Here is a 136106-nt window from a genome sequence, read left to right on the forward strand (position 1 = left end):
TCACACAGTCGTGTCCGACTCTTTGCAATTCCATGGACTGTAGCCCACCAGGCTCCTCCGTCCATAGACTTCTCCCAGGCAAGAGTACTGGAGTGGGTTGCCATTTCCTTCTCCAGGGGATCTTCCTGACCCAAGTATCAAACCCGGGTCTCCTGCATTGCAGGCGGATTCTTTACCATCTGAGTTACTAGGGGAGCCCCACATGTGCTCTTTACTGAAAATTAGGTCAACGGTGAAGTTTAACTAGCATGAGAAACCACTCACTTCTCCATATTACTCAACATCTTGCAATAACTTTAAAACTTTAAGGGGGTGCTGTCTCTTATTAGGGATAGCTGATCTAGACTCCTCTTTATCATCTCTTGCCATTCAAGAGCAAAGCTAATCCTTAGGGATCACCTGTTTGTGCAGTTAAATGTTAGTCCTTCTACATTTGTTTTTGTTTCCTATGAGCTAAGTGCTGGAATACAAAAATTAATTAGCAAAAGAAGTAGACAAGTAAACAAAGACAATGATACCCTGAGATAAGAGCTCACTTCCTTCAAATGGAGTCAGCAGATATTTTTATCTTGAGAATAAGACAAGGTGGAAACCACAAGGATCCCTCTCCTAACCATATTTAGTTTTCTTTGAAATAACTACTGCCACATCCCATGATGACAACATGTGTGCTTGCTCAGTCGCTTCAGGCATTTCCGACTCTTTGCGACCCCATGGACTATAGCCCGACAGGCTCCTCTGTCCATGGAATTCTCCAGGCAAGAACAGTGAAGTAGTTAACCATTTCCAACATAATAGGAGGCAAATTATGATGATGGACTACAGTTAAGATGATATTTAAACTGGGCCTCAAAGAATAAGCAGGAATTTTTTATTTGATTCTTAAAAGTGGAAAAGGATGGGAGGCATTTCAGAAAAATGGAACATGAGAATGAGAAAGAACATGAAATATTCTGGGAAAAGAAACTACTGCTGCTGCTGCTGCTAAGTCACTTCAGTCATGTCCGACTCTGTGCGACCCCATAGACTGCAGGACAGCAAACGTGTAGAATGTCAGTCATACACACATATGGAAAAGATACGATAATCGAAGGGGGTCAAGTCTTAAAAAGTAAGTTGGAGCTAGGGATTATAAAAATCCTTAAATGAAAATTTGGTCTTCATACTGTTGTCAATAGAAGTCATATTAGGCTCTAAAGTAAGACAAGACGTCAACCCAGTCCTTCCGGCTTTCACTGTCCCCATTTTACTCAACTATGACTGTCAAGGACACAAGCAGTTTCCATGTGGCAGATAAGAGTTTTTAAAAGTATTTAAAAAAAAAAAAAAAGATGGTGGACATATGGAAGGTTAATTAGAGAGGATTAAGACTTGTGGCAGCAGTACCAGTTGGAAGATTTTTGCCACAATGAAAGCAAGAAATGCTGAAGGTCTGAAAGAAGGAATTGGCAATGGTTTACTGATTGTAGAATTATTTATAACATGTAAAACAGAGAGAAATCAGTGACTTGTAAAGGAATAAAGAAAAGAAGGAAGGAGAAAAGAAGGACCGGGAGGAAGGAAAGGAGGAGAGGGAGGGAGGGAGGGAGGGAGGCAGAGACAAGGAGAGAGAAAAGGAGCCAAGGAAGGAGAGAGGCAGACTAGTACAGGTAACCAGAAACTAAGGGTTTGGTTTTCAGAAAAGCATCACAGAAAATAACATAAGGGGAGTAGCTTTAGTTTTTATATTAACACAGAAGAAGTTCTCTGAGCAGACATTTGGGATTTGCCTTATGACACCAACACTCACACAACAGAGAGAATTCAGGCTGATAATTAAGGCTAGCAATCAGGGTTTTTCAGCTCTTGTGAATTTAACAGCACTTAATTTGCAAACGCTTGTGCCAGAAAGACTGCATCTTCACAAAAATCAAAAACATGAAAACATGACTAATAAACAAGCACCAATATTTGATTAAATATCTGAAGAATAATGAAAACCTCAAGAAACATTCCAATCATTCAGTCTATCCTCAGAAAACAGTCAGGAAAAGGCAGACTAGAATGCTTTCCAGGATGCTTTAAAGGTTACTTGGAAGAATGGTGGTTGTGCCAAATCTCACCTTCTCTCCCAAATTCTCAAAAAAACAAGTATCCTTCTTCCCTGGTCTGGGCTGACCTCTCCATCTGGGTTCCTGAATCCATGTCTTCCCATCTGGTGGCTAGCGGTGAAGGTATTTCCTCTTTCTCCCGTATTTCAACATTTCATTCCCTCCTATGCTCCTTTCAGAAGGCTAAACCAGCTCAAATTCCTGTTTGAAAACACTCCATGGCTTTTAATTCCCCACCAATAATCCTCCGTCCCCTCTCAGCAAGCTTTGCCAAATAATAGTTTTTCTTCTCTTATTGATCCTTCAGCGAACTGTAGTTAAGACTGCGCCCTTCCTACCCTCCATGACTCTGCTCTGGCATAGGTCATCTTTAACATCCTAACACACTGACCTCTTTTTATTGGAAGTCTTGACCTCTGTGCATCACTTGACATCTTCCTATCACTTAACATCCTCCTGCATGGAATAACTCTTCCTTTGGTCAGCTGGAAATAGCTCTCTTGAGTTGCATGCTACTAATCTTACTATCCCTCTTGGTTTATATGACAGATCTGTTTCCTCTCCAGTCTACTAATGGTAGTAATTGCCAGAGATGACTTCTCTGTGGTTTTCAAATATTAACTTCCTTCCTAGTGATCTTATCAATTTCTGGAGCTACAACAGCTTGATACATACACGCTCAGTTCAATTCAGTTCAGTCGTTCAGTTGTGTCCGACTCTTTTCGACCCCATGAATCACAGCACACCAGGCCTCCCTGTCCATCACCAGTTCCCGGAGTTCAATCAGACTCACGTCCATTGAGTCAGTGATGCCATCCAGCCATCTCATCCTCTGTCATCCTCTTCTCCTCCTGTCCCCAATCCCTCCTAGCATCAGAATCTTTTCCAATGAGTCAACTCTTCGCATGAGGTGGCCAAAGTACTGGGGTTTCAGCTTCAGCATCATTTCCTCCAAAGAAATCCCAGGGCTGATCTCCTTCAGAATGGACCCCTGCCTTTATATCAGACCTCTCTCTTGTGGTCCAAAAATACCTATTTTACTGCCTAGATTACTCACAGACATCTCAAAATCATCTCTAATCTATAGTCTATGTTAGGTCCTCTTCTGGGCTTTTCTCCAGGTTAGTGAATGGCTGATGCTTTATCTGGTCATTCACACCAGGAAACCAGGAATCAGTTTAGATGCCCCCTTGTCCTTTATTCCAGCCCACAGCCAAGTCCAGTTGACTCTATATTTTTAAAATCATTTTTCCAATCTGTCTCCTTCTTTCCATCCTTCTGGATACTGCCTTCTTCAGTCCCATAGGAACAGTATTCTAAGGTTTTCTCTGTTTCCAATCTAACATCTTGTTTATTCATCTACCATGTTATGGTCAGAAAGTTTTTTCTCAAAGTGCAGTTCCTCTAAGCCCTACTTCTTTATACTTCTGTGTCTGCTCACCTACATGCCTTGGCCTGGAGTGTCTCAGTCCTTTACCCACAGAGCATTTACTCATTTTTCAGGCATGTTTTGAAGATAACCTTTTCCAGGGGGATTTCTAACAACCCCATAAAAATTGATGACTCACCCTTATGCCCCCATCATATTCTATGCAGATATCTGCCTTGCCACTCCAAACACTTCATTGAACCGTAAAATGATTCTACAGGATTCTAAGTTTCCTTAAGTTTACCTTAAGTTCTTTGATGTCAGGACCAGAACTTATTCATCTTTCTGCTCCCAGCACAAACACACTGACAGCAACAGGATAAGCTTGCTGAATGAGTGAATAGCCCTTACATTGTCAGGAGAATAAAACTCTCTCCAAAGACAGCCCTGCTTGTCTAAAAATGGCAATAATACAGCACATTAAAAATTCACTACATCAACACCCATCCCTACTCAAAATTCAGTTCTGCCTTTAAACTATAATCCTAACTATAACCATAATGAAATATTAAATTTTCATGGAATAATATTTTCCAAGGCAGATGGAAAGCGTGGGTTTCTGATGATTGCCTGGAGATTTGCTGAACAATTCAGGAAGGCCCTTCTATTAACTTCAGCCCTCTGCTGCTGCCCCATGTAAGAATAGTATGCTGACCTCTGAGTGCTCCCTCTGACCTCTGAGTGCTCCCTCCAGCCTCTGAGTGCTCCCTCCAGCTACAGTTACACACCCGTGGACCCTGAGTCACCAAAGCACTGCTGGTGCATAAGAGTGCAGACAGCAAAGAGCAGGGGCAACATGATTTCACATGGGCACTTTCTGCTTTTCAAGGCGTCCCTGGTCTGGAATCAAGTTCACGCTAGGATTCTGCAGAAATGTTACCCAACACTCATGACCTTGCCTCACTCAGCTTTTTCTTCCTCCCTCAGTCTAGTCTGAGGATCTCACTCATTTTTGCCCTGACTTTTAATTCATTTCAGAGTAATTCCAGGAGGACATGCACCACATCCTATAAACAAAGGGAGAGAGCAGCTAAGTAAGGAAGAATTCACTGAAATTTGCCAAGAATAACCAAACCAGAGCCAGAAATGGGGGTCTCCCATTGCAGACATCAGAGACCAAGATTAACAAGGAGCTACTTGCAGTGTGGATCATTTTTCGAAGAATAGAAATATCAAATCACAGTGCTGTGCACTAGGAACTAACATAGTGTAGGCCAATTACACTTCAACAAACAAGCAAACAAACTCATAGAAAAAGAGATCAGGATCATGGGTATCAGAAACAGGGGATATGGGAATTAGATGAAGTTTCTCAAAAGTAAATAGCAATTTAGTTATTGGGTGAATAAGTACTAGGGATATAAAGTACAAATGATTAATATAATTAACACTGCTGTATGTTATACATATAAGTTAAGAGAGTAAAACCTGAGTTCTCATCATAAGGAAAAATTCTTTTGCTTTCCTTTCATATCTACATGAGATGATGGATATTCACCAAACATACTGTGATAATCATTTCATGATGCATGTAAGTCAAATCATTATCTTTGTACACCTCAAACTCACACGGTGCTGTATGTCAGTCATATCTCATTAAAACTGGAAGAAAAAAAAGGAGCCACTTGCAGATGCAGTTCACTGAACAGCGTTATTTCTCAATTCCTTGAGAAATAAAATATTATATGATCCGAGGAGAAATTCGTTTCAAAAGTAGAAAAAGGGAGAATAGATCTATCAGAACCAGGCAGAATATTCCAGGAACTGGTCAAACCCCCAAGAACAGATAAGTGTGGAGTTATCACAAAAGCCCTATTGTCAGACTCCCAAGCCTTTGCTTATGGAGCGAGCACCTGGAAACTGCAAGGGTGTTGGTGAAAATCAAAGCCAAGGTATCAAACAGTTTGCTCAGCGTCTGGCACATACTAGGTGGTTACTGTTCATACTCCTATTGTTATCTCACCTCTGACCCCACTAGGTCATCAGCCACTTTTTCCCTCAGGGATTTGTCTTAACTGATTCAACAGTTCACCACCTGAAGAAATGTTTCATATGTTTCAAACCCTAAAACTTTATCACGTTCACTTTCCTTACAAATTTTTTAAAGACATTAGTACATTACTGTCACTACTCTTTCCTTGTAATTCCACCGTGAATTTTGCTCTGTGCAGAGAATTTTCTGATATACTCAGTCATTCTTCAGTATATTTAAATAATGCCATTGTGATTTTAAAATATGGTCCTCATTCTTTGGTGACTTCATTTTGTTTTGTTTTAATGATAAGCTCCTGGACTGTTTCTGGATACACTTTCCTGGCATCAATGGGCCTCTCTTCCTCCCCTTTGACATTTAACCCTTAAAATTCCAACACTGATCCTCCTCACACTCTGAAGATGTGAGCTATAACATCTTGTCAGAAGCTTAGTAGGGTTTTAAAATACTTTTAAGTGGCTAAATATGCCAGTATAGTAATATGCTTTATTTCCTATACATATACACTAAAAATCACACATAAAACGTGTCTTATTAGCATGTTTGATAAAATGAAGAGATGAATTTACAAGATGAATAATCTTACTAAAAGTAAATTGTCCTATCATAAGAACAACATTAAGAACCAAACCAACATTAAGAACCAAAACAGCCTTTAAATTTTTGTTATACTAACATAAAAACACATATACACATTTTGAAAAGATTAGAAGACATCAAGACAAACTTTGTTCAGCTTTCTTATGTTTGTATTTTTAATTTTGCATAATTGATTCTACAAAGAAATAAAAAGATCAGTAATGTTAGAATACACTGTGTCATATACGTTGTCACTTGATAATACACAATTATAAATTCAGCAACACGGAATCCTTCAGATGAGTAACTGTATTAATACTTTACCAAACTGATAGTCCTTTTTTTTAAAAAAATTGATTATGCTATTTGGCAATTTTGAAGACTGAAATCTGAACTCCTGAAAGAGTATTCATTTTTTGTTGTTTGTTTTGTCTGTCTCAACTTTTGCTGTCGTTCTATGTGACATGTGCATGAGTGAGGGTAGAGTTTCTAGCAGCCTGGACCACAGCTACAGGAAGTAACACATTACCCAAGTAACCAGGATGCAGGTCAAGTGCCTAAAGAATAATTCTTTTATTGCTAAAACATACTGTTGATAGTAAACAGTTATACTCCTTCTTAAAAAGAAAAGAGCTAGGAAGAATTTGGAGTCCATAAATGGACACTTTTTTCAGGTTGTTCCAAACTTATAACTTTGGGTCACAAACTTCCTAGCATTGTGTCAATGAAGTCATGATTTCAAATGTTGAAAAAACTGACCAAAATGATTTATCTATTGAACATGGGGAAAAGAGAACAAGAATGATACAGACTTAAAAGATTATACTTATTCCACAGATTAAAAAATACCTTTGCAATTGCTAGTGACATTTGTTTCCAGAGAGCAACCCAATTTATGATTTCGGCGCGCTTGGTTGGACTGCCTTTTATTACTGTTTCTCAACAGTCCGCAGTTACCCTTCATGGTATGAAACGGATTTTCAGTGTTCTTAATGGGCTTCTTCTGCAGCCTTCACTTGCATTCCCTTCCTTTAACTTTTATAGACAATAGAGTTCTTACCACACAGCTCTCATATCTTTCAAAAACCATTAAGAACTCTACTTTTTAAGAAATAATTTTTCTACTACTGTTAAAACCATGAAACTTGAACCTATAAGACCCAATTTTGCCACTTAACCAGCTTTGTAAATATGAACAAATCTTGGTCCAGTCTGAATCTCAGTTTCTTCATCCATGAAATGGGAATTGTAAAGACATCTCCTTTACTTATCCAACTTCTACCAAGTTGTTTGATTTTGGAGCATTATTTAACCTTGCTGTGTTTCCATTTCCTCTTTAAAAAAAAAAACTAAAGGTAGTATTATAATATTACCTATCTCGTAAAGCTGTTTAAGGATTAAATGAGATACTACATGCCAAATATATGAAATAGATACATGGTTATTGTTTTTTAAAATGTCAGTTCTTGCCATTATTGAAAAGATAAAATGAATTAGTGCATGTAGCATGACAGAGTTGAAAGAGAAAGGGATTCAGAGTTCAATATCATGCCTTCCTATCTCTTGGCTGTGACATCTGACATAAGTGACCCCACCTCTCTGAGCTTTAGTTACCTTAATTGCAAAATTCAAAATTATAAATATTAACAATAGCAGGCATAAAGAGCAGCATGAGTATTTAAGAAAAGATGGTTATTATGAGTAATTATGAAAAACTAACTTGCAAAAACAAATTGTTACTCAAATAGTACTTATAAGAGAGTAGTATTCAGAGGTATGTGAAGAGCCTATCTCAAGCCTTAGCAGGAAGAGTAATAAGAAAGCATATCTTAAAGAAACAGGAAAAAAAAAACACAATTAAATGGAACAAAACTCTTATCATCACAAAATAATGACTATGCCAGCAAAATTTACAAAATGAAGAGAATGTTCATTGGTCTCATAAGCACAACCTTCTGCTTGGTAGGTTTGCCAAATAGCAACTGGTAAGTTATGCATATATTTCTTTCTAAGAAAATCAGACTTAGTGAATGAGTGACTCTCACCGTAATCCTAACAAACATATTTACTATCCAAAGCTAAAAAGGGAAATATGTAGGTAGTATAATGCAATTGAAAAAAAGTCAGGGTGGTACCTTCTTTTGGCCTGGTCTGACACGCTAGGCTAGAGTGAAGGTTATGTAGTGATATATCTAGTCCTATTTGCTATACTAAAAGTGATAGAAGTAGGATCTCACTTTAGAAATGACATAGCTCTCTGTCCGTGATGACATTTACCATGACACAGGAAGATCGCTCATAATCATTTCCACTGTTGCTATTATTATTCAAACACCCAGTGTTCATTGCCACAAGATAGCTTCCTAAAGTTATTTTTACATTTTAGAAACAGGAAGTAGGGAAAATACAAAAAATACACATCTTCAGTGAAAAGAAGCATAGAGGATGCATTTGCTCTGTAACATGTGATATACATGTTGTTTAACGTATTATATGTACGATAGGAAAAACGAGGCAAAGTGTTGTAATTATTAGACAAATATATTCAATAAACATGGCTAGAACGTCAATGACCACAGCTATCGTGCCCCGATATGCTCTAACAATTAAAGACCATGTTATAGCTATCTGCTGGGCTAACTTTGTTCCTGATTCTAAATGCAATCTTCATTCCTATATATCAGGACAATAAAATTCTCTAGTATTAAGTCAAACTGAACATGGGGTGGGTGTTCCTCTTGGCTCCCCACTCAGGCTTCCACAACATTCTTCCTTTCTCCTCCATTTCATTTTCTTCTAACTTTGATTCTCATTTGGTGGCTCAGACGGTAAAGAGTTTGACTGCAATAAAGAAGACCTATGTTCAGTCCCTTAGTGTGTGGATCATAATAAACTGTGGAAAATTTTGAAAGACATGAGAATACCAGACCACCTGACCTGCCTCTTGAGAAATCTGTATGCAGATCAGGAAGCAACAGTTACAACTGGACATGGAACAACAGACTGGTTCCCAATAGGAAAAGGAGTATGTCAAGGCTGTATATTGTCACCCTGCCTATTTAACTTATATGCAGAGTACATCATGAGAAACGCTGGACTGGAAGAAGCACAAGCTGGAATCAAGATTGCCGGGAGAAATATCAATAACCTCAGATATGCAGATGGTACCCCTCTTATGGCAGAAAGTGAAGAGGAGCTAAAAAGCTTCTTGATGAAAGTGAAAGAGGAGAGTGAAAAGGCTGGCTTAAAGCTCAACATTCAGAAAACGAAGATGATGGCATCTGGTCCCATCACTTCATGGGAAATAGATGGGGAAACACTGGAAACAGTGTCAGACTTTAATTTTGGGGGCTCCAAAATCACTGCAGATGGTGACTGCAGCCATGATATTAAAAGACGCCTACTCCTTGGAAGGAAAGTTATGACCAACCTAGATAGCATATTCAAAAGCAGAGACATTACTTTGCCAACAAAGGTCCATCTTGTCAAGGCTATGGATTTTCCAGTGGTCATGTATGAATGTGAGAGTTGGACTGTGAAGAAAGCTGAGCGCCAAAGAATTGATGCTTTTGAACTGTGATGTTGGAGAAGACTCTTGAGAGTCCCTTGGACTGCAAGGAGATCCAACCAGTCCATTCTAAAGGAGATCAGTCCTGGGTGTTCTTTGGAAGGAATGATGCTAAAGCTGAAACTCCAGTACTTTGGCCACCTCATGTGAAGAGGACTCATTGGAAAGGACTCTGATGCTGGAAGGGATTGGGGGCAGCAGGAGAAGGGGATGACAGAGGATGAGATGGCTGGATGGCATCACTGACTCAATGGACGTGAGTTTGAGTGAACTCCAGGAGATGGTGATGGACAGGGAGGCCTGACGTGCTGCAATTCATGGGGTCGCAAAGAGTCGGACATGACTGAGTGACTGAACTGAACTGAATATGAATATTTAAGGCAGTAGACTTTGAGTAAAGCAGATAACCCTCCATAATGTGGGTAGGTCTCAACCAATCAGTTGAAGGTCTTAAGAGCACTGATATGGTTTCTCCAGGAAGAAGGAATTTTGCCTCTGGAGTACCTTTGGAACTCAAGGGACTTTCCCAACTCTTCCTGGGTCTCCAGCCTGCCAGCCTGCCCTGCAGATCTCAGACTTTCTAATATGTCAGGCCCATAGTCACATAAGCATTAGCCAATTGCTTAAAATATGATCTCTCTCTGCCACCCTCTCTCTCTCTTCCTATTGGTAAATTCTCATAAATATTATCTCTTGCCATGGAGAGCTTGTGCCCAGCTTGGGGTACCTGATTAGATCACATTTAATTTTGTTTAAGACCAACCACTTCAGATATCCGTTTCCATGTATCCCAATAATGCATTTCTTTCAACAGACAGCCTCTTTCCCACTCCCGAGTCACAAGATAAGTTAGAAACTCACACCACCACTCTACTGAATCTAATCCTTTCAAGGTCACTGAAGTCCTCCATGTTGTAAATCTAACGTTCAAGACTCAGCCCTCATTTTAATTGACTTAGCTAGCAGCTTTTGTCACAGTTAATTGTTCTCTCCAACTTGAAACACTTCCTCTTGGTTTCCAGGATACGGGCATTCTCCTGGTTTTCTTGAGAAGGCTCCTCTCTCTCAATTTTCTTTTGCTGATTCCTCATCTTCTCTAAAATGAGAAGGATCTAAGGCCAAGGACCCCTCTCTTCTTTATCTATTCTCACTCCCTTGGTGATGTTGCTCAGTCTCCTGACCCACAAGTTTACAACTCCATCCCTTTTACTCCGGCCTCGTGTATCCACATGGCTCACTCTCTTACCTCTTTTCATTTCCATACCTTCTCTGTAGAGCTTTCATGATATAAAACCTCCCCTCCCCACCCTTCCCTGACTCTGACAGTCCTTATCCCACCCTTCTTTCCTACTGTATTATATTCATTCCATCTATCATGATCTCACATACCACATTTACTTATCTGTTTTGTTGTGTGTCCTCCTCCACTAAAATCTACATTGCATAAGAACAGGGATGAGGTCCTCTTTGTCCATTGTTTTATGTCCAGAACTTAAAGTATTTGACACGTTGCAAGTGCTCAGTATGTTTGTTGACCCGTCTTGTTTAGTTTTGTTTCCCAAAAGTAAGGAACTGAGATTTCTTGTTCAGTCTTCCTACAAATTAGGGTTTTCAAAATCTGTTGATAGACTTCTTTGATTCTAGTGCTCCTGCCACCTCCGCTACTTAGTGGCCTGCCATCTGGAGTGCATCAATTATGTATACCTTTTATGCATGACTGGGCTCTTCTGATCATTTTGTTAATGGTACTCATTTCTGTCCCGAGGTCAGAGAGTTACTGGCTTGTTCAAGGAACATCAAGGAGGCTGGTGGAGCAGGCTGGAGCTGACTGAGCCAGGAAGACAGTGGAAGGAGATGATGTCAATGTGGTAACCAAGGGGGTAGATGCAAGTAGCAAGTTGCATAACGCGAAAGGGCTTTAGCTTTTTCTTAGGAAGTCCTTGGACATTCTGGATGTAGATGTAACATGTCCAACATGTTTTTAAAATTTCACTCTGACTGCTGGCTGAAAATAAGTCACTGTTCAAATTCATTTAATTTTTCTGTACCTCATTTGCAAAACCAGTAAGTTAGATCATTTTAGGTTGCATCAACTTTTAAGAAATCATAAACATATGAGTAAAAAAGGATTTTGTTAAATCCCTAGTTGAATTAAACAGTTTGTGCTTGACAACAAACAATAAATCAATTGTTTAACTTGACACTGTTTTTTTAATAAATACTTGGCAACAATTAATTCATGATGATCTAGGCTGCTCATCAAAGTGCCCTTCACATCCTTAAACTCTGCTATTTGCCAGGGCCTTACAGATATTTTCACATGTCCCCACTGAAACTTGGCTTGAAGAGCTTCTGAAAGGAAAAATGGCAGAGATTCAGCAGATGCAAAATTTACTGTGACTCAAATTTCGATGAAATTAATCAAGTCTTGGCATGAGAAATTGAAAGTACAATGTTTTGAGATGTATTGTTTTCTTAATAACAGTTTCAAAAAAAACCCAAATGCTATCAGCCTAACCAGACCAAGCTATCAAATTTTGAGATACTGAAGATTTTTCTGAATTTGACTCTTAGTGTGAGAACAGGCTATGTCACGGTTCTCCAGAGAAACAGAGCCAGTAGGATGATAGACAGATTGTGGTTATTGTTCAGTTGCTCAGTCATGTCCGACTCTTTGCAACCCAATGGACTGCAGCACACCAGGCCTCCTTGTCCTTCGCTGTCTCCCAGAGTTTGCTCAAATTCATGTCCATCAGGTTGATGATGCCGTCCAACCATCTCATCCTCTGTCAACCCCTTCTCCTGCCTTCCATCCTTCCTAGCATCAGAGTCTTTTCTAATGAGTTGGTTCTTCGCATCAGGTAGCCAAATTACTGGAGCTTCAGCTTCAGCATCAGTTCTTCCAGTGAATATTCAAGGCTGATTTCCTTTAGGATTGACTGGTTTGATCTCCTTGCTATCCAAGGGATTTTAAAGAGTCTTCTCCAGCACCACAGTTTGAAAGCATCAATTTTGATAGATAGATAGATACATAAATATTTTAAAGAATTGTCTCAGGTGATTGTGGGGGCCTGATACATTCAAAATTTGTAGAATTGGCCTGTGGGCTGGAAATTCAGGCAAGACTTGATGTTACAGTTAAAATTCCACAGGGTAGCAGGATTAAAGCTTGGGCAGAATTTCTATGTTGCAGTCTTTTTTTTTTTAATATAAATTTATTTATTTTAATTAGAGGTTAATTACTTTACAATATTGTATTGGTTTTGCCATACATCAACATGTATCTGCCACAGGTATACACGTGTTCCCCATCCTGAACCCCCCTCCCTCTTCCCTCCCTGTACCATCCCTCTGGGTCATCTCAGTGCACCAGCCCCAAGCATCCAGTATCATGCATTGAATCTGGGCTGGTATGTTGCAGTCTTAAGGAGAATTCCTTCTTCAGGAAATCTCAGTTTCTGCTCCTAAGACCTTTAACTGATGGGACACTGCCCATTCATATTATGGAAGATAATCTGCTTTATGCAAAGTCTATTGATTTAAATATTAATTACATACCAAACATTTCTTCACAGAAGAATCTGGTCTGGCTTTCAACTAAGCAGACAGCAAATCTGGCCCCATAACCTAGTCAAGTTGACATATCACGTAAACCATTGTACCATGTTAACCTCCAGTTCAATGATCCTTCACATGGTGGGTAAATGCTGACCTGAATAATATTAATTTTCAACAACATGGATTATCCCACTCTTCTGAAAATTTGCAATATGTTCCAATTACATTGTTCTTTACTTTTCTCTTTTTGCTAGAAACAAAACAAGAGCCACAATTCAAAGTTCTATTATTAGATGCATGCATGAGAATAATCAGTATTATTAATACGGAAGGAAAGGACAAATTATCCTCTAATTCTCCATTCTTACAATACAGATGTAAGTTCTACTGAGAATTGCTGGGGCTTTGCCAGTAGTCCAGTGATTAAGTCTCCACCTTCCAATGCAGGGGATGAGGGTTCAATCCCTGGTTGGGGGCTAAGGTCCTACATGACATGGGGTATGGCCAAAAATTAAAATAAATAAATAAATTTAAAACAGCCAATTTATTTATAAAAGAAAAAGAAAACTGCTCAAGTTAAATCTCTAAATTAGATTCAGTTACTAAATGTGAAAAGTTGCCCGATAAAACAGAAAAGTGTTCTACATGACATTGGGTCTGCAGTGTTCAGTTCAGTTCAGTTCATTCACTCAGTCGTGTCTGACTCTTTGCAACCCCATGAATCGCAGCATGCCAGGCCTCCCTGTCCATCACCAACTCCCGGAGTTCACTCAGACTCACGTCCATCAAGTCAGTGATGCCATCCAGCCATCTCATCCTCGGTCGTCCCCTTCTCCTCCTGCCCCCAATCCCTCCCAGCATCAGAGTTCTTTCCAATGAGTCAACTCTTTGCATGAGGTGGCCAAAGTACTGGAGTTTCAGCTTTAGCATCATTCCTTCCAAAGAAATCCCAGGGCTGATCTCCTTCAGAATGGACTGGTTGGATCTCCTTGCAGTCCAAGGGACTCTCAAGAGTCTTCTCCAACACCACAGTTCAAAAGCATCAATTCTTTGGCACTCAGCTTTCTTCACAGTCCAACTCTCACATCCATACATGACCGCTGGAAAAACCATAGCCTTGACTAGACGGACCTTAGTCAGCAAAGTAATATCTCTGCTTTTCAGTATGCTATCAAGTGTGGTCATAACTTTTCTTCCAAGGAGTAAGCGTCTTTTAATTTCATGGCTGCAGTCACCATCTGCAGTGATTTTGGAGCCCCAAAAAATAGAGTCTGACACTGTTTCCAGTGTTTCCCCATCTATTTCCCGTGGAGTGATGGGACCGGATGCCATGATCTTCGTTTTCTGAATGTTGAGCTTTAAGCTGACTTTTTCACTCTCCTCTTTCACTTTCATCAAGAGGCTTTTTAGTTCCTCTTCACTTTCTGCCATAAGGGTGGTGTCATCTGCATATCTGAGGTTATTGATATTTCTCCCGGAAATCTTGATTCCAGCTTGTGTTTCTTCCAGTCCAGCATTTCTCATGATGTACTCTGCATATAAGTTAAATAAGCAGGGTGACAATATACAGCCTTGACATACTCCTTTTCCTATTTGGAACCAGTCTGTTGTTCCATGTCCAGTTCTAACTGTTGCTTCCTGGCCTGCATACAGATTTCTCAAGAGGCAGGTCAGGTGGTCTGGTATTCCCATCTCGTTCAGGATTTTCCACAGTTTATTATTGTGATCCACACAGTCAAAGGCTTTGGCATTGTCAGTAAAGCAGAAATAGATGTTTTTCTGGAACTCTCTTGTTTTTTCCATGATCCAGCGGATGTTGGCAATTTGATCTCTGGTTCCTCTGCCTTTTCTAAAACCAACTTGAACATCAGGAAGTTCACGGTTCACATATTGCTGAAGCCTAGCTTAGAGAATGACTAAGTATATTTTCATGGGACTTGAAGCTCTCTTTCCCTCACAGCTGGAACCACTAGATTCTCACAAACTAGTGGGGTTTTTTAGAAAAATTCTTCCTTAAAAGGAATGTGGGGAGTCAGACCCTAGCATCCTGTTACACACCATTTGCCTCTTTAGCCTCTATTAGTTCTCACCCTGTGCCCTCTACTAAGAACCGCTCTTGCTCTAAAGCTACAAATAGACATCTTGAGCATTCTGTTAATTCAATGCTGATTATATATTTTTAGCCTAATTGGCATCCCAGTTAGGTATCTTTCTGGGATTGATTGAAGCCCTGTTCTTGCTCTTGTGAAGCTTCTTTTCTTTCCTTTTTTTTTTTTTTTGGTTAATTGGAATAGAACTGCTTTGGAATGTGGTGTTGTTGTTAGTTTCTATTGTACAATGAAGTGAATCAGCTACCTGTATATATATATATATATCTGGGGCTTCCAGGTGACTCAGTGGTAAAGATATCAATGCAGGAAATGCAGGAGACACGGGTTTGACCCCTGAGTCAGGAAGATCCCCTGGAGGAGGAAATGGCAACCCACTCCAGTATTCTTGCAGGGAAAATCCATGGAAAGAGGATCCTGGCAGCCTACAATCCTTGGGATTGCAAAGAGCTGGACGTGACCGGGCACACACGCACGCATACATGTATCCCATTCCTCCTGGGCCTCCCTCCTACCCACCTTCATCCCACCCCTCTAGGTCATCACAGAGCACTGAGCTGAGCTCCCTGCACTATCCAGCCCATTAGCTACCTATTTTACACATGGAAGTTTGAGCTTCTTTTCTTTCCAGGGATGGGATGCCTGCCTCTGGATTGAAGATGACTAACTAAGGCTCGAGTTACCTGCTCAGGATTCACCACCTCCTCGGATTTTCCAGTCCCAACTGCTGGCCTCCCAGTACCAGCTATGTGTTCTCCATCTGTCGAAATATTCCTGCTGCCTCAGCCCTTCCAGCTGATGCTACTTTTCCAAGATACGACATTGTCTCTGTTGCTATACCCTTCATATTCCACGTCTTTCCCACCAGATTGCTCTTGCTTTCTGGAAGCCAATTCCTCTTTCCTCCCCCATCTCCACCCAAGTTTCTCAGTCTAGCTCTGGGTCCTCATTACTCCCAGGTTGCCTGTCTTCTAGCAGAATCAGAATTCACAGTGTAGTATCACCCTTGCATAAATGAGCCTGGGTTTCTCACCTGTAAAATTAGGAGATTGGACTAGAGATGACCCTTTCAGCTCTGACAGTCTTATGATCCTATAAATGCCTCTTCTATTTAATGGTCCTTGACAGCACCTCAGAGAAAATAAAATCACACCATGTCCTGAGTGGATTATTTCTATTCCTACATATCCTAACCTAGTTCTTTCTTTTCCTCATGATCAGGTTCTCATCATTCCTTTGAGGTAATGCTTCTATTACTTAGGGAGTCTTCTTCCTTAAATACTCTAGTTATTATCACAGCTAAGGAATGTGTTGACGATCTTCCATCTGCTTTTCTTAAGAACAAATGTTGAATTTAAATGGAAAGCATTGTTAATCTACTGCTTCCTGTCCCTCAAGAGGCTTGTGTAAGCTTTCTGGCCTCTGATACTGGGCCTTTGCTGGTGAGATGTATGAACTTGTCCACTTCCTATTCTTTCTTGGTAAGAGAATGCATTTACACAATGCATTTGTTAGAAACCTTGTTACCTGAGGCTTAAATATAAATAGGGGATTTACAGCACTTAATTAATTGACATGAGATACAAACATACTCATGAAAGCATAACACATTTTAAATGATATACTGAGCAAAAGTTAACATAGTTTTCAGTTATATATCGAACAAGCAAATTCTCTCATCATTTATCTTTACTTTTAGAAATGAAGTTCATAACAATTAAATTTTTCACTCACTCAGCTACTCTTTTTTTTTCCCCTAATCAAACGACTTCAGCAAAAACACTTTCAGGAAACATGATATCCATATCATATGCATAAATTGAATCTTAAAAATGATTAACGCAGTTGTTTCCCTTTCCTAAACAACTGAATTAAATTAAAAGCATGATCAAGCTACTTGGCTCTACAGAAGTCAGTCATTAATATTGTTGTGAAAAAATTCAGTAGGAAACAGCTGATTCAGTGGACATGGAAATACGGCCCCTGCGGACTTGAACTTGTCTGTCCCAAACCACATTTGATGTTATTCCAATAGCTCTGAGCAAAATAGTGACAGAGTAATTGGCATTAAACAAGATAGAGGATATGTGTGCCTTGGCTATTATGTTAGCAACTAAGTACATTGAAATACTATCAGCCAAAAATACAATTTCCAAAAAGAACATCACTGATATAATAAATGTTTGCGACCTTTCAGTCTTCTAAAGGTTTAGTATGGTTCTAGGAGGAAAAATCAGTCAGGCTAGAACTGCTGTATCTTCTACCTTAGGCAGGGGTTGCTTCGAGGTAAGAGGTTACCTTAGAGGCGGGCATCTGGAAATCCTCCTTGGCCCCAACTCTCTCCACCATCCACTGACATTTCACCCTCAAACATCCACCAAGGATGTTTAACATTTTCTCTCCCATCCTCCTGGGAGAGAAACCATGTCTGGCTTCAAAACAGATTTACTTCAAAGGTTCTTTCTTGGGAATCATTTCTGATGCCTACCTCCTTTTTTATTGTCAGTCTCCTACTTATATTTTGCTTCTCAAATCAAATTTTTTTCCATTGTGAGGCCCTGTCTGATTTTCCCTGCGGTTCTGGTGTATCTCATGTACATGTACCCCTGCCATAGCAGTCACCATGTTCATTCACTGAGCAGTTCCAACATCTGAAAAAAATTACTGACACATAGTAGGTGCTCAATAAATATTTGCTGAATGAATGAGTGATACTTATATTTATTGACGTATCTGTTTCTTCACTAGATTACAAGTTCCCTTGTATCTGTAATAACTGCCAGAGTAAGATCTCTACCTTTAAGTGACTGAATTAGGTTATATGAGCTATATTTTACAGTCTTTACATATCTCAAGTATTCAAAAATATAAAGTGAATTCTTACTACAATTTCAACAATATTCTTGTTAATTTTGATGGAATTGATTTTATTTTCCCAAACAATCAACTTAAATAAGTATATATAAATGGAGGGAAGGCCATATTGATTATAACAAATGATAAACAATATTTCAGAATTTGGAAGTTGGAAAGTACTCTTTGTACTTACATTTTAATATGGGAGTGACTGATGACCCAGAAATTCAAAATACATTAAACAAATCCTGAATTCATACTGGCTACCTGGGTTTCCTTCTCTGCCCTCTGATCCTGACTTCACACTGGACATTGGTTTCATCACCTCTTAGACTGATGTTAAGGAACAGTTTAACTTCATAGACAATGGAATTGGAATTTCTCTATACACCCGAAGCAAGGCATAAATTCACAGTCCTCTGAAGGAGAATGCTTGAAAAAGTCTTCTTTTTTTCTAAGGGTTTCTGTTGGTTTAGAGAACAAAGGTCCTGTTTATTTTAATAATCAATAAAATAAATAGTGCCCAACTTATAGATCATATAAGGCCAGCTGAGGCCGTAAAAGTCCATTTAACCTATAGCATAATGGAAATATTAAACACTGGAAATAAAATTATAGGAAACTGGCTTTAACACCAGAATACGGTTTTTGACCTCCTCATTAAGGTTTTTAAATTAATAATAAATTTTAATCAATTAATTACTTTCATTATTTTTTTTGGCCGCGCTGGGTGTTCATTGCTGCAGGCAGGGGCAGGCTTTCTCTAGTTGTGGGGAGTGGGGGCTGCTCTCTAATGGTGGTGGGCAGGCTTCTCATTGCAGTGGCTTCTCTTATTGCAGAACATGGGCTCTAGGGAGCGCTGGCTTCAGAAGTTGTGACACGTGGGCTCAGTTGCCCTGCAGCATGTCCCCTTAACCACTGGACCACCAGGCAAGTCCCTCTCACTTCATGAGATTTTTTAAAACCTCATAAAGTAGTATCTTAAGTCTCAGCACACAAGGTGAAATGGGCCTCATCTTCCAAATGAGGTTTATCGGCTTTTCCTAAAAGACCAAGACTTGATGTTTCACTCCATTTTTGCCTGAGCTCCAAAGCAGGCAGACCACCTAGGCAGCAATGACAGGACAAGCATGGGTCCTTTCTCCTCGATGTTACACTGCCCAACAGCTTTGCCTCTCCTTACCCGCCAGGGATCTGTTTCATTTCTGAACTCCCTATTCATTCACTCTACAAATGTTTCCTGAGCATCTACTGGGAGACAGGCCCTCTTTGAGGTGCTGAAGATGCAGTGAACAAAACTTATAAAAGACCCCATCTCACTGCAGCTTTCTCTTCTTTCCTTTGTCCGTCACCCTCGGTGAAGATGGGAGAATCTGAAGATTCTGGTTCTACTCTTCAGATTAGCAAATGCACCAGTCCAGGGGTCACCGATGGGATTAGTGAATTCTCCCATCTTCACAGACTGACCCAGGTCTCCATTCTGAGTGAATGAGGGGTACGCATTAAGTGGTTTGCCAGAAGAGGTCTGAAACCTGTACCAGGAGTCTCCTGAGGGTCTCGGTCAACTGTCCTGATGAGGATGAACAACACAGAGAACAGACTTGTTGGACGACGGCATCCTCCCACATACCTTGGTCCCTGGGGTCCTGAAGGTTAGCACTGCTGGGAGTCTGATCCAGAGCAAGCACCGTCAGCACAGCTGCTCTGGGACTGCGTTCTTTTTCACATTCACAGGTCAGCTGAAGCGGCTGCCATGTAACTAGGTCTCTACCTGCCAACTGCCAGTAATTGCCCTTAAATCATACATTGAAAGAGCTAAAGTATTTTATACAATTTTGTATATATGAGTATTTGTAAATTGGAGTTTCCATCTCAGGAGTATCTACACTTAAGCAGAGCTAGCCACAGCATGGAGAAAGGTTGTGGTGACTAGAGTTAAGTGCCTGGTGACTAGAACCAACTGGCATAATATTCTGAAGCGTTTAACTTTTTTTTTTTGTTTCAGTTACTTAATTCATTTTATTGAGTATGAGAATAAAACTTTTATATTGAAATGCTTTTTGACACCGTTTCTTTCACATCCCCTGGTGTGCAAATGAGGCAGTAGACCACAGAAATCGAAAGGATTAGGCTGTTCTTTTCCATCACAGCTGGTACATATTCAAAATGCAAACACGTCTGGGTATTTCCAAGGAGAATATTCTTTTCATGATGAAGCTGGAGTAATCCATTCTTTAGTAGAAATGACCTCTGTTTTCATGGCCCGATAACTGAGCAGTTTCATGTGATTTGATGTATTCTTTGGGATCAGAAAAATCTGTCATAGATCGTCTCTGAAGATTAGGGCAGTAAGCAACCTAAGGTTCTCTGATCTTCAAAGGAAACTATAAATAATGACTACAAGGTCACAAAAAAAAAATTTCTTAGTACAAGCAGCAAAAAGCCAGGCTTACGTTTCATCTAACTGATGCTTGCTTCATGTTTTCCAAAAACTCAAGGAAATTAAACTTTAAAGGCTTATGTCTAATTTAAACCAAACTCAGAGTAGTATCAGCTACTTCTAGGAAATAAAAGGAAGACAGAAAACTACTATGTATACTGCATTCTAAACGGTAAGAGATTAAAGAATAAAAATTGTTTTACTTATGTCATTTGGGATTCCCTGGTAGCTTATGTCATTTATGTGTTTAATAACAGTGGCGCCATTTATTGAGCACCTACTAAGTTCCTGGCATTGTCTTAAGTACTTTACATAAAATGTAGTAGAATGATTAAAGTACGTGTTTGAAGTCAGACTGCCTGAGTCTGAACAATGAACAGTTATTATCTGTGTGTTCTTGAGAAAACTACTGAACCTTTCTCTGCCTGTTTGTTCAGCTGACAAGTGGAGATAATAATAGTAGGGACATTATAGGATTGTTTGAGGACTGAATGTGTAGCATGCTGTAAGTACTCAATGTGTGTGTGTGCCAAGTTGCTTCAGCCATGTCTGACTTTGTGTGACCCTATGGACTGTAGCCTGCCAGGCTCCTCTATTCATGGGATTCTCCAGGCAAGAATCCTGGAGTGGGTTGCCATGCCCTGCTCCAGGGAAAGTAATTAATACATGTTAGCAATTATTCTTACCTTATTTTAGCCATGCAAATAATCTAATGAGGCCCCCATATGTCCCCATTTTTGGTGGTAATACGAAGTACAAAAGGTTAGGTTACCTGACCACAGTTAATCGCCTAGGTCAAACTCACCTCTGTTAAAACTCTAAAGGCCTATACTTTTAAATACTACAATATATTAATTCTATATTGCCAAATACATTGGGAACCTCAAATCCGTTTTCCACTTGGGCAGAGTACAAACAGTTAAGTTATATATGCCTGAAATTAGCAATATAAAATTCCTTGGGTTGTCATCACTATTGCTAAATTCACTTCTGATGGACTCATATAAAGAAGATTCCATCCTATCAGCACTTCTGGTTCATGTTCTCAGTCAATAATGGGAAGAACTTAAAAAATACAGTTATGTACATTTGAAACCTCAGAGTTAAACAGCAAAAACACTCAGAGTATCTGTCTATAAATACCAATGTCTGCAGTCAATCTTCCTTTCCCTCCTTTTTTCTTGGTAGGGGGGGCAACTCTTTCATATGGCTACAAGAGATAGATATTAGCCCTGTAAATTCATGCATGCTCTGCAATCAGGTTTTACAATTAAGAAGTTGAGCTTATGAAGGTAAAACTAAATCTGTGTGGACTGGAGATATTCAATTTAGAGCCAGGATGATGTCTTTGACTACTTGGTACAATGCTGGGTCTGCTGTCAGAGCATAGAACACAATAAATAATAAACACAATAAATGTTCTAGGGAACTGGTATAGAAGTTGCCTAGATTGATGGATCTCATTTGCTACCCTCTATTATTCAATTCCAATGGAAATTACAATTTGCTTGTAAAGATCTCTCATTTAACTTCAATCTTTAAAATTCTTTTCTTTCCCTTTAGTTATTTGTATGTGTTTATCAAGTTTGTTTTTCTTTTATAAACATAATATTCCTTTGAGGGGGAGTTAGGAGATTCAGCATTGCCTGGCAGTATGCCAAGCAGAAAAACTACTACCATCAATTTTCTTTCCAATAAAAGATGATGTGCACAGTGGTAGACTTAATTTCCCAGTCTAACCTCACTGGGTGTTGATGAGGTTCTTAAAGGCTACTAAATGAAGCAAGGTCTACACCAAGAAGGAAACAGTTTTTTATTAGTGACAAGAGTAAAAATTAAACCATCATCTATGGTGATAGCTAGAAAAGGAGGAAAGAGAAGTGCAAAATCAAAACAAAAGGATTATTTACAGGCACATCTCCACAAAGTGGAAAAGCACGGCTCTTTGCAGAATAGTCAAGGGGAAAAATACATAGTCCATGTACTTCTCCACTCCCAAATGCATGTCCTCAAGGAGCTTGAGAACCATTTGGAAAAGGATTAAGAAGCAACTCAAGTAGCTGCTTCATTCAATTTTTCTTAAACATTTTTAAAAATGATTGACACAGACCTTCAGGAAACTGCTGAAAATAACAAATCTTCTGCCTATAAAAATATACGAGCACAAAATTTCATACAATTTCAGGATCCTTGAAACACATCTAAGGACTCAGGGACCGAGACTAAGAACCACTGAGAGTCTCAGGAGCATACTTTATGCTTTATAGGGTGTAGCTTAGAATGCTGGCCAAGTTAAATCAGCACTCCAACGGCAACAAAACTGTTACCAGTACTGACCAATTTATACAGTTTTTATAGATTTCTAAGTGCTTTCTCATATATGGGTTAATTTGATGTACTGGTGTGGTCCAAAAGTTTGTTTGGGTTTTTCCATATTAGCTTAGTAGTAGAAACATCTAGTTTCTCAGCTCAACAGACATGGTGAGAAAAAGGTAATACTGAATACTAGGCCTGGGCCCAGGCTTCCCAAGTGGCTCAGTGGTAAAGAATCCATCAGCCAAGCAGGAGACCAGGTTCAATCCCTGGGTTAGGAAGATCCCGTGGAGGAGGCAATGGCAACCCACTCCAGTATTCTTGCCTGGGGAATACCAGAAGCCTGGCGGACTACAGTCCATGGCGTCGCAAAAACTCAGACAAGAGAGCCTGAGCCTGAGAAGTGGGCCAGCTGAGAAACACAGGTCTGATGATCAATTAGGATTAGATTTGGTAGAAATAAAATGTTCCCTCTTGAAACATAAATACGCTTAGTTGATGAACATTTAAGTGCTCAGCTGCTAATACCCTTAGAATGAATATTTATTGTTTTTTTCCAATGAGAACCAAAATAATTAGATTTTTGAATGTAGTAAGTTAGACACCTAGATCAACAGTTTTCAAAATTTTATCTGAGGACCCTGGGGAAGTACACAAGGTCCTCTCTTCGCCAATCACATATCTGTGTGAATCTGGATTTTCCTCATATACTTTAAACAAAGAAACATCTTGCAACAGACTGGGTTCAGAAGCAGATATGAAAATGAGATTTATAAAGATGGAAACAATGACATACTTTTTACTAAAGATTTTGTTCTGGAAAAGAGTTAACCTGTAACAAACTGTTTAAGTGAATTTATACATATTTTAGGAGAAGGCGAACGGCACCCCATTCCAGTACTCTAGCCTGCAAAATCCCATGGGCGGAGGAGCCTGGTAGGCTGCAGTCCATGGGGTCGCGAAGTCAGGCACAACTGAGCGACTTCACTTTGACTTTTCACTTTCATGCATTGGAGAAGGAAATGGCAACCCACTCCAGTGTTCTTGTCAGGAGAATCCCAGGGACGGGGGAGCCTGGTGGGCTGCCGTCTCTGAGGTTACACAGAGTTGGACATGACTGATGTGATTTAGCAGCAGCAGCATACATATTTTAAAATGGTTTTAATTTTGAAATGGTAAATATATTTAATTTATATGCAGAGGACATCATGAGAAACACTGGGCTGGATGAAGCACAAGCTGGAATTAAGATTGCCAGGAGAAATACCAATAACCTCCGATATGCAGATGACACCACCCTTATGGCACAAAGTAAAGAACTAAAGAGCCTCTTGATGAAAGTGAAAGAGGAGAGTGAAAAAGTTGGCTTAAAACTCAACATTCAGAAAACTAAGATCATGGCATCTGGTCCTATCACTTCACAGCAAGTAGATGGGGAAACAGTGGAAACAGTGGCAGACTTTATTTTTTTGGGCTCCAAAATCACTGCAGATGGTGATTGCAGCCATGAAATTAAAAGATGCTTACTCCTTGGAAGGAAAGTTATGACCAACATAGACAGCATATTCAAAAGCAGAGACATTACTTTGCCAACAAAGGTTTGTCTAGTCAAAGCTTTGGTTTTTCCAGTAGCCATGTATGAATGTGAAAGTTGGACTTATATAAAGCTGAGCACCAAAGAATTGATGTTTTTGAACTGTGGTGTTGGAGAAGACTCTTGAGAGTCCCATGGACTGCAAGGAGATCCAACCAGTCCAATTCTAAAGGAGATCAGTCCTGAATATTCATAGGAAGGACTGATATTGAAACTCCAACACTTGGCCACCTGATGCGAAGAGCTGACTCATTTGAAAAGACCCTGATGCTGGGAAAGATTGAAGGCAGAAGAAGGGGATGACAGAGGATGAGATGGCATCACCAACTCAATGGACATGAGTTTGAGTAAGCTCCGGGAGTTGGCGATGGACAGGGAGGCCTGGCATGCTGCAGTCCATGGGGTCACCAAAGAGTCAGACACAACTGAGAGACTGAACTGAACTGAAGTATCAGTAGATGTGATGCACCTAAACAAAAGCTCTTTGGAGTTTTCAGCAAATTTTAAGTGTTTTTAAAGGGGACCTGGGGCTTCCCTGGTGGATCAGATGGTAAAGAATCCATCTGCAATGCAGGAGACACAGGTTCAATCCCAGGATCAGGATGATCCCCTGGAGAAAGAAATGGCAACCCACTCCAGTATTCCTGTCTGGAGAATTCTATAGGCAGGTAGCCTGACTGAATAGTCCATGGACACACACACACACGGGTCCCTGAGACCAAAAGGTTTGAGAAATTGGTACCTGTCAGAAGACAGGTCTGGGGGGTGGGGGTGGGAGGCTGAGAAAGTACAAAGGTGAGAGGGGGCCAAGGGAAGAGTTAAGGAGGAGAGCATTGTGAGTCTTGTCTGGGAGATAGGATTCCTTGACTGGGAGGAAAAGGGCAGAGAGGCAGTACCCTGCAGTCTCTTCATTTTGTTTGTGACCTGTTCTAAACACAGCAGTCTGCATCACAATTGCTGGAAAGAGATCTCAAGAATCAAGCCAGTGGAGTCTCCACTCCTAAAACTAGGAAAGACAATTGCTGGTTGTTAAATGAACACTGAAGCTGCTCCATTTTTCTCCAGCAAGAGTGCAAAACATTTTTTGAGATAGAGATTGTGTTTGCTTTGCCAAATACAAGATTTGTTATTACTGGGTCTTGCATAAATTTTCTCACCGTTTGGAATACCATTTCCAGGAAAAAAAAAATCTAAAAGGGGTCAAAACGGTAGGGGACAGAAAGAGTAAATATCCCTTCAGAGAAATTCTTCTTAAATCTTAATATTTACCTGCTATTCACTAAGCATTGTGCTAGAGTACGTTGCAGCAGAGAGGAAGCAGCCTTGAATCTGGGATGAGAAATACTGTTTCAAAGCATTCGTTTGTTACACTCTTTTGGATAATTTAACCTGAGTCGCGTTTTCTTATCTATGAAATATGTATAATAAAACTTATCTCACAAGGTTGTTAGGGATTAAAAAGATAATCAGTGTCAACTGGACAGCACAGAGCATGGTAGGTCTTCCTTCAACAGCCCGGGGAGTGCGTGTAAAGGCCAGTGATAATCTACTAAGGGAGATAAGACGTGTAGACAAACACTTGAAAAATACCAGGCGGGAGGTCTGACGTGCCAGAGTCACAACAAATGTATTTGGAAAGTGCTACGGTGATGCAGTCACACTTGTTGGGATGGGGGAAGATGCTCAAGGAAATGACGGATTGCTTAGTGAATCCCTCTCCCACTTCCCGGCCCCCAAGGTCGACTCAGGCTGAGCATCCCAGGCCAGCTCCAACTCCCCCGCGGGATGGTCACACCGCTTCCAAGCCAGTTTGGAAGTGTTCGGCACTCCAGCCTTGCCTAGCTCATTCCCGGGCACCTTGAGCGTGGGCGTCCGGCCCCAGGTCCCCGGCAGCATCCACAGCGACCCGCAGCACTAACCTGCATCCACCTACTCCGGGCTTCGCGCCGGTATTAAGTGGAAGTAGGGAGGGGTAGGGAAGAGCAACTCGCAAGTTCCCAGCTTCTGGGACACCCACTCTCCTCGCTCAGGCGGCCACCCTCCGCCTCCCAGCTCGCCCTCACACCACCCCACGGGAAGCTGCCCCGAGGCCTCAAGCGGCGGCGGAGCTCCGAAGCCAACCCCCACCGCAACTCCTTCCCCCCAGCCGGGAAAACCTGGCGGCCGGCGTTCTCGCGCTCACTCATCGATTGGCGCTGCCTTGCTCCTCCGGCTCCCGTCGCGGGGAACGCGGCCCCGGAGACGGAGAAAGTCCGGCGGGGGGGGGGGGGCGGGGAGCAAGGCAGGCGGGCCAGGGGATCGCCGATCGCACGGATGGGCGCGGGTGCCGGCTCGCGCTGTCTGGCGGGTGGCGGCGGGCGCCGGGCAGCCTGTGCGGCGTGAGGCGAGGCCGGAGTCCCGCGTCTGCCGCCCGCTCGCCTCGCCTCGCCTCGCTCCGGTGCCGGCTACCCCTGCCCCCGGGAGGGCTGTCCCGCGGAGGCGGAGGGCTCTCGCGCGGACCCCGGGAGGGTGGGGCGGGGGGAGCCGGCGAGCTGCTGAGGAGGGGGCCGGAGGGAGGGAGCGCGCGCGGGCGGCGGCGGCGGCCCGGCCCCTCCCCCTCCCGCCGCCGCGGAGAGCGCAGGGAGCCGCCGGGGGCTCGGCGGCGGCGGCGGCTTCTGGCCCCGGCTCCTCCTCCTCCTCCTCCTCCTCCTCGCTCCCTCCATCTGCCGTGGTTATGGCCCGTCGCTGGAACACAAAAGAGTCTCCGCGGTGGAGGTCTGCGCTGGTCTTGCTTTTCCTCGCCGGGGTGTACGGTATGTGTCCGCGTTCCCGCGCCCCCCCGCAACCCCGCTGACAAAAAAAAAAAAACAAAGCTGGGGCGACCCGGAGCCCCGAGGCCTCCAGGACAGGGGCTCTCCGAGGAGCCGGCTAGAGACCCCGGCTGCCAGCGGGACAAAAGACCCGGCGAGGGGTGGGTGCAGCGGCAGAGGTGTCCCCCCCGACACGGAGATGCTGTGGGTCGGCTCGTCCGCCTCCAGACCCTCGGGGGTGTTGGAGAGCGGCTTGCGCGTCCCCGGAGCTGGGGGGAGCCCCCCAACCCCTCGAGAAGCTCGAGGGTGGCGAGCAGACTTCCCAATCCGGGCTGGAGGGCCCCGGAGGCCGGCTCCTTGGGAACTCGTCGCCCCTTGCACACTCCACACACGACAAAGATGTACGGTGTGGGGGAGAGAGAAAGGGAGGTCGCCCCCCGCCGCCGGCCGGGACGGTCCAGCCCCCCTCGACCCTCCCGGGCCGAGGAAGTTCTGTCCGCAGCGGAATTCCCACCGCACCGACTCCCCGCCTTCCCCAACTCGCTGGTGAAGCAGACCGCTATTTTCTTCCTATCCCTGCACCTCGGGGGCCGAGGCTCTGCTGATCCCCCGGCATGCAAGATCCTACCCCTTACTCTGGAGCAACGCGCGGGAGAAGGCCAGAAAATCGTTTCCAGCCCTCCCTCAGTCTCTCCCTCTTGGGGCGTACTTGTCTGTGCTGACTCCCGGTTCGTTTGTTGTCTCACCCATCATTGTCCGCTAATGTTGTCACTGTGGCTTTATTCCAGTCGGTGGGTTGTTATTACGTATATATGCCTTTGAGGTTAAGAGAAGGCTGAGGCTATGAACGAGGACCAAGCTTTATGTATTACACAGGGGTCAGAACAAGAGCTACATGGAATTCACTGGAAAGAAGTCATTGCTTGATAGACTTTGAGTTCCACTTCTGACTTGACTGTTCTTAGTTCCTTCAGTTAAAAAAAACACTGAATCGTTGTTTCAGAGAACACCGTTAACCTTTACTTTTGGGAGTTGTGGTTTGATTTCTTCAGAGGGAAATAATTGGAAGTTGCCATTCTTAGGTAAATTTTACTTCTAAAAATTGCCGCAAACGCTTAATTCCACCCATGTAATTTACAAGGGAGCATTATCTCTTTTGAAAGCACTTATCTATAGGATTGAATGTGACCGTAACTTTTAAACACCTGAGAAATTACAGGAAATGAAGAATTTAGTGAACTGAAATGGACCTTTACTGACAACCAAGAAATTGTAGTTTTCCTGTACGGTTCACAATGCATTACTGCTCCCTGAGCTGATTAATATATTATTATTTTTATTTGGGGGGAGTTGGTCCACATTTGATGTGGTCATTGCCAATGGTGTGCTTATTTGTGACCAGAAAACCCAGTGCAAAACTTTTGATTGTTAGTTGCATCAAGTGGCTGTGATCCCTACTTGCCTGGTAACTTGTGGGCTTGGGTCTACACCAGAGATCAATAAGCTATTATGTGTTTCTTCTAGCCTGAAGGTGGGTGTAGTTCTGCACTAGCTTTGGTGTAATGGTCTAGGAGAGAGAAGAAAGAGAGAGGCATCTTTAGTGTGATTAAGAGTGTCCAGCTTTGTCCTCTACTGTAATCAGAATTGAGTCAGTGTTGTCTGATCAGAATGGATAAACAAACAGGTTCTCTTAGCTCTGCTTTCATTAAAAGCTATGCCATTAGTGTTTGAACTAAAAGTCTTTTGGCCTCTGGGGATAAGAGGCTGTGAACCCCATAATTTTGTCTTGGTGCACAAGAATGACTTTCTAGTAGGTGCTTATCAGATATTAATGTTTGGGGAATTTGTGTTTAGTGAGAAATTGTTAGTAGGCAAAGACTGAAACTCCTTTTTCCAACAATGTGGCATCAGATTATAAAACTAGCGAGTGATTATGTGAAGGGTGGATATACCAAGCTAGACAGCAAGTTTCAAAGTATAAAGAAAAAGGAGGTAGTGAGCCAGGCGGAACATTAAACTGTGAGCAGAAATTAAAGGAGCCCTTCACTCCTTCATTGCAGTTGGGGAAAATCTCTTTATTGCTGCACTTTTTGTCCTCTTCGGTCTCTTCAGTCCTCTGTGGATTTGTATTAGAAGAAAAAAGCTGGAAGAGTAGTGTGGGAGGGGGTGTGTGTTCATATAGTAGTGAGGTTTTGTGTGTCCAATAGTTGTGACAAGTAGTGGATGCATCCTGAGAAGTACCTGTTCTGAGCCTATGGAACAAATACACCCTGTAGTTTATGGAGCTGTCCCTTATCTACATCAAAACATGTGTTTTCCAAAAAGTGGCTTCAAAAATAATGAGAAACCTCTGTTAATGCAACTGAATATTTGGAGTAACGCTTAACTTAGACCCAGTGTGTGTGTGGGAGGGGTGGAATACAGGTGGATTGGCTATTGGGGCAGTTCCAATACTAGCCCTTCACAGAGTGACTCTTGTCTATTAAAATGTAGTCGTAAATGGCTCCAGGTTGTGCCATGAATCTTTGAAACATTTCAAATGCCTTAAAAAATTATCTGTATTTTGGTGTTTAGTCTCTTCACATGACCAACTTCATGGACCCTGTAACTATTAAATGTGACTGTTTTAGTGGAATAGTGTGACTGTTTTCCTTCCAAGTTACTTTTCTGAATGCCCGCGCCTCATTTGAAACTCTTGATTATGATATGGAATACAGTTAATGTTTTATAGGAGTAGTTGTTCAAAGACCGATAATTATCTTCACGAGCTGCTGTATCTTAACTGCACTGAATGTTCCTGGCAGGGGAAGGTAAAGGTTGACCTCTGCCGTTGGAAGTTTGTAGGAATAAGAACAGTTAGTGAGGGCAGCTGTGAGCTTTGCTGGGTACTGTGTTGTTCAGTCGCTCAGTCGTGTCAGACTCTTTGCAACCCCATGGACTGCAGCATGCCAGGCTTCCCTGTCCTTTACTATCTCCCAGATTTGCTCAAACTCATGTGCATTGAATTGGTGATGCCATCCAACCGTCTAATCCTCTGTCTCCCTCTTCTGCTTTCTATCTTTCCCAGCTTCAGAGTCTTTTCCAGTGAGTCGGCTTTTTACTGTGTTAGGCTGGCTGTAAGGGGGGAAGGTATTTTCTCCATATATCACATGGGGACATCTGACTGTTAGAATGCATGGAGGTTTCCCTGTCTGTCTCCTGGTCAATACAAGCTAACCATAATTTGGTAACTGGCGGTTCCATAACTTTTCCTTTTCCATTTCTGTTTGTTTCCCAGATCAATGTTTTCTAATCTTTATTTCCCCCTACTCAAACCTAAAATAAAAATAAAACCATAAAATACCTAAAATATTGCATTTTTTTTATTACTCCCAGAACAAAACAAAGTTCATGAAATAATACTTGTTGGTACCACCTGAGATTCTTGCTGATGTTTTCTAGTCTATTCTACCTCCCTTCTGTCCTGCTTCCTTCCTTCATTTACTGGCTTGGACCCACTTATCGAATACAATTCTTAATTTGTAAAATTCTGCCCTATGTGAAGCCTTAAAATGTAACTTAAAGTGTTTGTTGTATTTGTATATCATTTTACGGTAGCCTTGAAGAGTTGTAGGTGGTTGTCTTCAGTTACTTGCTCCTAGAACTTTTGAGAGCAGTGAGAACTCTTCCTGACCTATACTGACTGACTTGTGACAAAATGTTACCTTTAAATTGATTTTGAGCTCATTGTACTGATAAGTTCTTTCTGTACACACTGCTGTTCTGGATGTTGTGGGAACATAACATATCTTGCAGTTTATGTCTAATGGGTGAATCTTTCCTAGTGAATTTTATGAAACTTTCTGCAGCATTTTATAAATTTCCAGTTTAAGGATAGATGAGAAGTTCCAATTTTAGAAAGATTGTAGAAATAACTAGAACATAAGAAAAAAAATGTAAACTGGATTTCAGTTACTTCTAAGAAAGTCAAGCTTGATTACATAAAATGTTGAATAAAACTAAATTAATTGCTTAATACTGTTTTTGTTTCTCTGATCTGAGGCATTTTTGTATTTGAGGTTTCTTTGTTGTTTATTCTTTTGTCATATCAATGAAATTATAGTTAAAAGAATGAAAGGTAAAAAGGAAATGAAAGGTAAAGATACATTTAATATAGATGAGATTTATGTAGATTTAAATAGAAAATGTTTTATTTTAGAATAAGTTCTAATCCTGTTCGAGCTGCAAGTATTTATAGGTAATGAAGGTTGTTCTAAGCTTAGGAGTTGAGGTTGAATTAATGATTTCCAATTTCTCAGATTACTTTTCCTTCCAGTTTCTTAATTTCTCTTCATTTTCTCCTTACCCCACCCTGTCCTTTGTGACAGGGGTGAGTAAGATGTATCCTACTTATCCCTCATTTTCTAAGGTGCAAGACTGGATCCTACAAATACCAGTTACCAGTCTGTCTGTTCGAATGCATGTCGTTAGTCTTTTCAAGTAGGTGCTACAGTAGATGTATATGTAGATAGATAGGTCTGTCTGTCTGTCTCTTTAGTGTCAATACAGAATTAGCTTAGGGAATTCTTCATCTCCAAAGTATAGAAGGAAGGGAAGGAAACTAACGTCTACTAAATTAAGTTCAGATACTGTGCTTGGTCTTCATTCAGTGCCCGTTAGTCTTCATTAGGTCTCATTTAGATATCCTACAAGGTATTATTTCTTTTTTTTTTTTAAGTAGAATCTCAGAGAAGTTGTGCCTTGTCTAAGCTCATACCACTAGGAAACAATAGAACTGAGACTAAAGCTTAATCCTGTCTCTCTCTTCACTCACTCATTCATTTAGCAAATATTTCTGGAGTACTTACTTGCAATATGTAACACATGACAACCTGGTGAACATGGTTTCTGCCCTCGTAGAGCTTATAGTCTGGTGAATAACTTGTGTGCTCTTTAACAAAAACAAACAAGGGTCAGAGACAGTGAATAACACACAGAGTAGTTAGAGGAAGGCATCATTGTAGAGAATAGGAGACCTGAAGGATAGCTAACCATGTTATGATTGGGATAGGAGAGCTTTGCACAGGGAAACAACCCATAAAGGTCCAGACCTGGAAAAGAGCTGATGTGGAAGAGCTGGTGTGTTGCAGGTAAAGAAATAAAACCAGTAGCTGGAACACAATGGTCGTAAGGGTGATGAGGTGAGTCTAGACTCTCAGGCGGGAGCTCAGGGTGTTGGAAACCAACATAGAGAGTTTGGGCTTGTTTTAAGTGTAACTTATTGACACAGTTTAAGTGACATAATGTGATTTGTGTTTTGAAGCAGTCACCTTTGCCGCTGTGTGAATTGTTGAGAAGTAGGAGAAGGCAATGGCAACCCACTCCAGTACTCTTGGCTGGAAAATCCCATGGACGAGGAACCTGGTAGGCTGCTGTCCATGAGGTCACTAAGAGTCGGACATGACTGAGCGACTTCACTTTCACTTTTCACTTTCATGCATTGGAGAAGGAAATGGCAACCCACTCCAGTGTTCTTGCCTGGAGAATCCCAGGGACGGGGGAACCTGATGGGCTGCTGTCTATGGGGTCGCACAGAGTTGGACACGACTGAAGCGAATTAGCAGCAGCAGCAGGCAAGGGCAGAGGTAGGATGATAGGTTTTGGCTGAGAGACACAGGAGCTTGGACTGAGGTGGTAGCGGTGGATAGAAGGAAGAGTATGGATTGCCTTTTGATAGGGAAGAAAGGGGTACTTTCTCTCTTGCCGAAAGAGGGAAGGGATCCATAGGTTTGGAGGTAGGGTGATGGAGAATTAACAGAACATGAGATCATCCGGTGAGAGTGAAGAAAAGAGCTGAGAGGTTGAGGGTCATTTCTGTTTCCATGATTCAGTAAATCAGTGTCAGTGTAGACCCTAGGAAGTTAAGTTTCTGTTTTTTAATCTAGAAAAGAGAAGGCTAAAAACATCCAGTGCAAGAAGGTATATTGTGAAAAGTTGTGCAACACTGACCCTGGGAGTGGGCTTAGATTAAAGTTAAAAGGGGAGAGGCTCAAGAAGTCTTTTATGGAGAACTCAGTTCTAAGGAGTGTCATTTTTGTTGATGAAGTAAGTACAGAACAAAACTTCCTACAGTGTTTTAAAAGTGTTTCAGGCAGAAAATAAAGGGTAGAACAAATGTTAGATTTCAAGGTCTTTTTGCCCAAGTTAAACACTTTCTACTAAGTGATCAATTAAAGATTGTTGTTTATCTTAGGAGAGTCAAGAATACATTGGTGGATCAGATAAGTTCGGAGTTTTTGGGAAAATAAAATTACCTTTTACCTTCCCTGCCCTAGACTGAATAGTTTATTTGCAGAAGATATAACTTTAGAAGGTCCCACAACTTCAAAATAAATGAAACCTACTGAATAGTTTTTTAGTTCTTGAATATTCAATAACTGAGACCAAGTAGTTTTCTTCTTCTTGAATATTTGATAACTCATTTCCCTGCTAGTGTTACTTTGGTGAAGACATGAAATTGTTGTGCATTCATGCTTTTACCACTGCATAAAAGTAACTTGATACTTACCTTGAAAACACTTCCATTTCAGTTTTTAGAGCTGGGACATGGTGCTAATCTTTTCATGTTAAGTGGAGCACAGTAGGATGTGTCATAGTTGGAATGTACCATTCAAATGTAATTATCTGACTTAATTTCATTGATGGTTAAGCTATCTTTTAAGTTTTAGTAAGTTGGAGAAGACATGAATCTTTTTGTCTGGCATATTCTGAAATAGAATTCAGATTCTTGGATTTATTATTGCCTGTTCCAATGACACCAAAACCTTTTACAGAGAGTTAGAATACAGAAGTCCTTTGCAAAAAGATGCCTCATTTAAATCCTCAAAATAACTCTGAAGTGGGTATTATTAGAAGAAACTGAAGCTTTGAGAACAGTGATTTTGCCTAAGGTTCACATCTCTTTACTGCTGTTCTCTTCACATAGAGACCCGTTATTGTTTAATCTCCGTTATTGTTACAGTCCCAGCTAGTCTTGAGTCTTATCCTGATTCACTCATATCACACAGAGCAGCCACTATATTGAGGATATGATTACATAACTTTCTTGCTTAAAACCTACTAGTAGTTCCCTTTTCTTAAAATAGAAGCATCACTAGGCCCTTCAGGATCTAGCAGATTCTCCCTTTCGTGTCTCCTGTCACTTCCTCCACCACGCCCCTCCCCACCACCGTGTTCCTGCTGTGCTACACTGAGCACACGCTGAACACGGGTCTCTGTCTCCTGGCCTTTGCACACACTGCTCTTTGCCTGGTTTTATCTGCCTTCCTCCGCCACTTTCTTCTCCACGTGGACTACTGCTATCCTTCGGCTTGCTTTTTGATGTTATCTCCTTTGGGAGATCTCTCCTGGTTGCTCCAGACTAGGTGCCCGTTACCTAAGCTTCTCAGATTGTTCTTAATATATGCAAATTTGATATTTTCCTGTTTTACTTCTCCCCCTGGAGCAGCGCTGCCTAACAGATGTATCATGTGAGCTTCAAGTGTAAGTCATACACATGGTTTTAAACTTTCTAGCATCAACAGTAGAAAAAAAAGGTGAGATTAGTGTTAATAATGTATTTAATAGATCTAAAATATTTTGATGTGTAATTGATATAAAATTATTAATGAGATATTCTGCATTATGTTTTTCATACTAAGTCTTTACAATCTAGTGTAAATTTTATTCTTATAGTTCATGTCAATTAGATTAACCATATTCAAATGCTTAATAGCCACTTTGAAAACAGTATCCGTTATAAACAAGCCCTGTGATCCAGCAGTTCCGCTCCTGATACAAACTCAATAGATTCAAGGATGTCACGTGCATCAGAAGACATGTTCGAGGATATTCATAGCATCCTTACTTGCTTTAATTCCAGACTAGAAACAGCCCATATGTCCGTCAGCAGTAGAATGGATGAATAAGTTATGGTGTGCAGTATATTCACATAAGGGAAAACTGTACACCAGCAGTTTAAACTTCTGGGACTTGGGGCTCCACAATTATTTTATTTTTTTACATGGGGTGGGCAGGGGTGATGTCCCTGCTGCCACTGCTCTTCGCTCCCACTCCCACCTGTTAAGTAAAGTCGCTCAGTCGTGTCTGACTCTTTGTGACCCCACGGACTGTAGCTTACCGGGCTCCTCCATCCATGGGATTTTCCAGGCAAGAGTACTGCAGTGAGTGGGGTGCTATTTCCTTCTCCAGAGGATCTTCCCAACCCAGGGATCAAACCCAGATCTCCCACATTGTAGGCAGACGCTTTCCTGTCTGCGCCACCAGGGATGTCCTCCACTCTCACCTGAGGGCTCCACAATTACTGAGGGACTCAAAGAATGTTTTTTATATGACAGAAATAGATGTTTTTAAATAATATGATAAACTTGAAAAAGAAACCCCATTACGTGTGACCTTAAGTGGCATACGATTTAAAAATACATAAAATGACAACTAAAATTTCCCCCAAAAAAGTTAAATAAGAATGATGTTGCTATACATTTTTGCAAATCACTATAATGTCTGGCTTAATAGAAGACAGCTGATTTCTCATGTCTGCCTCTGCAGTCAGTCTGTTGTGACATGTTTTGCTTGAGGTATAGGAAGAATAGCTGGCTTCACATAGATAACTGTGTGAGAAGAATTTTAGTAGCTTTTTCAGATAAATGTGAATATTTGATGCTGCACCAAGACTTGAGAAGTAGTAGCTTTTTAAAGTTGAGTTGCAACGTGGAATCTGAAATCAAATTAGTGAACTCTCTGTATTCTGTTAAACTCTGAAAGGGTCTTGAAAATTTCCAAGAGTCCACTGACTGCACTTTGAGAACAGCTTGCTCTCATTACAAGAACAAATAGAAAAAAACAAAAGTTTTAAAAAGAAGGAAAAGAATCAAACCACTGCTGCAGGTAGGGTCGGTTAATTTCACATGTTGATTAAAAGAAGTTAAACACATGATTATGGCTCCTGTATGATTGCAATGTTAGAAGTTAGACTAATGTAGGAGAGTAGTTGCCTCTTGGAGTGGGGCAGAGGTGGGTAGTGATTGAGATGGGTACCAAGGAAGCTTCTGGGGGCTGCCTAAATTTATTTCTTGACCTAAGTGGTGGTTTACACAGATGCAAGTTTTTTAGGTCATAACTCATGGAGCTATAAACTTGCAATTAGTACATTTTTGTAGGTATATTTCCAATAAAAGTAATTAAGTAATATCTTAAAAAAATAGAGTAATGCTATATAATAATATCCATAGATGATTTTCTGGTAAGGTAGATTATCTTTAGTGTTTGCATTTAGTTTTTGTTCTTTTTTGTTTGATTTCCCCCCCATTGTGTGTTTGATATTTAAAAACAATTTTGGAACTCTGAAAAATTTCATATGTATTCAAAAGTAGAACACTAGTATAATTAACCTGATATACCCAACATCCAGCTTCAGCAAATGATCATTATATGGCCAGTCTTGTTTTATGCTCTCCTCCACCTACTCCCTAAACCCAAATGATTTTGAAGCAGATCCCAAATATCTAGTCTTAATAATATTTCAGTATGTATCTCTAAGATATGAATGTGAAGTCTCAATAATATTTCAGTATGCATCTCTAAGATGTGGAGGCTTCCAAAAACAAAATTCGGTAAAAATCTTAGGCCCAATACCACTAACTAATTAAAAAGTTCACAATTCCTGTCAGTACATATCTAGCCATATGGTCTTTCCAGGTGGTGCTAGTGGTAAAGAACCTGCCTGACAGTTCAGGAGACATAAGAGACTTGGTTCGATCCCTGGGTTGGGAAGATCCCCTGGAGGAGGTGATAGCAACCCACTCCAGTATGCTTGCCTGGAGAATCCTCATGGACAGAGGAGCCTGGCAGGATATAGTCCATAGCATCACAAAGAGTCGGGCACGACTGAAGCAGTTGAGCATGCACACACACATCTAGCCATATATATTTATTGCTCTAGTTGTAATAAACATAAAGTTTCAAGTGTGATGTTTGCTATAGGTTTTTGATCAACTCTCAATCAAATTGAAGCTACTACATGAGTTCCTGTATGAAATAAGTTTCTGGGAATAGACATTTAATTTTGACACTGAAGAGTTATTACTTCTGAAATGATCATAAGTTATTTATGAGGGCCAGAAATTATACCTAACATAATACAGGACAGTACTTGTTGAATAAATGAATTTGTTTATCCATGAATGGAGTAAATTACATTCATGTGAACTACTGAGGTTCAGGTAGTTCAGCGTTGAACTCCTTTTGCATTTATGAGATAGACCAGGACAAGTTGGTAATGATAGATTATCTTTTAATCTGCTGGAATACGTTTACTAATTTTTGAAGGCTTTGTGTTTGTATCTATGATGTCAGTTTATAGTTACTGCAAACTTTCTAACTCCCTCCACCGCTTTTCTTTCTCTTGTAAGCTGACTTTCTCCTCTGGTCATTATTTCATTTTTTCACATCTGTTAATCTATTCTTCTAGATCCACTTATAACAGATTACACCTTTTAAAACTGATTTCAGCTGTCAGGAACAGTGTAGTGTTTCAGTTGCAGTTAGGGAGGAAGAGGAAGAGTTTAGGACCTGTATAGCTACAGTTACAATAAGAAAGCATTGTTCTGACAAGAGAAATGTTTTCATTCCTAGTGCAGATAGACTTTTGTTTCACTAAGCAAGGTAATAGAGATGAACCTGTGAGAGGTCAGCCTCTTCTTAGGAATGAGCCTTATGACCAAAGAAGCAAGTAAGATACTTTGGTGGAGATGGACTGGTTCCACAAGAAGAAGTCCACCCGAAGGTGGGGTCTGTGGAATAAAATGGAGATGCTGAATGAAGACTGAGCTCAAATCCAGGGATAGGACCACTGTGTTCTGCCAGAGGGGCACTTCTAGTCTGTGGGGGATGATTATACTTTAAGACCAGACTTATTTGCTCAGAAGGTAACAGCCATAGAATTAACCAAAATGTGGCCCCAGAACTGTGTAAGCCATGACCTTGTGGTGTCCCGCACACGATTACTTGTATGTAAGAGTATCCACGCTGGCACCGAGGGTGGAGGATGGAATGAGAGCCTCCTGGTTGTGCTGCTCTAGTGTAATCACTGCACAGACTTTGGGCTCTAATGCCAGTGAGTAAGGCTAAAGCGCAGGTCTTCAAAAACTCCCTGAAATCATCTTCAGGCATAGCATACATGTTTCACAATATTCAGTGCTCAGTAGCTTACTTTCCTTAAGTCCAAACATCCAGTTTTCTCTCTGGCACTGGTACAGAAATTTTTTGAGCACCAGATGAAATGGTTGTATTTAGAGGCCATGTGAAAAATGTGAGTGAGTGTAGGTAAAATTGCATAAATTCAGTCTGAAGAGGATTCAGCTCCACATTACTTTTCCCACTGCGTTACAACAAAAAACTGAGTGCTTAATGTGATTGAAGTATGTGGATGTGTTACAGAGAATTCAAATTAAGATACATAATTTATTTCCCACTTTTTATTTATTTTGTTTATTTTTTAAAAAAATTATTCTTTTGTTTCCCTGACCTAAGTAGGGGTCTAGCTACAACAGAATTTAAAATAATAGAAGTTATGGTTTTTTTATAAGTTCTTTTTAGAACTGTACTCTGCAATTATAAGGGCATGGTACTTCTGGAGAATATATTTTTTCAATTCCTACCTCTTTGAGTCAATTTTGTTAAAAATACTAGGTCATATTTTCCTGCTGCTGCTACTGCTGCTAAGTCGCTTCAGTCATGTCCGACTCTGTGCGACCCCATAGACGGCAGCCCATCAGGCTCCCCCGTCCCTGGGATTCTCCAGGCAAGCACACTGGAGTGGGTTGCCATTTCCTTCTCCAATGCATGAAAGTAAAGAGTGAAAATGAAGTCGCTCAGTCGTGTCCAACTCTTAGCGACCCCATGGACTGCAGCCTATGAGGCTCCTCCGTCCATGGGATTTTCCAGGCAAGAGTACTGGAGTGGGGTGCCACTGCCTAGAATATTATCATTTCAACTCTATTTCCATATTTGCTTTAAAGTTATAAGTAATGTGCTCTCAAAAATATTTTCTGTGTGTGTCCTGGCTTTCTTTTTTGTCCCTTAGTTTTTTTATCTTGGTCTTTTTATTCTGGAATTTAAAGATTCTTCAATTTAGTCTTCTCAGGTTTAACTTTCTACAGTATAGTTGTTTATAATATAGAAATGTCTAATTCCTCAGCTTAGTCTTAAAAGTTATAATTGTCTGTCATACATATGTAAAATAGTTGCCTTTACAAATCATCTTTCCTGTTTATAATATGATGATTTCTTTTCAGTTAGCTGTGAAACTGGTTTTTGCCTTTTCCCCTCTCCCACAGACAGTAGAGACTTTCTACTGTCTACCTTTCCCCTTCTCCTACTTGCACCCCTGCTCCTGAGAAGATGGTAAGAACTGTATGTAGGTCCTTTTCTTAGAAACTAATCCACATATGCACAGTCGTAGAAAACGGTGTATGTGATGCTGTGTGATTCCAGAACTCCTTAAAGCTTGTTCATGACCCCCAATAGCGTTGTCCTTGAACCAGCTGCATTGGTACCATCTAAGAAGCTTGTTATAAATGCAGAATCTCAGGCCCTGCCCTAGATGCTGAATTAGACTCCATTTTAACAAGATCCCCAGGTGATTTCTTTCATATTCAGGTTTGAGAAGCACTGTTGCAGGAGATTAGAGACTTCTGTAGTGTTGTGATGTGATCTATATTGATGGTTTTATTCTTTATATCTGTCAGCTTGGAAATACACACATGCACACACACACATATGTATCTAGATTCCACTTACAAGAGATATCATATGGTATTTGTCTTTGTCTGACCTCTTTCACTTAACATAATGCCGCCCATGTTTCATTAAAGGCAAGATTTCATTTTTTCTTGATGAATAATATTCTGTCATATATATCACAATTTCTTTATCCATTTATTTATTGATAGATACTTAGATGTTTCCATAGCTTGAATATTGTGGATGCTACAGTGAATGTAGTAGTTCATATATATTTTAGAGTTAGTGTTTTCACTTTTTTCAGATAAATGCCCAGAAATGGAATTGAATAGATCATGTGATAGTTCTAATTTTAACTTTTTGAGGAACCTCCATACTGTTTTCCATGGTGTGCACTAAATTACATTTCTGCCAATGCCACACTAGAGATTCCTTTCTCCACTTTCTCACCTACATGTGTTATTTCTAGTCTTTTTGATAATAATAATGTTGATGGGTATGAGGTATATCTCAGTGTGGTTTTTTATTTGCATTTCTCTGATGATTAATGAGGTTAAGTATCTTGTCATGTACCTGTTGGCCATCTGTATAAAATATCTACTCAAATTCTCTGCCCATTTTGTAATCTGAGTATTTGGAGTTTTTGTTGTTGTTGTTGAGTTATTTGAGCTTTTTATATATTTTGGATATTGGCACCTTATCAAATATGTGATTTGCAAATATTTTCTCCCATTCAGTAGGTTCCTTTTTCATTTTATTAATGGTTTCCTTTGCTCTGCAGAAGCTTTTCATTTGATATAGTCCTACTTCTTTATTTTTGCTTTTGTTACTTTTCCTTTTGGTGCCAGATTTTTAAAAAATTGTCACCAAGATGTATCAAGGAGCTTAGTGCCTGTATTTTCTTCTAGGAGTTTTATGGTTTCAGGTCTTAATGTTCAGATTTTTAATTCATTTTGAATTAATTTTTGCATATAGTGTAAGGATAGAGGTCCATTTTCATTTTTTTTGCATGTGGCTGTTCAGTTTTCCCAACACCTTGATTGAAGAGACAGTCCTTTTCCCATTGTATATTCTTGGCTCTTTTGTTGTAAATTAATTGATTGTACATGGATGGGTTTATCTCTGGGCTCTATTTCATCCCATTGATCCATGTGTCTGTTTTAATTACTATAGCTTTGTAATATAGTTTGAAATCAGGGAATGTGATGCCTCCAGCTTTGTTCTTCTATCTGAAAATTACTTTAGAGTTTTCTTTTTCTTTTTTCTTTTAGATATTGTGTCTGGCGTGTCATCAGAAGTACTTTAAAAAGAATTGTACCTTGATTAACTAAATCGTACATAGCTAATTAAAGTAGGAATATGTTGAAAAAGTCACAAAACAATACAATATTTGAATAGCAAGCTCTGCTATATGAACTAGTAGGAGACAAGGAGGGAAAGATTTATAAACTCGCTCTATGTTTATAACAATAGCAAACATATAGCAGTTACTGCATACCAGGCAATATTCTAATCACTGTGTTTGTATATGTATGCACATACACTCAGTCACTTCTCATAACAACCCTGACAAGCTTAGATGCTATTATTATTTGCATTTCACATATAAGGAACCAGAGACACAGAGAAGTATTTCAGCAAGATCACATAATTAATAAGTAGAAGAGCTTGGATTTGAACCCAGATAGTATGGCTCAAGGGTTGGTGCTCTTAACCTTTACAGTGTGCAGCTGCTTTGTAGTTCTACTCTGAGACTTCCCTAAACTCAATGCAGTTTATATACAAACTGAGTAATTCCTGATATATTTGCTTTTTTAAATTTATTACTAGAACTCGTCTGTTTGTGATGCTTATAGATGAGCCACAGATGCCAGATCATTAATGTTTTCTGAATTAATTTAGGTTTGCTATTAATTGAGATCTCTAAATGGCAAGATGTTGGATTATTGGATTTTATGCCGCATACCCTCAAGGTTTGTTGTGAGCATATTAAATAACTTATGCAAATACTTCTATATACAATATTAATTTTATTTCTTCCTCAGTAGATGGACAAGAGATAATTTATAGAAATGGTAATTGGATGGCTATTAAAATTAGAAACAAAAATTAATTTCACAGAGAAATACAAATAAATACCACATGCTAATTTAGTAAATATGTAAAAGTCAGAGTGTTCTGTTAAGTGTTCAAAATGTTCAATACATAAGTGTTCAAGTATTCAAGACATAAAAATCAAAATGTGGTTAGGGTGCAAGGAAATGAGCATTCATACTTGACTAGCAGAAATGGTATCTCTGGCTGATGAGTTTATTAGTATTACTTGACATATATCATGGGCTTTTCCATATCACTTTTCTTCATAAACTATTTCTCTAATGTTGAATGTTAGATTGTTTATAGTTTTTTTCACATTTATAAATACTGTAATTGACATGCTTTAAATTTATCTAAATTTTAAAATTATTTTCTTAATGGTTAAGCCATAAAAGTAGAATTATTGGGTCAAAGGTTGTAGTATTTTCAAAGTTCTCATTAAAATAGTACCTGATTGTTACTGAGTTTTCATCATATGCAAACCATGGCTGAACCATGGCTGAGCACTGAAGAATTGATGCTTTTGAACTGTGGTGTTGGAGAGGACTCTTGAGAGACCCTTGGACTGCAAGGAGATCCAACCAGTCTGTCCTAAAGGAATCAGTCCTGAATATTCTTTGGAAGAACTGATGTTGAAGCTGAAACTCCAATACCTTGGCCACCTGTTGCGAAGAGCTAACTCATTGAAAAGACCCTGATGCTGGGAAAGATTGAAGGCAGGAGGAGAAGGGGACGACAGAGGATGAGATGGTTGGATGGCATCACCGACTCAACAGGCATGAGTTTGAGTAAACTCCGGGAGTTGATGATGGACAGGAAGGCCTGGCGTGCTGCAGGCTATGGGGTCACAGAGTAAGACACGACTGAGCGTCTGAACTGACTGACTGACTGAAGCATGGCTTTTAATGCCGTAGATGTAAATTTATTTAATCTTTATACTAATACTATAAGATGGACCCTATTTTAACTCCGTTTTATAGAAAACTCAGCCATAGAGGAATTAAATAATTTCTTAAAATCACACAATTAGAGGTAGGGTTTGTTTCCCAGAAAGAGTATACTACTTTAAGCTTCTGCCCTTGAATTCAAGATTATATTTTTTTATTATCAGTGAAACGTTGTAATAACAGCACAGTAGCATTGATCACAACTAGAACTCTATCATGGTAAATACCATTCCTAACTGAAAGGATCCAGGGATTATGGAAGAGTGGCTGATTTCATTCTGGGGCAGAAAATGCCAAGAGATGAGCCTGGGACATTCTGTATATCAAAAAAGCAAGAAAACGCTCAAAGACTAGTTAGTGGTTCATGCCAAAAGGACACAGGGACCAATGTAAAGAGACTCCCATTGACCAAAGATGAGAGAACTTAAGTACCAAAAAGAGTAATAAAGACAGCTGATCAAATATAGAAAACTCGTTGGTTCATAACAACAGACTCGTCATAAGACACACACCAGTACAAGTTACCAGATACCAGAGGTAAAAAATAGGGCATTAACTCCATACTCTGAAAATAAGCCATTATAAGCAAAGAATTAAGGTTTCGTCCTCCCTTTTTCTCTGTATGAACTGTGTTTCAGGGTAAGCGAATAACATTCGTTGAGGGAAAGTTCTTTATAAAAATTTAGCTAATGAATGTATAAAGAATGGCAGGATTAGAAAATCATTTTCCACTCTAATGAAATAATATATTCAGGCTGTGATCATCAGTAAATGAAACTATTAGACAAACGTCATGTGGGAACCTTACAGTGGAAGCATCAGGCTGCCCTACCTGGACCTGTCGATTAATCTCAGACTGATGAGAAGTCTGCAGGCAGGCAGTATGCTGCAGGGGTATGTATAAAGCAAACAGCACCCTCTGAAGGAGAATTCCAGCCAAAAATGTTGAACCTGCGTGAAATCAGGCTTCTGCAGCAGGGGTTAGCAAATTATGGCCGTTGAGCCGAATCCAGCCCACTGTGTGTTTTTTGTTTTTGTTTTTTTCATAATGTCTTATTGAAATACAGCCTCTCTGATGCATGTAAGTCTCGTCTTTGGCTCTTTCATGCTGTAGTGATAGAGCTGAGTAGTTGTGACCGAGACTGTATGGCCACAGAGCCTAAAAATGTTTGTTATCTCACCTTCCTTACAGAAAAATTTGTCTGGCCCTTGAGATAGATGAACAAAGTTAAGTGACACCAAAAGGAAGTGACACCACAGAATATGAGCCTGTAGCAGGACAACTGATCCGGTTTCTGTAACAAGTCAGTGGCATGGAAAGTAAGGGAGTATCACTGTGGGCTAAGAGACTGAAACACACTCACAAATGAAATGTGGAGATGTTTGGATCCTGCTCGAAATAAGCCAGCAGTAAGAATACATTTATGAGACAGCCAGGGAAACCTGATAATGCCCTGGCTGTGTTCAGCGATACCAAGAATAATTATTAATTTTGTTAAAATAAGTGCATGGTAGTTGGTAAGAGACTGTTTATATTTTTAGAAATGCATATTGATGTATATAGAAGTGAAATGATATATGGAATATATTTTAACATACTTCCCAAAAAGAAGAAAGGAAGTACCAAAAGCAGACTCACACTCAAGACTCTTTGATACCAAGACTCATACACTTTTTACCATATCATCATGCTGTAATATACTTTCTATAATAGATTTTAGTATATGGTCTTCTGGGTTGCTTTTAACAACTACTGACCTGTCTTTTTCTAAATTCCCTCATCTCTTGGAATCCTTGGCAATATAAGTGCAACTTGATTTTCTCCTATTCCATTATATCTGTAGACATCAGTAACCGAGGAACAAGAATAGATATATTTACATTGCATAATTGTTTAAAGATATGTGAAAAGAATAATCTTCCAATTCATATAGGATACTTCTATGGGAAAATGCCTAGTTGACAGGATAAACTGCAAGTTACTATTTTAAGATTCTGTGAAAGAATAGGAAAGTTATGAGATGAGCTCTGGTAGATGTGGGTGAGAAGCTAGCCACTTGCTCAGAGGGAAAAAGAGAATTCTTTAAATATATCTATTAGATTGATGGTCTCTAAGCTGTTAAGAACTCAGGAGTCATTGAAGATCAAAAATGGTAAAATCATCATGCTTTTGACTTGATGTCCTCTCTTGCTGACCTGCAAGTTGCTAATGCTAATAGAGTCCCTTACAATCTAAAGACAGAAGATGCTCAAGAGCTTTGAGTAGTCATTTGCTAATATTTTCCATTTTGAAGTACAGTTATAAGAAATAGCTTTCTAAAGCCTGTTGTCCAAGTAGACAGTTACATCCAAAATCTCTTTTTCCCTTCCTCTCTTTCTAACTTCATTCACTAATGGAAAAAAAATGCCTGTCTTCTGCTCTATTTCTTCATCCTTTTCCTTCTTTACTCTTACTCTGAGCAAACTACAACATGAAAACCAAATGGCTATTTGTACAAGGGGTGTTCCATGCTTAATTTCAAAATCTGGAATTTTGATTCTTTAAATGAACAGCTATTGAAATTTCACTCTGTCAGAAACTAAGAGATAGGTTTGGGGAAATAGGAAGGCAGGGAGAAAGAGAATGAAAAAGAAAAAGAAGAAAGAAAGGAGGGATAAGACTTTCTTCGCCTTGGGACACTCAACATTTTGGGTGTAAGATGTGCTCATAGTTCAACATCAAGATGATGTCCTGTGAAAACATCAAGAAGGACTCCTAGCTCACCTGAGATGGATGGAGTTCTGTTTGCAGAATGGAGTTGAAGGAGTCCATAATAGCTTTGGAAAAGGCGTGTCTGATATGAATCTTCAGTGAAACTGTTGATGTGTGCTGGTAGCAGTGTGCTGGACTGCTGGACTGTTGCAGACAGAGACTGTATCATGTTCAAAAACATCAGTTTCCAAAACTATATATTTAAGCTGTGTCGAAACCAGAATTTATATGTATGGAGTAAAAGCAGACCAAGAGTATTAAAAGTTAAGGGTGAAGAGATACAGAAAAGCCAGATGATAGTGGGCCTCAGAGGCTGCTTAATACATACAAGGAGTTGAACCAGTTACAGATTTATAAGCTGAAGATGCATGTTAGATATGCCTTTTCCAAAGATCTCTAGTAGCACTATGAAGAATGGATCAGAGGCTGCAAGACCAGAAGTACAAAGCTTGCAAGCTAATTCTTTTATTCATACATTCAGCAAATATTTATCAAATGTCTGCTGTGAGCTAGGCATCATTCTGCACTTCTGTCCTTGTGGAGCTTAGATTTAATGCAGTGAAACTAGAAAGACACAAAGTGAAGAAATCATTGACACAAAGGAAGGACTCATGAGAGCTGACTGTATAGTGCAAAGGGAAAGACAGATTGGGTGAAGAAGAAATTTGGACTTACTTCCAGGTTTCTCTCTGGACAAGTGGGAGATGTTGTCATTCACCCAGGTAAGGAATACCAGAGAAGAAGATTGAAGGCAGATAAAAAAGAGTTCCATCTCAGACATAGTGAGTTTGAGATAGCTAGGTAATATTAAGGTAGTACTGAATTCCTGTTTAGTGGGAAGTTAAAAGACAACTTTTAGGATGGAAATAATAATAGTGGCTCCTTCATAGGGTGGTTATGAAGATTAAATGTGCTGAAGCGTGGAAATTGCTTAGACCATCATCTGGCACATATTCCAAACTCATTAGTTGCTGCTGTTTTTATTTTAAGAGTAAGGGCTTTTAGCTAGACAAATCTGCCTAAATCCTGGCAGTGCCACTAACCAGTTGTGTGGCTTTGAGCAAGTCTTTTAACCTCTTTTGAATCTAAATTTCTCTGCATGTAACATGGCATAGTATCTATTTTACATCGATGCTGTAAAGATCAGTAATAGTATATGAAAAGCAACAACCACAGTGACTGGCAGTAAGTGTCCAGTGAATGTTGGGGGAGGTTGGTGTCAAGAATTTGCACCTCAAGAAAATGATTCTTCTTATGGGTAAAATTTTGAGAGATAGCAATGTGGAGCACTCAGACCTTTAAACGTATATGCTGAAGCATTTTCTAGAAAAGGAGAGGATACTGTGTCAAAAGATCTCTGAGAGATTGGGGAGATAGTTTACTAAGAGTATTTATTGGTCAAGGAAGTTGTTTTGACGGCTCAGAGAGAATAAAGGACTAATGTACTTTTTGAGCGAATTAGAAATAGAGCTCAGTGAAGCTTTTTTATAAAGTTATACTTCGGTAATAAATATCCAGTTGAAATGAAACCATGACTATATCGTGACATAATTCCTTGTGATTACATGATTTTCTCCAATATCAGGAAACTGGGTCCAGTGCTGATGTTTTTGAGGATTGTGTTTAATAGGTAGATCTTTCATAATCTTTGCCACCTGAGTTTCAGACATGCACTGAGGGTAAAAACTTAGCAGGTTCAGGAGCAAATGATGGGTATGGAAGCTCCATTAGTGTAGACTGTTTCAAAGAGTTTTTGACTGAGAAAGTAAAGACCAGGATAGGAAAAAAGAAACAAGAAGATGTACTGGCAAAAAAGTTTTTCTTTTATGGATAAGAAAGACCTGAATAAAGAAAGAGGAAACAAATGAACCAGCAAGCAAGATCTTAAGGGGAAGGAAAGAAATGGGGCTAATGAGATTGCAGGATCCACTATCTGCTTTTAGGCTAACTGTTCGTTTGGGTTCTTTGGATCCCAGGATAGAGCCTCTGATAAACTTGAGAACAATCTTCCCTCCCAGTGAAATGTTCTCTGGCTTTAGACATTGCTAGAAGGAGAAACAAATCACCTGCCATCTCATCCTTCATAGATAATTGTTCTTTAGTCGCCAAATCATGTCTGACTCTGCAACCCTATGGGTTGTAGCCCACTAAGCTGTGTCTGCGAGATTTCCCAGATAGGAATACTGGAGTGGGTTGCCATTTCCTCCTCCAGGAGATCTTCCTGACCCAGGTGTTGAACCCACGTCTTCTGCATTGGCAGGCGGATTCTTTACCACTGAGCCACCAGGGAGGTCCCTCATAAATAATAAAGATAAGAAAAAGAACAGTGTGGTCATTTGATTTGAAAAAAACAGCTGGTGAATGTCAAGAAAAACCTAAGTCTACAAATAGTATCCCCAATGATTTTAACAATTTAGTGATTTCTTTTAAATGTTGTTAAAAGTATACTTTAAAAATTTAGATGGTTACTGGTTTTAAAATTCTGCTTCCTGTATAATTTTCCTTTAAAAGGCTCTTTTCCTGCAGTCAAATACAAATACATTAAGAATCATTTATCTTTGTTATTATTGCAGAAGCAACGCTGTTTCTATTTGTGTGCTTTAGTCTGTGCATAAATGCCATAGTGCTGTTAGTGACATCAGCAAGAATAAGAAAAGTTGCAGCTACATATCCATCTTCTCATTATTGAATCTCATATATAAGAACATTTTTCAAAGTGACCTGTTGCTATGGAAGAGAACAATGAATATGTTTCAGTGTGTGTATTAAGTGGTAGTTCTTGTACTGTTTTGTCAATAATATTAAGAAAAAAGATATCATCTGTAATTGTTTTTAATTATTTTTATGAAGAAAAACTTGAAACCATAGCTGTAGAATTTTATGTTGTATTAATTTTTTTCAGAAGGTAACGTTTTAGTTAATAGTATCAATACACATGAGTTAAAATACAAAAGTAATATATGCTTTAATAAGTCAGACATTATAGAAATGTATCAAGAATGAAAGCCAATCATCTCTGTCCCCCCTTCTTCCTACTTTGGGGCTGTGGTTAAGGGAGTAGAGTAATCATTGTTAGTAGGTTTTCTTTGTATCTTAACATATATTTTTCTGGCATATAACTTGGACTCACAAAATGCACCAGAGGTCACAATTTCAAGTGTTGACAAAGACCAGGAAAGTAACACAAGTTAACTTAGATGGTGTAGGATCAATGCCAAATGGCAATATAAAGTAATGGGGCTGTTGGATATCTAAAAAAAAAACCAAATGCATACTTCTACTGAAGGAAACAAGCTCAGTAGATTTGTATGCATGAATACTTGTAGATAGTTACAAATTTTTTTCAAGGGAAGTCAAGAAATTCAGTATCTTTTAATTAAAACTCTATTTTAAACACTGGAATTAGGTAGTCCTGGCTTTGAGTCTGTCTCTACCATCTACTAGTTTAAAGAAACTTGCACAGTTTACCTGATCTGAGTCAGTTTCCTCATCCGTAATATGGGGATAACAGTATCCTTAAAGTTTTAGGAGGAAGGTTAAATAGTATCTTGGGTTCAGTGCAATGCCTAATACTTACAAATGATGACCTTATAAATGCCTGTGACCATACATTGTCTGGGTGTAGAGTGTAGAAAAGGGATTCACCAGAGAGCCTATTGGGGTAATGGAGATGTGTGTCTTGATTGTGGTAGTGATTGCAGTACCATATATGCTTGTTAGAACTCATCGAACTGTATACTTTGGAATTAGTGAATCTTTTGCTTGTAAATTAAGCTCAACAAAGTTGCTTTTAAAAATATAACTGCCTTTCCCTTCTGTCTGTACTTCAACTTCATCAACTATTAAAATAGAGTTGACATCAAAAATCCAACATTTTTATCACCTGGCTTCTACTGTCCCTTCCCAACCCCATTCATAGGCCATCCCCACATTGCAAAAGATTTTTCCTGTGGGAAAGTCAGGAAGAAAGAAAGAAAAAAATACCTTTATTTGTTGCACTTTACTCCTGTACTAAGGTGACCATGTACTGGATTTATCTGTCTGGGTACTGTGCCTGATACATCATTTGAGTAAAACAAACCACTAGGCACTTTGCAGAAGCATTATAATATAATCAACAAACTACATAGTTCAGTAATAAACTATGAAGTTTAGTAAACCAAGAAGAAAAATTAGAAGCAAAAGCAATATACTTGTTGTTTCCTTAAATGAGAGTGAAATACATAAGTAGCAGCACACAGTGTGTATGTGAATGTGTAGATATCCTTTAAAAACTCATCCCAAGTCATTCTTTGAGGCCAGTAATACCCTGATGCCAGAAAAAGGAAACTACAGACCAACTTTCCTTACTTATGTAGATGCAAAAATCCTCTTAACAAAGTGCTGGTGAACCAAATCCAGCAATATATAAGTAGGATTGTAAACTGTTACCAAATGAATTCTTCCCAGGAATGTGAGGTTCAACATAGGACGATCCATGTGATATACCATGTTGATAGAATAAAGGACAAAAATCACAGTCATCTCAGTAGACACAAGCAATTGACAGTAACCAATACTATTTTATAATAAAAATACTTTAAAAATTAGGAATAAAAAGGAACTTCCTCAGCCTGAAAAACAGTGTTTATGAAAAACCCACAGTTAACAAATACTTAACAGTAAAAGACTGAAATATTCTAAGACCAGGAGCAAGACAAAGATGTCCATTTGCTGTCAGTACTTCTATTCATCATTGTATTGGAGGTTCTAGGCAGGAGAAATAGGCAAGGGAAAAAGGCATCTTAATTAGAAGGGGAGAAGTAAAGCTATCTCTGTCTATAGATATGACATACTTGTGTGTAAAAATCCTAAGGAGTTCATAAATGCCCATAAGAGCTAATAAATTCAGCAAGATTGAAGAATATAAGAAAAATGGTTCTTATACACTAGCAATGAACAACTGAAAATCAAGTTAAGAAAATTTGATTAGCAATAGCATGAACAAGAATAAAATACTTCAGAATAAATGTAACAAAATGTAAAACTAATACTCAGAAACTACTAAATATTGTGGGGAAAATTAAAGAATATCTAGTAAATGGAAAAGGTCACTTTTCATTCCAGTCCCAAGGAAGGGGAAGGCCAAAGAATGTTCAAACTACTGCATAATTGGACTCATTTCACATGCTAGCAAAGTAATGCTTAAAATTCTCTAAGCTAGGCTTCAGCGGTACGTGAACCAGGAACAGCCAGATGTTCAAGCTGGATTTAGAAAAGGCAGAGGAGCCAGAGATCAAATTGCCAACATCCTTTGGATCACAGAAAAAGCAGGAGAATTCCAGAAGAATATCTACTTCTGCTTCACTGACAATGTAAAGCCTTTGACTATGTGGATCACAGCAAACTGGAAAATTCTTAAAGAGATGGGAATACCACACCACCTTACCTGCCTCCTGAGAAATCTGTATGCAGATCAAGAAGCAACAGTTAGAAGTGGACATGGAGCATTTTGACTGGTTCAAAATGGGGAAAACAGTATGTCAAGGCTGTATATTGTCACCCTGCTTATTTAACTTATATTCAGAGTTCATCATGCAAAATGCTGGGCTGGATAAAGCACAAGCTGGAACCAAGATTACCGGGAAAAATATCAATAACCTCAGATATGCAGATGACACCACCCTTATGGCAGAAAGCAAAGAGGAACTAAAGAGCCTTTCAATAAAGGTGAAAGAGGAGAGTGAAAAAGCTCGCTTCCAATTCAGCATTCAAAAGACGAAGATTATGGCATCTGGTCCCATCACTTCATGGCAAATAGACGGGGAAATAATGGGAACACTGACAGACTTTATTTTCTTGGGCTCCAAAATCATGTGGACAGTGACTGTAGCTGTGAAATTAAAAGACGTTTGCTCCTTGGATGAAATGACAAACCTAGACAGCATATTAAAAAGCAGAAACATAACTTTGCTGACCAAGGTCCGTATAGTCAAAGGTATGGTTTTTCCAGTAGTCGTGTATGGATGTGAGAGTTGAACCATAAAGAAGGCTGAATGTCCAAGAATTGATGCTTTTGAACTATGGTATTGAAGAAGACTCTTGAGAGCCCCTTGGACTGCAAGGAGATCCAACCACTCCATCCTAAAGGAAAGCAATCCTGAATCTTCACTGGAAGGACTGGTGCTGAAGCTGAAGCTCCAAAACCACCTGATGTGAAGAGCCAACTCATTGGAAATGACCCTTTTGCTGGGAAAGATTGAAGACAGGAGATGGGGATGACAGAGGATGAGATGGTTGCCTGGCATCCGTGACTCAATCACTTGAGTTTGAGCAAACTCCAGGGGATGGTGAAGGACTGGGAAGCCTGACGTGCTGCAGTCCATGGGGTCACAAAGAATTGGACGTGACTGAGTGATTGAACAACAAGAAGTACATGGAAAGATGTCCATCATATTTATGTATCTGAAGAATTAATATTGTTAGGAATTAGTATTCTCTATACTCCCCAAGTTGATCTACAGATTCAACACAGTCTATACTAAAATTTCAACTGTCTTTGCAGAATTGACAAGCTGATTTTAAAATTCATTTAGAGGAAATTATCTGTTGGTCCAGTGGTCGGGACTCTGCACTTTCATTGCTGAGGGCTTGGTTCAATCCTTGGTTGGGGAACTAAGATTCTACAAACTGTATGTCATGGCCAAATAAATTAATTAAATTATTGATAAATTGATTTAGATAGTCAGTTGATTCAGAATAGCCAAAATAATCTCATAAAAGAACAAAATTGGAATACTCATACTTCCCAATTTCAGAAGCTACAGTATCGAGCTACAGTATCAAGCTACAGTAATGAAGTGTGTGGTACTGCTGCTGCTGCTACTGCTAAGTCACTTCAGTCATGTCCAACTCTGTGCCACCCCATAGATGGCAGCCCACCAGGCTCCCCTGTGCCTGGGATTCTCCAGGCAAGAACATTTCCTTCTCCAATGCATGAAAGTGAAAAGTGAAAGTGAAGTCGCTCAGTCGTGTCCGACTCTTAGCGACCCCATGGATTGCAGCCCACCAGGCTCCTCTGTCCATGGGATTCTCTAGGCAAGAGTACTGGAGTGGGGTGCCGTTGCCTTCTCCGGTGGTACTAGCATAAGGATAGATATTTTAGATATTTTAGATCAATGGTACAGAATTGAAAATCCAGCAGTAAATAATTATATTTATAGCCAACTGACGTTCAACACAAGTGCCAGGATAATTCACTGGGGAAAACTTTAATATTTTCATCCAGTTGTGAGACAGCTGGTTATCCACATGCAAAAGAACGAATCTGACCCTTTTTTCACACTGTACACAACAGTTAACTCAAAATGTACCAGAGACCAAATATAAGTGCTAAAACTGTGACACGCTTAGAAATAAACAGGAGTAAATCTTTGTGATCTTGAATTACAAAATGGATTCTTGAATAGGACTCCAGAACACTAGCAACAACAACAAAAACAGACTAATTGAATTGTCTCAGAATCAGAAAATACCTCTACTTCAAACACTTATTTCAACATCAAAGAACATCTTTACATCAGGAAAGTGGAAAATTAAACTACAGAATGGGAGAAAATATTTGTGAATCACATATCTGATAAGGGATTAATATGCACAATATGTAAAAACTCTCACAACTCAACAAAAACAAAAGGACAATTCAGCTGATTAAGAAATGAGCAAAGGATTTGAATAGATGTGTCTCCAAAGAATATATTTACATCCCCAATAAACACATGAAAAGAACCTCAACATCATTACTCATTAGGGAAATGTAAGTGAAACCACAGTGAGATATCACTTCACACCCACCAGAATAATTGTAATAAAAAGACAATAAAAAAATATTGTTGAAGATATGGGGGAATTGGGACCGTTACATATGGGTGTTGGGAATGTAAAATTGCACAGCCATTTGGAAAAAAGTTTGGCATTTGCTCAGAAAGATAAGCATAGAATTTTCAAAAAGACCCAGCAATTCCACTCTATGAATATACTCAAGAGAATTGAAAACATGTCTGCACACAAGCTTGTATATATATCCATAGCAGTATTCACAAAAAGTGGAAACAACCCAGATGTCTACCAGCTGATGAATGGATTAGCCCAATGTGATTTATCCATATGATGGAATACTATTGGGCCATAAAAAAGAATGAACTGCTGATTTGTGGCACAACATGGATTACCCATGAAAACATTATGCATGATGAAAGAAACCAGACACATAAGATCACATATTGTATGGTTCCATTTATATGAAATGTTTGTAATAGGAAAACCCCATAGAGACAAAAACTAGATTCGTTAATGTAGGGGCTGGAAGAAAACAAAAAGAGGAATAACTGTTAATAAGTACACATTTTCTTTGGGGTTGATGGAAATATTCAGGTATGAGACAGAAGTGATGGTTGCACAACTTTTTGAATATAATTTTTAAAACCACGATGGTACACTTTAAACGATGAATTAGATGTTGTGTGAACTATATGTTAGTAAATCTCATTGGAAATATAGGTGTATAATTCTCGTTTTTCCTGGATTTCTGAATTCATTCAAACCTTCATATTTACTCTTGTGAAACACAGAAGTCACAGGTAGGAACCTTTGAACCCATATAGTCTTTAACTGAGTCCCTTTCTAGTTTGTTTTGTGAGTTCTTACATCAGTGCTTCAAGATGTTTTACAATAAAGATTATTTCCATCTGCGTGAACATGGTCACTGAGGTTACTCAGCAGTGGGATTCATAACTGTCTTGCATGTTCTTTCAGGGATATGATTCATCCTCTGAATACAGGTAACTTGTGTTTGTTTAGTATTTGTTCTTTGACTAATAGTTCATTGTCATCATGCCCTTATTTGAAGATATTTCCAGCACAAAATCTTACTAACATAGGGAGCCTAAACATAAAAATAATGAATTCCCAAATGTCTTTTAATGTGCTTTGAAAATTAGAATGTTTATTTCCATAAAAAATAATGTTGTAAATGATCATCATTATTATTTTAAGTAGCAGGTAGGTTCAGGCCAGTTCATAAACGTCTATTAAATCCATAATGAATGCCTACAATTAAAAAGCTATAGAAATAATAGTTTTAGAATACCAGTAATTAAATAAAGCAGGAAAATAAGCTCTGTCTCCAAGGGATTTCTTAACCTCTTTTTGCACAAAATGTCTCATTATAAATATTCGTTAGACACTATGGAGCCTGTTTTCAAAAGAATGTTCTGAGTTTTCTGTACACTTTTAAGGCATTCACAAACATCTTTGTTTAGCCATGACCTGGGAAAAGTGTGTTTATTAGTCTGCTTGGACTGCCTTATCAAAATACCAGAGACTGGGTAGCTTAAACAACGCAAATTTATTTTCTTACAGTTCTGGATGCTAGAAGTCCAAGGTCAAGGTGCTGTCAGGGTTGGTTTCTGATGAGGTTCCTGTTCCTGGCTTGCAGTGTCCATCTCACTGTATCCTCACATGGTCTGTTCTCTTTGCACAAATAAAGAGATATCTGATATCTTTTCTTAAAGAAACAGTCTTATCAGATTAGGTCCCCACCCTTGTGACTTCCTTTAACCTTAATTATCCCCTTGAAGGCCATATCTCCAAGTATAGTCACATTGGGCCTTTGGGGTTCAACAGATTAATTTTGATGGCACATTTCAGTCCGTAACAGTGTACTTTCTCTATACCTTATTTGACCAGGTAGAAATGACTGTATTAAAATCACTAAAAAAAAAAAGAAAAAAAATGAGATTGGGAGACTTCCCTGGTGGTCCAGTGGTTATGAATCCACCTGGCAGTGCAGGGGACATGGATTTAACCCCTGGTCCGGGAAGCTCTCGCATGCCATGGGGCAGCTAAGCCCATGCACCACCACTGCTGAGCCTGCGCGCAGAGCCCGCACACCCTGGAGCCCATGCTCTGCAGTAAGGGAAGCCACTGCAGTGAGAAGCCCACACACCAGAAGAGCAGCCCCCCACTCACTAGAGAAAGCCCACATGCAGCGATGAAGATGAGGGCAGCCATAAATAAATAATAAATTTTAAAAAATTTAGATTGGGCAGAATCAGAGCTTAAGACCTAAATATTCTAAAGTAATTTAGACCCCAAAAAAGTGCCTCCACAACATGAAAATCTGGAAAGAAAGTCTGGGGAGATTATTAAGATCTCAAAAATTTCTGGTTATTGAAATCACAAACTCCCCAAAAGGAATGAATGGCAGAAAAAAACTGAGGAAATTAAGTGATTCCTCAATGACTTGACTAATTAAGAACATGTTCCCAAGATAAAAAGGATATTTAATAACCAAAAATAAAAGCATTACTATTAGTAATATAGAGAAAACACAAGATTGAGTTCAGCAAAAATACCAAGGACAACAAAGCAGCCTTTTCAACATTTCTTTGTAGAATAAAGAATAACAGAATATAAGTCTGTTACTTTGACAGATGGTGTAATACTGGTGATGTTTACATCCCCTCTGTCAAATATACTACTCTTCACACTGAAAGGGTAAGAGTAATTGTATCTGAGAGTCTTCTTGGAGGACACAGGTACAAAGATTATAGGAGTTCATCCAGAGACTCTAAATGACTTAACGAGTTCTGACTTAGGTGGTAAAATACTCCAGGGAATGAGAAGGAAAGAAAGATTCGATGATTGGAAAACAGAACTGCAGTTTTGATTTTCCAAAATGGGGTAAGAAGGATGAGAGTTCTGCAGACCAGCAGTTACTGATATTGGCTCTAGGGAAGATCATAGAAAATAAAAGAATACCCGGGAAAAGAAATCTACAAGCCATATGAATTTGGTTAGAACAGTGTTACCAGAACCTTATTTTCTTTACAGATTGGTAGTAGAAATGTCAGAGGCAAGGGTTCCTCACTTCTAGAAGGGCATAACAAATTCTCTTATACCCTTTGCACAATTTAGAAAAATTTCATCTGGGTACTAGAACAACAACTAATACAATAATCATCCTAACTAGAAACAACTACTTCTTTTAAATTCTTATAGTTGGCTTTTTGCATCCTTTAGTGAATAACACACACAAAAAAAGGAATTTGAATGAAAAGGAGTGAAGATCGTTTAAGAGACTTATGGACAGCATCAAGCAGACTGATACATGCATTATTAAACTGTGAAAAGAGAAAGATAATCTGAAAAGCAGCAAGACAAAACTTGTTACATGCAAGCAAATCCTCATAAGACTGTTAGCAGAAACTTTGCAGGCCAAAAGGGAGTAGCATGCTATATTCAGAGTGCTGAAAGAAAAAAAAAACCCAACTGCCAACCATGAATAGTTTACCTGGCAAAGTTGTTCTTCAGAATTAAAGGAGGGGTAAAGAGTTTTCCAGAGAAACAAAAGCTGAAGGACTTCACCACTATACCACCTCACAAGAAATGTTAAAAGGAACTTCTCCAAGTTGAAATGAAAGGATGATAATAGAAAAGATAATAAAAGTATAAATCTCACTGGTAAAGGTAAATATATAGTTAAATTCAGAATACTCAAATGTATTGGTAGTAAATCACTTATAACTCTAGTATGAAGGTTTAAAAGCAAAAGTATTAAAATAACTGTGACTAAAATAATTTATCATGAATACTCAGGGTGAATAGATACAAATTGTGACATCAAAAATATAAAACGGGGCGAGTAAAAATGTAGAGCTTTGGTGTGCATTCAAAGTTAACAGCTTAAAATAGACTGTTATATTTAAGCCTCATAAGAACAACAAAGCAAAAACCTATGGTAGGTACACAAAAGAGAGAAAGCTTATCAGACCACCACAGATCATCATCAGATCACAAAGAAGAAAGTAAGAGATGAAAAAAAGGAACAAAGGAATTACTGAAAAAACTAGAAAACAGTTAACAAAATGCTATTAGTAAGTCCACTTTGGACTTCTTTCTTTTTTTGTTGGTTAGAACTGCCTGTTGTCTCATGTCTGAACTTTTGTTATTTTTTTTTCCAACTTTTTCGGACATTGGACAGCAGGCAGTATAAAACTGTGATGTCTGAGAAATAAAGATCTCTGGGAAACAAATTCTAAAAAGTTCTTTTATTGCATTAGCTTTCTACCTGGAGAAAGCTAGTCTGTTATCCATTGCTTCATCAGGACCAGCAGCAGGAGTTCTGTGTTTGAGGTTTTAAAAATCTTTCTTTGTTGCTATTAAAAATTGTATCTTCTCTATCTTCTGACTGGCTGTTGCTTGTTTCTATAAAGATATTTTATTTTTGTATGCTTATTTTATATCTTGCTACTTTACTAATTTATCGCATTTTTTATAATTTTGCTCTTGACTGTCTTGGGTTTTTCAGGTACATATGCAATCATATCAGATACAGATAGATGTTGTTTTACCTCTTTTCCAGTCGTTATGCCTATAATTGTCTTTTTTGTGTAATTGCACTGGATTGATATCATGGCTAATATGATGGGTGCTCCTATCTTCCATTCCCATTTTTAGTAGAAAAGCCTCCAAAGCTTCCTACCTGAGTAAGAAAGTTGCTAATTTTATTTTGGTTTTATATTGTTTACTTTTGTTTCATATATTTTAAATTATTTTCTCAGTAGATAATCAACTCTGGTGGCAAAGACTATGCCTTTTACTTATATATCATCAACCTACTGTTGATTTGTTATTTGATCAGATTTGGACTAAGTATCTCCTATTGTGTGTTGGGCTCTGTGCTAGTCACTGGGTTACAAAACAGAACAAACCCAGCTATGTCCCAGCACCCACCCACCTTCCCCCACCTTGATTAAGGTCACACATCAGACATTACACAGATAATACAAGTGTGATAAGTTTTCAGAAAGTGGCAGCACTGTAGGAGCCTGTTAACAGAATAACCTAACCTACTACGAGGGAAACCCACTCCATTGTTCTTGCCTGGAGAATCCCAGGGACAAGGGAGCCTGGTGGGCTGCTGTCTCTGGGGTCGCACAGAGTCGGACATGACTGACTTGACTTGGCAGTTGACAGTATGAGGGAATTAGGAGATACCTTCCTAAAAAATTAGTATGTTAAAGTCCAAAGGCAAAAGACACAACTGACTCTTTTCTAAGGGAAATCTAATATTTCTGGAAAGAAGAGATAGAGTGGAAAAGTGAATCATAAGAGAGGAAACTTTTGGAGTAGTTGGGAAGGCTCGTACTTTGGAGAGTTTGCTAAGCCCGATTTACAATTTTGAAAGTTTTGTTTAAAGTAGAATAGAAGCGATGTTTGCTTTGGAGGTATATATATATATATATATGTATGTACATATTTTGATGTTTGATACTTCTTCTCACTGCACAGTGAAAACAGGATTGTAGGATGCTGGTCATATAAGTGACTTGTAACTGCTGCTCATTAACTTTTAAACCAGTGATCTTCCCCCATGCAAATTGGAGTAGCTGTGGCAGGTGGGTTTTAACTCTGAAAGTTAAGAAGTTAAGTACTGTTTCTTTTGCAAGTAGGTATATTCATGTCTGCATTCTTTTTTTTTTTTTTTAAGTAAGGAGCACAAACTTTTTAATGACTGAATTTGAATTTTTAATCCATCCAATTACTTGCTTTTTGAAAAAAAATTACTAAATTGCTATAAGCTGGTTTTCTTGCCTTAAAGTGAACTGCTTTTTTAAGGATAAGTTGAGGGAAGCCTTGTGAGGCACATAAGGTGTGTCTGGCATGTATCTGTCACATCTTAGCAGTATTTATTAGCTAAAAGAATAAAGATAGGAAGAAAGATACAAAGCAACAAGGATGGAGAGACCATAAATTAAGACATTCTCTAAATGATGATACTCTGTTTATGCAGGTGAGTAAATCTTAGGAGAAATTGTTTAATTAAGGTTCATGAATAAAATAAATGGTAAAGCTAAGGTTTGATTCCACAGAGTCTGGTTCCAGAGCTCAAATTCATCACTCTGTGGTCTCTTTTCCTAAAACAGTACATATCTCTTTTAGAAGATTCTCTCTTATATTGAAGAAATTACAGAACCATATTTTAGCTTGGTGAGAAGAATTATAAGTGGAACCAATTGTCTTTGGAATTTGGTCAATACGAATGAAAAAAAATTAAGTCTTAAAAGTTATTTCCTTATTTAAGTGATAATAAAACTTTTTCTTTTTTTCTAGAAGTTCTAGCTAATTAGCTGGTCCACTAACTAATTAGTCAGTTGCTAGGTGGCCCAGTAATAAAGAATCCACCTGCCAAGGCAGGAGGTGCAAGAGACACCAGTTTGATCGGTGGGTCAGGAAGAGCCCCTGGAGGAGGAAATGGCAACCCATCCAGTGTTCTTGCTTGGAAAATTCCATGGACAGAGGAGCCTGGCGGGCTGCAATCCACGGGGTCGCACAGAGTTGGACATGACAGAGCCTGTGCCCACATACACGTACAATGTATGGCTGTGAAGTAATGTTTTACCAGACTGTGTATTATTCCAGTGTATAGCCACTTTAAAGGGGTGACTTATGTGTGAATATCTTGCATGGTCGCACTGTAGTTGCAATGAGGAGGTGGTGTGTGTACAGCCTCAGATGTATGGGGTTTTCTTCTCTTAGGTGTTGGGGGCTGGGCATTAGGGGAAATATAATGAGCTTTGTATATTAACAAAGCAATTTGGGGCAGTGCTCTCAGCTTATAACGTGTGTTTTGTAAGTGGCATTTTGTAACAATGGCAAGTATACCTCAATTAAGCAGCCTACTTATTTCATGTGATGCTTAGAGTAGGAAATATCTAGTATAATGTAATCCTCAAAAAAGGGATAGTTACTTGATGTTACCAGAATTATCATTTTTTTTCAGCTTTTAAATAGGACTGTTTTTAAATTAGAGTAAATTTATGGGGAGTTGGTAGTATGTTTTATGACTTAAAGTATTGTTATGTTGGTTTTGAAAATCAATAATACTTCTGAAATTATAATATTTCATACAATATTTATAAGATTTGTTTATTTAGAATGATGGGAAATGAACTATATGTATTCTCTCCTATTTTTTGGATAATATGAGTAAGTTTTTTAAAAGAAATCTGTGCCTGTTGTATTAAATTCGGTCAATGCTGAAGTACACAAAGCAGGTCTTCCTGTTTAATTTCAGTTTGTGTATACCCTTAGACACACACACATATATATGTATGTGTGTATATATATACACACACACATGCATTCATATATCTTACGCTTATACAAACATATGCATTAACTATATATACATCATTTAAAAATTAAAATTAGATCATATTCTAATGTTATTCTGAAGCATATTTAACTTAGTAGGTGTATCTTTTCACATGAGTACATATAGAATTAGGCTTCCCTTGTAGCTCAGTTGGTAAAGAATCTGCCTGCAATGCAGGAGACCCAGGTTTGATTCCTGGTTTGGAAGATCGCCTGGAGTAGAAAATGGCAACCCACTCCAATATTCTTGCCTGGAGAATCCCATGGACAGAGGAGCCTGGCAGGCTACTGTCCATGGAGTCACAAGAGTTGGCCATGACTTAGTGACTAAACCACCACCACGTATAGAATTAATTTGGTTTATTGAATATTTTATTGTAAGGCTGTTTTTAATTTGTTCATTTACATGCTGATGGGGATATAGATTAAATTCTGTTTTTTTCTACTAAAAGAATTCTCCTAAACCCTGTAAGATAGGTATTATCTGCTCTGTTTTAAAGATGAAATTAAGACACAAAGAGGTTATGTAACTTGCCCTAAATTGCACAGCAAGTAAATATTGGAGCTGGTGTTAGAATCCCGGCAATGTAGTCCAGAGCCCACAGTCTTGAATACTACATTGTTGCTGTTTTCCTTCTGCTTGTCTTTATTCTGTTTACTGAATTAGAATAAAAATTTAATGTATAAAATATATCTAATATTAAAACTCTCTGAGGATAATTTAATATGCTCCCTTAAGGGTATTTGAATCTTAGGGTCATAGATTACACAGCTTTAATTTGGAGTTGTAGCTACTTTAGAAGTAAAAGGTTTAAACCCTACCTCTCAAATGTCAGTGAGTGTTCAAATCACTGGGAGCAGGGGAATGATGTTGTTAAAATGTTAATTCTCATTCAGTAATCTGGGGTAGGGCCTGAGACTCTGCCTTTCTAATAATAAGTTCCCTGTAATGCCAGTACTGCTGATCTTCTTGTAAATAGCAAAGGTTTAGGCAGTTTATACTGACCTTTAACAAATCTTGTTAGTTGTTTATTGAATCTATTTCTTATTTGCTGTTTTGTTTATGCTACCAATTTTCATAAGTTGTACACATTAAAGAAATAATGTAAGAGCTTTCTAGTAGTTTTATTTCTGTGTCTGTATCATTTAATATTGCTGGGAAAAATGTGGCTTCTGTGGTACTAATGTTCAGTACTTATATAAATAACATCCGATTTATTTGTGTACTGAATACAACTTACACACCTATGCCACCATTTCCACTGGATCATTTTTAATGGAGGGAAATATAACATCTCTTTTCATTTTGAAGGCTGTAGTTGTAGTTGAACTAAGAAGGTTGTTTTATCACTATTATTCTTCAGTAATAATTAAAATATATTTTACATAGCTATAAAAATGAATTTCTGTTCAGTGCTGTGTGTCTGGCACTTTTGTTGTTCATTTGCTAAATCATGTCTCACTCTTTGCAACCCCATAGAGTGTAGCACACCAGGCTCCTCTGTCCTCACTATCTCCTGGAGTTTGCTCAAGCTCACATCTGTTGAGTTGGTGATGCCATCTAACCATCTAATTATCTGCTCCCTCTTCTCTTTTTGCCTTCAGTCTTTCCCAGCATCAGGGTCTTTTCCCATGAGTCAGCTCTTTGCATCAAATGGCCAAAGTATTGGGCCTTTAGCATCAGTCCTTCCAGTGAATATTCAGGGTTGATTTCCTTTAGAATTGACTGGTTTGGTCTCCTTGCAGTTGGACTCTCAAGAGTCTTCTCCAGCACCACAATTCAAAGGCATCAGTTCTTCAGCACTCAGCCTTCTTTATGGTCCAATTCTTACATCCATACATGACTACTGGAAAAACCATAGCTTTGACTTTTTGGACCTTTGTTAGCAAAATGATGTCTGTGCTTTTTAATAAGCTGTCTAGGAGGTTTGTCATAGCTTTCCTTCCAAGGAGCAAACATCTTTTAATTTCATGACTGTAGTCACCATCTGCAGTGAGGGAGCCCAAGAAAAAAAATGTCACTGCTTCCACTTTTTCCCCTTCTATTTGCCATGAAATGATGGAATCGAATGCCATGATCTTAGTTTTTTGAGTGTTGAGTTTTAAGCCAGCTTTTTCACTCTCTTTCACCTTCATTAAGAGACTATTTCGTCTGTACTTTCTGTCACTAGAGTAGTGTCATCTGCATATCTGAGATTGTTGCTATTTCTCCCGACAGTCTTGATTCTAGCTTGTGATTCGTCTAGCCCAGCAATTCATATGATGTACTCTGCATATAAATTAAATAGACAGGGTGACAATATACAGCCTCAGTGTACTCCTTTCCCAATTTGGAACCAGTCCGTTGTCCCATGTCTGGTTCTAACTTTCTTCTTGACCTGCATACAGATTTCTCAGGAGGCAGGTGAGGTGGTCTGTTACTCCCAACTATTTAAGAATTCTCCACAGTTTGTTGTGATCCACACAGTTAAAGGCTTTAGTGTAGTCAATGAAGAAGAAGTGATGTTTTTCTGGAAATTCCATTGCTTTCTCCAAGACCCAACAAATGTTGGCAGTTTGATCTCTGGTTCTTCTGCCTCTTTGAAACCCAGCTTGTACATCTGAAAGTTCTCAGTTCATGTACTGCTGAGGCCTAGCTTGAAGGATTTTTAGTATTACCTTACTAGCATGTGAAATGAGTGCAGTGGTAGAGTAGTGTGAACATTCTTTGGCGTTGCCCTTCTTTGGGCTTGGAATGAAAACTGACCTTTTCCAGTCCTATGTATCAAGTGCTTAATTGCCATGATTTCATTTCATTGTCTTGGCCCTCCCATGGCCTCCCTTCCTTCATTAGCTCTTTGAGCACCTGCTCTATTCTGGGAACTGTGCATACAGTGGTGAGGCAGGTGAACACAGGTTCTGCCATCCTTAGTGCCTTCAGTTCAGTCTCTCAGTCATGTCCAACTCTTTACCCCATGAACCACAGCACGCCAGGCCTCCCTGTCCATCACCAACTCCCAGAGTCCACGCAAACCCATGTCCATTGAGTCAGTGATGCCATCCAACCATCTTATCCTCTCTTGTCCCCTTCTCCTCCTGGTCCCAATCCCTCCCAGCATCAGAGTCTTTTCAAATGAGTCAGCTCTTCTCATTAGGTGGCCAAAGTATTGGAGTTTCAGCTTCAAAATCAGTCCTTCCAATGAACACCCAGGGTTGATCTCCTTTAGGATGGACTGATTGGATCTTCTTGCAGTCCAAGGGACTCTCAAGAGTCTTCTCCAACACCACAGTTCAAAAGCATCACTCAGCTTTCTTTATAGTCCAACTCTCACATCCATACATGACCACTGGAAAAACCATAGCCTTGACTAGATGGACCTTTGTTGGCAAAGTAATGTCTCTGTGTTTGAATATGCTGTCTAGGTTGGTCATAACTTTCCTTCCAAGGAGTAAGCGTCTTTTAATTTCATGGCTGCAGTCACCATCTGCAGTAATTTTGGAGCCCAGAAAAAGTCAGCCACTATTTCCACTGTTTCCCCATCTATTTCCCATGAAGTGATGGGACCAGATGCCATAATCTTAGTTTTCTGAATGTTGAGCTTTAAGCCAGTTTTTTCACTCTCCTCTTTCACTTTCATCAAGAGGCTTTTTAGTTCTTCTTCACTTTCTGCCATAAGGGTGGTGTCATCTGCATATCTGAGGTTGTTGATATTTCTCCCGGCAATCTTGATTCCAGCTTGTGCTGCCTCCAGCCCGGCATTTCTCATGATGTACTCTAAGTTAAATAAGCAGGGTGACAATATACAGCCTTGACATACTCCTTTTCCTATTTGGAACCAGTCTGTTGTTCCATGTCCAGTTCTAACTGTTGCTTCCTGACCTGCATACAGATTTCTCAAGAGGCAGGTCAGGTGGTCTGGTATTCCCATCTCTCTCAGAATTTTCCACAGTTTGTGGTGATCCACACAGTCAAAAGCTTTGGCATAGTCAATAAAGCAGAAATAGATGTTTTTCTGGAACTCTCTTGCTTTTCCCATGATCCAGCGGATGCTGGCAATTTGATCTCTGGTTCCTCTGCCTTTTCTAAAACCAGCTTGAACATCTGGAAGTTCATGGTTCACGTATTGCTGAAACCTGGCTTGGAGAATTTTGAGCGTTGCTTTACTAGCGTGTGAGATGAGTGCAATTGTGCAGTAGTTTGAGCATTCTTTGACATTGCCTTTCTTTGGGATTGGAATGAAAACTGACCTTTTCCAGTCTTGTGGCCACTGCTGAGTTTTCCAAATTTGCTGGCCTATTGAGTTCAGCACTTTCACAGCATCATCTTCCAGGATTTGAAATAGCTTAACTGGAATTCCATCACCTCCACTAGCTTTGTTCATAGTGATGCTTCCTAAGGCCCACTTGACTTCACATTCCAGGATGTCTGGCCCTAGGTGAGTGATCACACCATCGGGATTATCTGGGTCATGAAGATCCCCCTTAGTGCCTTGGGGGATGCTAAACAGTAATCAAGGAACCATAGAAATGTGGTGGTTTAAAAGATAAACTATTAATTATAATATTTATTATTATCTTCACTTTTTGAACCCTCAAAGAGAATTCTGCTTTTGCCATTGAAGTTTCTCCCACTTAGCTTCCTCTGAACCTGCCCTGCACTAGGGAGAATGCTTTATCAGCTGGAAATTGACCTAATGCATAGACAGAGACAAAACTTTGGAAGTAAACATGAGCAACTTGTAGAAGAAAAGTAGAGGTAGAGGGAAATCATTCATCATACAGCTAAATGAAATTTTTAAGAATAATACCTGAGGGACTCTGTTTACTCATTTAAAGGAGTAAATAGTTTCTACTTTAAAAGGAGTCTTTTTGCACACTATTTTTCTAGCTGACACTTGGTAACTAATTTCAGTTACTTGAATGCTTCCATGTGCCCACTTTGTGGTAGGAGGTATAGAAAATCAGGATAATATTATGTCTCTACTCTAAAGATGATTGATGGAAAGTCTCTCAGTCTTGTCCAGCTCTTTGTGACCCTATAGATTATACAGTCCATGGAATTCTCCAGTCTGGAATACTGGAGTGGGTAGCCTTTCCCTTGTCCAGGGGATCTTCCCAACCCAGGGATAGAACCCAGGTCTCCTGCATTGCAGGAAGATTCTTTACCATTTGAGCCACAGGGGAAGCCCCTAAAGACAGTTAGAGTTGTTGATAAGAAAATGTTGACAGATTTAGAAGACAGTGCATGCAAGACCTTCTTTTTTAAGTACCAACATGTGTGACTGTAGCAATGAGCACATTGTGGACTGATTAAGCATGCTTTTAGAGAAATGCTGTTCTAAAAAGTTTATGATTGTCCCTTTTCTAGTAATAGTACTAAGTTGTCTTTTGACTGTTCACTTGATAGAAAATTCTTTCTGGTATTAATCACATCTATATACTTCGCTTTTATATTACACTACCTTGTTGTGATTTCCAAAACATTTTGTTGTTCTTACTATGATTTGGGGCTTTATAGTATTGTTTTGAAGATTATGATGAGACTTTAATTTAGTTTCTGAATATTATAAGTAGCTCTAAGTACCTGTTTTTCTGTTGGAGGGAGAATCTGAAAATTTTTTTTAATTTTTATCTTGGAAATTAGTTTATTCATTATGTTTAATTTTAGGAAATGGTGCTCTTGCAGAACATTCTGAAAATGTGCATATTTCAGGAGTGTCAACTGGTAAGTCATTTTTTGTAATGTTTAAATTTCATGCATGACTTATATGGTAAATATTGAAAGTCACCTGGTATCTTATGAAGTGATATTTGGCTATAAAAATTATTACTGCTTTTTGCAGCATGTAATAAGGAAAGAACTGGAACATGGAGAAATTCTCACAAGATAAAATTGATACTTGCATGCCTGTGGGTTGATTATACTTTTCCAGACCGGACTGCATAATTATTTTTCTGTACAAACATTGAACCAAGAGAAAAGTTAGCTCAAGTTGAATTTGTGTTTTCTTTCCATACAAAGTTATATGAAATGAAATTTATTAAAATATAATTTTGAATGCTGTTCATAAATGTAATTTTGAATGCTGTTCATAGCATTGGAGCCTTAGAAATTAGCATTTTTTCCTGACGTTTAGATGAAATGCTGCTATACATGAAACTGTAGTACTTGAATGCACAATTTATATGTTACTAAAAAGCACCCCAACAACATTTTTGCGTCTATGAGATTCAGAAACTTGCTAAGGTAAATGCATTTTTCCATCCATTTAAATGCTTTTATTAATTAATAATTACTTAAGGGCCCATAACTATTAAAATGTTCATTCTTAAATAAATAAATAATAAGGGCAAAGAACTATATTCAGTATCTTCTAATAAACTAATAGAAAATAATCTATCACCTAAAATTAACACAGCATTGTAAATCAACTATAATTCAATTAATTTTTTTTTTCATTCTTAGGTGATTTCTACAACTTTGATACCATTTTTACCTTATCAAGTACAGTTACTTGGAGAGCAGAATCTTTGATTTTCACATAAACTGAAACAGAGTTTCTCGCTATTATTCCCTATATTCTTAATGAGTTTTGTGTAGTTAAAAATATTGCACTTGGTGTGTTTGTCGGTTTACTGCTTGATTTCTTCATGTTTTCTTACAATTTTGTGGTTATTTTTTTCTCATTAAGCAAAACTGAAGGTTTCCTCTTTTGTTTTATATCTGACTTTATATTTAGAAAGTTAATAGACTTAACAAGTAGTCTAGGAGTTAGCCTGTGCCAGGCCAAACAGATCGACTGGTGTGGTTTCCTGAAAGTGAAAAATAGGTGCCTTTGCAGCCTATGTTAATTCTTCTACGGTGTGTTTCCCCATTTTCATATGCGTTCAAATATTATACAGTTGTGTATATCAAGTTAAAAAAGGTTCATTTAGGGTTGACCTTAATTTTCTCCCTTTTTCTACTTTGGATATCTACTGAGAATTGCGATGACTTTTCCAAGTTGTCACTATGAAGTAAGAAATTGTTTACAAATGTTTAATTTACACAGCCAAATGATTATTATCTTATTCAGTGATTTTCAGATTTTTCGGTCTCAGGACTCCTTGTAAACTTTTAACAATATCAGGGACTGTATGTATTAGTCTACTCAGGCAGCTACCATAACAAAATACCTAGGCTGAGTGGCTTAAATAATAGATACTTAGTTTCTCACAGTCTAGAGGCTAGCAGTCCAAGGTCAGGGGGCTGGAGGGATTGTTTTCTGATGAGACCTTTCTTCCTGACTTGCCGATGGTGCCTTCTCACTGTGTGTGCTCTCGGAGAAAGTGAGGTACTCTGGTGTCTCTTTCTCTTCTTTGTAAGGACCTCAGACCTATAGGATTAGGGTCCTATCCTTATGAGTTACAGCCTGGCTTCCAAACACAGTCACATTTGAGGGTTAGGACTTTAGCAGATGAGTTTGGAAAGGATGCAATTCATCCCATAACAAGGACTTCAAAGAGCTTATGTTTATATAGACTATAACTACTGATATTTACTGTATTAGAAATTAAAACTGAGAAATTGTTTAAAAAGTTCTTCATTTACTTGCATATGAAAGTAGTAAATCCATGGCATCTTTACATCAATAACATAATTTTATTAAAAATGCATTTTCTAAAACAAGAACATCAGTAAGAAGAATGGTATTGCTTCACAGTTTTACAAACTTTTTAAAAATTGGCTTATAAAGGTGTACCTGGATTCTGACATCTGTGCACTCAGCCTTTTGTAACATGTTTCTTTGACAATATGAAGACAATCCAGCAGTACACCAATGTGTAATCTGAAGAGAGGAGTAGTTCCATAACTTTTTTCAGATAATTGTGAGGATTCTTGTTTGATATAATGCCAGAACTCAACAAGTGGTGGTTTCTTAAAGGTTAGTTGCAAATGGGATCTGAAACTGCATCAGTGACGTTTTGTTCCCTGTTTTACAAAAATCCAGTGACCATTCTTTCCCTTTAAAGGGTTTTTTTTTCACCATGCATGATTTTGTAATATGAATTAGATATTTGAAAATATTGGTTGGCTGAGTTATATGGATTTATAACATAGGTTTATTTTCTCATAGTTCTGAAAGCTAAAAATCCAAAATTAAGGTATTAGCAGAGGTGGTTTCTTCTGAGGCCCCTTTCTTTGGTTTTAGATGGCTGTCTTCTATCTGTGTCTTCTCACAGTCCTCACTCTGTGTATCTGTGTCATGATCTCTCCTTATTGGGACACCCATCACATTAGATACGGCCCACCCATGTGACTTCATTTTAATTTAGTTGCCTCTTTAAAGGTCTTGTCTCGAAATTCAGCCACATTTTGAGGTACTGGCAGTTCAGACTTTAGCATAGGAGTCTTAGGGGTGACATAGTTCAGTCTGTAACAAAATGAGTGTTTTAATTAAATGTATTTGTATATCAATAAATTAATTTCAGAGCCCAGTGAAAACTTATTAATGGCTTATTGTTTTTCCTGAAAGTTTGTCTTATAAAAGTCTTTCTTTTGTGGAAAGAGGAGATTAAGATGAAGTGTATCCCAATCATATCATTAAAAATATAAATGGATGCTCTCTCAAAACGTGAATTTGGATGTACAGGTTCATTGCAGTTTTTCTTTAGTCAGTATGGAGCTATAGAAGGTGTAATGCTTGGTATAGGATAAGCCTTCTGAATTCCTTGTATCCCTGGTTGAAATGAGAGCCCTTTCAGTGCTCTTATCGATGGGAAATTCGCTTTTGGAAGAATCTCTAAATGTAGGACTTGCTCTTTCTTGGGACCAGCAAGCAGCAAAAGGGATGAGGTGGCTCAGTGTTCTGTGGAGCTGCCTGCTTCTGCTCTTCACCTGCTCTTGTCACCTCTGCTGCTTTATTCGACAGTGCTTAGCGCCTTAGCTCGTTCGTTGTTTACTTTCTGGAAGTTTTAATGACATTTTTGAAGAATTTTAACTTACGTGCTGTAGTATTTTCAGGTAATTTATCACCCAGATCAGGACACTTTTAAAGCAAAAGGATACACTGTTTTCAATATACTGATACCACAAGCAAACCAGAACTATCCTAGACAATTTGGAATGTACAGTCACCCTAACTGTAATGAATTAAATTCATTCAGCTTGTATTAAACACCTGATATGTACCTCGTGCTGAGAAGGATGGGAGTAAGCAGTAAGTAAAAAAATTCCTTCCCAGCTGAGCAGGCTCATCTGCTGCTCAAGCCAAGGCCTCCTCTGCCCACTCTTGCAGCTTCCAGGGTCCTGAGCACCACCACCACCAAAGCCTCCTTTGACCACACGTGGGGCCCATGTGGCCTGTCCATGCCAAAGCCTCCTCCAGAATCTACCCTGGGCACCCCAGCATGAGAGCAGAAGCTGCCAATGCTGGTGGGGCTGAATGCTAAAACATGGGGTTAGGAAAGTGAATCTAGGGAGAGGACTGCTGTTGGCTATGCAGAAACAACATGAAGCGATGGGAAAAGCTGAACAGATGAATCACAAGTAGGGGCTTCCCAGGTGATGTTAGTGGTAAAGAATCCGCCTGCCAATGCAAGAGACATAAGAGACCCATATTCGATCCCTGGATCAGGAAGATCCCCTGGAGGAGAAAAATGGCAACCTGGTCCTGTATTCTTGCCTGAAAAATCCCATGGACAGAAGAGCCTTGTGGGCTACAGTCCATGGGGTCACAAAGACTCTGCACAACAGAGCACACACACAGGCATAGGCAGTCACAAGTAATGGAATTGAAACTGTGATTAAAATCTTTCAGGAAACAAAAGTTCAGAACCAGATGGCTTTATAGGTGAATTCTGTCAAACATTTAGAGACGAGCTAACACCTATCCTTCTCAAACAATTCCAAAAAATTGCAGAGGGATAAATACTCCCAACCTCATTGTACGAGGCCACCATCACCCTGATACCAAAACCAGACAAAGATATCACACAAGAAAGAAAATTACAGGGCAATATCACTGATAAACATAGATGCAAAAATCCTTAACAAAAAAAATACTAGCAAACCAAACCTAACAACGTGTTAAAAGGATCATAACAATGATCAAGTGGGATTTATCCCAGGAGTGCAAGGATTATTCAGTGCATGCCAACGAATCAACGTGATACACCATATTAACAAATTGAATTAAAAACATATGTTCTCAATAGATGCAGAAAAAGCTTTTGACAGAATTCATCATCCATTTATGACAAAAAAAAAAAAAAAACTCTCCAGAAAGTGAGCATATAGGGAACCTACTTCAGTATAATAAAGGGCATATATGACCATGGACAGAGGAGCCTGTTAGGCTGCAGTCCATGGGGTCGCTAAGAGTCGGACACGACTCAGCGACTTCACTTTCGCTTTTCACTTTCATGCATTGGAGAAGGAAATGGCAACCGGCTCCAGTGTTCTTGCCTGGAGAATCCCAGGGACGGGGAGCCTGGTGGGCTGCTGTCTATGGGGTCACACAGAGTTGGACACGACTGAAGTGACTTAGCAGCAGCAGCATGACGAAACCACAGCAGACGCTCTCAGTGGTTAAAACCTGAAAGCATTTCCTCTAAGATCAGAAACAAAACAAGTATATCCAGTCTCACTACTTCTATCCAACATAGTTGTGGAATTTGTAGCAACAGCAATCAGAAAAGAAAAATAAAAGGAATCCAGGTTGGAAAAGAACAAGTAAAACTCTCACTTTTTGCAGATGACCTGATACTATACATAAAAAGTCCTAAAGATGCCAATAGAAGACTACTAGAGCTCATCAATGAATTTGGTTAAGTTGCAGGATACAAAATTAATACTCAGAAATCTCTTACATTGTTATACACTAACAATGAAAGATCAGAAAGAGAAATTAAGGAAACTATACCATTTACCATGCAACAAAAAAAAGAATAAAATGCCTAGCAGTAAACCTACCTAAGGAGGCCAAAGAGCTATCTTCAAAGAGTTGGACATGACTGAACAATTTTGACTTTCAAAAGACTAAGTTACTCATGAAAGAAATCCAAGATGACATAAGCAGATGGAGAAAAATACCATGTTCTTGGATTGGAAGAATTGGATTGTGAAATTGACTATACTACCCAAAGCAATCCACAGATTCAGTGTAATGCGTGTCAAATCACCAAGGACGTTTTTCACAGAATTAGGACAAAAAATTTTACAATTTGTATAGAAACATGAAAGACCTCAGATAGCCAATGCAGTCCTTTTTTTAAAAAAAGATTTATTTTATATTTTGGCTGTGGTGGGTCCTTGTTGCTGCACTCGGACTTTCTCTAGTTGCTTCCAGCGGGAACTATTTGTGGCAGTGCTTGGGCGTCTCACTGTGGTGGCTTTGCTTGTTGTGGAGCACAGGCTCTAGGCACACAGGCTTCAGAAGTTGCAGTACACAGGTTCAGTAGTTGTGGCAGATGGGCTTAGTTGCACAGCAGCATGTGGGATCTTCCTGGATCAGGGACCAAACTGGTGGTATTCCTTTCATTGCAAGGTGGATTCTTAACCACTGGACCATCAGGGAAGCCCGGCCGAAGCAGTCTTGAGAAAGTAAAACAGAGCTGGAGCAATCAGGCTCCCTGATGTTATACTATACTACAAAGCTACAGTAATCAAGGCAGCATGATACCAGCACAAAAACAGAAATATAGATCAGTGGAACAAGATAGAAAGCTCAGAAATAACCCACGCATCTATGGTCACCTAATCTGTGACAAAGGAGGCAAGAATATGCAATGGAGAAAAGACAGTCTCTTCAATAAGTGGTGCTGGGAAACTGGACAGGTACATGTAAAAGAAAGAAATTAGAACATTATCTAACACCATACACAAAAATAAGTTCAAAATGGATAAAAGATCTATATGTAAGGCTAGATAACTAAAAAATTCTTAGAAGAAAACATAGGCAGAACATGCTCTAAGATAAATCACAGCAAGATCTTTTTTGACCCACCTCCTAGAGTAATAAAAACAAAGAGAAACAATTCAGATTTAATGAAACTTAGAAGCTTTTGCACAGCAAGAGAAACCGTTAAAAAAAATGAAAAGACAACCCTCAGAATGGGAGAAAATATTTGCAGATGAAGCAACAAAGGATTAATCTAACAGCTCATGCAGCTTGATTTCAAAAAAACAACCCAATCAAAAATGAGAAGACCTAAATAGATACTTCTTCAAAGAAGACATACAGATAGCCAACACACACATGAAAAGGTTCAGCATCACCAATTATTAGAGAAATGTAAATCAAAACTACAGTGAGGTATCACCTCACACCATTTAGAATGACCACCATCAAAAAATTCACAAACAGTAAATGCTGGAGATGGTGTAGAGTAAAGGGAACCCTCTTACACTGTTGGTGGGAATGTAAATTGATACAGCCACTATGGAGAGCAGTATGGAGGGTCCTTAAACTAAAAAGTAGAAGTACCATGTGACCCAGCAATCCCACTCCTAGGCATATCCTGGAGAGAACCATAATTCCAAAAGATACATGCACCTTAGTGTTCACTGCAGCACTGTTTACAACAGCCAGGACTTGGAAACCGCCTAAATGTCCATCCACAGAAGAATGTATAGAGATGTGGCACATACAGACTACTGAACATTCAGCTCAGTTCAGTCCAGTTGCCCAGTCGTATCCGACTCTTTGCAACCTCGTGAATCGCAGCACGCCAGGTCTCCCTGTCCATCACCAACTCCCGGAGTTCACTCAAACTCATGTCCATCGAGTCGGTGATGCCATCCGGCCATCTCATCCTCTGTCGTCCCCTTCTCCTCCTGCCCCCAATCCCTCCCAGCATCAGGGTCTTTTCCAGTGAGTCAACTCTTCGCATGAGGTGGTCAAAGTATTGGAGTTTCAGCTTGAGCATCATTCCTTCCAAAGAAATCCCAGGGCTGATCTCCTTCAGAATGGACTGGTTGGATCTCCTTGCAGTCCAAGGGACTCTCAAGAGTCTTCTCCAACACCACAGTTCAATATTACTCAGCCATAAAAGGAATGAAATGATGCAGTTTGCAGAGATATGGAGAGACCTAGAGACTGTCATACAGAGTGAAGTAAATCAGAACAGTAACAACAATTATCATATAACACTATTTATATGTGGAATATAGAAAAACAGTACAGGTGAACTTAGGACTTGTAGAGCAGAAATAGGGATGCAGAAGTAGAGGATGGATATGTGGATACATATGGACAGGAAAGGAGGAGTCGGGTGAATTAGGAAAACGGGACTGACATATACACTAATGTGTATAAATCAGATGGTTAATGAGAACCCACTGTATAGCACATGGAACTCCATTCAATGCTCTGTGGTAAATAGGAAGGAAATCCAAAAAAGAGGGGAGATACATATATATATCAGTTATTACATCAGCTATATATGTATGTATAGCTGATTCACTTTGCTATACAGCAAAAACTAACACAACATTGTACAACAACTATGCTCTAATAAAAGTTAATTTTAAAAATATTCCTGTCTCAAGAACTTAACCATAGAATTGAGAATAGTGAATCCGGTGGTAAATAATGACCACATTACGGTTGATCATGAATTTATAAAAAGCCTAGTTACAATGTCTGGTGTGAGGTAAATGATTTAATATTTTTCTTTACTTAGTTGTAAGTAGTACCAGGTACTTAGTTTTGTTTAGTCATATGAATTTTTATGGGAATTAGTAATTTATGGTTAATAATATACCTTGGGTTCTTAGGCCTCAGATAATTTATTTCTATTTCTAGCATTCTGGTCATTTTCATCTTCCTTTTCCTCAAATCTTTGCTAAGAGATATGTTTTTATCCTTTTGCTGGTTCTTATGCTGTAGGAATTGTCACGAGAAAATGGGAGTTAGCAAAAAGTATATATCTAGTGGTTGTATAATGGAAAAGAATGATTGGATAAAGTTATTTTTTGTATGCTTGCTTTCTTTAGAATTTTTTTACATGATTTCATACATAAATCATTGAAATTATATCATAGAAATTGTAAGTAATTTAATTGTATATAAGAAAGTAGGAAGGCTGTTTTAATATTCTTTTTTTAAAATGCCTAAGCTAAATGCCTCCTGTTCTCTTTTGAATGTCTAAGTTTGTAAAATGGCTAAGTTATTGTTCATCTCCTACATAGAATGAAACATTTTTTAGATCAGATTGATTTATACACATTAAACAAATATATTTGACTTTTAATGTGTATCTACTTTGAATTTTACTATATAATCTATATGTATTTGAATCAGAATAATTCTAGGTGCACTCGCCTATAATGGAAAAGAATCTAAAAAAGAATATATATATGTGTATATATATACACACATACATATATACATATATAACTGAATCATTTTGCTGGACACCTGAAACTTAACATCATAAATCAAACTGTACTTCAATTTTTTTAAAAAAAAAAATTTTTAGATGTAATTTGATTATATCCTCATTGTTCTTAATTACTTCCAAATCATTTTTTTGTTTTCACAAATTCTGTTTATACATTATATAAGTTACATTAAATATTTATAAAAATTGGAAGAAGAGCAAAAAGATTACAAAAATCACCCACTAACCTTGTATTCTTAGTAACTAATAACACTATAGTTTATTTCATTTGTACTCTGTGTATACCTTTAAAAATAATTGTATTTGCATTTGGGTTATAAGTAATTGTGTCTCCTGCCTTTTCTATTTAACATTGTATAGAATACATTTATTTTTCATAGTTGTTATTTTAATACCTATATAGTAAAGTTTCCATCCTGTGGCTATATTGTAATGTTCTTAAACATATCATTGGGGTTTTCCCCAGTGGGTTCTCCCTAGGCTGGATTATGTTGCAAGGAACAATTTAATAAATATTTAGCCCTTTTTAAAATTTCTGAGATTATTTCTTTGGCGTAGATTTCTAGAATTGGAATTACTGTATCAAAGGTCATAAAGAATTTAATGACTCTGAAAACCTTTTGACAGATTGCTTTCAGAAAGGATTATGCTAAAGTACAGAGCTACCGCCTAGAAACGAGAGCACTTAGACTGCATATAATCATGCTTTTCCTGTTTAACTTGTTTCTTACCTTGTTTCTATTAGGTTTCTATTAAAGTCCCAACCTTTTATTTTCGCCAGACTGTTCAGAAATGTAACTGTTTACTTCTTTTCAGATTCATGGCTCAAAAGTTGTGACATTGTAAAGAATAAAGGAATGAGATTGGCTTTCTTTAATGGTTAAGCAGAAACTACCCTGAAATTTAAGACTTTCTGGTTGCTCATAGGTGCAGATGTTGGAACAAGTGCTTTCTGAGCTAGAAAGTTTTTATTTATGAAATTTAATAAGTTATTCCCAGTTCACCAGTGATACAGCTGCTGAATGTTCCTACCTTACAACATCTGTAGCTAAAAGCTCTCAGGTTAGCCCAATCTTGAATCTTCTTTATATTTGACTTCAAATCTTTGTCAGGCAAGGCTGACATTTCAGAGAGCAGAGAAAGAGAGTTATCTGCTTAGGAAGTTTCTTTCCTAATACGTGTTCGTATTAATTGAATTACCAGAGTATAGAAAATAGTAGCTGTTACCTGTTATTCTTCGTATATTCTGTCAGAATTTTTATTCTATTAAAATCATCACCCTTTCTTGTTTTTGTGTTTTTTCATTTTATAGTTCCTATTCTTGTCCTCAATGGCCTAGCATGCTACTGATCCTATAAGTCTTTTAAAACTAATAATTTAGTTGTGGGCCTTTTAAAGTAGGAGATATTTTCTTTTTTTAAATTAAAAAAAATTAAAATGTGAACCATTTTTAAAGTCTGTATTGAATTTGTTACATATTGCTTATGTTTTGATTTTTGGTTGCGAGGCATTTGGAATCTTAGCTCTCTGACCAGGGATTGAACCCATGCCTCCTGTCTTGGAAGGTGAAATCTTAATCACTGGACTGCCGGGAAAGTCCCTAGGAGATATTATTTCTAAGTTGCAATAATTTGCTTACAAATTATTGAGCAACATTTTACAATAGCATGAAGCACTGTAGTAAAATAGCTTTAGTTTTATCCAGTTTTAGGCTTGAATACTATAATATGGTATATTGAAGTTTTCCTGGAAGAACATCTTGGTTTAGTAATACTTTTATTGTCCTAGAATTTTTAGGTCTTAACAAAAAAAAAAGTCTGAAAGGAAATGAAGCTTAAATATAATTATTTGATAGCAGTTCACAGTTGTTTTTTAAATATAAAAAAGTTGCATGAATAAAGCAACAGGTACAAGTGGTTCTTTGTACCTTTCCTGTTATTTTAATGTTATTTTTAATTATTCAGTTAAATACCTGGACCTCTTGCTAAACTTATGAAAAAGAATTTCACCAGTTCTTTTGACCAGTACAGTATCTTTTATTCATGTTGCAAATGTCAGGGGGAAGGAAAGTTTATAAATTTTGTAGTTTTTAGGATTTCAAAATATAAAAACAGACCTTTATGTGAACCCAAGGAACTGTCCTTCAAATGAAGAAAGTGAGTGGAGAATACAAGACAGTACATTTGGAAAAAAAAAAATTAGTTCAGGAAACAACACCACATTAGTTTTTAGGATTTCAAAATATAAAAACAGAACTTAGTATGATCACAAGGAACTGTGCTTCAAATGAAGAAAGTGAGTGGCGAATACAGAACAGAGTACATTTCAAAAACAAAACCAAAAAAATACCGCATTAGTTTAGTTTAGTTTATAAACAATGACTATACAAACATTGCCTGCCTTCAGAGAGTTTATTTTTGAAACACTTGAGCTTTTGGAGTAGAGGATTCCCTGTTAATTTTAGCAATGATACAATGGTAGTATTATAATGTTTATATATTATACTTTTATATGTAATATTATATGCTGCATAATTAAATCTACTATAACTTTTTATAAAATAATATATTTTATGTGAAGCATTTACCTAATCATAACATTTCATGTGTTATAAATATCAAATGTTTACTGAACAATTATGTTTATAGCAGGATTATTATATCTTATAATTGTATGTTCTTAATAAATAAAGTCAACAGCAGAACATTAAATGTAGCAGTACCATAGACAGGACAGGGTATAGTGTGACAGAAGTGTGCAGTGTATAGATGGCAGAAGTGATCATCTGCTCAAGTGAGCAGGCCAGCTCTGCTGAAGGTAAAAAGCAAGTTGCATTCAAACATTTGACATTTTTTTTTCGACTCTGTTAACTTTGAGAATAATTTTTTTTAAACTTTGACAGTAATTATTCAGTGTGTTCATTAAGTCATGTCTGATTCTTTGTGACGTCTTGGACTGCTGCGCTCCAGGCTTCCCTGTCCACCACTCTCTCCCAGAGTTTGCTCAGATTCATGTCTGTTGACTTAGTGTTGCTGTCTAACCATCACATCATTTGCCTCCTTCTCCTTTTGCCTTCAATCTTTACCAGTATCAGGGTCTTTTCCAGTGAGTCAGCTCTTTATATCAGGTGGCCAGAGTATCGGAGCTTCAGCATCAGTCCTTCCAATGAATATTCAGGGTTGATTTCCTATAAGATTGACTGATTTGATCTCCTGTGGTCCAAGGAATTCTCAAGAGTTGTCTTCAGCACCACAATTTGAAAGCGTCAATTCTTTGACTCTCAGCCTTCTTTATTGTCCAACTCTCGCATCCTTACATGAATACTGGAAAAGCCATAGCTTTGACTATTCAAACTTTCGTCAGCAAAGTGATGTCTCTACTTTTTAATAAGCTCTCTAGGTTTGTCATAGCTTTCCTTCCAAGGAGCAAGCATCTTTTAATTTTATGGGTGCAGTCACCATCCTCAGGGATTTTGGAGACCTGAGATCATGTTAATTATTTGTACTTTTGCTAAGGCATGGATTTGAAGATACTGTGCATCTGCTGTGCAAAAGCCAGTCACTTAGCAGATGAGCAGCATTAATTAACAGACCCATATGGGACTTCCCTGATGGCAGAGTTGTAAAGAATCTACTGCCAATAAAAGAGACACAGTTTTGATCCCTGGGTCGGGAAGAGAGAAAAATGGCAACCCACTCCAGTATTCTTGCCTGGGAAATCCCATGGACAAAGGAGCCTGGCTGGCTGCAGTTCATGCGGTCGCAAGAGTCAGATATGACTTAGCAACTAAACAACAACAAACAGATTGAAACAAGTTAGGGGGTGATTTAATCTTAAGCTGCAGTGATAGAAATATAATATCCAGAACATAGTCCGTCAAACTCTTTACTCCTCCCTTAAACATAATCTGAATATTAGGTTTATTTCTGGATGTCACCCTTGACAGAGGACACCAAGACTGGAATACTCTCAGAAGATGTGTTATACTAAAAACTGTATCAAGGCTGATAGAAATTACTTACAAAAATGTGAACTGTAAGGCCAGTTTATCTTTGCTCTGGTGCTAATTCCTGCATTTCTTCTGTTTCCAGCAAGAATCACAGTAAACTTCAAAAATTGCTAGTTTTTCCCATTCTGGAAATAGAAATAGTAGCTTGCTTAGCATTTTATTCATCTAGAGTGCTTAAATTTAGAAAATGTGAGTAACGTATCAATCGTTTTTATACCCTTCCAGGAAAAAATTGCCCTTTTACAGCCTTTTTAAAAAGGTATAAAAGGTAGAATCTTCTGTATTCATTTTATCTTGTGCTTTGCCAGCAAAATTCAAAATTATTCTTGCCCTTAGAAATTTTAGGATAAAACTAGTTAGGTAGTTCCATTAAGAGTACTCTGCTGATCTTATATTCATATTGTGCTGTAACCCTGTTAGAACTAAGAAGACTGTATTTTTTTTAAATTTTCTTTCTGTATTTTTCCACATTTTGTACCTATTTTAACTCTTTAAAATGTATTGTATTTTACTGCCATGTAGCCCCTGATTATTGTTTGTTTGTCCTGGACAGCGTTGTCACTGTTGAGTCGCTAAGTCTTTTGCGATCCCATGGACTATAGCCTGCCAGGCTCCTCTGTCCATGAGATTTCCCAGGCAAGAAGACTGGAGTGGGTTGCCATTCCCTTCAGGGGATCTTCCCAACCCAGGGTTCAAACCTGGGTCTCCCATATTGCAGGCAGATTCTTTATCACTGAGTCACCTGGGAAGCCCTGGACAGTAGTGACCTTTAAGAAGCCAAGAAGTTATTGCCTTGAATAGAGCTAATGACCAAGTGAATATTTTGGTCCTTGAAAAAATCATTAAGAATTATAGGAATAAGTTTATTGCTGTATCCATTCTTAAGTATCTGCTCTAATGTAGAGGAATGAATATCCAGTTATTATTCATTCTGGATTTAGGATATCCTGGGTATAGGAGTTCCTGCTTTCATAAATATGTGTGATTCCCAAGTCTAAGGGTAATGAGAGGGTATCCTAAGTGTGAGTGATAGATTAATATAAAGTTTTCTGCTTATGCTGATTCTTACATTTTAAATGATAATTAAAAGCTTTCCCATGTTAGACTAGTGAACATTGCTATTAGAGTGCTAGTAATTATTTCCCTAAAGGGAAAAGGTCAGTTTGCCGACCTCTCAAAAAAATTAGAATGAAATATGAAGTAATTCTAAGGGGTGCTACTTGCATCCAACCTGTCTCCTTCTAGCTCAGTCCATCCTCAGAATGTTGACTCTTCTGACAGTTTCATTACGACAGAGCTCAGGTATTAAAGGAGTCTGGACAACAAAGGTCAAAAAAATCAAGGTTTTAAGTGTGTGCAACAAACCCAGTCAAGTTGCAGAAGTGGACTTTGAAACCAAGTTTCCTCCTGACCAGGGCTTCTGTGTTCTCTGTTGAGTTGCAAAGCTGGGCTGTGTCCTCCCAAGGGGCATCCTGCCAAAGGGCCATCTTCTACTTACATGTCACTCATCTTGCAGATTCTGACACTCAATGGGGTATGTGCCCTGTGTTCTCAGCAATCCATGGTCTTCATGCTCGACATGCTTGCTTTCTAAACTCTGCCTGTTTGTCCAATATGAAGAATCTATAAGAACACAACCACTTTCCATTAGTCATCCAGCCTTCTCTGGTTTCCTCTTCTCTACTTCTCTTTCCTTTGAAATACCTCCCTCAGCCTTCACTGCCTACCCTTACTGCTTCTATTCTGCCCCATATCCTAATCAGCTTACCTGGAGTTAATGTATATATGTACATACTATTATTAAAAGAACTTCTAGAATCCTGTTTAATTCCAAAGAGACTAGGAAGCAGTTTTGTCCTGCCGGCAGTCCCTGTATAGATTTGTAGCCAATAGGAATCAGTCTTTAGAAACTTTAAGTATACCCTGTTTATCTGTGCTATCATAGATTCTGTACCTTTTTCTCCATGTAAATATAGGACCAAGACATATTTTTTTTACCAAATGAGACCACTTTTATCTTTATTGAAGTTCTGTTGAGGCCTCTTTCCCCTCATCCCCTGGTAATATTTCCAGGTGTCATAGGGAGCTCCCTAGTGGGCAGTAGTGTGTCCTAGCAACCAAAAATTCCCCATGCTGCTACTAATACCTGGTGCAGCAAAACAAATAAATATTTAAAAAGAAAAGAGTGCCGCTCTATAGCCTACTGCCTGGACATTTAATTTCTTGTGACTTTAGGAAAATTACTTAATTTCTCTGTACCTCCATTTTATAGTCATTGGTTAAATAGAGCTAATAATAGTAATAATTAAATGTGAAAAGACATGAGAAAAAGAAGTACCTGATGGGCAGTAACATTATCATTAGCCAGGGGACCTACAGACCTGACCACACACTCCTCACTTGGAATATATTCACAGATCTTGAATTTATGAACCATAAGCTTCTGATTAGTGACAAAAATCTCATCTTTAGCACTTTTCACCATACTGTAACTTTTCAAATCAGTGCCCTTCTTTTCAATTAACAGTGGACCAGCTGGCATGTGGTTTCCAGGCTAATCCTCTAACTATACACTTTATTCTCCATGTCTTCCATGTTTTGCGTGATTCACTTATTACCCTTAGGATCATTTGTAGGTTCATCACACATGACCGTTCAACAATCACCATTTGCTTGTGAATTTTTTTACTTTGGAGGTGGTATTTTTTTAAGTTCATTTGTTTCCATTGGAATCAAACCCTTTTTATTTGTATTTTCAACACGTGGGATTGCTTTTGTATTCAACAGCCATAATGAAGTTAATATTTATGGAGCACTCTATGCACTGAAAAAATGAGACGGCCAAATGATAGTGAGCACCATTGACTATAAATACTTTGAAACAGAGTGAGCGTGCTTTTGTTTTATACTGCAACTTGATCAAGTAAAATTTTACAAGTAGAAGAGTTTCCGTACTTGCTTTTTAGCTGATCTCTTTGCTGCACCAGTTTGCCTTCCCACAGGTTGTATACAGCAAGGTAATGTTTACACAGTATTTGTATCATATCACTTCTTTTAGCAGTAGCATACCTTGCCTTAGCTAGTATCTATAGAACTGAGTCACTAAATTCTTCTGATTTGAAATGTGCTCTTTACTCTGATTCTTCTCACTTCTCTTCAGTGAAAGAAACCCTTCGTTAACAAGACAAACTTGACTTACATAAGGCCCCAAAGTGGGCCTTTGTTTCTGTTTAATAATACCCTATGCCTTATGACACATTGTTTATAAATACACACTATGTCATGTGGGACTGTATTGTCTTGTACGCAAGGTCTTCCCAGGTGGCTCAGTGGTAAAGAATCCGCCTGCCAATGCAGGAAAAGTGGGTTCGATCCCTGGGTCGAGAAGATCCCCTAGAGAAGGAAATGGCAGTGCACTCCAGTGTTCTTGCCTGGGAAATCCCATGGACAAAGGAGCCTGGCAGGCTACAGTTCATGGGGTCTCAAAGAATTGAACAGGACTGAGCAACTGAACAGAAATATGTCTTGTATGCTCTCATAACTATTTATATGTTTCTTAGATTCAGTTAATAAGCATAATTCATTTTTACAAAGCTTCAGTGTCCATGAGAACATTAATTTTCTTCATGTTCTTTTGTGCTTTTTGTATATATCTTGTGTACTTAAGGTGGCCAGTAAGCACAACTGATTTTTACTTGCATTTCAGCTTTGTGATTTGTTAAAACTAAAGGCACAAAGATTTCATATCACCTTTAGTCACAAAGCGCCAAAAACCCTTGTCAGTTTTGAAAAGAAACCCCATTCTTTATCTGTGGAACAGGAAATTGGACTTTTTCCCTTATAAGTAGAACTGTAAGTTTCTTTCCATGTCTCTTTTTTTCAGGTCTTAAAATCCATAAAATATTTTGAAATCGTCCTCTTCTCTCCCATGTGGCCTCTAAAATAGAGGTTGTTTGTACAGTTTCTGTTCTTTAAATGGTTACTTTAAAGATAATAGGTATGGTGAACAAATCTAATTTTGAAATCATAGTTACCAGCTTTTTCTGTGGGATTATTGAACTAGTATCAGAATAAGCATGAAGAAGTCTTGGGTCTCAGTTAGTTTTGCCCTGTTTTCTCAACTCTACAGTGAGAGCTTTGTATTTTAAACCTGAAAATTATCAAAATTTTATTAAGAATGCCATCAAAGAATCTCTACCTATTTACTTTTCAGTTAATTCTTCTTTTCTTAATTGAGAACATATATGATCAATTAAAAAGTGTATTCTTTAATTTAGCCTTTAATGCCTTTTAACCACTAGCATTGTAATAATGCTATTTTCTTTTTTCATTCCAAATGTCCAAATGGAATAGGCTTTAGGGGAGCTAATCAGATAACCAGAGGCTTCCCTGGTGGCTCAGATGGTAGAGTCTGCCTGTGATGCAGGACCTGGGTTCGATCCCTGGAGAAGAAAATTGCAACACACTCCAGTATTCTTGCCTGGAAAATCCCATGAACGGGGGACCCTGGCAGGCTACAGTCCTTGGGATCACAAAGAGTTGGACACGATTAGCAGCTAACACTTACGCTAATCACTGCATTCTATGAAGAAGACGCTCTCAGAGTTGAAAGTTGCTAACTTTTGAATGAACATTTAGAACTCTTAATTTGGCAGCTTCTATTTCTGAGTTATGGGAAACCTATCAAAAGTAGAGATATATATTATCATCACCCAAAATACTTGAATATTTGTTTATATCTGAAGATACTGACTTAAGTAAATTAAATAGATTTTTTTAAGGTATTTCTGTTCTGAGAACAGAAAATTGATACTGATCATTCAGTTCAGTTCAGTCGCTCAGTCGCATCCGACTCTTAGCAACCCTATGAATAGCAGCACGCCAGGCCTCCCTGTCCATCACCAACTCCCAGAGTTCACTCAGACTCATGTCCATCGAGTCGGTGATGCCATCCAGCCATCTCATCCTCTGTTGTCCCCTTCTCCTCCTGCCCCCAGTCGCTCCCAGCATCAGGGTCTTTTCAAATGAGTCAGCTCTTCACATCAGGTGGCCAAAGTATTGGCCTTCCAGTGAATACCCAGGACCGATTTCCTTGAGGATGGACTGGTTGGATCTCCTTGCAGTCCAAAGGACTCGCGAGAGTCCTGTCCAACACCGCAGTTAAAAAGCATCAATTCTTCGGTGCTCAGCTTTCATCACATCCAACTCTCACATCCATACATGACCACTGGAAAAACCATAGCCTTGACTAGACAGACTTTTGTTGGCAAAGTAATGTCTCTCCTTTTTAATATGCTCTCTAGGTTGGTCATAACTTTCCTTCCATGGAGCAAGTGCCTTTTAATTTCATGGCTGCAGTCACCATCTGCAGTGATTTTGGAGCCCCCCAAAATAAAGTCTGACACTGTTTCCACTGTTTCCCCATCTATTTGCCATGAAGTGATGGGACCAGATGCCATAATCTTTGTTTTCTGAATGTTGAGCTTTAAGCCAACTTTTTCACTCTCCTCTTTCACTTTCATCAAGAGGCTTTTTAGTTCCTCTTCACTTTCTGCATATGGGTGGTGTCATCTGCATATCTGAAGTTATTGATATTTCTCCCAGCAATCTTGATTCCAGTTGGTGCTTCTTCCAGCACAGCGTCTCTCATGATGTACTCTGCATAGAAGTTAAATAAGCAGGGTGACATTATGCAGCCTTGACATACTCCTTTTCCTGTTTGAAACCAGTCTGTTGTTCCCTGTCCAGCTCTAACTGTTGCTTCCTGACCTGCATATAGCTTTCTCAAGAGGCAGGTCAGGTGGTCTGGTATTCCCATCTCTTTCAGACTTTTCCACAGTTTATTGTGATCCACACAGTCAAAGGCTTTGGCATAGTCAATAAAGCAGAAATAGATGTTTTTCTGAAACTCTCTTGCTTTTTCGATGATCCAGCGGATGTTGGCAATTTGATCTCAGGTTCCTCTGCCTTTTCTAAAACCAGCTTGAACATCTGGAAGTTCATGGTTCACGTATTGCTGAAGCCTGGCTTGGAGAATTTTGAGCATTACTTTCCTCACATGTGAGATGAGTGCAATTGTGCGGTAGTTTGAGCATTCTTTGGCATTGCCTTTCTTTGGGACTAGAATGAAAATTGAGCTTTTCCAGTCCTGTGGCCACTGCTGAGTTTTCCAAATTTGCTGACATATTGAGTGCAGCACTTTCACAGCAGCATCTTTCAGGATTTGAAATAGCTCAACTGGAATACCATCACCTCCACTAATTTTTTTCATAGTGATGGTTTCTAAGGCCCACTTGACTTCACATTCCAGGATGTCTGGCTCTAGGTGATTAATATCTTCTGCTTCTGTTAAGTCCATACCATTTCTGTCCTTTATTGAGCCCATCTTTGCATGAAATGTTCCCTTGGTATCTCTAATTTTCTGGAAGAGATCTCTAGTCTTTCCCATTCTGTTCTTTTCCTCTATTTCTTTGCATTGATCGCTGAGGAAGGCTTTCTTATCTCTCCTTGCTATTCTTTGGAACTGTGCATTCAGATGCCTGTATCTTTCCTTTTCTTCTTTGCTTTTCACTTCTCTTCTTTTCACAGCTATTTGTAAGGCCTCCTCAGACAGGCATTTTGCTTTTTTGCATTTCTTTTCCATGGGGATGGTCTTGATCCCTGTCTCCTGTACAATGTCATGAACCTCCGTCCATAGTTCATCAGGCACTCTTGTCTATCAGATCTAGTCCCTTAAATCTATTTCTCACTTCCACTGTATCCCATAAGGGATTTGATTTAGGTCATACCTGAATGGTCTAGTGGCTTTCCCTACTTTCTTCAATTTAAGTCTGAATTTGGCAATAAAGAGTTCATGATCTGAGCCACAGTCAGCTCCTGGTCTTGTTTTTGCTGGCTGTATAGAGCTTCTCCATCTTTGGGTGCAAAGAATATAATCAGTCTGATTTCGGTGTTGACCATCTGGTGATGTCCATGTGTAGAGTCTTCTCTTGTGTTAGAAGAGGGTGTTTGCTATGACCAGTGCGTTCTCTTGGCAAAACTCTATTAGCCTTTGCCCTGTTTCATTCTGTATTCCAAGGCCAAATTTGTCTGTTACTGCGGATGTTTCTTGACTTCCTACTTGCATTCCAGTCCCCTATAATGAAAAGGACATCTCTTTGGGGTGTTAGTTCTAAAAGGTCTTGTAGGTCTTCATAGAACTGTTCAACTTCAGCTTCTTCAGTGTTACTGGTCTGGGCATAGGCTTGGATTACCGTGATATTGAATGGTTTGTCTTGGAAACGAACAGAGATCGTTCTGTCGTTTTTGAGATTGCATCCAAGTACTGCATTTTGGACTCTTTTGTTATATTAAGAGATATATTAACAAAGCAAAATGAACAAAGACTAAAATATAGTCATTCTTGCCCAAATGCCATGTGTGTGTTCCTGGAAAATCTCATATTCTGTGAAACTGAACACTAAACTAAGAGGGCTTATGAGAAAGACAGTTTTGGTACAGATTGCTTACAACTATGTAACTCTATTAAGTACTGTCCTAGCAAATAAAATGTTGATCCAAATGCCAGGACAAATATCTCCTGATGGTTACACCTAGACTCAGTCCATACTTTGCAGCCACATACTCTGAAGTTCAGACTTTCTCCTTGAAGATACATGCTTCTTCTAATGGAGACCAGTTTAATCAAAACTAAAAACATATTTCAGAGATACCCTTCATCAGTTAACGTGTTCTGTTTTATCTTGGTAGTGGGGAAGGGTGTTCACATCTCCATCTATACTTGCAGCCTCCTAAGATGGCTTAATACAGAGGAAAGTCTAGCAGTTCTTTAAAATAGTAAAAGTAAGCACTTCTTGCAATAAAAAGTTACTTCCTAGGGGCTTTGTCCTGCTCCTGATTACTTCACATCATTCACATGCTGGGAATAAGATCTTTCACAACTTCGCATTATACTGATGAGATATCTCTGTTTGCCAGTTATATATAAACTAACTCTATTGAAGAAATAATCAGAGAATAGCTAAAATAACTGTATAAACAATAGAGATGATATGGGTAAAAAAAATGGAAGTAAAAGAAGATTAGGTTTGGTACATTGTAGATTGGAATATATAGTCAAAAATCTAGAAAGATGTTTAAACTAGCAGAACCATGTACAAATTTTGTTTAAAACAAACAAAAATTCATTCCCTAAAGCAACGTTTTGTGAGTGTATATCCCAGCTCATGTCAGATATCCAGTTAGTTATGGCATAATTTTATATTCTTTCCAGAATATGATAGTGCCCAGCATATATTAAATGAACAATCACTTCCCTCTTTCACATTTAGCCTGGCCACTGCCTTAATAATCATCTCAGTATGGCATTCCAGGCATTACTGCCAACCAATCTGCTTTGGTCTATCATGTGATGTTATGTATCAACAGGTTGCTGTAATCCAAACAGTGGGCTAATCTCCTTACCAGAATAGTTGTATTTATTTCTTGCAGCACTGTTATGTGGTAGGTAGTGTTTTAATCCCCGTTAACAAGTGAGAAAGTAGATGCTAAAGTATTATCAAATTGATTGCGATAGTAAGTCACCTCAAATCTTTTATGTAAAAGGGTAAAATATAAAATGAACAATAGTATAAATATAGCAAAATAAGAACACAGTGAGATTACAGTTGATGGTAGATACTTAAACTGACATGATAAGTTGGGAATGAGAAGTCATTATAAGATACTGAAAAATAATGGAAAAGTAGAAGACTCTGAAAGCCAGTTGGAAGACTGGGACAGATATATAGGAGACAAAGCAGGCCTTTTAAGAGGTGATGAAGGCAGCCTCAGGTTGTGACTTTGAGATTTCTAGTTTTAGTTGCTGTGAGTTTTATTTCCTACACTTAAGAAATCACTGAGATTGCCTCTGATATTCTTAAAGTAAGTCTACTTTTTACTTGAATTAGGTGAAATGACAATTGTTTTCCCCAAATACGATATCTATGATAAAAACAATTCAGAATTTCAAATAAAGAGAAGGATTTGAGAAACACAGTTCTGATGATACTGAATTTGTAATGTCCAGTGGACCTTGATTATGCAGAGTCTTTGGGTTAGAGATTTTTTAACTCGTCAACTATAGGTCATAAGTGGAGATGTAGGCATGAATGAGATCTCCCATAGAAAGAGAGAAGAGCATAAAACTTGGGAATGAATCATGACATCAGTATATCAGGAGCTGGCTGAGGAAGAAGGATCCAGTCTGAGAACAGTCCCAGAAGAGTCTGAATTAGGGGAACTAAAAGAGTGATGTCAGCAAAGTCAAGGTAGTACGGGACCAAGAGGAAAAAGATCACTGTCAGGTGGCCTAAAGAGATCAAGTACCATGGAGAGTGAGGGGACATTTGATTTGATGGTGGCCTTTGCTTGCTAACACAGTTATGATGGGGTTAAGGTAAGAATATGAAAATGTCATATCAGTGGGTCAAAGAGATAATGCAAAGTGATGTAACAAAAAAATTTCACCAATGCATCCTGATAAGTATCAGAAATATAGTAGAAATATATTATGATGATGAAAGAGGGGCATGATTTAGGGCTGAAATAGGCCTTAGATATTATTCACACAGCAACTGCTTATTTTACCACATGAGGAAACCAAGTCTTTACAAGGTTTGGTAGTTTATATTATGGCAGAGCCCATAGTGGCGGATAGGACAGATGGCACTTTAGTCTTCTGATTCCAAACCTACCAGTATATATAGGCAAACTCTAAGCTCAAAAGGGAGGGGAATTTTCTTTTGATTTCTAATGTTTGTCATATTCTTTGAGCATTTAAATGTGTTCTTCCTCATATATAGAAAGGGATGAATTGTGGTTGTGCTAGATAGAGTATATTAATCTACATGTCCACTGTATTATATGTATAAAGATGTTGGTAAAAAGCCACTGGGTGAATCTAAAACAAAATGCCAGACTCAGTCATGTTGCAAAATTTAATCAAAATATATATTCATAGCCAATTAAGAGAGAAAATTTAATTTTTGATCAGATAGAATCATTAAATAATGTTATAGAAGTATTAAGTGAATTAGAATGTTAAATACTGAATACTGAAATAACTGCTCTTATTTATGAATGGAAGGTCTATCCTTTGTCAGTTGCATGAAAATAAAATATTCACAGCAGTATTTTTGAGCATCCATGCCAGGTATGAGAGCACCACCTATGGGTTTCTCAGGTATTTGAGGGAAAACTTTCTAAGCATAATCTAACAAAAATGCAATGAAATTCTTTCCTGTTTTGCTCTACAACTAGTCTCTCCAGCTAGTTGTTTAAAGGTTATTTGCTTTAAAGGTTAGGAGTTATTTGCTTTATCATAGGTTATTCCCACCTGGTTTTTGGATGTGTCCCAGAACTGTTACATCAGCTGATAAGTATTTGAGTACATTTACAGTGTTATAATTGTAAGTTAAACACAGTTTAACGTAAAATTGTATTATTCTCTTTAACGTAAATGAATCTTTTAATGAAAATGAACAGTTTACAGTATCCTGGGGGAGACATGATAATAGTTTTTGCTAGTTCGTTTGTATGTTTGTATCTTCATGAACTTAAAGATTTGTTCAATATACTGCTACAAAATGCTTTGGCAAGAAAGTGAAGAAAGGAAAAAGGGCTTATAAATGACTTACAGCATCTTTTCATTAATTGCTGAGATGATAACTCATTAGAACAAGGATGGAAACAAAATTCTGGCACTTCAGTATTCAGTCATTTCAGTTCAGTTGCTCAGTCATGTCCAGCTGTTTGTGACCCCATGGATTGCAGCACGCCAGGCTTTGCTGTCCATCACCAACTCCCAGAACTTGCTCCAACTCAACGTCCATTGAGTCGGTGATGCCATCCAACCATATCTCATTCTCTGTCGTCCCCTTCTCCTCCGACCTTCAATCTTTCCCAGCATCAGGGTCTTTTCCAAGGAGTCAGTTCTTCACATCAAGTGGCCAAAGTATTGGAGTTTCAGCATCAGTCCTTCCGATGAATATTTTGGACTGATTTCCTTTAGGATGGACTAGTTGGATCTCCTTGCAGTCCAAGGGACTCTCAAGAGTCCTGTACAACACCACAGTTAAAAAGCATCAATTCTTTAGCACTCAGCTTTCTTTATAGTCCAACTCTCACAATCCATACATGACTACTGGAAAAACCATAGCTTTGACTAGATGGACCTTTGTTGGCTAAGTAATGTCTCTGCTTTTTAATATGCTATCTAGGTTGGTCATAACTTTCCTTCCAAGGAGTAAGCATGTTTTAGTTTCATGGCTGCGGTCACTATCTGTGGTGATTTAGGAGCCCCCCAAAATAAAGTCTGTCACTGTTTCCATTGTTTCCCCCATCTGTTTGCCATGAAGTGATCGGACCGGATGCCATGATCTTAGTTTTCTGAATGTTGAGTTTAAAGCCTACTTTTTCACTCTCCTCTTTCACTTTCATCAAGAGGGCTTTTAGTTCCTCTTCACTTTCTGCCGTAAGGGTGGTGTCATCTGCACATCTGAGGTTATTGATATTTCTCCAGGCAATCTTGATTCCAGCTTGTGCTTCTTCCAGCCCAGCGTGTCTCATGATGTACTCTGCATATAAGTTAAATAAGCAGGGTGACAATATACAGCCTTGACGTACTCCTTTTCCTATTTGGAACCAGTCTGTTGTTCCATGTCCAATTCTAACTGTTGCTTCTTCATCTGCACACAGATTTCTCAGGAGGCAGGTCAGGTGGTCTGGTATTCCCATCTCTTTCAGAATTTTCCACAGTTTGTTGTGATCCACACAGTCAAAGGCTTTAGCATAGTCAATGCAGCAGAAGTAGATGTTTTTCTGGAACTCTCTTGCTTTTTTGATGATCCAGTGGATGTTGGCAATTTGATCTCTGGTTCCTCTGCTATTTCTAAATCCAGCTTGAACATCAGGAAGTTCACGGTTCACGTATTGCTGAAGCCTGGCTTGAAGAATTTTGAGCATTACTTTCCTCGCATGTGAGATGAGTGCAGTTGTGCAGTAGTTTGAACATTCTTTGGCATTGCCTTTCTTTGGATTGGAATGAAAACTGAGCTCTTCCAGTCCTGTGGCCACTGCTGAGTTTTCCAAATTTGCTGGCATATTGAGTACAGCACTTTCACAGCATCATCTTTTAGGATTTGAAATAGCTCAACTGGAATTCCATGACCTCCACTAGCTTTGTTTGCAGTGATGCTTCCTAAGGCCCACTTGACTTCACATTCCAGGATGTCTGGCCCTAGGTGAATGATGACACCATCGTGATTATATGGGTCGTGAAGATCTTTTCTGTATAATTCTGTGTATTCTTACCACCTCTTCTTAATATCTTCTGCTTCTGTTAGGTCTGTACCATTTCTGCCATTTATTGTGCCCGTCTTTGCATAAAATGTTCCCCTTGGTGTCTTTAATTTTCTTGAAGAGATCAGTAGTCTTTTCCATTCTGTTGTTTTCCTCTATTTCATTGCATTGTTCACTGAGGAAGGCTTTCTTATCTTTCCTCACTATTCTTTGGAACTCTGCATTCAAATGGGTATACCTTTCCTTTTTGCCTTTGCCTTTCACTTCTCTTCTTTTCTCAGCTGTTTGTAAGGCCTCCTCAGACAACCATTTTGCCTTTTTGCGTTTCTTTTTCTTGGGGATGATCTTGATCATTGCCTCCTGTACAGTGTCATGAACCTTCGTCCATAGTTCTTCAGGCAGTCTGTCTATCAGATGTAATCCTTTAAATCTATTTCTCACTTTCAGTGTATAATCATAAAGGATTTGATTTAGGTCACACCTGAATGGTCTAGTGGTTTTCCCTGTTGCTGCTGCTGCTGCTGAGTCGCTTCAGTCGTGTCCGACTCTGCATAACCCCATAGGTGGCAGCCCACCAGGCTCCTCCGGCCCTGGGATTCTCCAGGCAAGAACACTGGAGTGGGTTGCCATTTCCTTCTCCAATGCATGAAAGTGAAAAGTGAAAGTGAAGTCGCTCAGTCATATTCGACTTGGAGCGACCCCATGGACTGCAGTCTACCAGGCTCCTCCATCCATGGGATTTTCCAGGCAAGAGTACTGGAGTAGGGTGCCATTCAGTTTAGTCTGAATTTGGCAATAAGGAGTTCATGATCTGAGCCACAGTCAGCTCCCAGTTTTGTTTTTGCCGACTGTATAGAGCTTCTCCATCTTTGGCTGCAAAGAATATAATCAGTCTGATTTTGGTATTGACCATCTAGTGATGTCCATGTTTAGAATCTTCTCTTGTTGGAAGGTGTTTGCTATGACCAGTGTGTTCTCTTGGCAAAACTCTGTTATAGCCTTTGCCCTGCTTCATTTTGTACTCCAAAGCCAAATTTGCCTGTCACTCCAGGTATCTCTTGACTTCCTGCTTTTGCATTCTAGTCTCCTATTATGAAAAGGACATCTTTTTTGGGTGTTAGTTCTAGAAGATCTTGTAGGTCTTCATAGAACCATTCAACTTCAGCTTCTTCAGCATTACTGGTTGGGGCATAGACTTGGATTACTGTGATATTGAATGGTTTGCCTTGCTTTAATACTTTAGTGTTAATTATCCCCAAATAGAATCACATTTGGATAAATATAGTCTTTTTGTAAAATATCAAAGGATTTTTTTGGTAAGGGGAAAGCAAAAACAAGTGGAAACTTTGTGTGTGGGCAATAAGATGTATGCTAGACTCAATGTATTATATACCTATATTTTCATGCCATGAATCTCTGTGTTTGAAAAGTGATTAAAAACAAGATCCCTTTGGCAGTATACCCTAATTTCAAACTAGATGCATTTTAGGCATGAACCTGCAGAGGTTTAAAACCTTGATTGCATGTTTTCTGCAGGGAATGGCTAATTCTATTGAAATAAGTATTGACTCTCTGAGCAATATAGTTTGCCATATGTTGACCATTATGGATAAAAACTTTGCAGAATTACTTCCTAGCAAGCATACTTAACCTAAATTGAACAGACTATAACCTCTATTACATAGACACAACAAAAAATGGTCATTTTGGCAGCTACTTTCCCCACTTGTAATTTCCTCCTTTTTATCTGCTCTTACTTTAAAAATTAGATAGTCTGGTCTGTCAGAGTTGTATCAAATAAGAGATTCCAAGATTTTAAATTTTATTGAAGGTTTAAACATTCATTGCTTTTTTTTTTTTAGCCTGTGACTCTTGAGGGAGACTAAATTCTGGGATTATTAGCTGAATTCTGGATTGTTAAAATGTGAACTGTGAGAGTTCAAGATAATGAAGGGAGAATCAGTTCAGTTCAGTCTCTCAGTCATGTCCAGTACTTTGCGACCCTGTGGATTGCAGCACGCCAGGCTTCCTTGTCCATCATTAACTCCTGGGGCTTGCTCAAACTCATGTCCCTCACATCGGTGATGCCATCCAAGCATCTCATCCTCTGTCGTCCCCTTCTCTCCTGCCTTCAGTCTTTGCCAGCATCAGGGTCTTTTCCAAGGAGTCAGTGTTTCGCATCAGGTGGCCAGAGTATTGGAGTTTCAACTTCAGCATCAGTCCTTCCAATGAATATTCTACTGATTTCCTTTAGGATGGACTGGTTGGATCCCCTTGCAGTCCAAGGGACCCTCAAGAGTCTTCTCCAACACCACAGTTCAAAAGCATCAATTCTTAGGCACTCAGCTTTCTTTATAGTCCAACTCTTAACAATCCATACATGGCTACTGGAGAAACCATAGCCTTGACTAGATGGAACTTTGTTGGCAAAGTAATGTCTCTGCTTTTGAATATGCTGTCTAGGTTGGTCAAAACTTTTCTTCCCGGGAATAAGCATCTTTCAATTTCATGGCTGCTACCATCTGTGGTGATTTTGGAGCCCCCCAAAATAAAATTTGTCACTATTTCCATTGTTTCCCCATCTATTTGCCGTGAAATGATGGGACTTGATGCCATGATCTTAGTTTTCTAAATGTTGAGTTTTAAGCCAACTTTTTCACTCTCCTCTTTCACTTTCATCAAGAGGCTCTTTAGTTCTTCTTCGCTTTCTTCCGTAAGTGTGGTGTCATCTGCCTGTCTGTGGTTATTGATATTTCTCCCAGCAATCTTAATTCCAGTTTGTTTTTCATCCAGCCCAGCATTTTGTATGATGTACTCTGCGTATAAGTTAAATAAGCAGGGTGATAGTATAATGCAGGCAAAGTGCTGGTAGTAGTTTGAATTTATCCTGTTTCTTCTAAGATATTTAGATATCTAACCACATAATGATAACTTTAATCACTGACTGTTTCAAGCCTTTGTTTTTAAAATTATTTAGGGATCATTTATGACTTTATAATAAGGATTGGAAGTGTTCCTGGAATGAATTAAAGAACTTGAATTAAAGAAACATTTGAAGTAATGTTTTGCTGCTTTTATCTAATCATCTACCCACTTCTTAACAACTCAGCATCTTACTGTTGTGTTTATATGTGCTTTCCTTTAATTATTTTGTTCAGAAGACTATATGATTTTTTTTAAGTATCCAAAAAGTAGTTCAGTAAAGTTGATTTTTAGGTAGTTATAATAAATAAATTTAAAAGGTGCATCTTGGGAAAAAGATAGATGGATAGATGTACCAGTTGATCTCCATGGCTAAAGCTAGCAGTCTTGACTCTTAAATTGTATTCAGAGATCCAAATTGAAAACTTCCACACCTCCCCAAGACTTTATACTTAATTAGGATAAGATAATTTGACTAAAAGGAAAGAAAACAATCTAATTAGAATAATGAAAGTTTTTAAGGTTGGCCATACCGTATTTATTGTATATGATTTGACATCTGACATGTTTCTTTTTAATAAGTACTGATTTACTTAATGCTTTATTTAAAATACAACAGTTTTCTAAGATTGCTTTGATTATCTTCCAGCCTGTGGAGAAACTCCAGAACAGATTCGAGCACCGAGTGGGATAATCACGAGCCCAGGCTGGCCTTCCGAATATCCTGCCAGAATCAACTGTAGCTGGTTCATAAGGGCAAACCCAGGGGAAATCATTACTATAAGGTAATTCTGATACCTCCTTGTATTATTGTATGATATTTTATTACAAAATATAAATCCACTTTCCAAGTATCATCACTCAACATGCAGTAGTATAAAAAGATGATTTTTAGACAGTAAATTGTATTTATCATTACTGTCTTGAGGGGAGGAATAACGGCCCATTTTCCCCCTTCTATTAGGGCATATGTTTTGAATATTTTCTAATGGTGATAATGAATTTGTGCTGAGCCATCCATATTCTTCTAGGCAATTTTTTAACAAAAGCCACACATCTGCAGAATAGTTCATTAGAATCAAGAGTGTAATCTTTGGCAATGAGACAAATAAACAGACTTACTAATTCACTTGGAGATCTAGCCCATAATCTTGGTCTTGAAAGTAGAGTCCTCTACCTTAATGAATTAAAACATAATTGTAGACTATGCCTGTGTATATGTTATATGTGTATAAAACTTGAAGTAAGCTGATGATGGATAAATACTGTGTCTAGGAAAAGCTCATTTTTCATAACAGTGAGACAATAGATCATTTGTTAAGAATAAAAAATGAAATATAATCCTAGGGAAAATAACCGTAAACTTAAAATCCTAAGAATAAATAAGATATAAATAAGGAAGATTAAGAGTATTTTAAAGACATTTAAAATTGTAGAGAAAAACTATGGGAATAAGATACTAAGGAGGAAATACCCAGTAGAACCAGTTATTGCTTGCTTAAGGAAATTATATTGGGGTTATTAGAGGAAAAAATTGGCCTGAAGGGGAGAAAAAAGTGTACCTAAACAGAGAACTATAACACAATTAAGAATCCCATTTCTATCATGAGATATTACAAAGGCATCCTTGACATTCTTTCATTATTTACATTTTTATGGATAAGAATCTCTGAACGTTAGATTTAAAAGAGACCTCGTAGATCATAGACACATATCCCTTCATTTTTACATTTTCAAAAAGGTGGGATTCTAAATTAAGCCTATGTTTGAACGTTTCCATCTTCCTTTTTTATATTTATTAACTGATGAGAGGACCAGTCACTTGAGGAACACAGTTGTTGTCTGTCCCCTTTTTTCTGTGGAAGCCATAAAACAGCCACATATGGTATGTTTTCCTTTGGTTCCTCTCTGCCCTGAGCCATATCTTCTGGAACACTGAAGCTGAGCATCTGTGGAAGCAGTACCACTCCTCTGTGAGAAGTACGATTCCCTTGCCTGATGCATGGGTGGGATGTGCCATGAAAGTTATTACCCTTCTATAACGGTACCAACATTGGAATCTGAACAATATGTCTGTTTTCTGCTACTTACAATATGACTTAAGTACAAATGTGTTTCCAAAGCAACATTTTACCATAGGGATTCCAAATATTTTTTAAACATGAAACTAGCATTTTTAGAGATTTTTCTTCTTTTAACCTAAAATTTCAACCCCAAATTAAATTTTCAACCTACCAGCTCAGTTATGTAAAACTTGGCAATTCTTGCCAGCACAGAGGAGATGACATGGAATACTGCCATCTGGTTCTGATCATGTGTTGGATCCTTGAGATGTCACAAAGCTACACTAAAAATCAAGCACATTATTGAAATGCAGAGTATTAGAGGTGAGCCCAACACAGCTAAAGGAAGATTTCCTAAATTCTGAACCGAGTTAACAAATTTGCATTTACATAGCCAGTCTCATAAAATAAGAAAGTAATTTTAGTAATTGTCCTAGTTCTTACTGAAACCATTATCATGGTAATAACAGACTTTTAAAAGATGACATACTGACATAATATGCAAAGAAAGTCAAGTTTCACTTGGGAATATTGGTGTAATATCTCTAAAAAATTGTTCAAAAGAAATTTATACCATGATCAAATGCAGTTCATTTAAACACACAAATTAGTCAATATTAGGAAACATTAAATTCATTTACCATATTAAGTCAGAGAAAAGGTGTATGATTATCTAGACACAGGTTTTAAAACTTTTTGGTAAAATGAAAATCAACATGCATTCCTGAGTTTAAAATAATTACAATATAGATAAACTAAAATTACATGCTATAAACAAATAATACTTAGACCTCTCCTTGTAAAACTGGTTAAACTAATTAACCAGTTTATAAGCATTTTTATCCTTTCCCTGGAAATCTGCTAAAATTCACAAGGCCACCTTATCCTCTGTCTACCTTATCCTCTGTCCACCTTATCCACAGAGGATTGGATTCTGGTTCCCTGCTTGAAGCCAAGGACTAGGGTCAGGATATTTTGCTTAAGAAAGGAGGCTGAAGAAGACTTCTACTAACCACTGCTTGAACTCTCATGGAGCTGAGACCTTAGAAAGATAGGATGACATACCATAACAAATGGGAATTTTACTAAGTCCCTTACTGATTCTGTGACACGATTGTAACACTGCTCTGAACTGCCACGTTAGGGCTGGTTTTAGAAAGGAGGCCTAAATGGAGGAAGTTACAGAGCAGACGCTGTGGGGCAATATAGGGAGAAAAAAATTTAAAACAGCACCAAAAATCCTCCTCAGAAGCTTGCAACCCCAAAATTTCTAGAATGTATGAAAAAATTTAATATTAACCAAAACAGCCAACAAAATCAAACTGTTAGTCACTCAATCGTGTCCGACTCTTTGTGACCCTATGGACTACAGCCTGCCAGGCTGCTCTGAGGTCCATGAAATTCTCCAGGCAAGAATACTGGAGTGGGTAGCCATTCTCTTCTCACAGGGATTGAACCTGCGTCTCCTGCATTGCTGGCAGATTCTTTGCCATCTCAGCCACCAGGGAAGCAAGTTGGAACACAGATTTACTACAGACGTTATGCAATTTAATATACTGGATTTTTTTTTCTTAACCTTCTTTATGTCATGAGCACTTCGGTAGTTTGGTGAAACCTATAAATCCATTCCCAGAATATTTTTAAATGTATAGAATAAAACACATAGCATTACAAAAGAAACCAGTTATTCCTGAAACACAGCTATCAGATATTTTTACAAATACATATATGTTTATTAACAATTAGTGAGCAAGCCATGCTTTTAACAGTTACTATAATTTCAAAGTGGTTTTGAGTGTAAGTAGTTACTCTAGATATCTACTAAAACTGAAATGTAATATGAAATTTTCTATGATTTCTACTGGTGACAGTGTGAGAAGCATTATCAAAACTATTCATAGTATGTTTATTTTCACAAGTGAAGCAATGTTAATGAAATGTTAAATTTCAGTTACAGATGGGTGAAAATAAAATTGTTGATTTTTCTACTGAATTTGAGAATTTGAAAGGGGATTAGAAACACTGAATACTTGTAGCTGGACTTTATTAGACCAAAGTGTCCCTGGTGGCTCAGTGGTAATGAATCCACCTACCAACGCAGGAGACGTGGGTTTGATCCCTGGATCAGAAAGATCCTCTGGAGAAGGGACTGGCAACCTGTTCCAGTATTCTTGCCTGGGAAATCCCATGGACAGAGAAGCCTGGCAGACTATAGTCCATGGAGTTGTAAAAGAATGGGACATGACTTAGCAGCTAAACAACAACAACAAAGACCAAAGCAGAGGGAAAGAAATTTTTTTAAAAAACCTATTAATATAGGAGAATACAGGAAAAGAGGGAAGTGAGAAAACCCTATCCCCAACCCAAGTAGAATTTTAAAAAAAGTCTCACTTAACATTTAGAAGATAGACTATCCAGTCAGGTTTATTGGTCAGTTAACTGGTATGATCCTTCTCTGATGGGCTTTAGGAACATACCTAAAAGAGTACCAATACAGAACATCTAAATAATAAAGGTAGGAAAAGATAAGCTATGAAATACTGATCAGAAGAGAGCTAGTGTAGGAGGGTTAATCAATTGTAATTGACTTCAAAACAAAATATTAATAACAAATGGAAGATATAATCGTGGTTAGATGTTCTGTACCTAATAACGCAGCCTGAAACCAAGCAAAAGCAAACTGTAGGGAATTACCAAGCAAATCTGACCAAGTTTTACTAGTCCACAATTACTGTGGAAGTTTGTAAACATTTATCTGAATTTAAACAGGAAAACAGTAAGTAAAAATAGAGAAATTTTGATATTAATCCAGTAGACACATATATCACGTATATGTGTGATTTTTATACCTATCTCAGTGGATAGAGAATGCACATTCCTTTTAATGACATGTACAACATTTATTTTAAAATTGATTATACATTAAATAACAAAGGAATTCTCATTGTATTTCCAGCCTACATCATTCAGGTTGTGTTCTCTGACCATAACACAGTTAAATTGGAAAACAACAATTAGAAAGCCCATATGTTCAGAAACATATTCCTAAATAACAACTGCACCAAAGATGGAAGGCACAGTGGAACTCAAAATATTTTTAAATAGCCGTAATGAAAATATTAGATATTAAAACTGTTGAACTACATTGAAACAGCAGTTAGTGAAAAATTTACAACTTTAATGCATTGAATTAAAAATAAATGCATGGAAAGTAAAGTGGAAAATATATTAGCTCAGCATTTTCTCAAGAGTTAGAATAAAAACTACAGGGTAATCTTTACCAGAAAATAATTAAACAGAAAAAATGAATTAAAATTAAACAGAAAAAAAAACAGAAAAAAATCTTTATCAGAAATAATTAAACAGAAAAAAAAAACTGGTTTTCTGAAAAACTGAGGAAAATAAACAAAGACAGATCTCAAGGCAAGAGTGAAGGAAAAAAAAGATATAGAAATAAGAACAAAAATGTCTATAGTTATAAATACAACAACAGAGATTTTAAAAGTCACAAAGGAATATCGTGAATGGTTTATATTGATACTTCCATAAATTAGATGAAGTGAATCATTTTCTGAATGTGTGTTACCAAATTGATTCAAGAAGAATTAGAAAACTAACTAATGCAGTACCATTAAATAAATTAAATCAACAGTCAAAATAAGATTCTACACCCAGATAATTTTACAGGCAATGCCAAATGAATAGAGAAAGAAGTGTTCTTAACTTTCAAAAATTTTAAAAATCAAACAATATTGAAGTTAATTTAACAAAAAGGACCAAAACAGGGTTACATACTGTCACTGCTTGTACTTGAACCCTCAATCAATACAACACTCCAACAAATAGAAATTAGTGATATTTTAAAAAAATGAAAAGGAAGACGTAAAATTCTTATTTGCCAGTGTTACACTTATCTACAAAGAAAACCCAAACAAATTTAAAGACCATAGATACAAAAATTTAAACAGTTGTGTGAAAGTACTATGTGAAGTTTTGCCGTGATAAATTTTACTTTTAAGGGCAAATGACTTCTAAGAAAATTTAAATTATCAAAATTGACTTATTGAAAGTTTAGGAAAAGCTGATTAAACCAAAAAGCATGAAGAAATGGAAAACATCTACCCTAAATCATCTGTACTGTGAAGAAGCACAAGGTGCAGATTTGTAAACAATCTGTTACATAAACTATTACAAAGCATAAAAAAAGAAGACTGAAAACTGTTTCTACTTATAAATGTGTTTTAAGCACCCTAAATGAATATTGGAAAATCAAATCCTCATAGTGTATACATGAAGAGACAACTACTGATTATTTCTTTTGTTCTGGATCAGGTCCCTGATTTCATGAATCTTAAACATTTTAGTTGATTAAAAGTTGGGAATTCCCTGATGGCTTAGTGGTTAGAATTCCAGGCTTTCCCTGCCATGACCCAGGTTCAATCCGTGGTCAGGGAACTGAGATTCCACAAGCCAGCATAAACATTCAGTTCAGTTCAGTCGCTCAGTCGTGTCCGACTCTTTGCGACCTCATGAGTCGCAGCACGCCAGGCCTCCCTGTCCATCACCAACTCCCGGAGTTCACGCAGACTCACATCCATCGAGTCAGTGATGCCATCCAGCCATCTCATCCTCTGTCGTCCCCTTCTCCTCCTGCCCCCAATCCCTCCCAGCATCAGAGTCTTTTCCAATGAGTCAGCTCTTCACATGAGGTGGCCAAAGTACTGGAGTTTCAGCTTTAGCATCATTCCTTCCAAAGAAATCCCAGGGCTGATCTCCTTCAGAATAGATTGGTTGGATCTCCTTGCAGTCCAAGGGACTCTCAAGATAGGGGTACATATATCTTTTCTAATTAATGTTTTGTTTTCTTCCATAAATATCTAGGAGTGGAATTGCTAGATCATATGGTAGTTCTATTTTTAGTTTTCTGAGGAATCTCCATACTGTTTTCCATGTGGTTCCACCAACAGTGCACAAAGGTGGTTCCCTTTTTTCCACATCCTGACCAACACGGCTTTGACAGATGTGAGGTGGTATCTCATTGTGGTTTTGTGTTGCATTTCCCTTGATGATTAGAAATGTTGAGCATCTTTTCATATGCCTGTTGGCCATCTGTATGTCTCCTTTGGAAAAATGTCTGTTCAGATGCTCTGCCAACCCACTTTAATTAGGTTGTTTTTTTGATACTGAGTTGTATGAGTTCTTTGTGTATTTTGGATAATTAACCCCTTATTGGACATGTCATTTGCAAATATCTTCTCCCATTCAGCACAGCCACTGTGGAAAACAGCACATAAGTTCCTGAAAAACTGAAAAATAGAACTGCCACACGACCTTGCAGTTCCACTCTTCATACCCAAAGAAAATGAAAATATATATATATAATTTGGAAAGATAAATGCATCCCAGTGTTCATAGCAACATTGTTTATTGTAGCCAAGACATGAAATACAGATAAATGGATAAAAATTATGTGTTGGGGGGGTGGGGAGAGGTGTGTATGGTGGTGGAATATTTCTCAGCCATAAAAAAGAATGAAATTTTGCCATTTCCAACAGTGTGGATAGACCTACAAGGATATTATGCTTAGTGAAATAAGTCAGAAAGAGAAAGACAAATACTGTATATTTTTAGTTTATGTGGAATCTGAAAAATAAAACACATTAGTGAATATAACAAAACAGAAACAGACTCACAAATACAGAGAACAAACTAGTGGTTACCAGTGGAGAGGGATAAGATAAGTGGAGGACTGTTGAGGTACAAACTACTATGTATAAAATTAAAAAGTTATAAGGATGTAATATACAGCACACAAGAATATAGCCAATATGTAGTAATAATTTTATATGGAGTATAAGCTATAAAAATATCAAGTTACTGTGTTGTATCCCTGAAACTAATATAATGTTGTTAGTCAACCATACTTCAAAAAAAATCTGTCTCATTAACAGATACCATTAAGAAAGTGAAAAAGCAACCCATGAATAGAGAAAATATTAGCAATACACATATCTAATAAAGTACTTGGATCCAGAATGTACAAAGAATTTTTATAGCTCAAATTTTTTTAAAAGGACAGGAGACTTGAACAGACACTTCAAAGAAGATATAAGAATGTCCAATAAGCACATGAAAAAATGTTCAACATCATTGGTCTTTCAGGAAATGCACACAAAACAACCATGAGAGATGCCATTTCATGCCCAGTAATGGCTGAAATTCAAAATACTTTTAGCACCAACTAAATTTAGCATCAAATTTAGCACCACAGGGAGCACCAACTACTGGAGAGTATGGGTGTGAGTGGTTGTACATATATATCTTGTGTAACCTACATGCCTCAAAAAGATACGTTTAAAAGTGAAAGTGATAGTTGATCAGTTATATCCAACTCTTCATGACGCCATGGACTGTAGCCCGCCAGGCTCCTCCATCCATGGAATTCTCCAGATAAGAATACTGGAGTGAGTAGCCATTACCTTCTCTAGGGAATCTTCCCAACCCAGGGATCGAAACTGAGTCTCCTGCATTGCAGGCAGATTGTTTACCGTCCAAGCCACCAGGGAAGCCCCACATGTTTATAAAGAGCTCTTGAATAAGAATACATTTCAGTGTACGAAGGATATAACAGTGCGATTCACAGGAAAAGAAATAGAAATATCTAATAAACATAGGAAAAGTGTTTCAATCTCAGTAAATAAGGAAATGGAGACCAGAACAATGATAAATTTATTTTATGCAGCTAATTGGCAACAAATCTTTGGAAATAAAATGCTTCCTTTTGCCAGAGTTGTAGAGTATAAGGTACTTTTTCACACACATTCAGTGGAATTGTGAGTTGGTATAAACATTTTCTCAATGCCACCATCAACTTTAAAGTGGAATTGCATGCTTGGATCTAACAATTCTACTTCTAGAAAAAGCTGTCCTACAGAAATACTTGCTTATGTGTGTATGGAGAGAACATGTATGTGAATTCCTTAAAGCATTGTTCATAATAGTGAAAAACTGGAAGCAGTCAAAATGTCAGCCTTTGTTCTAGTTACTCAAAATATTTAAAGAGGAAATAGCCTGGTGTAATAATCCTCAGATAATTAACTTTATCATCACTTGGCTTTAAGGCAAAGGCAAGGAATCTCACTTTTTGGCTAATTTTTTATGTGCTGCTTCTTTGACTGTTTTGTCCTTTGCGTACATGCTCAGTTCCTCAGCCATGTCTGACTTTTTGTGACCATGTGCACTATAGCCCATCAGGCTCCTCTGTCCATTCTTCCCAGGCAAGAATACTGGAATGGGTTGCCGTTTCCTCCTCCAGGGGATCTTCCCAACCCAGAAACAGAACCCACGTCTCTAGCATCTCCAGCATTGGCAGGTGGATTCTTTACCACAGAGCCACTTGGGAAGTCCTTTCTGTCCTTTATTTGTGCCCATGTTTTACAAACTATAAGATAACATTTGGCTATAAATCATTTATGTAGAAAAGTATTCCCAAACTCAGGAACTTGTCACTGAAGTTTTTTTTTTGTTTGTTCATTTTTAACTTCTTTACTTGGCTCAGGTTTGTGCTATTTGCTCTCCTGAAAATGTAAGCTATAAACTTTTCATTATACAAGCAGATGAACCAGTCTAATCTAAGGGAAGGCTGACTTCCTCTGTGTCCTTCAGTTCATTGAATTATGGAGTGGTGTTTCTGGTCCAGAGAACAGTTTAGTGTATTAGAAATTAGAAGTGGTCCTTCCTAAAAACATACAGGGAGAAGAAAAAGGTGCCGTGCCAACTATCTCCTGTTTTTTTTAGCATTATTTTGGAACTTTGTGTTACTTTTGAAGAAGTATTATTCTGGAATCTAGGAAAGAGATATAAATATTAGGAACACAGAAGTATTATTGTTATTATTTTTTGATGAAACAGTTGTATGCTAAGAAGAGCCAGGAGAATCAGTGAATATTTAGAGGCTTATAATAAACTTCTCAGTTATTTTGATTTTTTTTTTATGAAATTTTTTTTCCAAAATTTCCTTTCAATAGCCTTTTCTGACTTTTCATTTGTAGTTTTCAGGATTTTGATATTCAAGGGTCCAGAAGATGCAGTTTGGACTGGTTGACGATAGAAACATACAAGAATATTGAAAGCTACAGAGCCTGTGGTTCCACAATCCCACCGCCGTACATTTCTTCCCAAGACCACGTCTGGATCAGGTTCCATTCTGATGACAGTATCTCTAGGAAGGGTTTCAGGCTGGCATACTTTTCAGGTATGTTTTTATATAAGAAGAAAGGTTTGAAACAGAATTCTATCATATTAACTCCTCAGTCACTTCAGGACTTGCCTTCTAAACAACGTCCATTTTATTGTGACTAAATACCAAGACAGCTGAGATTGAGGAATTCGAGGCAAAAGGTTCAGGTGCCCTAGAGTTAGGTCTCCAAAAGGCATTTTGTATAATCCTAATAAAATGGTTAATTTTACACGCTGAAGTCAGTCTTTGTAAATACTTTGAATATATTTATTTTAAAAGGAACTTTTTTCCCCTCAGGGGTCACCCGTATCCTGCATGTTACTTCAGAATGTGTTTTTGTGTGTGTTACCGTTATCTTTATACCTTCAAAGAAAAGACACAATCAATTTTACTTTCATAGTTTGTAGTATCAGAAGTCTTCTTTTGCTAGTTCTTAAACTTTATCCAAATAGTGTGACCAGATCTTAAAAATATGAAGAACTCCGACATTAGAGTCCCGTAAACTTTTGCTGAAAATAATTTTATATTTTTCTGAAATTAACATGGTCACCTTTAGCAACATATGCTAATTTTTCTCTTTTTTATTAAAAGCACGTCTTTGTAATAATTACTTAGATTCTGAAGCAATTTCTGTCACCTATTTGCCAGTAAATAAGTTGCTGATGGAGAGGAAAGCCTTTGGCTGACATCATCAGTGTGGACTGTAGGATGCTAATGTTTAGTTTTCTTTCCCTATCTCGTTCTTGATACATATTTAGGATAGCCTACTAAACAATTAGAATTCTATGAACATTTCAGTTCTTTTCTCTCTCCTTCCCCCTGCTCTTGAGTCTAGATAATGGACTTGCAAGATATTGTGTATATGTACATAAATAAATATAAATAACTAGAAAAGAACATTAAAATGGATTGATTTGAAAAGGTGATTATTATGGAGGAGTTTTTCTTCATTTCAAAATGTTTATTCAGTAGGATATTTAAAATTCTTAGGCAGTATATCCTCCTGGCTCATATATCTTATATCACTTTACTAAATGTTCTGTAGCAAAGCAGCTTCTGCAAAAACAGAATCGGTCCTTTATCTTTAGATCAGCTGTAGAGATCTTCATGGAACAAACCATAAGTATTATTTAATTAAAGTTCTGAGTAATCAGTAAGCCAGTATTAATTAAATTTTTTGCTTAAGCCCAGCTATCACCTGAGCTAATTAATTAACATTTACAATAAAAATACCACTTGCTGTTACATATCCTTTAAAGAATATGTTTTTTTTCCCTCCTTACCTCTCCATCTCCCTCCTCTCACTGACCTCTCAGGGAAATCTGAAGAACCAAACTGTGCTTGTGACCAGTTTCGCTGTGGAAATGGAAAGTGCATACCAGCAGCCTGGAAATGCAACAACATGGATGAATGCGGAGACAGTTCTGATGAAGAGATCTGTGCCAGAGAAGCGAATCCTCCAACATCTGCCTCCTTCCAGCCCTGTGCTTACAACCAGTTCCAGTGTCTGTCTCGGTTTACCAAAGTCTACACCTGCCTACCCGAGTCTTTAAAATGCGATGGCAACATTGACTGCCTTGACCTCGGAGATGAGATCGACTGTGATGTGCCCACTTGTGGGCAGTGGTTAAAATATTTTTATGGTACTTTTAATTCTCCCAATTATCCAGACTTTTATCCTCCCGGAAGCAATTGCACCTGGTTAATAGACACTGGTGATCACCGCAAAGTCATCTTACGCTTCACAGACTTTAAACTTGATGGTACTGGTTATGGTGATTATGTCAAAATATACGATGGATTAGAGGAAAATCCGCACAAGCTTCTGCGTGTGTTGACCGCTTTTGATTCTCACGCACCTCTCACTGTCGTGTCTTCTTCTGGACAGATAAGGGTCCATTTCTGTGCTGATAAAGTCAATGCGGCCAGGGGCTTTAATGCTACTTACCAGGTAGATGGCTTCTGTCTGCCGTGGGAGATCCCCTGTGGAGGGAACTGGGGCTGCTACACCGAGCAGCAGCGCTGTGATGGCTACTGGCATTGCCCAAACGGGAGGGACGAGATCAACTGTACCGTATGCCAGAAGGAGGAGTTCCCATGTTCCCGGAATGGTGTCTGCTACCCTCGCTCCGACCGCTGCAACTACCAGAACCACTGCCCAAATGGCTCCGATGAAAAAAACTGCTTTTTTTGCCAGCCAGGAAATTTTCATTGTAAGAACAACCGGTGTGTGTTTGAAAGCTGGGTATGTGACTCTCAGGACGACTGTGGCGATGGCAGTGACGAGGAGAACTGCCCAGTGATTGTGCCAACCCGGGTCATCACTGCAGCCGTCATAGGGAGCCTCATCTGTGGCCTGCTGCTGGTCATTGCCTTGGGGTGCACCTGTAAGCTTTATTCTCTGAGAATGTTTGAACGAAGGTCAGTATCAAGACAGAGCTATGGTGTTGTGTGCTCTGTACAGTAAAAACATGGCCGAGATATTTACAACACATTTTTTAAGGAGATGAGCAATATATTTTTGTTACACTATTGGAGACAGAGCTACATATTGTCTGTGATTTATAAAATTACTATGAACAACGTATGATTCAAAAGGTTAATAAGCGCATTAAAAAACAAACACGAGTTAACGAGGTGAGAAAAGGCAGTCTGTACTGTTTTCAGATTAACATGTTTTATCGGAATTTTGCAAGCTGTAATTCTTGGTTGTAGTGCTTTAACCTGAGTTTTTGTAAATATTAATTCAACAATGCCAGACATTTGAGAGCCTTCTGTGTTCAAAGCAGTATACAGGTGAATAGAGCAATGAGTAGGAGTAATCTCACAGGCAGTTTACTGTTAGAAGGAAGGAACTGATGGGTAGGATTAAATGATAAAACATATAAATGCTATAAGAGCTATAAAATAAAGTGGTATAAAAGTCAGAGGATCTCAGTTAAGTAAGAAATGGTTCAGCGTGAAAGGGTGGCCCTCAGGGAGAGCCGTCTTCCACGTGGCAGAGGAGAGACCTGGAGAAGGTGATGGCAGAAAGGTCTTCTAGAAAGCTCCTGTGGAGACCATGACCATCAGCCCCAGGAGAGCTGCAAGTAATACATAAAACAAAGAATTCACATCCCAGACAGCCAAGAACAGATGCACAGTATCAAAACAACCATATGCTTCTTACTGGCATAAGTGAGCATAAGTGGCCAGAAATGTTTTAATACATTGCAACATAAAAGCAAGTAAGCAACATAAAGAGTGGTAAAGAACCCACCTGCAGTGCAGGACATATATAAGAGACATGGGTTTGATCCCTGGGTAGGGAAGATCCCCTGGAGGAGGGCATGGCAGCCCAGTCTAGTATTCTTGCCTGGAGAAGCCCCATGGACTGAGGAGCATGAAGGATTATAGTCCATAGAGTTGCAAATAGTTGGGCATGACTGAAGGGACTTAGCACACACAGACACACACACACACACACACACAGACACACACACACACACACACACACACACACACACACACACACGAGCCCAGTAGTGTCTTCTAAGAATATTCAAATTCTTTCACCTCAAGTCTCAAGCCCCTATGATCTCAGAAGGGTAAACATCTAGTACTTTTATCTTTTACAGGGATATTTAATTTATTAAAACTTAGTGATCCAGGCCTCTAGTGTAAAATCACATGAGGCTGGACTGTCTGCTTCATCTCTGTTCTCAGTGTAGGGTAGTATAGATCCTCACCAAATGGTGACTGATTCTTCTTTACAAATGAACAAATATATTAAAATTCAGATTGTTTTAATTGTTGATAATTACAGAATTACTTTTTTGGCTTGCCCTTTTTTTTTTTTTTTAACTCCTTTCATCCCTCTGTTTCTCTCAAAGATCATTCGAAACACAGTTGTCCAGAGTGGAAGCAGAACTGTTAAGAAGAGAAGCTCCTCCCTCTTATGGACAATTGATCGCTCAGGGTTTAATTCCACCAGTTGAAGATTTTCCTGTTTGTTCACCTAATCAGGTATGTTACAGTTTATGATTTCTATTTCAGTACCTCTTAAAATGAAGTCTATACTTACATGTAATGGTGAAGGACCCTTGATTGTGTTAGAATTTTTGCAGTTGAGTCAAGAATTAAATAAATGGAAGATTTGAAATTATACAGTTGACTCCTGAACAATGTGGGGGTTAGGGGCGTCAGTGCTCCATGCAGGTGAAAATTCACATGTAACTTTATAGTTGAGCTTCCCAGGTGGCCCAGTAGTAAAGAATCCACCTGCCAGTGCAGGAGATGCAGTTTGATCCCTGGGTCGGGAAGATCCCCTGGAGAAGGAAATGGCAACCCTCTCCAGTATTCTTGCCTGGGAAATCCCATGGACAGAGAAGCCTGGGCTACAATCCATGGGGTCACAAGAGAGCTGGACATGACTGAGCAACTAAACAATAACTTTATAGTCAGCCTTCTGTCTAGAGTTCAGCGTCCACAAGTTCAGCCAACCATAGGGGATGTGGTGCTGTAGTAAAAAAAATCTGTAAGTAAGTGCACCTGGGCAAGCCCGTGTTGCTCAAGGGTCTACTCTAGTTGTTTCCTTATATTTTAACAAATTCAAAAGTATAGTTTTCATTCGTTACTTCTTATTTGGTTACGTGATTCTTAAGCATTTTAATGTTTGCTGCTGCTGCTAAGTCACTTCAGTCGTGTCCGACTCTGTGTGACCCCATAGACAGGCTCCCCCATCCCTAGGATTCTCCAGGCAAGAACACTGGAGTGGGTTGCCATTTCCTAATGTGTAGGATGTGCTTAGTCGCTCAGTCTTGTCCGACTCTTTGCGACCCCATAGACTGTAACCCACCAGGCTTCTCTGTCCATGGGGTTCTCCAGGAGAGAGTTGCCATACCCTCCTCCAGGAGATCTTCCCCACCCAGGGATCAAACCTGTGTCTCTTACGTTTCCTTCATTGGCAGGTGGGTTCTTTACCAGTAGCACCATCTGGGAAACCCTAATGTTTAGAATAATTTAGTACATTGAAATTCAAAAGTAAAGTCTGACAACTTATTTTCTACTTGAACTATTTCGAAGATTTAAGAATAAATACTAAGGTTGATATGCTTAGAAATATGTTAGTAACATGCAAGATTAAAATAAGTCATTGAAAAGAAATTAATATTTCCACCTGCCTTGAGAGAAAACCTCTTCACAGCTGAATTTTACAATGCTTAAAAATCCATATAATTTTCTTTAAATAGTGACTCATTCTTTTTTTTAATTTTTTTAGTTTATTTGGAGTATAGCCAATTAACAGTGTTAACGAAAGTTTCAGGTAGAAGGCAAAGGGGTTCAACCATATATATTTATGTATCCATTCTCCCCCAAACTCCCCTCCCATATAGTCACTCTTTATTAATGTTGCTGAATTCTTTAAATTTTTGTTAGCAATTTTTTAAATTGAAATGTAGTTTATTTACAGTGTTGTCTTAGTTTCTGGTATACAGCAAAGTGATTCAGTTATATACAGTTATATACATTCTTTTTCATATTTTTTTTCTGTAATAGGTTATTACAAGATGCTGAATATAGTTCCTGGCAATTGCTTTTTAAATTTTTCAATTCTTAAAGTTGTGCCAGGGTTCATAAGGCCATAAAGGTTTATACATTTAAAATGTAAATTCATCATGAAATAATTCTAAAAATTGTTCCCAGTATCAGAATTAAGAGAAATTGTTAGACATTGTTTTCCCAGTGATTGAAAGTGAAAGTCATTCAGTCGTGTCTGACTCTTTGCAACTCAATGGATAGTCCATGGAATTCTCCAGGCCAGAATACTGGAGTGGGTAGCTGTTTCCTTCTCCAGGGGATCTTCCCAACCCAAGGATCGAACCCAGGTTTCCTGCTTTGCAGGCAGGTTTTTTCCCAGCTGAGCCACCAGGGAAGCCCAGTGATTAATTCCATTCAAAATGAAAGTGCATTTCCTTTTTGGTAAACGAGATTTCTGATTGCAATCTGTCACCTTATTTGAGTCTTCTTAGGAAGTCTTTGTGAGAATTTATAGTTTTAAAACATTTCTCTGAATATAATTTGCTAAGTAATTCAGAATTTCTATTGGTTAAAATTTTGTGTGCAACATAGGAAGAACCTGCATTGTGGCTTTTTCATAATATATTGTTGTTCCTGCCATGGGGAACGGTTCTTTTTAGGTAGGAATTCAGAGGATGGTTAATTCCATGCACCCCCCTCTACCATCTGTCACCTACCACCAGTATACCTTGAGGGTACCTTCAAGAGTTCAGTCAACTGTGTTACATGGAGCATAGTTCACATATGATAGCCCTCCCTTCTAACACCAATTATAAGTTCAGGGGCTCCCCAAACCATTCTCAGGTTGATAATTCACTAGAAAGCCTCAGAGCTCAATGAAATCTGTTATTTACCATGGTGTAACTTTTATTGCTGGGAAAGGACCCAGATTAAATCAGCCAAAGTAAGAGACATATAGAACAGGGTTCAGGAGATTACCAGACACAAGCCTTCCAATTGTCTCTTCCCCATAATGTCAGGACAGTGTACCTCTCTCAACACCAGTGAATGACAGTATGCTTGAAACATTGCCATCTAGGGAAGCTCACCCAAACCTCGTATCCAAGGTTTTTATAGGAGCTCCATCACATAGGCACAGTTCATCACACACGTGACTGATCCCGGTCTCTAGCCCTTCAGAGATTGACTGATTCTGCTGATTGAAAGCCCTCACCCTGCATCACATTTGTGTGGCTCAGAGCCTCCACCTGAAACACACTGTTACTCTGTGGCTGGCCCAAGGCTCCACGCAATGACAACTTCCATCAAAGATGACATTCCAGGGATTGAGATCTCTTCCCAGAAGTAAAGGGCAAAGGTCAGACTTCACTTTGGGTAAAGTTTCATTAACTCCCCATAACAGCTTTCCTCTTGGGTTATAATTTACCCTGAGAGAATTTTGATTGAAAAAAGTTTTAAAATAAAAACATGTTTGTAAATTAGATTTTATTTAGTTAATGAGACTAAATTCTCAAGTTTGAAACTTTTGTTAATAAAGTATCAAATACCTATATTAGTTTTTAAAAAGAATTATTTTCTGAATTACCATCTCATTCAAAATAGTGATCCTTTCTGAGGCATGCTTTCTTTCTTCTTCTTCATAAACTGAAGAAGTATATGAAATTATTCCTAAAACAATCATGAGAGCCCCTTGTAGAACTGAATTGGCTGTCATTTAATTAAACAGACTTTGAAATGAGTAGAGGACCTCATCTCACTGTGGCAGACTGTCCTGTTAAAGTCGGCTTTGAAGTGTGCTGAAGGCGTTGTGGATCTCAGCTGCCTAAGCGGAGAGGATAGCTGAATAGCCTGTGTTCCTTGCTGGATTTAATGACAGTGCCCACACAAAGCCTTAGAACTTGAATGCCAGATGAGGAGAACCAGATCTGTGGAGTTCACAGGGATGTGAACCACTTTTATTTATATTCATAATTGGTGAAGAATCTTACTGCCATACTGAATTTATATATGCTGATATTCAGATTTCTTATTGACAATCTGTTCTTTATTAAGGCCAGACTATGAGATATTCCTATGATAGTAGCTTCTTAGCTTTCTGTGAATTATGTTTCAGGGATTATATTCAAAAAGTCTATATGGAAATCACAAATAAATGCAGTACCAGTCACAGAGAGAGATGGAGAACATACTATCACATTTTCTTATTCTCTTCCCTTCTTTTCTTCTGTGAGGAGGAGGGGCAAGAGTCATTCATTTTGGCAGATAGAAGCTGTATCTTCATTTGAAAGAGAGTATATCAACTTACCATTGTTTCTTGGAAATACTGTGTTGTAAAAATACTAAATGTCAGATTGATGAAAGCTGTGTTTGTTCCAAGTTTGATTACTCCTTTTTATAACCACTAGATGGAGCTTAAAGACTGTTTTTATAACAGTAGCTTGTTGGGTTTTTGTCTTTTTTTAAATAATTCTGATAGTCATTCATCTACAAAAAAAAAAGTAGGTTTTTCTTTCAGTTGAGCAATATGGTCACCTCCCAAATGCACTAGTTAAAAATCATCAGTTTTCAAAGAATAAGGTTATAATTTATGTTTAACATGACAATAAGACTTAAATCTTTAAGATTGAGAAGAAACCTAAATGTCTCAGATACCATTGAATAGTGCTGTAAACAAATTATTTTCTTTGACTTTCTGTTTTCTGTGCTGCATTACAAATATAATAATTCCTCTGTTTATGGTAATATAAATAAATTCTCAGTATCTACTCATCCAACAAATCCTTGGTTTTGACCTTGTAAATCAAGTCTGATTTGTTCTCTTCCAAACAAACAGATAAACAGCCTGGTTTTCACACTCCTGTAAGTCATTTAGAGAATTATGGTAGAGATTATTCTATGCTCCTAGCTAAAGTTTCATTTTCATCTTGGGTACATTTCTAGGATTGGATTACTGTGTGAAGTTTTAAAACAAAATTGCTGTTGTGATTGACATTATTATTTTAAAGTTCATATATAAGTATCAAGAAAATCTTAAACACAATAAACAGTGGTTCCAGTTATAGGTTAGTTTCTGGAGTGGGATGAACCTGTATTAATGAGAGAATTTAATTTATCTTTCATAGACCCTAACAATGAGTAATAGCATTTTTACCACAACAGTTTTAATACCTTGTTTTCAGCTGTCTTAAGATTTTTTTTTTTTTTTTTTTGCAGGCGTCTGTTTTGGAAAACCTGAGGCTGGCTGTACGGTCTCAGCTTGGATTTACTTCCATCAGGCTTCCTATGGCAGGCAGATCCAGCAACATCTGGAATCGTATTTTTAATTTTGCAAGGTCACGCCATTCAGGGTCATTGGCTCTGGTCTCAGCAGATGGAGATGAGGTTGTCCCTAGCCAGAGTGCCAGCAGAGAACCTGAAAGAAATCATACTCACAGAAGTCTGTTTTCCGTGGAGTCTGATGACACAGACACAGAAAATGAGAGAAGAGATACAGCAGGAGCATCGGGTGGGGTTGCAGCTCCTTTGCCCCAAAAAGTCCCTCCCACGACAGCTGTAGAAGCAACGGTGGGAGCAAGTGGAAGTTCCTCCACTCAGAGCACCCGAGGGGGTCACACAGAGACCGGACGGGATGTGACCAGCGTGGAACCCCCCAGTGTAAGTCCAGCACGGCACCAGCTCACAAGTGCGCTAAGTCGAATGACTCAGGGGCTACGTTGGGTACGTTTTACCTTAGGGCGATCAAGCTCTGTGAATCAGAACCAGAGCCCTTTGAGACAACTTGATAATGGGGTAAATGGAAGAGAAGAAGATGATGATGTTGAAATGCTAATTCCAGTTTCTGAAGGAGCTTCAGACTTTGACGTGAATGACTGCTCCAGACCGCTTCTTGATCTTGCCTCCGATCAAGGGCAAGGGTTCAGACAACCGTATAGTGGAACAAATCCTGGAGTGAGGCCAAGTAGTCGTGACGGCCCTTGTGAGCGCTGTGGTATCGTCCACACTGCCCAGATCCCGGACTCTTGCTTAGAAGCAACGCTGAAAACTGAAACGAGTGATGATGAAGCTTTGTTACTTTGTTAGGTACAGATCCCATCAGGGAGCCTGGATACAAGTTGGAGCAATATCCATTCATTGTTTTATAACTTTGCAATTAAACTAGTTTTCATTTAAAAAGAAAAAAAAGATGCAGGGTGATTTCTTATTATCATATGTTAGCCTGCATGGTTAAATTAAACAACTGTAACTCTATGAACTTTAGAGTTTACTATTTTAGCAGCTGAAAATGCATTATGTATTCAGATTGTTCAGTAATGTTTTTCCATTTGTTTCTAATTGTTTTCATTCCGGTACTGTGGTTAGCAGTAGAGATATGGCTGCTGAAACTCATTTGAGTGTCAGTTTATCTATCCTATGTTAAAATATTTCTTTGTCCAGAATAATACCTTCTTTTAATTAAACCCTTTATGCTTTTGCCAACACATCTTGTAAGTTAATACACTAGATGTTAAGGTTGTTAATATAAAAAGTAAAAATTCCGTATGCTCATCTATTTTTATTTATATAACATTTGTCTAAGCATTACTGTATTTCATCATAACATGAGCTTGTCAAAGGGAAAAAAAAACTTTGTCTAAAATTTTTTCTCTCATGTTTGACATGGAATGATGTGAAATTTAGATAGTTAGATAAATTAATGGCAAAAAAAACTTTTATAGGTTTTCTAATGTTGACTTTAATATTCTATATGGTACAAACCAAGTGGTAAAAATCCCAAGTCATTTCTTTTTCATCTCTATTTAAGGACAAAATTAAGCAGATGAAGATATTCTACTATGCATTAAATCTTGAACTTTATGTGTACAAAAACTGTACAAGATAAGTTCCAACTGGTAATGTCTTGCCCTGATACAGGGTTATGCTTGTATTGGACCCTAGGGATTTGCACTAAAAATCATATTAAGGTCTCAGATGAGTTTAGTGCAGAAGCACTATCACTTTAAATACTATTATTTGCTATCATGATGACTATATTTCCATAGCTTTTTTGGGGGGGTGAGGGGGCATTTTTATTACAACTTGAGGTTGCTTTGCTGGTTTCATATTTATTTGTTGTATTTAAAAAAGACTGCATTCTTGTAAGAAAGTGATTTTTTTCAATATATTTTATTCATGAGGGGAGGATCATGCTACATGAAAAGCAAATTAAGAAGTCATTCAGATCCCCTCCCTTTTTAAAGTAAAGTGAATTGCAAAACCCCGCATATTTTTTTATTGTCAGTTCCCATTTATTTATTCTTTAGCTGTCTGTTTTAGCAGCTTAATGATTGAGTATGAAAAATGTATTTGTGTGTGATTATTGCTATTTATTAAATTTTAAGTACTTTGCTGAATGTCATTTTAAAGCATGTTTGCGGTCTTGTGTATTTGTCGTGTTATGCTGTCAGGAAGAACTGACTGAAATGTTTTAATATGTATCAAAAATTAAAATTACTTTTTTTGTATTGCCTTGAGGTACTTTTTAACTTGAAGTTGCTCTTTATTTTTGTTCATTTGGTGTATATACAAATTCAGGCCATGAAATATGCAGTATGCCTAGAAGAAAAATTAAAGGGAGATAGTCTTTCTTAACGCCCTTATCATAAAGCAGTAGCTTACACCAGTTCTCAAGGGTAAAAATCCCTAAGGATCTGAATATTATTTTGCCCTTATCATAAAGCAGTAGCTTACACCAGTTCTCAAGGGTAAAAATCCCTAAGGATCTGAATATTATTTTGCCTTTGAAAAAATTGATGTATCTTAGAAGATTCAGTAACTCTAGCAGTTCTCTTTTTATATTATTTTCAGACATTTTAAACTCCTATGCAATATTTTACTGTCAGAATTTGGGTTACCAAATTAACCTTGTTTGGGTCCTACTAATTGTATACTATTATGTATAGGTTTTTTGTTTTTGTTTTCTGGCATGTGTTTTTAATTTCTTTGTTTAAATTAACTAATACATCTTCTTGGTTTAAACATTAAAAAAATCAAGTCCGTCTCCCTACTCCTGACACTCATCTTTTAGTTCCCTTTCGAAGAAAAAGGTGCAAACACTACATTCTTGTATACCCCCCAGAAATACCATATACATACATAAATGTATCCACATGTATAAATGCTATAGGATATAACACAAATTGTAACATACTATGCATTCTTTTCTGCACTTCTTTTCAAAGGCAAGGTATATCTACTACTGTTTGAATGTTAAAAGTAAAGTTAGGTATTTCTATTTTTTGACTTTTCACATTTAAACATTTGATCTGTCCTGAATTTAAGGCTCCACTATTTTTTTTTCCTAGGTAACTGCCTAGTTACTGCAAGACTGTTTATTAAATCTGTCCTTTCCTCACTTTTGCAAATGACCCTTTTATCATATTGCAGATTTTCATATTGTGTAGATACGTTTCTAGACTCCCATTCCATTCTCTTCAATTGACCTGCCTTTCTTTTTTTGTACCAGTCTTCTACTGTTTTCATAACTAATTTGTAAGTATTCAGATATTCTTGCTTATTTTTCCAGTTGAACTTTAGAACCAACCCTTGAGTTCCACCAAACAAACCCATAGGACTTTTTTTTTTTTCCTGACAGTTTTATAGATCAGCTTGGGGAAATTTGACATCATTATCATGTTAAAACTTCTGTCTAAACCATCTAAAAATGGCTCCCATTTGTCCAAGTCTTTTTGTTGTTTCCTTTGAAGATGCTTCACATTTTACTTTACTGAGATCTTGTAATGTTCTTCAAGAGTTCTAGAAATTTTATTATTTTTGTTACCATTATTAAGGAAGTCCTTTTGATTTATAATTTAGTCTTATTTTAGTATATACAAAAGGTAAAATGTTTTCTACTCAGCTACCAGACTCTGATTTTCTTACGGTTTCTAATAGTACTTCACTTAATATTTTTGTGTTTTCCAGTTATATAGTCATGTCTTCCAGTTTGCATACCTCTTTGTGTCTTGCTTGCATTGTCTAGTATTTCTAGAATAATGTTAAGACACATTGGCTATAATGAACTGGGTTGAGATATACACATTTAGTTAATCATATTAACGAGTATCTGTTGACCCCTATTTTTAAAAAAAATTAGGATTGCATGTTGAATTTTATCACATGCCTTTTCATTTTGTTTGGAGATGATCATATGATTTTTCTCCTTTGACCTTTTAATATGAATTTTATTAATGTATTTTGTACCATCCTTAAATTCCTGAAATAAACTCTGCTTGACCATATGTATTATTCTTTCAGTGTATTTCCAGATTATTTCGCATTTTATTTAGACTTGTGTCTATTCATCAGTGCAGTTAGTCATGTGTGTGTGTGTGTGTGTGCATGCACCTTTGTGCACTACCTTGAAGAAGCTTTGTTACTGATTTTATGCTGGTAAATTGGAAATATTTTTCTTTCTCCTGAGTTCTGGAACAGTTTGCATAACATTGGAATTTTCCGTAAGATTTCAGTGAACTTATCTGGTGCTGGTCAATGTTTGGCAAATAGCTCTTTAACAGCCCTTTCGGTATTTGTGGTATTTGTGTGTAGTTTCTGTGTCTTAGCTAGGACCATCAATCATCCATATTGTCCAGGTTTTCAAGTTCATTTCATAGTGATGAGCAGAGTTACCCCTTTTATGTGTGTGGCTCTTTCCCCTTAGTATGTATTATGCTTGCTCCCTTATTTTCTTAATTAAGATAGCTAGTAGTTGACCTAATTTGCTGTTTTTGTTTGCTTGTTTCACCCCAAGTGGTGTGCTTTGAGTGTCTCTTTTATTATTTTTCTGTTTTCCAATTAATTGATTTCCTTAAATAAATGTCCTACTTTTTGCTTTCCTTAGTTTATTTTGTTGTTGTTTTTTTAACTCCTTGTTAGCGTTCAATTTAATCATTTTTATTTTTTCTTAATTATTAATATGAGATTTAATTCTGTTCAGTTCAGTTCAGTCACTCAGTCGTGTCCGACTCTGCGACCCCGTGAACCGCAGCACACCAGGCCTCCCTGTTTATCACCAACTACCAGAGTCCACCCGAACCCATGTCCATCGAGTCAGTGATGCCATCCAACCATCTCATCCTCTGTTGTCCCCTTCTCCTGCCCTCAGTCTTTCCCAACAGCAGGGTCTTTTCAAATAAGTCAGCTCTTCACATGAGGTGGCCAAAGTATTGGAGCTTCAGCTTCAACATCAGTCCTTCCAATGAACACCCAGGACTGATCTTTAGGATGGACTGGTTGGATCTCCTTGCAGTCCAAGGGACTCTCAAGAGTCTTCTCCAACACCACAGTTCAAAAGCATCAGTTCTTCAGCGCTCAGCCTTCTATATAGTCCAACTCTCACATCCATACCTGACCACTGGAAAACCCATAGCCTTGACTAGACGGACCTTTGTTGACAAAGTAATGTCTCTGCTTTTTAATATGCTGTCTAGGTTGGTCATAACTTAATTCTGAGTACTGCTTAAATAGGCCAAAACACTTAGGTGTATTAGAGTTGGCATTACTTTTATATTCCAGGTGTTCTGAAGTTTGTTTTTATTTCCTCCTTAACCCACAAGTTGTATAAAAAAAGGCTTTTTTCCTTTTTTTTTTGCTATGTATTGTTTTTTGTTTTACCAAATAGCAGATTCGGAGTGGGTATTGGTACTGTTTTCTGATTGCTTTATTATTTTTTTTCGCATCAGAATCAGAGAATGTTAGGTGTATTGTATTTACTGTGGGGAGTTTATTATCTTTCCTTAACTTTTAATATCCAGGATTTTTTTTTTTTTTACGTATATTCCCTGTTTACAGGATGTAGATTTTATTAGATATTACTCAGTTTATCATGTACCGTTTAGATCTCCCCTGTACTCTGTCTTATCAGTCTATCTGTCAGAGCTCCAGTGTTGGTATGAAGGAAGAGGGGCAGCCACGGGGCTGTGTTACACGGGCTCAGAGGTCACAGCCCCGCCTCAGCTCATGTCACTCACTAGGACTGAACATAAGCACGTGATGAGGGGAGTCTTCCAGCAAGACGTTGGCGTTTCAGCTGCTACTACTGCTTACCACTGTCATCCACTGTTAAGCTGGAAATAAATGCATATGACCTTTAGAATAAAGGGAAAAAGAGCAGACTGAATTCAGTAGGTGTTCATTGAGTCTCTACCACAGACCCAGCAATACTGCGGTGACCTGCCTGCTGCTTGGCACTCAAGTCACTTGCCATTCCCTCACCCTTCCTCCTGAATTCCAGGGAGAAAAGGACCGCAACTCGACCCATTTTACTCAAGTGGGCCGCTGTTTAAAAACTGATGGACATCTCTGCACAAGCTTCTTAGGACCTCTCAGAAAGGCCAAAATATCACTTCTACCGTGTGCTGTTGGTCAAACAAACCACTAAAGCCAACCCAGATTCCACAGAAAGACAAATAGACTCCACTCCATAGTAGACCTAGCAAAGAATTTGTGACATCTATAATCCATCTCAGGAGAGTACCTGATGCGTAAGAAACACCAAATTGCCAGAATTAATGTCTTAAGCAGAAAAACAGTGCTACAGTCCCAGTAAGAGGGTCACTTATGAACGTCCCTGGTGGTCCAGTGGCTGGGAGTCCGCCAGTGCCAGGGACACGCATCTGATCCCTGGTCCAGGAAGATCCCACATGCTGCAGTGCAACTAAGCCTGCTCACCACAACTACTGAGCCCACACACCGCCACTACTGAATCCGGTGCTCCAAAACAAGCCACTGCAGTGAGAAGCCCACACTCCGAAACCCAGAGTAGCCTCTGCTCACTGCAACGAGAGAAAGCCCATGTGCAGCAAGGAACACCCAGGGCAGCCAAAAATAATTTTTTTAAAAAAGAAACTCATTTGCTAAAAGGATGTCACATTAACTCAGCTCCTCTGTCATACATCAAGTACATTAATTGTGCATATCTTGGTTATTAGAAATACAACAGTGTAGCAATTAGCCTTAGTATATTTGGATGAGAAATCAGAGCATTGATGCAAATTTAGATAAGCATATTTAGGCAGTATGAATGTTAAGGTTATTAATATTTTTCAACTAAGTTTATTTTTATATGTTATTGTAACCTATGGGCTTCCTTCATAGCTCAGTCGGTAAAGATTCCATCTGCAGTGCAGGATACCCGGGTTCAATTCCTGGGTCAGGAAGATCCCCTGGAGAAGGAAATGGCAACCCACTCCAGTATTCTTGCCTGGAGAATTCCATAAGCAGGATCCTGGTGGGCTACAGTCCATAGACTTGCAAGAATCTAAAATATTTTTAAATTTTTAGAGGCAATGTCGTGGATAAAAACAGCCACATTGCCTGCCCTACTTCCTATCATGCAATCTTCAGTAAGTCCCTTAATCACTCTGCACTTTAGATCTTCATCTATCAATGGAGATGACGGGCCTCTTGGAATATTACTGTATGTAAAGCTCTTGAAGCAGTGCCTGGCTTATCGTAAGGACTACATCTTTGCTATTACTGTCATTGAATGTTAAACAGAAAACATCTCTGAAGCTTGAATTAGATGAGATCTTGTATGTGAAAAGTCCAGAAATATTCATGGTTTCTGAAATCATGATGATGTGCTTCCTGGGTGCTTCTGAGGGCAACCACTTCCCCTGGGATCATCATGGACATGAACCAGCAACCCACAATAAACGTCAGAATGGGAGCAAGAAAAGGGGAAAAGAAACTAGCAGCCCGTTTGTGATGAGTCCAAGGGAGTTCCAAGACCCAAGAGACAGGACCTTGCTGAGCCTGGGATCTGAGGAAATTGTCATAGTGACTGAATCTGGAGAAGGGTCTTTTCGGGTCTCCTAGAACAGCAGTAATTTTTAGATCACTTAGTCTCCTGTAGAAAGGATCATTAGTGGCTTCCCTGATGGCTCAGGTGGTAGAGAATCTGCAGTGCAGGAGACCCAGGTTTGATCCCTAGGTCCCTCCTCCCTGGAGAAGGGCATGGCAACCCACTTCAGTATTCTTGCCTGGAGAATCCCATGGACAGAGGAGCATGGCGGGCTACAGTCCATGGAGGTCGCAGAGAATCAGACACGACTGAGCGACTAACTCTTTCACTTTACTTTCAGTCCCCTCACTGGAGCAAATGTGTGTACTCAACATCCAGAAGGAGAGAAGCCTCCTTCTGAGGGTTTGGGGAAAGAATAAAACAGGCCGCTTGTCTCTGAACAACTGCACCAACCTTGGCCTGACTCCTTTGACTTCCTGTTCTGTGAAGCAAGTGTGGTAGGAGTCTCACTCACCCATGGAGTATGACATTCCTAACTCCTCCACAGGCTCTTAAGTTGAGAATAACAACAGTGGTTGGGAGGATTAAGTGAGACAATATATGTAAAAGCCGGTTAGAATAGTGACTGTGAAGTGCAGTGCGAGTGTTCCACAAACAATAAAGGTGGCATACATGATCACGCTATCAATGCACTGCTGACCCTGCTGTCTTCCAGCACCAACTGTCCATATCTTGGACTTTCCTATAAGCTTTTGTTTGAAAAAGTGGTTTGAGAATTAATAAATTTTGGAGACGAGTGCTAGAACATGACAAGACTAAGTTGCCCTAATTTAGGGCACGCATGGTTTGTTGTTACCGTTCAGTCACTAAGTCGTGCCTGACTCTTTGCAACCCCATGGACTACAGCACACCAGGCTTCCCTATCCTTCACTGTCTCCCAGAGTTTGCTCAGATTCATGTCCACTGAGTCGCTGAGATATCTAACACATCATCCTCTGCCACCCCCTTCTCCTTTTGCCTTCAATCTTTCCCAGCATCAGGGTCTTTTCCAGTGAGCTGGCTCTTTACATCAGGTGGCCAAAGTATTGGAGCTTCAGCTTCAGCATCAATCCTTCCAATGAATATTCAGGGTTGATTTCCTTTAGGATTGTCTGGTTTGATCTGCTTGCTGTCCAAAGGAATCTCAAGAGTCGTCACCAACACCACAATTCAAAAGCATCAGTTCTTTGGCACTCAGCCTTCTTTGTGGTCCAACTGTCACATCGTCACATCTGTACTAGAAAAACCACAGTTTGACTATAAGGACCTTTGTCGGCAAAGTAATGTTTCTGCTTTTTAATACGCTCTTTAGGTTTGTCATTGTTTTTCTTCCAAAAAGCAAGTGTCTTTTAATTTCATGACTGGAGTCACCGTCCACAGTGACATTGGAGCCCAAGAAAAGAAAGTCTGTCGCTGCTTCCAATTTTTCTCCATCTATTTGCCATGAATTGATAGGACCAGATGCCATGATCTTAGTTTTTGAATGTTGAGTTTCAAGCCAGCTTTTTCTAGAGACTCTTTAGTTCCTCTTTGCTTTCTGCCATTAGGATGGTGTCATCTGCATATCTGAGGTTATTGATATTTCTCCCAGCAATCTTTATTCCAGCTTGTGCTTCATCTAGCCCAGTGTTTCTCATGATGTACTCTGTATATAAGTTAAATAAGCAGGGTGACAATATACAGCCTTGACGTACTCCTTTCCCAATTTTGAACCAGTCCACTGTTCTATGTTCAGTCCTACCTGTTGCTTCTTAACCTGCATATGTGCCTTGGAAGGAATATTCCCATGTGCTCAAGAGAGGCTAAAACCCAAAGAAGCTTAATAGCCTCCCAGAAAGGAACATGTAAACTTTACTAAGGAAAAATAATAGAGTATAATGGGAAAGCGTGGGCTTTGGAGTCAGACATATTACAATTTGAATCCTGGTTCTGCTACTTTGGATGTTTTAGAACTGAATGAATCACTTGATCTCACTAAATCTTATTGTGCCATCTTGAAAGTGGGATACCATACATGCTTAAGGGTTAAATTAAAGAAATAAGAGGTTGAAATAAATTTTAATTGTCATTATTACAGACTCATTATCCAAATTAAAATGATCTTTTTTTCCCAAACTCCCCTCCACTGAGTGTTATGCATTTTGTATATTAGTAGAGTTTTAAGAGCATATTTCGTATAGTAAGAAATATGTCCTGTTTTTCTTGATTACATGGCTGTATCTCAATGAAAGGTAGATTCACTAAACAAAAGAGTGACATTTTAGCATAGACCTCTTCATTATATTATAAAAAAGGCCAAAATTATGAACTTCCATAGAACCCAGACCAAGCAATATATGGTTACATGCTATGGACTTAGAACATGAGTTGAGCAAGTATAAATAAAAGAAATACAAAGAAACTATTTCTATTAAAAAATTATGGTAACAAGCAATTTTCAAAAACTTTTCCCCATTTCACTACAGTAACAAATTTTACTTGAATATTTATATTTCTCTCATAGCACCTCTATACACCTAGGTCAAGAAGATCCCCTGGAGGAGGGCATGGCAACCCACTCCAGTATTCTTGCCAGGAGAATCCCATGGACAGAAGAGCCTGGCAGGCTACAGTCCATAAGGTCGCAATGAGTCTGACTTAACTGAAGCAACTTAACACTCACAAGCAATTACTCTACAAATAATCTTCCTTATTTTTCAGAAAAGTAGTTGTTTTATTAAATTAGAGACAAAACATATCATCTTCATCTACTTAGCGGTATAATGAAGTGGTTGGGGGCATCACTGGCTTTGAGATCTGAATAACTATATTACTTTGGCAATGACTCTCTCTGAGCCATAGTTTTTACATCTGTAAAACAGCAGTAATATTTCCTACCTCGTGGAGTTCTGTAGAGATGAGATGTCGTATACAAGGGCCTTGCTTAGCCCAGTACCGAGTGTATTAAAATTCAACAAATAGTCCATAAATATTTATGGAGAGATTATTGTACACTCAGTAATCATGCTCTTTAAATCATAATGTGAAAACTTGGTTAATGTGAAGAATATATTTGATAACTCTAGAAAGTCATCATTTCATAATATGAAATTATACATTAGAGATGTCCACCAAGGATGCATTAGTCGTATTCAAGAGACAAAGTAACAAGCTATTTGCCTTTCCAACTTTAAAGGATAACAGCTGTCTATCACAGAGATAAAAGGTCACCAGGAATGGCTTGAAAGAAGTGAAAGTGTTAGGCAGTCAGTTGTGTCTGACTCTTTGTGACCCCATGGACTGTAGCCCACCAGTCTCCTCTGTCCATGAATTCTCCAGGCAGAAATATGGGTTGCCATTCCCATCTGTAGGAGATCTTCCCATCCCAGGGAATGAACACGGATTTCCCACATTGCAGGTGTATTCTTTCTCGTCTGAGTCACCTGGAAAGAAGTGGCTTACTGTTTATTTATAGCAAATTGCTGAGCAGACCAAAGAAATAGTTGGTCTTTACAAGAAACCACCTTAGTGGTTTATTTCAGCATTACAGTTATTTATTTTGCAACAGATAATTGATATGTTTTCATAACACTCAAATGAACTTTGAATTCTTATTGATACAAACCAAGTGCTAAAAAGTCCCTGCATAGAGTCTTGCATGTGATGCTGACAAGGTGAAAATGAAGTTAGTGAACTCCTTATGCACCGCTGTGGTCTGTAATAGGTCTTGGAATACAAAGATAAATACCACGCAGTTTTCACTTTCCAGAAACTCACAGATTAGTGCCCTTAGGTACACAGTTATGCAACAGATGGGTAGTTGGTATTATCCTTGACCTTAAACCACATTTTCACTGTGTTTGCCTTGTCTGATGCTCAATATCTCTCACGGGAAAACAGTAACTGTTCTCCTGAGATGTCTTTAAGATGAATAAAAGTTTTAATACAGAAGGGAGATTTCACCATACAATGTAATTTCCCTTCCAGTTACATCAGAGAAATAAAGTATAAAACAAGATGGCACAGACAGGACAGACAGAAAGGTTCTATTTCAGAGGCCGTGGGCCTAGGTGGGATTGCTGCCGTTGTTCAGTCACTAAGTCATGTCCGACTCTTTGCGACCCCATGGACTGCAGCACGCCAGGCGTCTCTGTCCTTCACCATCTCCTGGAGTTGGCACAAACCCATGTCCATTGAGTCAGTGATACCACCCACCCATCTCATCCTCTGTCGCCCCTTCTCCTGGGTGGGACGTGTGTGGGTAAAAGGAGCTGCACCTTGACTACTGTCTCTCTCTATCTCATGCTCTTCCTTGAACCCTGATTCCTTCAACATCCAGGGCATCAGTCCATCTACACAACTGGAGACAGTGTCCTGAAGACTCCAGAACAGAACCTACTATCCCTGCTTCAGCCACAACTGAGGTCACGCCCAGGACCCCCCAGGATTCCTGGGAAAGTTGAGGTAAATGCTAGTAAGGGTCGCCTTGAATCTCTTTAGCTTTAGACCTTGACAGATCAAGAGCTGGGCATAGGAAGAGTTTTATACTAAGTTGCAGAACCAAAGAAGGTGAACTTTCCTGAAGATACCCTGCAGCTTACTTTGAATCCAAGTCTCAAGTCAACAAAATACAAAGGACTGAAAGCAGATCCCTGTTGCCAGGGGCCAAGGCTGGAGAGAGAGGACTGACTGCAAAGAAGCCGCTGGAAATTTTTGGGTGATGGAAATATTTTCTATCTTGATTGTGGTGCATGGTTACATGACCGCATGCCTATCTCAGAATTCAGAGCACTGTACACTTTAAAAGATGGATTTTACTTTCTATGCTGTATTGTTTGTTAAGAAATTAAATATATGAAGTGCTGTATTCAAACCCTATTTGGTCTATGTAGCAAAGTCCAAATACCTTTTAAAAATGATTTCCTCTTGCTTCTTAAAAAAACTTTTTCAAAATGAAATTTCAAAGATAGTGATTTCTACACCCTCGTGTTCATTGCAACATTGTTTATAATAGTCAAGACATCAACACACAAATGGATAAAACAATTTGGCATATACTTGTCGTTGTTGTTCAGCCGCTAAGTCTGACTCTTTGTAACCCCTGTGTGTGTGTGTGTGTGTGTGTGTGATATACTAAGTCTGACTCTTTGTGACCTCATATGTGCGTGTGTGTGGCATATGTATACTCAACGTATTAAAAATGAATAAGCAGTAATGTCAATCAAATAGAATTGGGAAACCAGAGAGGGAGCTCTCACGTCCTACACTGATAGCAGAGCCCCGGGCAGTAAAGACTCCTCTCCTTTCCTGTCAAGAACTCAGCCAATGAAAAGCCATGGACTCTTGGTTTCCTGAATCCAACTTCCTTTTCTTCTCTATAAAAGGATTCTCCTTCCCTTACACCATGAGACTTGCCTGTGGCTCACCATGGTTGGAGACTCAAATTGCAATCCTTTTTGATCCCAAATAAACCTGTCTCTGGCAGAGAAACATCTGGCAGCCTATTTGTTACAGGATAACAAATGGAAAAAATTTTTTTTTTAATTTTAAAGTCGCTCAGTCATGTCCAACTCTTCTGTCCATGAAATTCTCCAGGCAAGAATACTGGCGTGGGTTGCCATTCTCCTCTCCAGGGGATCTTCCCAACCCAGAGCTTGAACCCAGGTCTCCCACATTGCAAGCAGATTCTTCACTGTCTGAGCCACCAGGGAAGCCTCAACAAATGGAACTGTATTCAGACATGAAAAAGAAGGAAATCCTGGCATTGGCAACACCATGGATGGACTGTGAGGATATCATGCTAAGTGAAACAGGTCAGAGAAAGACAAACACTGCATGTTATCGTTCATAGGTAGAATCTAACGAAACATCTCACAGAAACAGAAAACAGATGGGTGGTTGCCATGAGCAAGTGTAAATGCGTGAAGACAGTCAAAAGGTACAAACTTCCAGTTATAAGATGAATAAGTTCTGGGGACTTAATGTACACTAACTATAGCATGGTGACCATGGTTAACAATACTGTGTTGTTAACAATGCTGCTGCTGTTGCTGCTGCTAAGTCGCTTCAGTCGTGTCCGACTCTGTGCCACCACATAGACGGCAGCCCACCAGGCTCCCCCATCCCTGGGATTCTCCAGGCAAGAACACTGGAGTGGGTTGCCATTTCCTTCTCCAATGCATGAAAGTGAAAAGTGAAAGGGAAGTTGCTCAGTCATGTCCGACTCTTCGCGACCCCATGGACCGCAGCCTACCAGGCTCCTCTGTCCATGGGATTTTCCAGGCAAGAGTACTGGATTGGGGTGCCATCACCTTCTCCATGAAAGTTGCTAAGAGAGTTCATTTTAAATGTTCTCACCATATACACATACACAAAACTGTAACTGTGGCAGGGGTGATGGATGCGTTAACTCACTTTATTGTGGTAAACATTCTGCAACATGTACATACATCAAATCATTCTGTGTAGCCCTTACACTTATACAATGGTTATATGTCAATTACATTTCAATAAAGCTGGAAAAAATTCTCCTCAAGATCAGTATTGTGGATCTCACATTTTAAAAAGCAAAGCTACGGGGCTTCTCTAGTGGTCTAGTGGTAAAGAATCCACGTCCAAATGCAGGGACACGGGTTTGATCCCTGGTCTGGAAAGATCCCACATGCCGAGGGACAATTAAGCCCATATGCCACAATGACTGAGCTCACACCCCACAATTACTGAAACCTGCACCCCGAGAGCCCATGTTCTACAATAAGAGAAGCCACCGAAATGAGAAGCCTGAGCATCGCAAAGAACAGTAGCCCCCTCTTGCCGCAACCAGAGAAAGCCAAAGCAGCAGTGGAGACCCAGCGTAGTCAAAAATAAGTAAGTAAACCTTTTTTAAAGTGAAACTATTAATAAGAAGAAAATGCTAGAATAGAAATGAAACCGTTGGTTAAAAATAATACCTGACAAGCACAATGCTACAGACTTTACATGAACTACCTAATTTAAAGCGTACCGCACTTATGGGTTGCTGCTGCTGCTGCTGCTAAGTCGCTTCAGTCGTGTCCGACTCTGTGCAACCCCATAGACGGCAGCCCATCAGGCTCCCCCCGCCCCTGGGATTCTCCAGGCAAGAACACTGGATAGGGTTGCCATTTCCTATGGGTTGCTACCACTATTCCAAAAAAAAAAAAAAGAAATCAAGAGGTATAGAATTAAGAAGGTTAACCAAGAATCCACAGATAACAGATGATAAAGCCAGAACTCAAATCTAGAGCAGTCTGGCTCCAAAGTACAAGCTTTTAAATCTTACTTTATTATATTCTTTCCTGGTGGCTCAGATGGTAAAGAATCTTCCTGCAATGCAGGAGACCCAGCTTCAATCCCTGGGTCAGGAAGATCCTCTGGAGAAGGAAATGGCAACCCACTCCAGTGTTCTTGCCTCTCCAATCCCATGGACAGAGGAGCCTGGCGGGCTACAATCCATAGGGTCACAAAGAGTCAGACACAATTGAGCAACTAACACACACTCATATTCTTTCTAATCAAGGAGGCACTTCCTTTATTTCCTTAAATATTATTATATTGCTGAAAAATATTTTGCTAAGAAAGCTCAAAATAACTTGGAAGCCATAGCACTGTATGAGTGAGGTCAAAGGGCAGGAGTTTCTGGATGGACATATTAGTGTTGCTGGCAAAAGGGCAGGAGAAACCTCTGAGCTGTGGCATCTTTTTGTTCAAGAGGGAAAATGACAGGCACTGTCATTGGCTGAATTATGGGCCCCAGGGATACTGGATGTCCTTCTAGTCCCTGGAATGTTGCTTTTTATGGCAAAAGGAACTTTGCAGGGGTGGCAAAGTGAAGGATTTACTGAAATGGAAAGATTATCCTGGATTATCTCAGTGGCACGTCCTGCAAGTTTCCCCCCAGGGCAGGTCAATGTTGATGTGTTGGACCTGGACCACCCGCCCCCCACACCCGCAAATTTCTTGTTAGGGGAAGGAGCTTTTTATTAAAGCTCATGCCATTAGCTATCTGAGGAAAAACGGATGACTCCCCAATATTTCGCTAACAGTCTGAATGAGCTTTGTAGCCCCCAGTCAGAAGTGCTAGAGGTGTAAAGAGTGATGGATGTAGGACTTTTGTGATCGTAGGAGTCAACGCTCATCTATTTGTGTAACCTGAAGCCCAGTGTGGCCAGGATTTGAACTTGGCATTAGAGTCTGGTCTCCCATGAGTAAATTGTGTGTGTGCTTGGTTGCTCAGTCATGTCCAACTCTTTGCGACCCCCTGGACTGTACCCCACCAGGCTCCTCTGTCTGTGGGATTCTGCAGGCAAGATTACTGGAGTGGGTTGCCATTTCCTTCTCCAGGGGACCTTCCCCATCCAGGGATTGAACCTGAGTCTCCTGTGTCTCCTGCATTGCAGGCAGATTCTTTACCTGCTGAGACATCGGGGAAACCCAGGCTCCAGAATAAGAGGTTTACCTCTAGCATTTACTGTTATATGACCTTGAGCAGGTCAGTTCAGTTCAGTTCAGTCATTTTACCTCAAAAAGTCCATCTGTTTAAGGGGAAAACAGTATTTACCCCAAAGAGGTGTTGTGGAGGACAAAGTAAAATAATGCACGTGAAGCGTTTGGCTCAGGACTGACTTGATTCCAGTACTCAGTAAACCTCAGCTTCCTCTGCTGGTATTTCCTCCCTCTGCCCAGGAGGTTCAAGGAATAGCTCCCTCGAGAGGTGAGCAGTGGTCAGCTCTCTTTCTCTGGCCCTGCAGAGTCAGGGGACCACGCCAGCTGTCACGCCTATTACTGCTGAGCAGAGAGAAAGATGTTGTCCCTGCTTATAGATGTCCCTGTCCCAAAGATGTTGGTCCCTGTCACCAAAAGTTCCCACCAATAACCTACAACTGATTTACACTCTGTATGTGGAACTCTTTCCAAGAAGATCCCCTCTGCCTCAGCAGAGGCCCCAGAAATAAAGTGAAGTCGCTCAGTCGTGTCCAACTCTTTGCAACCCCATGGACTGTAGATCCACCAGGCTCCTCCATCCAAGGGATGGAGTACTGGAGTGGGTTGCCATTTCCTTCTCCAGGGGGATGTTCCCAACCCAGGGATCGAACCTGGGTCTCCTGCATTGTAGGCAGACGCTTTACCGTCTGAGCCACCAAAACCCCACTCTTTACCATTAAAAATTATGACTCTGCTTGAACGGAATGATCAACACTTAAATCACCTTTATGCTAAATGGTAAAGGTGAACACTCCTCTCTGAAATGAACATCTTTTGCAAAGCAATACCAAAAGCGTAAGACAGCTTCCAGTTACCACCAAAGACTGAAAGAGTAATTCACCACCTGATTAAGTGCACGTGCTGAAGACACAAACACTACCGGTTGAGGTACAGTCTTAAATACACATGCAAAAACCTCACTAATTTGCATACAGTGTTGAAAAAGGGCTTTCGACATCACCTTGCTTTAAGACATGGGTTTTGTAAATATGGTTATTATTGAGGTCTCTATCTCTTTGGGAAATAAAGGATCAACATATTTTTTAGAAAGAACAAATATGTAAATCACAATAATAAAACTATAATATTATTCATTTATAACTATGGCTTCCTTGAACCTTTAAAACAATTTTTCCTGAAAAAAATTAATCTGAAACACACTGAACTACATGTTTTCAACATATACTGATCTTTATCATGAATTAAATCCTTCCATTGTAACTGTACTTCTAAGGCAGACATTTCAGGAATGGTACGCAATAGATCCTATTAGAAATAAAGATGATATTCGATGAATAATAAGCCATCATCACTAAGATCTGATTAACTTTTAGTGCCTTTTTTATCCTGACACTTTTCACTGGGAGTTCAGTAGTAAATTCTAGAGCATACGGATGTCCATAAAGACTGAACTTGTTTGTTGATCTTGGTTATTAGCTATTCCATACATTCCTACAGACTTTAAACATCATCAAATATTCTGCTGCGAGACATTGAGAGGTATCATCCACCAGGCTGATATCTGAAAGGTGGATAAAGAAATGATCTTCCTGATTCAGATTCAAGAGGGTCATCAGTGAACGTTTCTGCATTAAAAACAAAGCAGCCCCAAATCTAGAAGGCAAGTGCTTCTTGGTCTATGATTCACTTACCTAGACCTGAGAAGAGTTTAACTCAGACCTCTCCCTGGCACTCTCTGGATGGGCGACTTGTCCCTGTTCGCAGAATCACAGGACTGTAACAGTACATGTAGTAGTAGTATAAGTTGCTCAGTCATGTCCGATTCTTTGTGACGCCAGGGACAACCCACCAGGCTGCTCTGTCCATGGGATTTCTCAGGCAAGAATACTAGAGTGGGTAGCCAATCCCTTCTCCAGGGGATCTTCCCGACCCAGAGATTGAGCCTGGGTCTCCTGCTTTGCAGGCAGATTCTTTACTGTCTGAGTCACCAGAGAAGCCTTACAAGCTCTTGTCAACCTAGCTCCTCATTTTTCAGTTAAGGAGCCTGAGAGTGGCTTGCCTAGACTCACACCAGAAGCTGGCATCAGAGCTGGACTAGACTCCTGATTCCCTTCCATGCCACCTACCCACCTTTCTATCGCTGATTCCGGTTTAACCTCATTCCCCTGCCAGGGACTTTGATACCAGTGAGGGCCAGGAAACCAGGGCTGCCCACAGCTCCCAGCGGGGGCATACTGGAGACACCCAACTCTGCCCTACCCTCTCCTTGTTCACTCTGGCTCACACACTCTCATCATCTTCTCTTTCTGCCCCATGGACAACTTTTCCTCGAGCTGGAAACAACGCCCTGAAAACCCCCTCATAGCCACAGGGGCCTGGAGCAGGAGCGAGGATGGCTTAGGAGAACAGGGAAAGCAAACTCAGGTCCTCCAGAGTTGTAGGAGACCTACATATGCCTGGACCTGGAAGGTTTGTTTCCCCCCAAACCGGAGCTGCTCAGAGAGGGAAGTCACTCTTTGCTGCTCAGCCTTTCTGTCCCTTGAGACCATCAGTCAGAGCTGGGAAGGCCTTCCTTTCCGACTGCTCTCACCTACACACTGGAGAAGATCCTGATGTTGGAAAGACTGAGGACAAGAGAAGAAGGAGACAACAGAGGATGAGATGGCTGGATGGCATCACCAACTCAATGGACTTGAACTTGCGCAAACTCTGGGTGATGCTGAGGGACAGGGAGGCCTGGCGTGCTGCTATCCATGGGTCACAAAGTGTTGGACACGACTGAGCGACTGAATAACAACATGTTTCTGTGGGTTAAGTATCCACAGTCCTTGTAACCCTCCTTTAAAGTGAGTCCTCTGAGGAGTAATTGTTCCTCAGACACACTTTGGTATATTAGTCAGTCAAACTGATTCTCCAGCAAGAAGAGGGCAAAACAGCAGGATACTTGCTTCCTGCTGTCCTCCAGTGACAATGCCATCAAGTCTGGGGTTGCAGTTTCCCGTCCACTGGGGGCCCGCAGGTCTGGGGGCGGAAGTGGCTGAGTAGGGTAGAGAAAAGGGAGGTAAGGGGTCTCTGAGGACAAGCTCCCCTTCTGAGAACACCTGCTCAGACTCAGCTTCCACCAGGCAAGATGGTGGATACGGTCCAGCATCTGGACAGTGGTGCGCAGAAAGGGGCAAGACCCCTGCTGCGAGCTGGCTTTTCTCCTTAAACTCACCCTCCCTTCTGTGCGGTCAGTGGCTCTCTCTGCTTCAATGACATTCTACAAATCCCCTTTTCTGATATAAGTTTGAGTTAATTAAATCTGGAGCGTTTGCGTTGGGTTGTGTTACAGGGTGCTTTGTGATATCAAGTGTCTGAGATAAAGAAACCTTTGAAGTCATTCATCTGAGTAGTTTCATAAAGGATGTCACAACCACCCTGACACCAACCAATCTTATCTTCCTAGAGTGTTGTTATGTGTGTAGTTTGATGGAGTTTCATTATATTTGTAATCATTCTTTTCACCTTTCCACAATGGCCTTTTGATAAAAATCGCATTACATTCTTGGGTTTCTTGTTCCTGGCTTGGCTGCCAAAATCTATGGCACTTTATTGATGTTGCCTAATTTCTAATCATTTTGAGGTTTGTGTAATCTGAGACATGAGGAAACCTTGCATTCCATCATTAAAAATGCCATCTCCGGGGTCACATGTGACTACTTAGTCCCCAAACTCAAAGGGTCTTCCCTTTCTCTGTCAGCTGATGGTTGAAAATGGCAAAAGATCCAAAGGAAACCCGCTGAAGCAACCACTGGAGAGTCTGAAAGAGGGGTCATCAGACACGGTTGGTTTCAGGAGTGCCAGTGCGTCATGAGAACGCAGCCCTTCTCCATCTCTCCTTCCTGTTGTCTCTGCTGCTTTTGTTCATGGGACTGTTCCCTGTTGTAGTTGACTCCCTCCAGGATTCAAGTCCAACAGGAAAGAGAAAGCTTCCTCTCTGCTCAACAAAAACAAGTTAGGATCTGTTCTCACTGAGCACAGTTAGTCTTCTTGGGACTCACGTCATCTCTGAGCACATCACTGTGGCTGTGATGACTTCCTACCCTGATCGGGAGCACTGAGGTAAGTAGATCAGTCCCAGAGCCCGAGGCGCCATCAGTTCCACCAAGACAAGTGTTCTGAGAATGCATGTGGAGGATTTCCCGCCAATGAAACTCCACTGACTACCGGCAGAAAGAGGGTGAGAATAGATGCTGGAACAGCGTGCATCCACCACTCCACCACATCCTTTACAAGGGCACTTGATCTTGGTGCCCTTGAAAATCCCACATTGCTGTCTTTCCTCACACAGGGCTCCCTGAATTCCCTTCTCTCTGACTGTCCCTCTTTGGTCCCCTCTTTCTGCTCCTCCCTTGAGAAGAAAGGGCTGGTCCACGATTGTCCAACCCTAACCCCTCAGCTTAACCACATGGGGGTCAGACTCAGCTTGCCATCATCTCCTCTGTGCCTTTACCTAGCTCGTTCCTTCACCTAGAAAGCCACCCCTCTCCCCACCCCTCCTCTCTCCACATTCATGTCCTCTATGCTAGAGTTCAGGCTTTCCTGGTAGCTCAGCTGGTAAAGAGTCTGCTTGCAGTGTGGGAGACCCCAGTTTGATTCCTGGGTCAGGAAGATCCCCTGGAGAAGGAATAGGCTACCCACTCTAGTATTCTTGGGCTTCCCTGGTGGCTCAGCTGGTAAAGAATCCGCCTGCAACACGGGAGACCGGGGTTTGATCCCTGGGTTGGGAAGGGCCCCCGGAGGAGGGCATGGCAACTCACTCTAGTATTCTTGCCTGGAGAATCCCCATGGACAGAGGAACCTGGTGGGCTACAGCCCATGGGGTCACAAAGAGTCGGACATGACTGAGCGACTAAGCACAGCACATGCCCAAAGTCAAACACTCTTTGTGAATCTTCCATCTCTAATTTTCAAGGCAGAAATAAACTCTCCCTTTCCTCTAAACATATATTTACCTTCTCTCAAAAGTAGAAACTTCTGGTTTATGTAGTTATAAATTGAAATATGTATGTGTGTTACTGTTGTCTCTTAGTTCCCTGAGAGTGAGGATGTCATTTATCATTGTTCTTCACATAATTAAGAATATTCAAAACGAAATCCAGATCAAGTGGCTCTTCTGGGCATGGGTATTTTCACTGTTGCCGAGATGTCTGTCTGTCTGTTTCCCTTCCTCCCTCCTTCTGCCTCTGTCTGTGTTTTGGTGCAGACACATTTTTCAGAAAGAGAAGAGATGAGATGAATTTCTTTCCCAAAAGTGCCTTGTCTTATAAAGGAAAACAAATAACCTTCACCTTTAAAACTACCTCCGTGAAAAGGAAACCCTCCTTACATTCCTACACTTGGTAGGAATGTAAATTGGTACTGTAACTATGGGGAACAGTATGGAGGTTCCTTGAAAAACTAAAAATAGAGCTACCATATGATCCAGCAATCCCACTCCTGGGCATACAGCCAGAGGAAACCATAATTCAAAAAGATAGATGTACCCCAATTCATTGGAACACTGTTTACAACAGCCACGGCATGGAGGCCACCTAAATGTCCACCAACAGGAGAACAGATAAAGAAGATATGGTATACACATATATACAATGGAATATTACTGGGCCATAAAAAAGAATGCAGCAATATGGATGGATCTAGAGATTGTCATACTGAGTGATGTCAGAGAAAGACAAACATATGATGTCGCTAATATGTGGAATCTAAAAAAAAATGATGCAAATGAACTTATTCAGTTCAGTTCAGTCACTCAGTCATGTCCAACTCTTTGTGACCCCATGAATCGCAGCACGCCAGGCCTCCCTGTCCATCACCGGCTCCCAGAGTTCATTCAAACTCAGGGCCATCAAGTCAGTGATGCCATCCAGCCATCTCATCCTCTGTCGCCCCCTTCTCCTCCTGCCCCCAATTTCTCCCAACATCAGGGGCTTTTCCAGTGAGTCAACTCTTCGCATGAGGTGGCCAAAGTATTGGAATTTCAGCTTTAGGGTTAGTCCTTCCAATGAACACCCAGGACTGATCTCCATAAGAATGGGACTGGTTGGATCTCCTTGCAGTCCAAGGAACTCTCAAGAGTCTTCTCCAACACCACAGTTCAAAAGCATCAATTCTTCGGCACTCAGCTTTCTTTATAGTCCAACTCTCACAATCCATACGTGACCACTGGAAAAACCATAGCCTTGACTAGACAGACCTTTGTTGGCAAAGTAATGTCTCTGCTTTTCAATATGCTATCTAGGTTGGTCATAACTTT

General features: G+C 39.0%; 1 protein-coding gene across 3 annotated transcripts; it reads left to right on the forward strand.

Annotated features, from left to right (window-relative positions):
• The first annotated feature begins 27229 nt into the window (after window positions 1–27229).
• LRP12 (LDL receptor related protein 12) lies at window positions 27230–115967 on the forward strand. 3 transcript variants are annotated; one of them, XM_052651626.1, is made up of 7 exons: window positions 27242–27320; window positions 66739–66795; window positions 95375–95510; window positions 104840–105042; window positions 106344–107448; window positions 108900–109032; window positions 113761–115967. In XM_052651626.1, exons 1-7 carry the CDS (start codon window positions 27242–27244, stop codon window positions 114625–114627), a joined length of 2580 nt encoding a protein of 859 aa, XP_052507586.1. In that variant the 3' UTR covers window positions 114628–115967. The 3 variants fall into 3 exon arrangements, with proteins under 3 accessions (XP_052507587.1, XP_052507586.1, XP_052507588.1); XM_052651628.1 differs by lacking the exon at window positions 27242–27320 and adding an exon at window positions 32639–32720; XM_052651627.1 differs by lacking the exon at window positions 66739–66795 and having other exon boundaries at window positions 27230–27320.
• The last annotated feature ends 20139 nt before the right edge of the window (window positions 115968–136106 follow it).

Source organism: Budorcas taxicolor, chromosome 14, assembly GCF_023091745.1.
Source record: "Budorcas taxicolor isolate Tak-1 chromosome 14, Takin1.1, whole genome shotgun sequence".
Classification (NCBI taxonomy): domain Eukaryota; kingdom Metazoa; phylum Chordata; class Mammalia; order Artiodactyla; family Bovidae; genus Budorcas; species Budorcas taxicolor.

What these genes read in the sequence shown, in the direction of transcription:
- LRP12 (XM_052651626.1), top strand. Translation starts at nt 27,242, where the DNA reads ATGGCCCGTCGCTGGAACACAAAAGAGTCTCCGCGGTGGAGGTCTGCG. An exon ending in GGGGAAATCATTACTATAAG is followed by an intron (nt 95,511 to 104,839) that starts GTAATTCTGATA and finishes TTTCATTTGTAG; the next exon opens with TTTTCAGGATTTTGATATTC. An exon ending in CAGGCTGGCATACTTTTCAG is followed by an intron (nt 105,043 to 106,343) that starts GTATGTTTTTAT and finishes CTGACCTCTCAG; the next exon opens with GGAAATCTGAAGAACCAAAC.